The 144,179-nt window shown below is 40.6% G+C and overlaps 1 protein-coding gene, 1 long non-coding RNA gene and 1 pseudogene across 3 annotated transcripts in view; 1 reads left to right on the top strand and 2 right to left on the bottom strand.

Moving 5' to 3' along the window:
• The window catches only part of LFNG (LFNG O-fucosylpeptide 3-beta-N-acetylglucosaminyltransferase), a 26,888-nt gene extending 14,474 nt beyond the window's left edge, over positions 1-12,414 (bottom strand). Inside the window, exon 1 of the mRNA XM_074208027.1 lies at positions 11,655-12,414. Coding sequence (XP_074064128.1) covers positions 11,655-12,143 — 489 coding nt within the window. The 5' untranslated portion in view covers positions 12,144-12,414. The remainder of the gene's footprint in view (positions 1-11,654) is intronic.
• A 12,397-nt stretch (positions 12,415-24,811) lies between these two features.
• LOC141501589 (large ribosomal subunit protein eL18 pseudogene) lies at positions 24,812-25,396 on the bottom strand (annotated as a pseudogene).
• Positions 25,397-32,696: 7,300 nt separating this feature from the next.
• LOC141500802 (uncharacterized) lies at positions 32,697-141,050 on the top strand. Of its 2 annotated transcripts, none has more exons than XR_012472044.1 (3): positions 32,697-32,841; positions 123,418-123,528; positions 139,344-141,050. It is a non-coding gene; the product is annotated as an uncharacterized LOC141500802 (long non-coding RNA). The 2 variants fall into 2 exon arrangements; XR_012472045.1 differs by lacking the exon at positions 139,344-141,050 and adding an exon at positions 124,330-124,417.
• The last annotated feature ends 3,129 nt before the right edge of the window (positions 141,051-144,179 follow it).

The raw sequence follows: 144,179 nt of genomic DNA, 5'->3' as shown, positions 1-144,179 counted from the left end.
TTAGATCAAGAGGTTCAGAGTTCTCCTAAAGTCATTGTCCTTATTTAAAAAAAAACAAGTATCCTCCCAGCTATAAAGTTGAACATCACCTTTATTGTAACAAGCTCCCCCCCCCACACACACACTCTCACTGGACCACAACCACCTAGTCCAGTCACCATGGCACTCACCAGTCAGTCTGCCCTTCTCCATCCCCCCCTAAATGAAGAGCTTCACCACACCACCACTCCCCCCCTCCCCACCCCAACCTCCCAACAGGAAAGGGCCACACGACCGGTCTGAAAAGAAACTCCGGAAAGTTGTAGCCTGCCCGCCTGTCTCCTACCACTCAGGGCAGGAAGGGTACCGTCGGTCCAAAGCCCTGGGTGTCACCTTGCTGGGCCTATCTCGGGTCTGCAGGTTCCTCACCAGCCCCACTCATTCCCCTCCTCTCCCACTCCACCCCACCCCCCATTCTTTCCGGGCTCTGGGCAGTAGGAAGCCAGCCAAGAGAAGCAATTCAAGTCCAAACCATGTAGGCCTGTCTCCTCTACTTTTGTTTCTTTTCTTTTTCTTTTTTCTTTTTTTTAAGAAATGATTGGCTCACGATGCATAGCATCATAGGAATGGAGAAGTGACCTAGTCCAACTCAAGGTAATTACATGCCTTGTCTGGGCTGGGGAGAGGGGTCACACATCAATAAAATGGGAGGAGAGGCAGGATTCAAACTCAGGACCTTTGACTCTATTGCAATAGCCCAGTGTTCTTTTGCTAATGAATTCTCCCCCAGCCTGTCCTAACTTAACCTATTCAGCTTCTAAACAGTGGAGAAGATGGGAAGGCAAAGCTATACAGTAGGCGGGATATTCCTGGCCATTACAAGAGATTCTGAGATCAGTATCTCAATGGGTGGGAAATCTTGTTCAGCCTTTTCAATGGTAATCCACTCTTCAGACAACCCCATTTAGGGTTTTTTGGGGCAGATACCGCATTCTTTTTTTTTGTTTTGTTTTGTTTTGACATTTCCTTTTCTAGCTCATTTTACAGAAGAGAAAACCGAGGTAAATAGGGTTAAGTGACTCACCTAGGGTCAGATAGTGTCTGAATCTGGATTTAAACTCAGGTATACTATCTATGGCAGCTTGCAAATTATGTAACCCTGGGAAAGTCACTTAGCCTAGGGAAGTCTCAATTTCCTCACCTGTAAAATGGGGATAACCCATTCAACTCCTGCATTAAAGGGATTGCCTTGAGGATCAAAAGAGTTGGGAGTATATGAATTATTCTGTAAGATACAAGAATCCAGATCAATAAAACAGGCATTCTTGATTCTGGAGGAGTGATGATTTCCTTCCAGTTAGTAGAGGTAGCAAGTGAGGAACCAGATATGGGGTCAAACAAAGATGGTCAAGATAGGTTTTTTTTGAATGGGATTTTCCTTTCTATTACCTCTTGGATTTGTAGATTTATTTTTGTACTCTGAAATTTTGCTGAAGCTAATAGTCCCAATTAGTATCTCTGCTGATGTCCTAGGATTTTCTAAGTAAACCATTTCAATCAATAAATAGGGGATAGTTTTATTTCCTTTTGTTTATGTTTTAGCACTTTAATTTCAATGAGGTTTTTAGACTTTAAATTTATATATATATATAAAATCATAAACTTTAAATGTAATTATTTTAAATGGAAGGGTTCCATTGGATGAGTTTGGGAAATTACAATGATGAAAGAAACACAATTTCCATTTTTTTAAAAAATATAAAGCATTTCAAAACAAAAGACTATATAAACTTAAATCAGGGCTATCTAACCTTACTTTTAAAGTTTTTATTGAAACAATATATTTTGATTTGCCATTTTAGTGAAAGCTCTTTGGTAGCTCAGCTTCCTTTACTAAAACATTTAGTAAACTCACAGGTAGGCCACATAAAATTGCCCTTTGGGCTGCATTTTGGACAACCCAGGCTTTAATTATTATTAATGAAGCCAGTACCCTCCATGCAGATTGATAATTTGTCATGAGATGCAGTTATACAGAATAATTTTACAGATGAAAGTGACAGAGCTTAGATTTAAACTCCAAATCCAAATTATTTCTTTTTATTTTTCAGTGAATGAAAATCAGCTTTTTCCTCTTACTTTCCTTTGTCCCCACTGAGAAAGAACACTACAAAAATACAAGGTTATCAATGATTCAAATTATCTTTTTAAGCCTCAAGTCTTCTTCAATAGTAAAATGGGGGGAGGCGGAATAGATATTGCTTTCAGCCCCAAGTATATAATGTAGATGATTACTCTAAACCATTCCCCAAAAGGTACACTATCTGTGAGGTATGGAGACCTATCCTTCAGGGAAGTGGGAATCTTAAGGGGCCTACCTCTTATCTCCCTGACCCATAACTTAAGTCATCAACAATCCACCTTTCTTCCCTAAGGAGCTAGCTAATATTAACCATACCTTCTTACAGGGTCTCATTCCAAAGATGCATCTTTCATCCATAGGGAAACTGGGCTTTATCTGACTTTACTCCTTCATCTCTTCCTTATTCAATAAAAATCCATGACTCCTACATTGGGTGAGGTTGGAATAGGGCCCCCTTAAGCTTACCTGTTATACTTCCTTCCCAGCTCACCCCTTTCATTCTATTTTTTTGAATGGACCACTGAGGAATCTGTCCCTGAAAGGAACAGGACCCCGGAGGACTTCTGGCTGCCTTGCCTGGCTCATATTGTCTGTTGGGGGGTGGGGGTGGGGGAGACACACAGGAAGCAGCATTGTTCAACAAGCTGCAATTGAAAGAAACACAGGATGCCAAATTCTGGCTTGGAACAATTGTAGCCTCGGTGAAGGAGGCCCCCATGGTGGCAGGCTCTCTCTGAGTTTGGGGTTGCCACAGCTGAGGGAAGGGGGAGGAACACCAGCCAGAGCTGCAGCCTTGCACACCCTAGTTCAAAACAAGAGGGACTAGTCTTCACCCCCCTCAAATACTGGAACTGTGTGAGCCTTGGTTCCCCCCCATTTATATTAAGAAGAACTGCCTTTTTCATTTGAGATTTGGGGATGGGGAAGGGAGAAGAGGAAGATATTGAATACTTGATGGCTACAAATTAATAGCAGTTAATAACCTAAGCCTTTCTTAGGTTAAGGACAATCAAGTTATCTCATCTCAGGTTTGCCCTTTGGTACAAATAAAATTCTGATGGGAAGCTTAGAAGGCATATTCTCTGGATCAATAAAAAAAGATCTCAGCACTTAGCACTGAGCCTAATTAAGATGAACCTTAGGCAAGGGTCTCAAATCACCTGTAAAATGAAAGCTTTGAATGAAATGGCCTCCTAGGTCCTTCTGACTCTTAAACTTATCATTCTGTGATCTTGAGGCAGTTAGAAAGATAAAACATTGGATTGGGAGTCAGGAGGACAGGAGATCAAATCTGCCTTCAGATACTTACTAGCTGTGTGATCCTGGGCAAATCACTTAATCTGTTTACCTCAGTTTCCCTATCTGTAAAATATGGATAATAAAAGTACCTACCTCCAAGGATTGTTGTGAGAATCCAAATGAGATAACTGTAGTGGATTTAAACACAGTGTAAGGACTACACAAATATCATTACTATTTCTTGCAGAATCAGCAGAATTCATCGATTTCAACAGAATCAGCTTTCAAACCCAGCACTTCTGAAGTCAAATCCAGGTTTGATTGTCTTTCTTGATATCAATTTTTTTTAATTAATTTTTTTTTTGCAAGGCAATGGGGTTAAGTGGCTTGCCCAAGGCCACACAGCTAGGTAATTATTAAATGTCTGAGGCCGGATTTGAACTCAGGTACTCCTGACTCCAGGGCCAGTGCTAAATCCTCTGTGCCACCTAGCTGCCCCTTCTTGATATCAATCTTAAAAATTGGGAGAATATCTTCCTTCATCTTCCTCCCACCCCAGAAAGCAGCCCCAACTTTTCTATTCAATAGACAGGATATTCCCCAAACAGCCAAACCAAATGGAAGTCTCAGGTCTCTTAGATATCTTTTCTACTGCCCACTCTGTTGTAGGTTCTCTTTTCATTTGTGCTCATATTTGTGTCTTGAAACTCCCAGGAGGATAATTCAGATCCATCAGAATTTATTGATGGAACCTGTGTTCACCTGAGGTGTTTGATGCCATCTATTCTCTACCTGAAGAGACCTAATCTTAGTCCATTTTTATAGCCCCACATCCACAGTGATCACCCTTGTCCCTAGATACTGTTCCATTCCATTCCACTTAAAAGGAGGAACATTCAGTGTCCATCCTATCCCCACTCCCTAGTTAGTGTAAGATGGAGACCACACTACTCTCTGGAGATGCTAACTATTACTTCTCAGCCTCTAAGAATAAAGTCAGTCACAAAGATTGCTAAGTCTTTAGATACTGATATAGCTGGGTAGTTCTGAAGACAGGAAGGGGAAGTCTGACACTCAATGTGGGTAGACAGGGGCTTACCCAGCTTTCTCTTCCATGTCAAGATGTCCCCAGGGCCTCTGATTCAAGTACTGGGGTCTGGTCAAAGGGGAGGCAATACTGATGAATTAGAGCAGCTTAAGAAACTTAACTCCTTCCCCCGCTCTCATTGATTTAATGAATGAGAGGTGTTAGTGGGAGATTTCTTCCAACCTGCTCTTCAACTGCATTCCTGAAGGGAAGAGTGGTGTAATGGAAAGAGCAACCAATTTGTAGTCAGAACACTCCATGTACTACCTGTGGGGTTTGGGGTCAGTCACTTTACCCTTCCAGGTCTCTGTATCCTCATCTGTAAAGGAAAGGAGTTGGTCTAGGCAGGCTGCAAGGTCCCTTCTAATGATCAATTAAAAAAGGTATTTGGGGTGGCTAGGTGGCGTAGTGGATAAAGCACCTTGGAGTCAGGAGTACCTGGGTTCAAATCTGGTCTCAGACACTTAATAATTACCTAGCTGTGTGGCCTTTGGGCAAGCCACTTAACCCCGTTTGCCTTGCAAAAACCAAAAAATAAAAAAATAAAAATAAAAAAAAGGTATTTGGAGACAAAAGACGGTTTTAGATCCTGACTACTATCTGATACTATATGACTGGATAAACCACTTAACAGCTGTGTAGTATGAGGGTATTATGATTCCTTCCATGTTTCCACTCCAGTCCAGATAATGCTTTCCCTCTTCTCTCTATTCCCCAAGCTTGGTCCTCCAGGCAGAACTATTGCATTGGACAAACCAGATATAGTTTAATATTCCTCCACTACTTTCTGAAACCTGTCTTAGGGCTTAGATGGCCCTTAGAATAGGGTACTTTTCCTCTAAGTCCTTAACTTTGCTTGTTTACCTCTCCTCTCTCATTTATACTGCCTTTTTTGGGGGGGAAAAGTCTAACCAAATGTTGAACAGATTGCTCATCAGGAAATGACAGTATTCCACCTCTCCAACCCCCCAGCTTAGTCTCTGTAAAAAACCACTTATCAACATGTGGCTTCAGAGAGGGAAAGAAAACCATTCTCCTTAGTTGCCAAGCACCCTCCCTTACCATGTAGCATTCTGCCTGCCAGAGGACAAAGCCAATGAGCACCTTCCTCAGCCCATATAATGGGTCCAGCTACCTCTACCCATGATGTACCCTCTCTGATCATTATTCAAAAAGAGTCAGTCTTTAGTAATTTTCCAATCTGCTTAATTATCTCTCTAGAGACTACAGCAATTTACAGAGCCCAAAAAGTGTCTTTACTTCCTGTTGGTTGTATGCTGACTCTTATCACCATTTCTGCTGAGTTGACCATTAGCAATAGCAACATCTGACTGAAGGTTCCATCAGCTGATATCCCCTGAGTAGTAAGGTGTGAAGCAGATAGAGTATATTAAGACTTGGTGTTAGGAATCTAGGGTTATTTGCCTTAGACCTTGGTTAGTCAAGTCACTTGACTTCTCAGCCTTAGTTTCTTCATCTCCAAAACAGATGATAATAAAAGAAATTACTTGTCAGGGGTGTTATAAGGATCAAATAAAGTCACATTTACAAAGGACTTTGCAAACCTTCAGCTGTTATAAAAATGCTAGGTAATTCTTCCTTCTAGAGACCCCTAAAACCAGCTCATTTCCTCCTGTCTACTGAAGTGTGCTGCTTATGTGTACCCAGTTAGGGTAGCTACCTCTACTTTAAAAAGCTAAGAGACTAAGGGGCAGATAGGAAGCTAGGAAGCTATTAAGGAGTCAGAAGTCACACACACTGACTCCTCCTTGCCCACCTTTATCATGTTTCTTCTTTTCCCAGGGCAATGGTCTGAACAGCTTAGACCCTGGTTCAGGCAGCCTGGATTTGGGTCTGAGACCCTACCAGACTTTGGAAGATCCAGAGCTTATTTCCTCTGGTTTACTGTGTACACAGTAGCCTGGCCCTACAGAGGAAGAGGTGGAGTCATTGCCAAGTGGGCACTGGGGGATTCTGGCTAAACTAAGCTAAGTCAAGCCAAGTCATTAACCCTCAGGATGGGGCCAGGGGCCAGAGCACCAGGGTGAACCTTCAGAGCTGCCAGGCTGGCTGGGGAAGTGAAGCGTGTGCTCCGGAAGGAAGACTGGGCAGTCAGCTATGGTCCTTCCCCTCAAACCAGCAGGGAAAGTCATCTTCTCTTTCTGTGGGCCAGCAAAACTTTCATCTGGTGATCTTCAAAGGTAAAAATCTTGACCTGCCCTGCAGGGAGATTGGGGGTAGGATGCAGAAGGGAATAGGGTGTGATACAGAGAAGGTGATTGTCTTCTCTCTGGTAAACCAGCCAATTACTGGTCCCGAAGCCTGGGATGCTGGCATCTCGCCTCAGGGTTCTCATCAGTAACCCTAGAACAACATCCTTTTTCTTACACATCTTAATTCCTCACTCTTCTTGACCAAAGCAAGCATACAGCTGTTCTCTGTGTTCCCCCCCACCTCCAAGAGTGTTGATTGTTGATTCTGCAGTAACCTAAGTCCAGAACTGCCTTTTTAAAAAAAATATATAGTCCAGAATACTTGGGCTAATTCAGCATTCATCCTTCCTTTCTAAGGTTTATATTTATCCTTGCTCTTCCACTGAAAATTCTTACACTCTCCCTTCCTTTGTTTAGGCGTGAAACTCAGGATATATTAACTCCTTCCAAAGAGGAGAGATAAAAGGATGTTATACCTTCTCTCCCCTTCCCGGCCTGTCAGTTGGTCTGAGTGCTAAAGGAGGCCATCTCCTTCAGGCTAGACAAAGCCCCAGGATTATCAGGTCATTTGGCAGATTTCCTTGTGGATGTGGGTTTTGGCAGGGAGGAAGAAAAGGGAAGATAGTGGAAGAGGGCCCAATATATCCTTAAAAATAATTTAGTTTACTTATACATTCACATACAACAAACACATACAGATATAGATCATCGGGTCCCTTTACCATTTTAGATGAGTACCTGTTAGCCTAAGCAGGGGCAAAGTTCTATGAGCAGAACAGGAAGAGGACAGATGGTGAGGGAGCTAACCTATGCTTCTCTGGTAGCAGAAAGCAAAACTGATGATGCTTGCTTGGGCTTGCCCACTTCCTCTACAACTTGGATGCTTTGGTCCCTCTCGGCCCTACCCCCCCCTCAACCCTGTAAAAAGCCCCTTCCCCAAAATAATACTAAGACTGATCTGTCCTGCAGGGACTGAAAATCTGGCAGATAAGCTCTTTTGTGACTTTGGGACAACTAGTTAATATTCTTGGACCTCAGATTTTACATCCAACTGGATATTAACGAACATTTACTGAGGGCCTACCATGTGCCAACAGTAGTCACTATGTGAAAGCCAGTAAGGTAGGTTATGGGTTATAGAATCAGGTAAGATCTAGATCAACTCTCAAAGGGCTTACAGTTTCATGGTGGGGGTAGAAGGGTGGTCGCAAAGGAGATTCCAACATGCAACAAAGAACTCTGCTATAAGGGAGACCAAGAAATAAAATGGAGAGACCCTGACAAAGTCATAGGAGAAATCACTTAGCTGGGACTAGGGAAGGTTTGATAAAGGGAGTGGGACTACAGAAGGAGATGAGTGTTTATGAAAGGGGAGAATTCATTTCAGGCACAAAAAATGAAGTGAGACCAAGCAGTCAGGAGCAAGCAGGGCAAGAAGAGGGAACAGGTTAAGAGCAATAACTCAAATTTATATAGTGCTTTAAGATTGGAAAAGCAGGCTGGAGCCAATTGATGAAGCACTTCTAACTGTACAAGTTTTTATTTTATTTAGTAGGCAACAGTTACTGAAGATTCTAGAGTGAAAGGGTGACTTGATTTGAATCTATAATAACGCTTAGTGAATGGACAGGTTAGTGTAAGTAAATGACTCCATTTGCTGAACTGAAAGGCAGAGGCTACTGGGGACCCATGAGGACAGTATCCATACATCTACAACCAGGTCATCAGCCCTTTTCTTTGAGCCTGAGGGATCCCCATTTCCCAGGCTGGGAGAGGACGCCTGCTGTCCCTTCTTTGAGAAGCTAGGGGAACAAAAGCAGCTTGTCAGCCCTTTCCTGGAATCCCTCCTTCCTCCCTAATCATCCCCCACTGCCATCTTCCCCCCTCCCCAGGTCACTTTCTTGGCTTGGAGGCCAGGTCAGTGTAGAGAGCCAGGATGATTCCCACCCTCTGGCCCACGCTCTCCTCTCAGGCCAGCCTGAGGGATTCTGACAGCTTCAACTCTCCCCCAAACGCCTGTCCCTCAAGTTCAAGTGGCCTCACAAGGGTTGTCACTCAGTGGGGCCCAGTGGGGATGCTGGGAACGCCAACAGCCCCCCCTCCCAGGCCTGCCAGCCCCCTTATCTCTAGGCAACCTGACCGGGACACTGGGGCTCGGAGCTCCCGGGTTCCCATGGCAAGCGGCACACAAGAAGGCCCGACGCCTTTTCTCTGCGCCCAGAGAAAGAGGCTTTGTTAACTTGCCCAGGGGGGACAGCGTGAGAGCTGAGCCTGGGGACTCTGGGAATCCAAACAGCTAGGACAGAGGAAACAAAAAAAATGCATTCTCTCTGCACCCCCCCAACTCACATCCCTACCCCTCAAGAAAGCTTCAGCCCTTGAGAAAAGGGACCCAATGCATTCTCAGGATGACCAAAGACTAGGCCCTAAGTGCCCTCAGGATTGAAGGCTGTGTTCAGAAACCCTTTTCTCCTCCCCAACCTAAGGCTCAGTCCAGGAGAAGAAGCTGAGGTTCAGAAATACTATGCATGCTTAAAAACACACACAGACATACACCCCCCCACATACCCCAGGCTCAGAGGTAAGTCTTTCTCAACCTCCTCCATGCTTCTCAATACAGGAGCTAGTTGACACAGATTACTTTTTCAGAAAGGGACTGTTCTGATGCCACAATTCCCATCCTTTAAGATTAGGGGGAAGGGGAGGGGAGATGTAGCAGTTCTTTCTATTCTGATGTGGAGAGCTGGGGGACTTGTTACTGGACCAATCCCAGGAAGAACTCTGGTGGAGAAATGACAGCCATGGGTCTGGAATTAAGGTAAGTCAGGGGACAGCTAGGTGGCACAGTGGATAGAGCAAAGGCCCTGGAGTCAGGAGGAGCTGAGTTCAAATTCGACATCAGACACAATAATTACCTGTGCTACCTTGGGCAAGCCACTTAACCCCATTGCCTTGCCAAAAAAAAAAAAAGAATAAATCGGATCATTCAGGGTCTTCCATGCCCAAAATGGGGGGGGGGGGGATTCTCTCTTTTTGAGGTTCTCCAAGCAAGGACTGGAAAGTCGTTTGATAGCAAGTAAAACTAAAATGACCATTTATAGCAGCCCCTTCCATCTCTTTGTTTTTTTTCACCAATAAAATTAGGATTAAGTAATTTAATGTGTCAAATGTCTTAAGGCAAATTTGAATTCAGGACCAGCCCTCTATCTACTTCTGCATCTGGCTGCTCCCCATCTTTTAAATTTTGTAATTCTATAAGGAGAGATAAAGTCCCCTGGTCCTTTTAAGTTCCAATTCAAAGACCCCAATAGCCAAGATAGAGTACTACAGGGAATAGCCAGCAGGGAGTACTGAGCATAGCTAAAATTTATGTAACACTGACTTTTCGAAGTCCTCACAAACATCCGTGGAAATAGAGTTGTGCAGTAGAAAACTGCAAGTATTACTGTCACCATTTATAGCTGAGGAAATTGAGGCTTGGAGAAAGGTTAAGCGATTTAACCATGGTTTCTGTGTGGCGGGGTAGGTAAGTGAGGAGGCCCGTTTTAAAGCCAGGTCTAGTTCCAGACTGCAATCCAGTACTGGAATCTTACACTAAGCTGCTTCTCTCCTCCCAAACCTCTCAAGCCAGTCATGACAAACCCCAGTCTAATTTCCAGCCCTTTTCTACAAGCTAAGCCATGGGTTGGGGGCTTTACTTCAAGAGCATAGTTGGGGGGGGGGATCTTTAAGCTCAGTCAGTACCCATTTCCCCAAACAGAGGAAAAAAAAACTTTAAGGAACGCACGTACTCTCAGAGGGGTGGGGGAAACGATTAACAGGAACCTAAATCCAGGCTGTAAGCAGTCTGCTCAGCTAAGACTCCACTTCCCCGCCCGAGGTGCCCCGAGGCAACCAAAGGAAAAGGGTTCGCGGGGCCTTTTGTCTTGCCCTTTCTCCCACCGCCTCTAGGGGGTGGGAAAAGCGGACTGAAGCAGCTCCAAGGTGGCTGAGGTCTGTCTGTCTCCCAGGTCTTCATTCATTCTGTTGCCTGCCGGCACTGCCCAAGTCTGGGGCCAAACTGAACTTCTTAGGGTACCTGAGCCCCCCTGAGGGGAATGGCTGTGTCGGTGAGGTGGGAGGAGGATCAGATTCTCCTCTTAGTCTATTAGCTGGGGTCCTCTGGGAAGGACCCGTTTTTTCTGTCAGAGTTGGGGTGAATGGAGGGGGGGAGAAGCTGGCATGTAAACCACCACCTATCTCACATATGTGTGGGCGGTGGCATGAGGGGAGGGCCACCCCTCCGGGCCAACAGCCCCTTCTAGCTAGAGAAAAGCTCCGGAGATGGTATCTCATTCAGGCCCCTCAGCAGCCCTAGGTGCAAGCCTCCCTCCCCACCCCCAGAGGAATTAGGGAGACACTAGCCGGGTGCAGCGGCGGCGGGGGCGGGCGGCAGAGGCTTGAAGTGTGTCTGCCTGGGGTCCGGGGGTGGAGCGGAGAAAGGAGACGGGCCCTGCGGGCGGGCGGGCCGCCACTCGCCAACAGGTCCCGGCGCTTGACTCGGCGCATCCCTGGCATAGTTTGGCACCCAGGCCGCTTACCTTTGCCAGGCGGAAGGCCGGGCCTTATGCCTCTGGGGCCCTAGATTGTCCCTCATGCCCAAGATAGGGGATGTGGAAGGGAGATTTGCTACATCCACCCACCCTGGGCTACGGATTGAGAGGGGAGAAAAATATTCCCTTCTAGGTTTTATTATTTTTTTGTAGGAGAGAGGGGAGAAGATAAATGTGTCTCCCGTGAGAAGAAAAATGGAATAAAGTTGCTTCCCCAGATATTTAGGGGTTTGGAAGAGGCAAGATTTCCCCTTCCTTTGAATAAGGGTTCCCCCACTCATACTTTGGGGAATGAAGAGAGAGCATGTTGCTCCTCTTCCAGAATTTTTTAGGGGGTGGTGTCCATATCCAAATGTTTTGGGGTCCAAGGAAAGTGCCAGAATCTCCCTTGTCACACTCACCATCTCTTTATTCCTGGAGATCCAGGTTTCCAGCAGCAGGTCCAGTCGGGATCTGTGAAACTTCTTGGTGGTCTTCACTGCGATGAAGACGTCTCTAGGGAAGAGCTGCTCCATCTGGGGTCTGGGGACGCTCTCGCGCGCCGGGGCTGCCCCAGGTAGGGGTCCCAAGTCCCTCCTGGCTCGGCTCAGCTGGCCGAAATACTGCGAGAAGCTGTGGACATCGCCGGAGGGGCCAGACGCCGCGGCCAGAGAGGCGGCGGGCTCCTTCTGGGGCTGCGGCGGGGGCGGGGGTCCCTGCTCCTGGGGTTCACCTGGACCGGCCAGGCTCTGCAGGGCTCGTCGTCCTACCTCACCCCCCGGGAGCTCCTCCGGCGGCGGGGGCAAGCGCTGCCGCAGCTGCTGCCTCTGGTCCACCGTCAGCACCAGGAGGCAGGCGAGCAGGGCTCCGACCAGGGACAGGAGCAGGCGGCGGCCGCAGCCCTTGAGCATCTTCCAGCCTCCTGGGCTCAGCGCTCAGCCAGCCGTGTGTGCACTCTTAGCCGGAGGGGCGCCGCGAGGGCGACCGAGCTCCCAGTCACCCCTGAAGCTTGGCAGGAGGAGCCCAGGGAGGGGATGGGGAGATGGCAATGCAGGAACCTCTCAAGGAATCCCGGGGTGTCTGAGTTCTCTAGCTTCCCTGGCCAGCCCCCAGCCTAGCCTAGCCTAGCCTGGCCCTAACCCTCCGGCCTCGTCTGCCGCAGCTTATTTAGCCGCCAGCCCCAGGCAGAACTCCCTTATTTAATACTTCCTCTCTTGCGGCTCCGCCTCTCTAGGGGTGGTAGTCTACGGCTTGGATCCCCGCCTCCTTCCCCAGTAAAGCCGACTCTGGGCTGGTGGGGGTGTGTGAGGCGTATTGCTGGGGTTCCGCCCCCAAGTCTAGTTCGGTCCCTCCCTTATCCCCCCCCAGTCCCACGTGGGTCCACAGCAGGGGGCTGGGAGAAGCGGCTGGAGCAGCTGTGTGGCCCCCTGTGCCTCCAGCCCTCTTTGCACACCATACACACACGCACGCTCTTTCACACACACTTTTCCCCTTCCTACTGTTCCTTCTTCCCCTTTCCCTCCTCCTCCTTCTCCTCCTCCTCCTCCTCACCTCTGTCTTCTGTCTCCCGGAATGTAACAGCCTACTGGTTACGGGAGATGGAACTGGGAAGTGAAGAGACTTTTTCTGTGCCATCGCCCCTTCTCCAGCAAGAGCACAGATAGGACTTCTCCTTTCTGCAGCCTTATACGTCCCTAGTGGTGCAGAGGAGATTCCGGCTCAGTTTGGGCAAAACACCTCAAGCCTTCCAAATCTGAGCTTCTCAGATACAATGGGGAAGTGAGAACAAGCCGAACGTGATCTTATTTGATCTTCGGGACACCCCAAATGAGGGTGACACGATAGCAAAAATATTGGTGTCACTCTCTCACAGATGAGGAAATTGTGGCTCATAAAGGTAGCACAGTTGGAAAGGAGAGGCAGGGCATGGACTCCAGGGCTTCTGGACTATGATAGTTTGCATCACAGCGACCCCACGAATCCTCAGACACCAGGATCTCCGACAGATCTTGAAGGAGGTGACTTGTTCACGGCAAAGCACCTTAGGTTGATTGGCTTCCTGAACTCTGAGACACTTCTCCCCCATTTACAATTAACCCGCTAGCCCTTCATTGTCCTTATTAAAGTGCATAAAATAGCTTTGTACTGGCATTGGAGTACAAAGGACAAAAAATGGAAATAATCCCTTTTTTCAAGGAATTTGTGTTCCAGGGGGAACTTTAGTGACACAAAGAAGAGATTCCCTTGGGGAAAGTGATTGAGCAGAGCAAACGACCAAGGGAATAAAACTCAATCCTCTGGTCTTACTTTCCTGGTGAATTTTCCAATCTTTCTTCTGAGAGCTCTTAAAGTTGAGCCCTTTCTCCTCCCTCATTAGGGGACTAGAGAGCTACCCTTTAGATCCTCTCTTTTCACCCTTGGCTAAAATTCCGGACTTACAATTCCATGTCTGTTTAGCTGAGTGCTCAGAACTCAAGTCTTGAGAAACTGGAACAGTTCCTATCCCAAAGAAAATAAAGTGTTGTTTTATTTTTTAATGGGACTTTGCAACAGAAATATGTATTTGCTTTTTCTTTTCTTTTTTTGGTCAGATCATATGACCTGGTTTGCAAAATATGATTGTCTTAGACCTGGAGAACTGAGTCTAAGAATCCCTTAGCTTCAGTATTTGCTCATTTCCTAATCCTTTCCATCTGAGTAAAAATATCAGTGATAATCACAATTTATATTTATATAGCTCTCCTTAGAACTATCCTTTAAAGTTGGCATAATAAAAAGGATCATTACCCCCATTTTAGAGATGAAGAAACTAAGGCTCAGAGAAACAAAATGGCTTTTCCCCCTTTCAGTTTCTCTCCTTTCCAATCCATATACTACACAACTGCAAAAGCGAAATTCTTAAAACAGAGTGCTATGTCACTATCTATGTCACTCTTGCTTCTGACTTGCTCTCACTTGACTTTAAGCAAGTAGTTTTACTTTCTGAGGGCCTCTAGAGTGGTGTTGTTAAACTCATATGCCCATCATCTAGTAAGTTAGAAAATCACATATTGATATTTTCTATGCTTTATGAAATGTTTATTTTGTTAAATATTTCCCAATTATATATTTTTTTGTTTTTGTTTTTTTGCAAGGCAAACAGGGTTAAGTGGCTTGCCCAAGGCCACACAGATAGGTAATTATTAAGTGTCTGAGACCAGATTTGAACTCAAGTACTACTGACTCCAGGGCCGGTGCTCTATCCACTGCACCACCTAGCCGCCCCCCCAATTATATTTTAATCTAGAGTTTTGATTCTATGGTCTTTTGCTCAGAACCTATCTTATTAGTCTATCTGGCATTTTAAAGCCTTTTACAATCTCACTCCAGTCTACCGGCTCAGACTTATTGTATATTACTACCTTCATGAATTCTAGTTCAGCCAAATAGGGCCATCTTCAATTTCCTTGCATGCACAAATCTATTCCTGGAATGTGATCCCTTTCCCTTTGCTTCTTAGGATCTCTAGTCATCTTCAGCTTTCTTTTTTTCCTCTTCTTCTTCCTCCTCCTCCTCATACTTAACTCAGTAAATTCTTGTTGATTGGTTGGTTGAATTTTTTCTTAAAATCACACAGTTCGTAATTGGCAGCAACAGCATTGGAGCCCAGGTTAGTAACTCTTTCTACAAAATAATAAAATGCTGAGAATAAGACTTTCTTTTCTCTCTTTAAGTTCCTGAAATTCTTGGGATTCACTTATTCTGACAGACAGAAGGCATTTGTATCCTTTCATGTTATTGCTATGAAAATAATCAAGATCAATAACAACAATAATAATATAGTAATTTTAGTGATTCTCAAGTTAAAATGACCCTTCTCTCCTCCCCCATTAGCTTTCCTTTTTCTTCCTGATGTGTGGCAGCTGTGGGACCAGATGCTGAGGAACAATAATCCTCAGCCCCTCCTCTCAACTTGGTGTCAGAGCACAGAATGAATTTCCCTGCTGTGAAGTGTGCTCTACCTCTTATCTTCCTTTCCCACTTTTTGGTGTGAGGGACATTTGTCCTAGAAGGGGCAGGGCAAGCAGAATGGAGCTTTGAAATGAGGCCTGAAAGGTGCTGGGGTTGAGGAGGGGGAATGTCCAGGAACTTAGGTGAGAAGTCTGACAGGTCAATTCTCAGAGTGTACCTCTAATAGAAATGTGTGGAAAACAGTTGGATGGGGGGGAGAGGGCAAACATTTAGGGTTTGCCTTCAGCAAACAAAAGGGTGGGAAACAAAAGGCACCTTATTGAAACCAAACTAAGTAAAACTACTTAGACTGCCCCCATATGGCCCAAGGATGTGGGGGACCTTTGCCTCTTGGGGTTTATTCCCTCCCCTGCCAGAGTCCATCAGCAATGCATTTATACTTTCTTTTTTTTTTCCCTTTCTCTTATCCCCATTTCTCAACATGAGGAGGGAGAGAGCCCTTTTTGAAGAGGAACCTAATGGGCAGTCTGGCCCTTCACTATCTGCACCTTCTCTAAATCTTAGAAATAGCTGAGAGGTAGGTGGATAGAGAAGAGAAGTCAGTTTTGCAGGGAGACTGAGAGGGTCAAATTTAGTCCAGGTGGTGCCCACCTGGCATTTTCTTCCCTATGCAAGGGCATATAGCAATAAAGTGGTGAGTCCATGTCCTCTGGAGTCCCAAATGCTTATCAAGAAGCAAGCAATTATCTGGCACCAGAATTGACCATCCTAAAGAACCAGGGCTAGAGTTCTAAGCTCTGTTCCTTGAAGGTGTGGACCAATGGGTGGCTTCTAAGAACAAGAATATATATAGCTGCATGCAAGACAGAACTTCCCAGGCCTGGGACACCTGGTGCCAATGCAGCCTTAGAAGTATATACAAATACGCCTTTGCAGTATTTCCTCCTTCATAAAGCATGCCCTGGCTACTGAACCCTCATGGCAGGGTACCCAGCACTATAACAGACATTATAGGGGAAGCAAGGCAAACATAAGACAGCCGCTGCCCTTTAAGATTTTTATAGTCTATTTGGAGAGACAAGAATAATGCAGAGGTAATAATTAGAGAAGAACAGAAGGCACAGTATAGGAACAAGTGTCAAATTGTAAATTAGAATTTATGGGAAAGAAAGAGTATGCTTGATATAGTGGATCTGGGCTGGGTCAACAGAAGCTCTTCTAAGAGTGGAAAGTGGAGTCAGAGGCTCCTTAAACCTCTCTAAGCCTGTTTCCTCACCTGTAATATGAGGTGGTTAGAATTAGATGACCTCTGGGGTGCCTTCCAATTCTGGATCTGTGATCCTATAATTTGAATGAATGAATGAATGAATGAATGAATGGGGGAAAAAAGCATTTATTGAGTACTTTCTCTGGGCAGAGAATTGCTAAGCAATGGGGGTACAAGTTCTAGAAGATACTCATTTCTTAAGGGGGAGATAACATGTATGTATATTTCAGCTACAAGTTAGATGGACAGATCCCATGGTCTTTAGTATAACAGCAAAGCAGATGGTATAAGATAACTTTAATGAATTTTCATTGTCAAAAACCATATCTGTTTCTGATAGAGAAGGATTTGAGGGTTCCTAGGACCTGAGAGGCTAGAAATTTATTTTCCCATGCTGAAGAGATAGGGTGGGGTGGTGTTAGGGCTGTTGCTGCAGCATCTACAGAGGAAGTTCTAGTTTCATCTCTCAAGAATTGCTGTCTTGATCCATGGATGTGGAGGAATAGGATGCTACTTCTGGAGCTCTGGGAGTTCAAAGTCCTAGGCTATTGGTAGGTGGTCAAGGTGATGGGAATGGTTTGACTTACCTTGCTTGTGCTGATTCCTATCACTTCTGTGGGCTGACTTGTTACTAGGCAAGTGATCCTTGGGAGTCAGTTTCCACAACTCTAAAATGAAGGGTTTGGAAGAACTGGCCTTTAAGTCTCTTTCAGCTCTGAGTTCATGATCCCAAGATATTTATATAGTATTTTCTTTACAGTAACACTGTGAATAAAATCCTAGAAACATCATCTCCATTTTACAGATGACAGAACAGAGACTCACAAAGGCTAAGTTGACCATGACTACAAAGTTGATTAAACATCACACATTGGAACTCAGTTGTAATTTCAAGTTCAGGCCTCTCTGCATTATATCATGCAGTCTCTTAAGACATTTCCCCTATTTAGGCTTGGTTTCCTTACCTGTAAAATGAGGGGGTTGGATGAGATGATTTCTTGGGTACTTTCCAGGTCAGTGATTCTATGATTCAGAATAGAATTATACTGAAACTAGGGAATTCAGGCAGGCAGCAAAACATGAAATCACTCATAGACATTAAATGGCCAGGGAATTGAGCTAGTTGGGAAGTGACCCTTCTAATCAACTCTACTGATTTTGGCTCCTCCCTTTGGTGACCAATCCATGATTCTTCCCCATTCCCATCCCTGAATAATCACCCCTCACATATATGTGGCATATATTTACAAAGCACATTCTTCTCAATAACCCTGAGAGATAGGACTCTGATCTCAGAGTCCTTGATCAGAGTCAGGATTCAAAACCAGGTCTCCTAATTTGAGTTTAACCATTTTTCTGACATGCCACAAGGTTATGCCTTACTATAAAACCTGACCCTAAACTCCAGCTCTATCCTTGCCAGATTTTTATCCGTTCATGGAGGTGGTTGACTTTTTATTTAATTGTATTGAATGAGACATGTATTTTTGGACATTGAAAATGTGGGAATTTGCTTTGATTGATTACAAATATTTGTTATGAAAATTTTATTTTACTTTCTTCTCATTCTACAAGATGCCTTAGCCACCCAGTCCCAGTTACTCTCTTGCCCTGGAAGATCCCTCCTCTTCTTTGGGACCCTACCTCTGATTGTACAGTACATTCTGGAATCTCTCTCTACTTTAAGGAATAGACTCAAGTCCACATTCACTCTTTTATTCCTCTCTGAACTTCTTTATTCATCATAATACTGTGAAGTTATCCTTTCCTTACCCACACTTCCTTCAGTTTCCTTTTATCACACGTAACTTCCTCCATAAGAATATATATAACCAGGCTGAGGGCAGGAACTGTCTTTTTGTTTCTATTTGTATTTCCAGTGCTTGGCATAATATCTGGTGCCAAATAAGCATTTAACAAATGTTTGCTGCATTTAAATTGCTCCTTTCCCTCTCCCTCTCCCTCTCCCTCTCCCTCTCCCTCTCCCTCTCCCTCTCCCTCTCCCTCTCCCTCTCCCTCTCCCTCTCCCTCTCCCTCTCCCTCTCCCTCTCCCTCTCCCTCTCCCTCTCCCTCTCCCTCTCCCCTCCCCCTCAATTGGGAGAAGGGGAAAGGGGGGGAGAAAAATATTATGATAAGGATCATGTATTCTGTAATTCTCTGGATTACCCATTCATAGGCTCCAGGCCACCCTTCCTATCTGTCTGGTGCTCAACACAGTATCTTACAGAAAATGAATGAAGTGATTTTATCTAAAAGGTTCCCATGCTAGTTGAATGCTAGTCAAAGTAGTTTATGGGCAGGAGACAGATACCAGTAGAGGGTGTATTTGAGGCCTATTTCTCCCTTAGTTACAGAAGGAACTAGTGGAGAGAAAAGACTGTCCAGCTTTCCATCACCTTGCTTCAGAGGGAACAGGTGAAGTTGTCTATTTGGCAACGCCCAGAGACTTGTGAGAAGATGAGGGGTCAAAGCCTCAGGGCTGGCTGCTGACCCTTCTCACAGGTGTCTGTGTGTGTGTGTGTGTGTGTGTGTGTGTGTGTGTGTGTGTGTGTGAATTAAAGGTTTCACTTCTAAAAATTCTTATATTTTTACTCAGAACATTGTGGAAGGAAAAAACTTTCAGCCCCAGGTGGTTTCTACAGGGATAGGCATCAGAAATAATGAGTAGGTATTTGGGGGTTTCCCAGGACAGCAGTATGGGCTAGGTTGGTCTAGTCTGGGAAAAGAATTCATCTAAGCCTATCTTAATGCTTATCTCCCTCAGTCAAGAAAGTAAGACAGTTCTGAAGTAGGGAAGAGAAGGTTGTTCAATGGCGAATCAGCTTAAGGGTGGGAAGTCATTTCTTTTTGCCTAAATAATCAAGGGTCAGCTAGGTAGTGATGGAGTGGAACAAAAAATAGAAAGAAGTTGGTCTTTCTGGTCTTTCTGACCAGAGTTTGAATCCTGCCACAATGATTTACTAGATGTGAGACCCTGGGCAAGTTACTTAATGTCCTTCAGCCTTGGTTTCCTCATCTGCAAAATGGAGATAGCAACTGCACCTACCTCACTGGACTGTTTTGAGGATCAAATGAGATAATATGTAAATGCTTTGCAAACTTTAAAATCCTATAAGAAGCGAGCTATTATTAAGATCAGATTTTGGACCTTGGATCAGTTAGACAGTCAATTTATTCTTTGGGATAGGAGGATGAAGTATGGGAATCACTTTTTTTTTTAATTTGTAAAAAGTTCATTCCTTCACTTCCCTTCTTCTATGATTAATCACAAGTGTATAACTGAGAGTTAATTGCAGGCAGGGGGTCCCCCAGCACCAGACTGGTGCATCAGAGAGCAGATGGTCCTATCCTCAGAACCAAAGTGAGAAATCTCTCATGACCTCACCTCCTGCAATAAATCCGCCTCCACTTCTCTCTGCTGGGGCCGGCTTTTTTCAGTATCATGCCCATTGTAGGCAGACTTGGAGGAGTCTGAGTAACTCAAAACCATAGCTAATCTCCCAGCCACACTGGAACCAATATACCAACCCAAATCTCATCGGAACACTGCTAATAAAAATACTGATGCTCTGTTTCCATGTTTTTTTCTGAACCCAATTTCCACCAAGCCTCAGGGACAGGAGGAGGAATCAGAGGCAGGCAGCAGAGATGAGGAGAAGATGGAAGAGGAGAAGACATCCTGGGAACCAGCTAGGTGTGGATTTTGACCCCATCATCACCCTAAACCCCTGCCAACATCCTCATTGTTGGATCTATAGACCCAAGACTTACATCTGGTAGATTTCAAATTCAGTTTCAAATTCATCAATACTGTTCACCAAGACATAGAAAGACAAGGTCATAGACTCTAGAGCTCTGAGGAACCTCAGAGGAAATTTAATCCAATCCCATCATTTTACAGATGTAAATCTAGGAAACCAAGATCTAGGGACTTGAAATGATTTGTCCAAAGTCAAAACTGCCCCACTGGAGCCTCAATGACACTAAAGCTAACACCTCACAAACACCATTGACATTATTGTAATAATAGCCCTAATTAGGACTTAATAGTAATTAGGCATCTCAGTAGATAAAGTTCTGGGTCTAGAGATTTGGTTTAAATCTAACCTCAGACGCTTCACTGAGTGAATTGGGCATATTACTTCATTTCAATTTCCTTCTCTGGTTGTTTCCTCTAAGGGTTGTTATGAGGATCAAACAAGATATTTTTCTGGAATGACCTTCACCTTTGGATTTCATATAATACTTTGTTTATACCTATCCAATGCATTTACAAGGTAGTTGGCATAGTGGATAGAGTGCTGAGCCTAGAGTTAGGAAGACCTGAGTTCAAATTCAGCCTCAGATACTAGCTGGGTGACCTTGGGTAAGTCACTTGACCCTGTTTGCCTCAGTTTCCTCATCTGTAAAATGAGCTGGAGAAGGAAAAAATATAAACCATTCTGGTATCTTTGCCAAGGAAAGCCCCCAAAAGGCGGTTGAAAAACAACTAAACAAGTAAAATAAAAGCTGTATAATTATGCATTTATCAGTCAACCAAGAAGGCAATGGATTATGTTTTGCCTAAACTTGTTTTTCCTTCTTCAGCACTAATTGCTGTGTTGTGAACATAGTAGGTACTTAATAAGAGCTTGTGAATCCATTATCTCAGATCCTACCCTGTGAAGATATAAGCAGGAAAGGTATTATTCATTCTTATTATTCCCATTTCACAGGTGAAGAAATAGAAGTCAGAAATTAAGTGCTATATCCAAAGGACTAGGCAGGTGATAATCTTATGTTTATTAGATGCCTTAAACATTTTCAGAGTATTTTCTTCAGAATAACCTTGAGAAGTTCAAGTATTATTAGCACTTCTGTCTTACAGGAGGAAAAGAATGAACTGTCCTGCTGAAGTTAGTGGCAGAATTCAATTAGAAGTCGGGTTCCCACAGAGTATTCTTTCTACTGACCCAGACTGTGGATGTGCTAATAAGATGGATGCTGTCTTTCTAGTCATCAACCAGCTTTTATTAAACAACTACTGCATGCTAGTCAACAAGCATTTATGAAATGCCTATTGTGTGCAGTCCTAAGCATTAGGACTACCAACACAAGTGAGAAGACAGTCCCTGTCCTGAAGAAGCTTAAAGTCTAATGGGAAAAGAGCTCAGAAAAGAAATTGAATATTATAGTGAGAAGGAGAGAATGTACCTTTGTGGATCTGTTGGAGAGGGAGCACTGAAAAGTTAGGAGCAGAGCTCAGAAAGGAATGAAGGAGTTAATAATGAATGGCCTGGTTTCTTCACTTTCCTTCAAATGGAGGAACTGACTAATCAAAGGAGGGGTCCATGATGCAAAAAGGTTACACTAGATGACCCTTAAAATTTCCTTTCAACTTAGTGGTATCATGGTCATCATGATGTTACTGAATCTCTTTCTTCACTTTTTTTTTTTTTGCAAGGCAATGGGGTTAAGTGGCTTGCCCAAGGCCACACAGCTAGGTAATTATTAAGTGTCTGAGACCAGATTTGAACCCAGGTACTCCTGACTCCAGGGCCAGTGCTTTATCTACTGCGCCACCTAGCCGCCCCTATCATAACATTTCTTCAAGACTATTTTTTAAAAACTACCCTTTGGGACTGCTAGGAGGATGTATGACTTATCCCCAGGTGATGCATGAATAAAGCACCCACCCTGGAGTCAGGAGTACCTGAGTTCAAATGTGACCTCAGACAATGATTACTTAGCTGTGTGGTCTTGGGCAAGCCACTTAACCCCATTTGCCTTGCAAAAATCTTAAAAAGAAAGAAAAAGAAAGAAAGAAAGAAAGAAAGAAAGAAGGAAGGAAGGAAGGAAGGAAGGAAGGAAGGAAGGAAGAAAGAAAGAAAGAAAGAAAGAAAGAAAGAAAGAAAGAAAGAAAGAAAGAAAGAAAGAAAGAAAGAAAGAAAGAAAGAAAGAAAGAAAGAAAGAATCCAGCCTTAGACATTTGACAGTTACTAGCTGTGTGATCTTGGGAAGTCACTTAATCCTGATTGCCTTCCATCCAGGACCTTCTCCAGGCATTCTGATCCATATCTGACCACTGCACCCAGAGGAGAAAGTGAGTCTGGTGACCCTTCATTCAAATCCAAAATCACTTGCATGTCCTGGCATCACTTCCCTGATGTCACGGTTTTCTTTTTGAGAGAAGGACAAACATCAGAGGGAACATCTGAGACTCAGAGAGACCAAGTGATTTGTTCAAGATTCCACAGAAAATCATGAGAAAAACCTGAGTCTCTTTTCACAGTCTTTCCTAATTCAATTGCCTCTGGAGAAGTAGTGGAGGATTGTATTAGAAAAAAGCCAAGGCCCAGGAAGCTTAGAAGCAAAAATGAGGGGAGTGGGAGGGATTGGAGAGAGCTGAAATGGCTTGAGTGACAGGAACAGAATCTGGGAGGCTGGTGGGTGGTGAAGAAGGGCAGGGTTCTGACAATAAATGAGTTAAACCCATCAATGGATCAGCCCAGCTCCTTCTACAATGACAAGGGCCAACCAAACATTCTTGTGGGGAAATTGGGTTCTGGCAAGAATGATTTGATTTCTTTGCTGTCAGGAGAATGGAATTCCGTGGTGACTCCTTGAGGTCTAAGAATTTTAAAAGGGGAAGGGGGGAGTAGGAGGTGGAGAATAAGAGTTGGTCATATATCCCCTGGCCCCTCTGCTTAGATGCCACATTGCCCCCACCCCCACCCTAGTGAGCTCAGTTCCAGTCAGAGACACTGATACTTGATACCATTGGGAGGAAGTATAGTGGAATGAGTCCTGGATCTGGATTTAGAAATTCTCACTCTGCTACTTGCTATCTGTGTGACCTTGGAGAAGTCATTTCTCCTCTGGACCTCAGTGTTATTTTCTGTAAAATGGGTGTGGGGATGGGGAAGGAAACAGGAGATCTCTACTGTCTCTTATAGTTCTTATATTCTATTGTAAAAAATTGAGAATTAGCCTAGTGGTTAAAGGAGAATGAGAATTGAGAGGATGCAAGAGATTCAGGCCAGATGACTGGCCTCTGAAGGACTTGAGAAGGAGGTTGCTGTGTAAGGATTTGGGGGAACAAAGGAATCAGTGAAGAAAGGGAAGATAAGCCAAGAGGTTAGTCAGATGCAGGCAGTTTTATTTTCTTATGGTGCCTCACCTCTGAGGCAGTTTTGCTTGAGTAGTTCAGAATTCATTAAAGTTGAAGGGCACCTTAGGGATCTCAGGGGTTCTTAACTAGGGACCTGTGCACATGGATGGAGAAAAAATACGACTTTATTTTTAGTGACCTTTGGTTTCCTTTGTAGGCATCTGTATTTTATTTCGTATATTTATTTATTTGTTTATTTATAGGTTTTTGCAAGGCAAATGGGGTTAAGTGGCTTGCCCAAGGCCACACAGCTAGGTAATTATTAAGTGTCTGAGACCGGATTTGAACCCAGGTACTCCTGACTCCAGGGCCGGTGCTCTATCCACTGTGTTAGGAAGAGTAGTACAGTGAGAAAGTTCTTTGTCTTTGACTTCCAGGATCAGTACAATGATTATTATTTATTTAACACTGAAAATTGTAAAATATTTCTATTATTCAGAATGGTTAAAAGAGTGTTAGGTTGGGAGTTAAGACACCAGAGCTACACCTCTCACTTAGCTCATTTATTTTTGACCCTGGGCTAATAATTTTACTTTTCTGGTTCACTTATCCATTTTCTAGGATCTCCCCCCACACCCCCAAAAGAATCTCTCTTTCTTCTTAATCTTCCTGCTCATGTCACCTTCCATTTTCTCAGCTAGTCATCATAACTTTCCTCAGCCCTATCCCCTGAAGGAGCAGCCTTAAGTTCCTGCTCCATTCTGGCCTTGAGCCTGCTCCCCACCTCCTATGCATGATGACCTTGGCTTACTGTATTTCAATGGCCAGAGAAGGTCACTGCTAAAATTTTGTGTAAAGATGGAAGACTGTCAGTCTTACCCAAGGAATCTTAAGGACACCTGGGTCTCCCCATGGACCCTACTATTACACCCTCTCCTCCCCTCTGGAAGTCAACAAACATTTGTGAATCCTCTATAAAATGCCAGCCACTATGCTAAGTGCAGGTATAAAAACAAAGGCAAGAAATGATTCCTGCCCTCAAGTAGCTTCCATTCTAATGGCTAAGGAAACTCAGAAATAACTGCATGCAAACAAGATATATTCAGAATAAATTGGAAGTCACCTCAAAGGAGAGGCATTAAGAGAGACTGGCCAAAGGGGAAAATTTAACTGAGACTAAAAGGAAGCCAGGAGGCAGAGATGAGGAGGACGGGTCTTTTGTTGTTGTTGTTGTTGTCCAAAAATCTTTAATGTAACAAGGAAGAAGGGAGTTAGTTTTTGTAGCCTCTGCTGGCGCGGCGGCCCCTGACAGGCTCGAACTTTCGGCCCTTGGATCAGACATAGGGTTTGGTGTGACTGTGGGGAGTGCCCGGTGCCTTCCCAAAATGCCTGTACACCTGGCGGCCCCTGAGGGGACCAGACAGCAGGACGGTGCCGCAGCCCTTGGGCGAGCTCATGGCCTGCTGGTCGAAGGTGAGGATCTTGCCCCCGGCCTTGAGGATGCGGCTGCGGGCGTTGCTGGTGACGCGCAGGGCACACACCTTCAGCTTGGGCACGTCCTGGATCCTCACATCGTCCGTCACGGTGCCCACCACCACGGCCGTCTTGTTCTCCCTGCCCGGCAGCTTCATCTTCCTGATATTCGGGACAGGGACCGGAGGGTGGGGCGGTTGGTGCGGCTCATGAACAACCTCTTGAGGACGACCTTATTGAAGGTGGGGTTGGTTCTCCGGGCCAGAAGTGGTAGAGCTTCACCAGCAGCCGCAGGTAGATGTCCTGGCTCTTGGGCTCCTTGCGCCGGACTTTGCGGTCCTTGTTGTGGCAGATGTCGACTCCCATGCTGGCGCCCTGCGGAACACCGGCCCAAACAGGAAAGCGGAGGACAGGTCTTTTAAGCAGGAGTGATAGCCATGCCTTACTCTCTGCTTTTCTTTTTTTTCTTCTTAATATTGTATTTATTTATTTTTCCAACTGTATGCAAAGATATTTTCAACAATCATTTTTTTGTAAGTTCCACATTTTTCTCCTTCCCTTCCCTTTCCCCATCCCCCTAATAGAAAGTAATCTAACATAGATTATACATATATAACTAAGTTGAACATATATATATATATATATATTAATTATGTTGTAAAAGAAGAATCAAATCAAAAAGGGAAAAACTATGAGGGGGAAAATCACAATACATAAAACAAATTTTAAAAATTGTAAATAGTAAGCTTTGGTCTGAATTCAGACTCCATAGTTTCTTCCCTGAATGTGGATGGTATTTTCTATCACTTGTCCTTTAGAATTGTCTTTGATTATTGTACTACTGAAAGCAAGTCCATCAAACCTGATCATCACACAATGTTGCTGTTAATGTCTACACGGTTCTTCTGGTTCTGCTCATATCATTCAGCATCAATTCATGTAAGTCTTTCCATGCTTTTCTGAAGTCCTGTCCCTCATGATTTCTTTTTTTTTTATTTTGACTCTGTTCTGCCGTGCTCATGAGATCCTAGGTCTTTCTTCTTGCCCTTAATCTGCTCCCCCCCCCACCCCATCCATGTTGTGTCCTTCAATCAGAATAACTCTTTGAGAGCAAAGACTGCCTTAATTTTCTATTTGTAGTATCAGAGCTTAGCACAGTTCTTAACACATACTAAAGGTCTAATAATTTTCATTCATTGACCCTCTGGGCATCAGTATCTTCATCTGTCAAATGGGATGATCACTCCTTTATTTTTATTTTTTTTTAATTTTAGGCAATGGGGTTAAGTGACTTGCCCAAGGTCACATAGCTAGGTAACTATGTGTCTGAGATCGGATTTGAATTCAGGTCCTTTTGACTCCAGGGCCGGTGTTCTATCCACTGCTCTGATCATTCCTTTAAAGCATTACGCATGTTTCAGGGATAACGTAAGCAGTGGAATGATTAGTTCCTGTAACACAGCTCCCTTCAAATGTCACACAGGAGAAGGCTACTATGGCCAAGGAGAACCTACAAAGGAAGATCTTAGATTTGGTCAAGGAATGAGACCAGGAACTATGTGGAAGGCTTCCCTGAAAAGGGATTTATGCAGTAGAAGATGGAAGAGAAGTTACTAGGGAAGAAATGAATCCCTACATATCTGACACCCCTAATTTCAGAGAGGCAGTTATAGTGTAGTGATGAGCCCTGTACTTGTTCAGAGGTCTGGATTCAAATGCAAACACTGAAAACTTTGTGACCTGAGTTCCTGACTTCCAATCTATAAGATTTCCTCCTCTATAAGATGGGTTGTTAATAATTCTTGTAACTTACAGAGTTATGAGGGAAGTATTTTGTAAAACCTTTAGGCAGAATATAAACATTAGTTATTATTATGACCCATTCCCAAGCATGCTGCTTTAATTTTTACTCTTCTTTTTGAACACCATATGTGTATCTATATGAAACAGGCATCCCTCTGTGTATATATATCTATATTTTTGGTTGTGTTTGTAAATGTAAATTTCAATAACTATGTCTCTGTGTCTATAAATGTCTATATTTGTCTCTATATATTGTAAGGCAATGTATTTATTTGGTTTTTGCAAGGCAATGGAGTTAAGTGGCTTGCCCAAGGTCACACAGCTAGGTAATTATTGAGTGTCTGGGGCTGTATTTGAACTCAGGTCCTCCTGACTCCAGGACCAGTGCTCTAGCCACTGCTCTACCTAGCTGCCCCATCTCTATATATTGTATGTATTTATATCTTTTAGTGTATATTTATATTTATATAAATCTTTATGTGTGCGTTATCTCTGGATTTTAATTTTTGTTTTCCTTTTGTATTTCTGCTGATGGGGAAGCATGTGTGAAATTAGGACTAGGAGAGGTTTCTGCAAGGAAAAAGAGAGAGTGAAAGGGAGTTTCAGAATCAAAACTATTTTGCCAGGCCTGGTCCTTGGGGCTGCTCCAGTTTATTGTTCTGAGGTTGGGATTCAATGTGCCCAGAGGAAGGGAAAGGAGGAGAGGGAAGTGGTGGGGAGGCTTCTGGAGATGACTTCTGCTAAATAAAGAATCGTCCAACTGGGCAGGCAAGCTTCCAGAGGGAACCTCAGGACCAACTTCTTCATTTCTCAGATGAGGAAATTGAAGTCCAGAGACCAGAGCAATGAATCCAAATCACATTCAGAAATAGTGGTAGGGCCATGATGACAAATCTTGTCTCTTGCTTTCAAGGCCAGCTATTTTCTCTGAAATGGATTTTTGCCATAACTGACCTGTTAGTTCTCTTTATGCACCTGCAAAGATAGGTATTGAGTCTATAGTTAATACAGAAGTTGGCAAAATGGTAAAGTAAGTAGTACTTATCTTTGTTCTTTCCCATCTTCAATTATCTTTTGTTGCTACAGTAATCTCCCTTCCCTTCCACCCCACTTGCTACAACCGAACTCCTCAATAGTGTTCCATGATCTGGAAATCTGGTGGCATTTTCAAAGGTGCAGAGTCATTTGAAATATATTTATTAAAATTAAAAACCTTTGTTTTGGAGTATTCATTATTCTCTGCTGGACTGGTGATTTCACTGACCTCAAGGGGGTCCATTCAACTTGCTGGGGTCTTCTACTTCTCTTGGTGTTTAGAGGTAGTAGGGTTATTGGAAAGCATCCCATGGAGCATGTTCAGAGATGAAACTGCTACAGTTATGCAATGGAGGTCTGCAGAGCACCCATGGCAATTTATGTGGATACCTATGGCTCAATGCTGAAGTAATTGGTAGTTTGTAATGATGCAGCAAATTCTGGGTGGTCCTTTGGGAGTACTGCATCAGTTTAAAAAGAAGCAGATTTCCCTCCTTTCTCCCCCCCCCCCCCCCCCCCATTTAGTTAGCAAGTTAGAATGCTTTGAGCCTTTTCTGGTCACTCCTCCTGAGCATGGCCTTGGCAAGCCTCTTCTGTTTTGTATTTCTTTTCCTAATCACAGTTGATAGAACAGACATCCTGAGGTGGATATTTCAAGAGTAGCTATCTTGGGAGTTATTGGGTTTTTCAGTGATACTGGTAACACTTCAGTTGAAGCCCCCAGCCACTCCTACACTACAAAGAACTAGAAATTGAGGGGATGCCCATGAATTGGAATACTTTAGGTATTTTGGTAGTGCATTTTTTTTTAGATTTTTGCAAGGCAAATGGGGTTAAGTGGCCTGCCCAAGGCCACACAGCTAGGTAATTATTAAGTGTCTGAGACCGGATTTGAACCCAGGTACTCCTGACTCCAGGGCCGCTGCTTTATCCACTACGCCACCTCGCTAGTGCATTTTTTTTCATTTTTGCTTTTGGTAATGGAATACTTTTGTGCTATAAATACTGATCAGTAAGCAGATTTCAGAAAAACCTGGAAGGTATATATGAACCGATGTTGAGTGAAATGAGCAGAACCAGGAGAATATTGTACACAGTAACAGCAACATTGTGTGATGATCAGCCATGATTGATTTAGCTCATCTCACAATACAATGATCTAAGACACTTCCAAAATGCTCATGAGAAAATGCTATTCACATCCAGAAAAGGATCTGATAGAGTCTGAATGCAGATGAATTACTATGTTTATTTTATTTTTTAATAGTTTTTTCTTTTGTTCTTTTTTTCTTATACAACATGACTAATATAGAAATGTTTTTCATGATTGCATACATATAACATATCAAATTGCTTAACCTCTCAGGGAAGAGGGAGAGGAGGAAAGAATAAAGAAAAAAATGGAATTCAAAATTTTATTTGAAAAAAATTCATGTTGGGGCAGCTAGGTGTCACAGTGGATAAAGCACCGGCCCTGGAGTCAGGAGTACCTGGGTTCAAATCCGGTCTCAGACACTTAATAATTACCTAGCTGTGTGGCCTTGGGCAAGCCATTTAACCCCATTTGCCTTGCAAAAACCTAAAAAAAATTAATGGTAAAAACTGTCTTTACATGTAAATGGAAAAAATGAAACTAAAAGAAAAAAGATCACTACTATCAGGAGGATGAGTCCAAACCCTGACAAAATTTGATAGATGATATAAATCTAGAGGAAAATAATATAAAGTAATAGGTGAAATGCCTAATCACATGTCCTGCAAACTATTCTGTGTTTTGATGTTTAAGTCTTAAACTCCAAGGAGAAAATATCAATAATTATAAGTTCCTATTCCTTACTTAAGTCTTTGTTAATTGTGTATTTATGAGTCTTAGGAAAATATTTTGTGTGTGTGTGTGTAGGAAATAAATAGCTGATCTATATCTGACTTAACCTGATTTATATTTTATATGGAATTTCTTCCTATATTCTCATTTTGGAGAGGTTTGAGCCAAACCTAAAATTTAAGTGATTCTGAACCAAACTTAAGATTTAAGTGATCCTTATTGGGGAACCGGGATAGTAATGCAAATAGACAAAAAGAATTTGAGAAAAAAAATGAGATCCTTCTTTCTTTAGAGTTAACTTTCCCCAGGACTGAACCCAGTCTAGCATATGTGAGGATTGGGAGCTAAGAGGGGTATTATAGGAAAGGAAGAAAGTGATTGCCACAGCACCCTGGGCCCAGTAGCAGTTGTTATTGTTACAAAGAAAATATCAGTGGAGTGTGCAGTTGTTCACTGGTAATCCCTGCCTCTCACAATCCATCTTTTTTTCTTTTTAACTATGATAATTATAAAAGACTTTAACATTCCTGTTTCAAAGTTCAATAAAGCCAATGAAGAAATAAACAAAAAAGAAAAAATGAAGATGAATAGATTTGAGAAAACCTAATGTCTATTTTTTTATCTGAATTATCATTTTTTTTCTTGAATAATACCTTGTCTTTAATATGTTGCTACCAACTCACACCCACCATGTTATCTCTCCATTGCTCTTAAAGGTAATCCTCAACTTCAGGGACATATGTTTTATTTGCTAGGTGTGATGCCAGAAACTGTGTATAAACTGAAGGAGTCAGAAGACCTGAGTTCCATTTTTTCTTAGTTGTGTGACCTTGAGCAAGTAACTTCCACTAGTCTTTAGTTTCCTTATCTATGTAATGACAGAATTGGAGCAGATAACTTTTATATTTCTTCAGAATCCAAATAATAGGGGCAGCTAGGTGGTGCAGTGGCCCTGGTGTCAGGAGTACCTGAGCTCAAATCCATCCTCAGACACTTAATAATTACCTAGCCGTGTGGCCTTGGGCAAGCCACTTAACCCCATTGCCTTGCAAAAAATCAAAAAACCAAAAAACTCAGAATCCAAATAATAAATTTTACATCTAAATATTTATGATAGACTTCAGATCAACCTGATTTGCATAAGCTTATACATTTTTATCACTTTACCTTAGAGTTTCTTTTTTTGGGAGTTCCTATATCAGTGAAATCACAGATCCATTCTCTATCTATCTTATTTAATTTATACAAGTTAAGAGTACCAAAAGCAAAAAGGAAAACAAAATGCACTACCAGCAAATTAATAGTAGTTTTTGTCTATTGATTGTTTCCAATTCATTTTGTCAATATCTTGTTTGCACATAGTTGCTTGCAAGTTGTCTTCCCTCATTAGACAATGAACAGGGAACTTGTTTTGCTTGCCTTTTTTTTTGTAATTCTAACACTTGGTATTGCACCTGGTTTATAGTAAATGCTTAATAAACATTTATTAATTGATAGTACAGATGAACACCCTGAGTATGCTTCATTGGTATGTAATGTAGAATGAAGAGGGAAAAGATTTCCAGGATATTGGTTGAATCCTTTCAGGAGGATTTTCTTTTCTTTTCTTTCCTTTTCTTTTCTTTTCTTTTTTTAGATTTTTCAAGGCAATGGGGGTTAAGTGGCTTGCCCAAGGCCACACGGCTAGGCAATTATTAAGTGTCTGAGGTCGGATTTGAACCCAGGTACTCCTGACTCCAAGGCTGGTGCTCTATTCACTGCACCACATAGCCACCCCCTTGCACCACCTAGCCGCCCCCCAGGAGGATTTTCAAGAAAAACATGATCAGAAACGTCATAGGATGAGTAGTCAGTCAATTTGACTTTTGCACTAGTTATGAACTCATTTCAACTGTGTCTGACTCTTCAAGATCCTATTCGGGGTTTTCTCAGAAGAGAATTCCTTCTTTAGCTCATTTTATAGATGAGGAAACTGAGACAAACAGGGTTAAATGACTTGTCCAAGGCCACATAACTAATCTAAAGCTAGGTTTGAACTCATGAAGATGAGTCTTCCTGATTCCAAGTCCAGTGTTCTATCTACTTCACCGTCTAACTGCCACATACCTACCTCTGCACTACTAGTGGCAGAGAGATCACAGAGATCTCAGATGATCTAAATATCAAATGAAAACTAATAAAAATGCAATAGAATAATTAAGCAATACTTTCAATAATGATGCTTAGGGACTACCTGGGATCTAAAAGGAAGATGTTAAGGAATGCCTTTTGCCTTCAGCCTTTATACAGTGACTATAATAAATTGCTCAAATTATACAATTGTCCCCATGGGAGATGAAATTGACTCTAAGGGAGTAAGATCTGGGACAGAAAAGAGGAGAGGTAGAGTATAAAGTAAGGCCAACAGTGAATATGTCCTTGACTTTGCCTTTAGTTAAAGGAAGAAGCTCATATATTCCTTAGACTATTGCTCATTGTAGTATGTAAGCTTCTTGAAGACAGAAATTATATTTTAGTTGTCTTTGTATTCTCTAGCAAAATATCTTACACATAGTAGGTACTGAATAAATTAGATGTGGAAATAAATTACTATCCCAAACTACTCAGCTGTCCAGACTTCCCCAGGCTAATGATTCATTATTTGTAATATGAAAGGTATTAATGAGATGAGTCAACCCACAGGTATAAACTCATTCAATTGTTTTGGCTAAAAGAATAGTATATATACTTAAAGTTTATATATATATATATATATATATATATATATATATATATATATATATATATATGTGTGTGTGTGTGTGTGTGTGTGTATGTATATATAATTATATATGATATATACACATATAACATAATACAATATAATATAAAGTGTACACACACACACACACACACACACACACACACACACACACACACACAGCCTTCTGTCTAGGGCCTTAAATTACCACTTCCTGCCCTACCCTGATATTTAAAAGAAAAAAAATCCCCAATCTGTATACTATCTTCTCTATGACCTTGAACAGTTTACTAGTTAATGGATTTGGCTAATTCCTGAAGTGTTTATGGAAGACCCCTTTTCAGTTGTATTTTAACAAGTATCTTGAAAAACACTGCAAGTTCCATGGAAGGACACATCAGACAAGCTGATGGAAGAGTTTGGAGGTGAGTATGGTGTTGTTGTGTCCCCTCAGATGATATGATCATATTAGGTGACCTTCTTTACCTCCTTCCCTGCATGGTCTTATAGGAGAATTTTCTTGCCATTCTATTTGGAAGAAAGGATGCAGGTTAAATGAGTTTAGTAGATTTGGGAGGAAGAGTTACTAGGGTCCAAACTACACCTGAGAATCAACCAGGAAATAGCTTTAAACCAAAAGAAAGAATCTTAAAGACCTTGAAGGGATTGTAAAGTCCATCCATAAAAACTACTTCAAGGTTAACAGCCCAGCCTCTGTTTACCAAGGTATTCCAGGACCTATATTGAGGAGGACTCTTGTTTTTAAGTTGTTTTTCCAGTAGAGAGGGAAAGTTGCAATGAGTCACTCTGATTCCCCTAACCAGGAAGTGAAGTTTCAGAGAAGTAAAAGGCCCAAAGGCACACAGCTAATTAGTGGCAGAATCAAGGCTAGACTTATATTTACAAAATGGTTGTTTAGGGTGAGGGTTATGTGGCTATTGGACCACACACAGATAGAAGCTTTGACCCTGACCTCTTTAGTACTAGTTGACTTAAAAGGAAGGCAGTGGGATTCAGAGGAAGAGCTCTAGATTTGAAATCAGTGGATCTAGGTTCAAATATAGCTTGTATGTCCTTGGAGAAGTCATTTCTTATTGGACCTCATGCTCCTTATCTGTGAAATTAGAAGAGCATAGGGTTGGACTAGGTGACCACCTTTTATTTCTAATACTTATATATTAAATTGTATGATCCTGGGCAAGTCATGTCACCGTCTTTGCCTCAGTTTCTTTATCTGTCAAATGAGCTAGATAAGGAAATGACAAATCACTCCATTATCTTTGCCAAAAAAGTCCAGAAATGGGGTCACAAAGAGTTGAACATGACTGAAAAACATATATACTACAAAAGAAAAGTTTGAAAAAGACTTCTCTCATAATAATTCTTCTCAGAAGATATTACAAGTATTATTTCTCATTCTTCAGATGAGGAAACTGAGGCTCAGAGATTAAGATTCTTGCTTGATGTCACACAATGGCTAAGAGTCAGGACTGTGGTATGAATTAAAATCTCTCCAGACTCCCAACCCATTGTCCTGTCTACCTGGTTTTCCTAAACCAGGCTACTAAAAATGATACATGTATTTACTTTAATTTTTGTCTTTGTGTGTGCCCCAGTACCTTGTACATAGTAGGTCTTTGACAAATGTTTGCTGAATTGAATAAAATTTGTTCAGTACTTACAGTGCTTATTAGCCATGTGCTTGATGCTCTGAGATTTACAGAGAGGACCAAACTCTTGAGAACTTTAGTGGGAGAAATTAAAGAAAGAAACCAAGTAGAATATAATTGAGTGTTAAATTGTGGGGTTCAAAGAATCAAGGGATATCAGATGTAATCTAGCCTCCTGATTTTATAGATGAAGAAATTGAGACTCAAAGAGGTTAAATCTTGGCTAAGAGGTAGAATCAAAATTTAAACACACAGACTCCAAAATGGTAGACTGTTTCCATTGATTCTTTCTATGAAAAGGTTTGAATGCTTAATTGTTTTAGAAGGACTTCAGAGAACCTGTGGATAAGGACTATGCTGGACCTACAGGTGTGGATTGCAGGTACCTCTTCTTTCCTGAGGTCATTTGCTTATGTGATTGTTCTACCTTTAGGAAACACACATTGTGTAGGAATTGCAATAAAATCAGGGTGAAGACATAGCTCCTGATTTTGAGGAACTTATAAAGTTTTATTAATGGAGACAAGGAAGCTATGTATGAAAGATACATAAGAACAAATATAACATCAGACAAATAGTATCTGTAGCTAATAATTGTTCTAAGTATTTAAATATCTATCACCAATAAATATTTGAGTACCTTATCTTCCCATATATATCTCTGTATATATCTTTGTATATATCTCTTTAGCCTCTGGAGTCATCTGGGTACAGTGATCAGATATGGATTAGGATGAATAGAGGATCCTGGATGCAATGGGAGATCTTTTTAAGCTAGTATCTTTAATAGGTCCAGTTTGATTGAGGCAATGCCCATTCGGTGATTAAGGCTAGGTAAAGAATGAGAAAGAGAATGACTCTTTTACCTAGTCAAAAAAAAAAATCAATCTGTGAGGGGTAGACTCAGGGTTTCTCGTCAAAATATAAACAATTACCATGTCCATTCACTCTGAATCAGTCAAGGATACATATATTTGTCTCTCCCGTTGGAATGTAACCTCCTCAGTGGCAGAGGCTACTGTTCCTATTTTCACAGCTTAGCAAGGTGTCTGGCAAACATTAAATGCCTTTGCTTGATTCTTTCATATAGGACACAGAAAGAGCTACAGTGATCATCCCTGTACTCAAATCAAATATCTGCTGCTCTAGTTCGAGAAACACTTAAGACAATGTCTAACAATAAAAAGGAGATAACATAGCTAAAGTATTGAAGAACTGGTAACTACTACTGATCCAACTAGAATAACTGCTAGAGACAGCAGAGGATTACTACTACAGAAGTTAGGGTTAGGGTATTGCTAAGAATGGAAGCTCCAGTTGGCATTGAAGGACAGGTGGAAAAACAATTCAGCCCTCATTGGTAACACTTTGGGGGCCTGATTGGTATATGATAATGAGGGTTTTGAGTGACTATAGAACTGATACAAAAGATAATATGTATGTATGTATGTATGTATGATATATAGAAGTAGAAGGGACCTCAGAGGCTAACCAATTCAACCCCATCTTGCAAAAGAATGATCTCCACTGAACAACATACCCAACAAAAAGTCTAACCTTTGTTTGAAGATCCTGTGTGTACTATGCTAAGTTCTAGTGATACAAAAAAAGGCAAAACCCATCATCTCTATCTTCAAGGAGCTAATGTTGCAATGGGGAAACAACACGCAAATAGCTATGTACACACATGTGTAGTGTAGTAGGGGCCTAATAAATGTTTTTTTTTAACTGACTGACTGGATCAAGTGATAAATGAATGAATGAATGAATATATTTTCCCCATAAAATTGGATTATGGATTTGTGGAAGTTGAGTGTTGGAGAGTGATGGTGATGCTCACTGAGCACTGAAGATTAATTCCAGGAATTTAAATTGTCCAGAATACTCTGATGGGAAAGACAAGCAATAGTATGTATTAATGGGAGTTCTCAGGGAAAGAAGGGGTTGGGGGCAGAGTTTTTTCAAAGGTATAGTGCCCAGGTGTAGTCAGTGATTTGTTTCTTTGGTTTGGTTCTACCCCTCGATGAATCACAACTCAGACTTGGGAATGCAGCTTTTGGAAAGAAGATAGAGATTTATTAAAAGAAGTAACAACATATTAAGAAAGTAATAGGGGTGGCTAGGTGGCACAGTGGATAGAACACTGGCCCTAGAGTCAGGAGTATCTGGGTTCAAATCCAGCCTCAGACACTTAATAATTACCTAGCTGTGTGGCCTTGGGAAAGCCACTTAACCCCATTTGCCTTGCAAAAAAAACTAAAAAAAAAAGAAAGTAATAGAAAAGTTAAAAAAGAGTTTCAAGAGAAGATGGAGTGGATTGCGGATTGAATTGGTCAGGCCAGCTGATCAGGGTTCAGCAGGAGGCTGGGAGGTAAAAGACAGCATGACTCTTCCTCAATCTCCTTAAATTCTCCCAGAGGGCTGGTGACCTGAGAGTAACCCAAGTCCGACATTGGAGATTTAGCCTTTTGGGGAGTGGTCTCTTTGGAGTAGTCTTGGGTGTTTCCAGAGCCTGCTACGCCCTGGGTGCTCTTGCTGAAGACCATGCAGCTAAATCAGGTTGAAGGTCAGGCCCTCAGGAGTGGCCTAAATTAGATGAAGAAGGAAGAAAGAAGATTCCTTTAACAATGCAAACAAAAGCTTTACAGAGTTTGTCTCCAACAGATCTCACTCCCATAACCACTTTCTCTGCATTGAAGGATTTGGCATGAGGACCCAAATTCAAATCCTCCCTCAGCCACTTTTTAACCTTTTTAACCTTACTTAACCTCTATTAGCCTCAATTTCCTTACATGTAAAATGAAGATATTGAAATAAAATATGTTATTAACTGGGGTTAAATGAACCATTCAAGAGGTCTGTAGATAGACTTTAGGGTATCTGTGAACTTGAATGGGAAAAAAATTTACTTTCATTAACTGAAAAGAAAATTTAGCATTGTCTTTAACAATTTGTTTAAAAAAAATCAATCACTTTATCCTGAGAAGGCATCCCTAGGCTTCACCAGACTCCCAAGAGGGGTCTATGATACAAAAAATGGTTAAGAACTTCTAAATTAGAGACCTTTAAAAGATCCTTTACAGCTTCCAATCTATTAAAAGGAGTTCTTGGGAAGTGAATAAAAGAAGTCTGGTGCTGTAGAATAGCACACTGCCCTAGGGAATGGGAGAATATAGGAGTCAGGAAAGCTTAATTCTAGTCCAGGTTTAGCTGTTTATGAGCTCTGTACCCATGGGCCTCAGTTTTCTTCCCTGGAAAAAAAGATCAGATCATTCCCCTTTAACTCTGCACTCTGGGATTCTCAATCTTGATGGGAATATGGAGGGGAGAGGATGGGGGAGGGTGACTTTAGCCTTGAGTGGAGGGGCTGTGCTGGAGAATCGTTATCTCTAAACATCCTTTCAGACTCAGGACACAAAAATGCATAACTGACCCCCACAAATATCTGTCTCCCTCTGAGACCGGGCCCCTAGACTCTTTTACCCCAAGTCTCCCCTCCTTTCTTTCTCCTCCTCATCCCTTGAGGCTAAGAAGAAATATACAATCAGAGGAACAATGTGCACATTCCAGAGAGAAGCCTGCATTGTTTCCCATTCAGCCAGGCTAATTGCTCTGTTGAAGTTCTGAGCTTGGGACTGGAGCCCACCCCAGTTTCTAATTTAATTGGGAATTAGAAACAGAGCTGAGCATGAGGGGGAGGCTGGGGACTCTGGGAACGGGGCAAGAGACTGCCACATCTTCTGAGAAGTTCACCCAGAGCCTAGTTCTAGTGTGGGGACAGCCACAAGTCAGGATGACAGGGTGTCTGCTCCAATGATTTAGGAACTATACTGTCACTTAGAGGTTCCCTTCTTGAAGATGGGGAAGCACATGCTTCTTCCTGAAAGAGGGGCACCACCTAAATTTTATCCCTTTCCAAACTGACCCCTCCCACGCTCCCCTCCTCCTCTTCCCAGCTGTAGCCATATCCCATAACCTCTGGCTTAATCTCAGGGTCTCAAAAGCCCCAGTCCCTGGACAGCAGCTAAATCAAGACAACTTCACTGGACTGAAGTCAGACCCATCTCCCTGCCTGGAGGAGACTGAGAGGAGCTGCTTCTCTGCAACAGCCCCCCGCTTCCCATAAAGATTTATGATGAATAAATGGGGCTGACTGAGGGACTACACACTAATGAGTTTGGAGACATAAGTAGGGGTGGGGTGCTCAAGTGACTCGAGTTCTCTCCCCATCTCTTCTGCTCCTCTAACTCAAAATGTAATCTAGGTCAGAGTTCTCTTTACTACCTCCTGACTGAGGTACCAAGGGTCTAACCAACGAATTTGTCAAACTCAGTCAGGGGGTAATGAAAAGAATGCTGACCTAGATTCAAATCCCAGTGTGGCAACTTACTACTGGCTTAACTTTAGGCAAATCACTTAACCACCGGAGCCTCAGTTCTTCATCTGTATTAGGACGAGCTTGGCCTATACTAAATCTAAATTCCCTTTCAGCAGTATATCTATGACCTATGTTTGGACCATTCTAGTTCAAGCTCTATGTGAACTCAGCCATCATTTTCCTTCCCCTCAGCTTCCTCAACTGTAAAAGTGGAAGTGGGGCTGGCTAGGTGGCGCAGTGGATAGAGCACTGGCCCTAGAGTCAGGAGTACCTGAGTTCAAATTTGGCCTCAGACACTTAATAATTACCTAGCTGTGTGTCCTTGGGCAAGCCACTTAACCCTATTTGCCTTGCAAAAACCTAAAAAAAAAAGGTGGAAGTGTTCTTTTCTACCTCACTGCAAGGATTAGAGGATCAAATAAACTAATCATGAATAGGAAAATGACATTAAAAGAATAAAATGCAAGGAATCAATAATACTGGGATCAGGGAGAAACAAACCTGAAGGTTATTAACTGTTTATAAAATTCTGGATAAACTATTTGGTTTCTCTGAGCCTTAGTTTCACCATTTGTACATATCTTGTTTGCACATAGATAGTTGTATGTTATCTCCTCCATTAGACTGTGAGCTCCCTAAAAACAGTAATTTTTATTAGCATTTCTTTTTCTTTTCTAAGTACTTTACACACAATCTAGAACAGAGTTAAGTCATTTCTCCAGTTATATCTGACTCTCTATGACCCTGTAGCTGCTAGCTACTTGAGTTCAGATCTGCCTATGAGGAATCATTATTCAGACTCAGGAAAGCATGGGTGGAAATAAAACAAAAAATTTATTACACATAGGAAGGGATAGTTGGGGGGTGGTGGAAGAGAGAGAGAGAGAGAGAGAGAGAGAGAGAGAGAGAGAGAGAGATATGATGATGGAGAGTCCAACCCAGATTTTTATGTCTAGCCTCTCATCCAGAGGGCAAAAGGTAAACTCCCTTTCTTGTGTTGGACTGGGAATAAGGTAGAAAGTGAAGCCCAAGGAGATCAGGATATAAAATTTTACACTAAACAGTGAATCAATGGTACATCAAGAATGGGGACCTCCACCCAATTTGACAAGATTAGCAGCCTTTAAAAATTACAGATTTAGTTTCTGCTACATTCATAGTTCTCTGTATCTTTTCCGGGGCAGTCAATTTACATCTCAAGAATAGGTGGTAATCAATTTACATCTCTTCCCAATTTCTTTCTGTTACATTCACAATTCTCATCTTTCCTCTGCATCAACCCTACTTGTGAATTTTCCTTGGGAGAGATACTGGAGTGGTTTTCCATTTCCTTCTCCAACTTATCTTTCAGATAAGGAAATTGAGGCAAACAGGTGGGGTGACTTGCCCAGGGTCACAAATCTAGTAAGTGTCTGAGGCTAGATTTGAACTCACTGAGTTCTTTCTGGTTCCAATTACCTATATATAATAAATAATTCTTGCTGACTTGTATAATAGAATGTAAGCTTCTTGAGGACAAGGACTATCTTTTATATCTCTAGCACTTATCTCATAGTGTCTGGCACTAAATATATGCTTATTAATTGAGTTCTATGTTGAAATCAGAAGTAATCTAAGTATCAGGAGAAGAGTAACCCTGAAATTATTATTTTAATTTTCTGTGTATTTATTCACTCATTTGTCTATTTAAATTTTAGCATTCGTTTAAAAAAATTTCAATTCTATATTCTCTCCCTCTTTCCAGCCTCTCCCCCATCCTTTGAGAAGGCAAGTAATATGATATCCATTATCTATATAATTTTAATTGTTTTTTTATTGCTATCTCTTGTTTTTAAACCACCTTTATTTCCAAATATCTCTCTTCTTTCTTCTGGAGAGAACCATCCTTTATAACAAAGGATGAAAAAAATAAATAGAGAAAATGAACTTTAGCAACATTAACCAAGTATATCAGTGGAATCTGACAATATAGTTAGTGTTCCAAAACTATTGTCCCCTACCTCTGTAAAAAACAAACAAAGAAACCAACAAAGGTACATTTTCTCAACCCTTTTTGGCGGTCAAGTTTGGTTATTATACAATAATGTTTCAATGGGGCTGTTTCAATTTTGGTGGTGTTGCTATTTCCATTTATATTCTTGTTGTCATCATGAGTAAAATTTTCTTAAATGCTTTTATTCTATTGATGAAGAAACTGTTGTCTAGAAAGATTAGGCTGCCTTCTCAAAGTCACATGAGCACTAAGAGATTTGAATCCAAAGCCTCTTCTCCTAAGATATTGCTTCTTTGGGACTGCTAGGTGGCAGTGGATAGAACACCAGCCCTGGATTCAGGAGGACCTGAGTTCAAATATGGCCTCAAACACTTAATAATTGCTTAGCTGTATGACCTTGGGCAAGTCACTTAATCCCATTGCCTTAAATAAAAGTTTTTAAAAATTATGCTTCTTTCCATAGAGTGTATGGTTCTTTCTACCTCAAACACTCTCTCCTCTAAAGATCCTACAACCTTTTTTCATTGGAACTTTTTTCATTGGAAACTCTGAAACTCAGATATATAATGTGCTAATATTAGTCTATGAGAAGTCAGATGAGAAAATTCCTTCCATCAATGTAGTTTGGCCACATCTCTGCAATTTACAATCTTAGAGATTGAATGAAAGGTTAAATCACTTGTCCAGAGTATCCGAAGTGGAACTTGAAGTTAGGTCTTCCTATAGTTTTAGTCTGTGTCCTCTGTTTACTATACCAAGCTGCCTCCTAAACAATACTCTCCACCACAATGAAGATGAACAGTCATGGTTGTTATTAGAATCCTAGAACATCAGTGCTAAAAGAACATCAGAGGTCGATGGATCCAGTTTCTTGATTTTACAGATGAAGTAACTGAAGCTAAGAATGGCCAAAAAAAAAAGAGAGTAGGGCCAAGGTAAATAACATCTAAAAACACAGTGAGTCAATTACTTGGAATGAGCCTCAAATTTTCTTCTCAATCTAGTGTTCTTTATGCTCCGGTCTTCATATGAAACTCGCCTTTGTTCTTTAGCTAATTTCTCACAATTAGTCAATAAATGTAGAGAGTTAGGTGACTCAGTGGCTAGAATGCTGGACTTGGAGTAGGGAAGACTTGAGTTCAAATCTAGCCTCAGACTTACTAGCTGTGTGACCCTGGCAAGTCACCTGACTTGTTTGCCTTAATCCACTAGTGAAGATAATGGCAAATTTCTCCAGTATCTTTATCCAAAAAACCCCTGTGAACAGTATTGGCTAACAATGGTCCACTGAATCGTGAAGAATGGGACCCAACTGAGTGACTGACTCAACAGCAGCAATCAAATCAATAAATACTTATTAAGCACATACTAAAGGCTTTTGATAGTACAAAGAAAAAGCATACTGTCCTTCAGTCATCTAGAATTTATTAAGGATTGTGACAGGCACTATGCCAGAGATACAAAATAAGGATTCAAAACCTTCCCTGCCCTCCAGGGCTTTGACATCTAATGGCAACAACAAGTTAAATATAGAATATAATAATAATAATTATCATTATGATAACTATTAGCATTATTAGTTAAGGTTTGCAAAGTGCTTTACAAACATTATATCCTATTATGTCATCACAATAATCCTGGGAAATAGGAACTGTGGGGATATTATTACCCCCATTTTACAGATGAGGAAATGAGCAGATATATTACCTGAGGTAATATAGCTAAAAAGTGTTTGGAGCTGGACTTGAACTCAAGTCTTCTTGACTCCAAGACCTGTGTTCTATCTACTTTACCTATACTTAGAGAGGAGGAATTAGCATCTGGGGTGGTGGTGGGGGACTAGAAAAGGCCTTCTGAAGAAGGTAGCATTTAAGCTGTCTTGAAGGAGGTCAGGGATTCTAGAAGGAGGAATCGAGGTAGAAGATTGTCCAAACACTCTAATTACTCTTTCTTTCATGTCTCCAAAGACATCTCAACTTTGACTTCTTCTTCCCAACCTCTGTTCCATGCCCCAAGAATGATTCCATCTTAGAAACAATTTGCATTTTTTTAAAGAACCCAGGAGGTCAAACAATTAAGTCAAAAAGAAAGAGAAAGAGTCACTATCATCAATAAATATTTATCAAGAATCTACTCTGTTTCAGACACTGTGCCAGGGGTACAAAAGGAGACAAAAAGCAGTCCTTGTCCTCTAGGAGTTTGCAATCTAAACTAACAAAAATCAATGAGTAGATAGGGAAGAAATCATCTAGATCAGGGAATCTTAACTTGGGGTTCATAAGTTTGTTTAAAATTTTTTTTTGAGAACTATATCAATAGAATTGGTTTCCTTTCTGTCTTATTTTATGGATTTAAAAACATTCTGAGAAAGGATCTTTGGTTTCCACCATATTTGCAAAGGGATTCAAAATCCATACAAAAATTAAGACTCCCTGAGACAAAAGGATTATTAGACTTATACCTGGGGTGGGAGGAGTGCCTCAGTCAGGCACACTGAGAATTTGCCTGACTGACCTTGGCACATTTCTTAGAGTCAGACAAAAAACTCTGGGTCCATGACTATTTCATGCAAGTGTTTGTGTGTGTAGGGGGCAGGGATATGGAGGATTCTGAAGGAGAAGAAACAATGTACAATATGACCCCCCTCAGCTCATTTCCTGACCAACAGCAGGAAGGTCCCAAGTTTTCTTAGTCCAGGCTGGTTCCTCAAGGCTCTCCCTAGTGGTGGGCACCATTGTTCAGAGGAGCCAATGACAATAAGGACGCAGGAAATCTGTTGTCTCCCTTCCCTCTCCCCCCCAAACCTATACAAACCCACTGAGCCCGGAATAGCTTTCTATTGTCTTTTTTTCTACCTTTGGGGATCTAAAGTGGGAGCTCTGATCCCACCAGACATTGAGAAACAGGGCAATGACTGAGGAGATGCCTGTTAGAGCTAATTTCACAAAGAACTCCCTCTGGGCTAGATCCTGGAGGTTATGGGTGGATTTTATGTCTTTCTGTGCTTCTGAAAGAGCCCATCACTGTAATTGTTAACACATTAGCCTGCAGTAAGAAACCACCTTGTTTCTGATCATTCTGCTGGGCTTGGTCCATTCTTCCAACCTCCTGTGGCTCCCATTGATGGGGACACTGAGAGAAAATGTGCAGAGATAGAGGCAGGGGTGGAATGTTTACAGCAACAGCCTCCCAACCCAAGATCCATGAGATGGAGCACAAAGCTGGGTCACTCCAGTGGTTTCCATTTCCACAGCTAGGGAGGGCTCCACTACCCCCCAGAAGAACAGGAGGTCTCCAGCTGTGTTTGGATACCCCTTGCCCACCCATGGGTTGCAGAACAAGAAGAGCAGCTGTTTGGGTAGGCTGAAAAGCACTGCACTGGGGGAAGGGGAGCACAGCTGGACTCTTCTAGGATCCTTCAACTCTCTTCAGGACAGGTCCCAGCACTAATTTCTTCTTCCTGAAGAATTATACTTGTCCTTCACATTTGTAGAGTGTGTTTAATCTTGATAAAGATTTTTTTTACTTTCATCATTTCATTTAATCCCCATTCCAATAAGGTAGATATTATCAGTGCTGCCATTTGACCCCCAAAACACCCCAACCAAAAACCAATAAAACAAAACCAGAGAGGAGATTTAATTTGCCTAATGTCCCATGTCAAATTGATAGCTGAGGCTAGATTAGAACTTAGTCTCTTGACTTATATGAATATTCCTCCAGTATATTATAATTTGCCATTCCTCATCAGTTTGGAATTCAACCCTTTCCCTCCCTTTCCAATTTTATTATATCTTACACATCCCCATGACCTATGTACTCTTGGATCCAGTAACACTGGTCTCCTTGCCCTTCCTTTCACAAGGCCTTCCTTCTCCTGATTTCAGGCAATTTCTCTGGCTGTTCTCCATGTCTAGAAGGATCTTCATTCTCAATTCTACTTCCTGACCTCCCTGACTTCCTTCAAATCTCAGCTAAAATCCCACTTTCTCTAAGCAATCTTTCCCAATTCCTCTCAATTCTGGTCCCTCCTCTCTGTTGATTATCTCCAATTTCCTCTTGTTTGCATGTTATGTGTCCTACTGGACTGTAAATTACTTGAAAACATGAATTTTTTAAAATCTTTGTGACTCCAACATTTAGCACTATGCTTTGTATAGACATTTAATACATCTTATTAACTGACTGAGTAGTCTACCCTCTGTGTTAAATGAATGAAAATCTTGATGTACCTTTGACTAGTTCTTTTATTCTTTCAAGGTATGTGAGAAAACTGACCCAGGATGAAAACCCAAACTCACCTAGAACTGGTTTCCTTATCAGTTCTCCCCTTTGCTTCATATTGACTGGGCTACCCTCCAAAGCTTCTGAGGTCATGACCCTATGTTCTACTATGGGATTTAGAGGAGTAGCTAGATGGTAGAAATCATTACAGTTCACTGTACCCATTTTACAGAGATTAGATTTCAGAGAGGAGAAATGTTTTACTTGAGGTTACATAGTCTATTTGTAAAAAAAAGTCTTATGTGAACATGGTTTCTATGACTTCATATCCAATCAAACTGCCTATTCATATTGCCAGCAGTCCTTGTAAGGATTTCTTGATTACACCAGTTCCTGGAGAATCTCCTGCCCATAATGGTCATTGCCAGAGGTGTGCTGATAAATGTTTAACAATAGATTTTATCCCCATTCCCCCAGATACAGTCCTAAATTTATTTTTTTTAGGTTTTTGCAAGGCAAATGGGTTTAAGTGGCTTGCCCAAGGCCACACAACTAGGTAATTATTAAGTGTCTGAGACCGGATTTGCACCCAGGTACTCCTGACTCCAGGTCCGGTGCTCTATCCACTGCGCCACCTAGCTGCCCCTAAATTTAATTTTCATCATTAACATTTTTTCTATCACCCCCTAGAATCTAGACCATTAATAAAACAAAACCCTGATGAGTAAACTTTGATGATTTCCCAGATATAAACTTGGAGTGGGTTACCTTTTCTTTCTTCTAAATGAGTCAAAGATTTCCCCAAGTTTTGGGGAAAGTAAAAATAAAATCACTTAATGACTCACATTTCTGTAGAATATTTAGCTTCCCAGTTTCTTCAATTGTTAAAAAATTTATGAAATGCCTTCTGCTAGATATTGTGGTAGGCCCTGAGGATGAGAAGTTAAAAAAAAGGAAACAGTTCTTTCCTTCAAAGAGAGATATATCAAGGAGAGTTTTGGAGGTGCTTTTACCTGAGTCTTTTCTCTTCAGAAATTGGCAAACATAAAAAAATCAGGGCTTAATTGATTGTTTTGTCAATTGTCTGGACTTAAGAAAATGATGGAGAAAATTAATGATGTGATTAAATTTAAAAGTGCTTGCTGTATAATTTTTTTTTCCTTTAGGAAAGTCAGTTGTTAAACATTTCCCAATACATCAAGGAGAAATGTTTTTTCTCCTAATTATATACAAAATGTGTACAAAGTAATAATTAGAAACCTTCTAATTATATACAAAATACTGACAAAGTAACAAAATATAGACAAAGTAATAGGGTTGTGCAAAGGGAGGCACTAGCAACTGAAGGAATCAGTAAAGACCTCCTGTGAGTTGACCTCTGAAGAAACAGAGATTCTAGGAAACAAAGGTGAGTACATTCCTGGAGTGGGGAATGAAGAGTGAAGATGCAACAATAATCCTGGAAAAGGATTAGAATATGAATTACTTTCTCCATTTGACAGATGGGAAAATTGTTGCTTAGAGTGATCATTGAAATGAATTGCTCAAGGTCATACAACTAGTCAATGCCAGACCCAGTTATTCTGATTCAGAGTGCTGGCATCTTTCTTCACTTCAGGGAACTGTTACATTATAAAGCAGAGGGGCAGCTAGGTGACACAGTGGATAAAGCACCAGCCCTGGAGTCAGGAGTACCTGGGTTTAAATGGGTCTCAGACACTTAATAATTACCTAGCTGTGTGGCCTTGGGCAAGCCACTTAACACCATTTGCCTTGCAAAAAAAAAAAAAACCTTAAAAAATTATAAAGCAGAAGCATTTTTATCTTTAGATGCTCCTAATTTAGTTAGGAAAATAGGCACAAGCTTCCTAGTTTAATTAATCCTGCTCCTACAAACCTAAAATCTGGCCCTGGGCCAATGAGGTGGCCGGTGCATCCTTCCCTCTTCCCTCCCCAGCCCCTATGCAAATTGAGTTTGTCCTTTCTCTGGCCCCAATTAAGCCTAGTTTCTCAGTCCTTTGAGCTTCAAAACTGTTGCCCCTGGTGTTTTCCACTAACTTCTGGATCACCCCTGTCAGGGCGAACATTAAAAAAGGCTCCACCCACCCTTAGTCAGGGAAGGGTCAGCTCTTCCAAAGGGGAATCTCAGATCTTTGGACCTCCCCTAGGGGCTGGGGAGTTTGAGGTGGATAATCTAACCTGCTGTTGACCCTGTCTATTGGTCCCTGGCTCAAAAGCCTCTGAACTTTGTCTGCTTTCTGTCTTTGAAATAAATGTTCTGGTCACCCAACATTGAATGAATCATTTTCTAGGATAAAAACACCATTTTAGGCTTCACTGGAGAGAGGAAGATATGGTCATGGGGAATGGGGTAAATTGAAGATGTGGCCTCAGATGGTTTATTCCTAAAGTAGGGATGGAGTATATCCATATTCTAAGCTATAGCAGAAAGAGACAAGACTCTGAAATCAGGGGTTCTAAGTTCAAATCCTGCCTCTGACCTTTACTACTTGTGTAATGTCACTGGACCCCAGTATCTTATTCTGTAAAATGAGGGGCTTAGATTAGATGGACTCTAAAGACCTTTCTAGCTCTAGACTTATGATCCTAACAGAATGGAGCAATCATTTGTAAAGGATCAACTGTGTGTAGAGCACTAGCAGAGATACAAAGTTTAGAGAAGACATGTCCTCTGTTTTCATTTCAATATAGTCTAGGTAAATCTGGGGAGATGGGCAGACTGAAGGTGGGAAAAAGCAGGATGCCAGTCAAGGTTCTAACCTCTTTTTGCACAATAGAGTAGGGATATAATGCAAATGTTAGTCTTTGTGCATATTTTTGTTGTAGTTCAATTGCTCAGCTTGGTTCTTAGTCACCGAATATGGAGTTTTCTTGGCAGCAATAATGAAGTCATTTGCTATTTCCATCTTTATCACACATCTAGATTTGAACTTAGAACTTCCTGACTCCAAGTCAAGAACTCTATTCACTGTGCCACTTATCTGCCCCATGAATATTTTTAGACAGATGCTATATATCTTTCCAGATCTTTCCTACTCACTTTTGAGTTAGCCATTATTTTTATATGTAGGTAGAGATTCCTTGGGGCCAGTCTTTGCATAACATCTCTTCCCATAAGATGGTTGAGACTCACTTTTTTTTTTTAGTTTTTTGTAAGGCAATGGGGTTAAGTGGCTTGCCCAAGGCCACACAGCTAGGTAATTATTAAGTGTCTGAGGCCAGATTTGAACTCAGGTACTCCTGACTCCAGGGCTGGTGCTCTATCTACTGTGCCACCTAGCACTTTTTTCTTTAAAATTGTTTTTTTCTATTAACAAGAAAACTATTTTCTTTCCCTTCTTCCTCCTCCTTCCTAATGGAAAAAAAGTATAGGAAAATCTGTGTACCTAATTTGCATATTAAAGTAAAACAATTTCATATACTGTACATGTCCAAAAAACATATATCATTCAGCATCTTGATTCCATCATATCTCTGTCAGGAGCTGGGAGTTTATTTCATCATCAGTCCTTTTGAATAATGATTGGTCAATGAATCAGTGTTCTTAAGTCTTTCAAAGCTGTTTGACTTTATAATATCATTGTGTTTATAGAAATAATTCCCCAGGTTCTATCAGTTATCATTTCTTAATGGAATAACAGTTCATCTACCATACCTTGTTCAGTCATTCCCTAATGGAGGGGAAGGGCATCCCCTTAGTTTCCAGTGCTTTCAAACTACAAAAAAAGGAGGGAATTTTTGTAAGAGGCACAATTTGAATATTGGGCGACTTGAGAAGAAATATTACTTCCAGCTGAAGGTGAAGAACCTCTCTTGCTCCTCCTCTCAGTAAAGCAGGTTGGCAAAGAATTTTTTTTTCCTTCCAAGAAGATAGATTTTTGGTAGTTATCTCTGCCAGGGCTTATGAACACCTGGAGTGATGAATCAGACTTGGAGCCACACTGGAGACTGGGAACAACTGGGTAGGTGATGGGTGACAAGTAGCATCTGAAGCAAGCCAAACTAGGCCCTTCATGGAAGTGGAAGCCAAGGAGAGAGTAAAAGAGAATCTCTGGTAATTACAAAATTCAGGTAGAGGAGCAAAGGGAAAATAGGTGATTCTTATTTTTAAATTTCAATTAAATATTTATATTTCCCCATCCCTCATAAAAAAGAAAAAGAAATAAAATTTTTGCAACAAATATACATTGGCAAGTTAAATAAATTGAAGAAAGCTAAAAATACATGTTTCACACTGCACCTTGAATTTGTCACCCCCTGTCAGGAGATGGGTTTCATGTTTCATCATTGGTTCACTGGAATAGTGGTTGGACATTGCATTGATCAGAGTTCTTAAGTATTTGAAATTTGAAACAGGTAATCCTAGCCATCGACTTGACCTTCCATTGAAGTCTTCCATCCTATAACAGAGACTGAGGACTTGGTAGGTATATTCAGTATACACAGGTCATTGAGAGGATTTCCAACTGTTCTAGGGATTGTCCAACTGAACAGGGATTTAGAATTTAGAGTAGTATTTTTAAATAGATCATTCTGTCTCCTGAAAGCAACTTGAGCTCTATGAGCTTCCAAATCTGAATTTATTATTCTTTCTGTGGACTTTTCATCTACTCTCTATTTTGTATAGAGCTAGTTATTCATATGTTGTCTCCTAATTAAAAGGTATACTTCTTGAGGGTAGGGACTGTGTTTTTCTTTGAAAATCTCCAGTACTTAGCCCAGTTCTCTGTATATAAGAAACACTAAATGTTTGCTGATTAACTGTGAGCTAATTTTTTTCCCAACCAAAAAAGTAGAGATGATTTATTATAGATCTACTAAACTTACTCATAAAGGAAACAGTGAGTTCTGAATATCATGACTTAAGAGGGCACATGGCACATAACAAAGCATATTGATTTCAGCAAGTAGACCTTGTATTACAAGATGCAAGATTTCTTTGCCAGAAAATTGTAAACTCTTTGAGGACAGAGAATGACTTTTGCTTCTTTTTCTATCTCCAGCACTTAGCAGGGTGCTTGGCCATGTAATAGATACTTAATAAATATTGATTGCTTGATTGATTAAAAAAAAGAGTCAAATGAATCCTCTAATGGTAGAACTAAAAGTTTCAAATGAGGTGGGAGAGTTGGAACAGATTCTCTATAGGGTAGTTGGTCTCATAGTCAGGTGTGAGTAGGTCTCTGGCATTCCATCTCTGTTTCTGTGGCCACTGTGGTCAGCACAGTCTGGACTTCTGTCTCAACTTTTTTCACTTTTCAATTCATTTCCTCTGCTATGACTGGGCAAACTCATTTGAAGTCCTCCATAAGGCATTGTATGTACTTTTGTTGCTGTTCTGGACTGGGGAAGGAAAATGAGAATGGAAGGAGATAAGTATCAGTGGCCTGAGCCTTTAACCCCCTGCCCAGGGGACTTGGCCTCCTGGAGATTTGCAGGCCCTGCTCCATGCAGGTAGTCTCATCCTTCCTGAATGTTTGTGGAGTGGTGTCCTCAGACTCTAAGAAGAACTGCCTATGGGGAGGTTATCCCACTTTGGAGAAGCTTCACAAGGAGCTAGTCCCAGGAAAACTTTGTATGGCTGATTTTGCTGGGGAACCATGTCTACTGGAGGCTTTGGAGCCACCAACTTGTCTGCTTCTGGAGGCCCAACCCCAAATTCCTTTCTGTGTGACTCAGGCCTTCGAAGAGGGTTTTCAGAAAAATCCCAGAGATTGACGATCAACTGCCAGGGCCCCTGGTGTGGGGTGGACATGGCCTGCTCTGGGGTGGGCCTTGTTCTTCTCTGAGGAAGAACAGAGGCAAAAATAAATTTAATCTGATTTACAATCCTTATTAAAAGGGGGGGGAACCCACCCTCCCCCTAAAGGGAGGTCAGAGTTGCTGATGAGTCTGCAGCCTGTCTGAGCGAGCCCCATTTAATAATGCAGCCGCAATCAGATAATATGGGGGAAGGATCCAGAGAACACACTGTACAGGGCTTTGTTTTGGAAAGAAAGGATGCTTTTGTGAGGCCCCTTCATTAAGGGGCAAGGGAGAGAAGCAGCATTTGTCCACTCTCTGCCTTTGAGGACCACAGAGGGTGACCCCCACCCTTGTCCTGGTCCTGACCTCCTCCCTGCCAACTCTGCCTTTACCCTTGCCAGTCCAATAGCATTGGGAAATGTGCCCTGAACCCTAAAGCCTCAGTTCCTAAGCCAGAAGGCAGGAGCACAGTCAAACCCTCAGGGCTTTAGCTTTGTTTCCAGTTAGTTGTGGGAATACTGGAATTTTTTGATCAGTCTTGATGGATTAGGAAACAGCTAGGTGGTACAGTAGACACTCTGGACTATCAGGAAGTATGTGTTTTCAATTGTTTCAGTCAAGTCTGACTCTTCATGACTATGTTTGAAATTTTCTTGGTAATGCTACTGGAGTACTTTGACATTTCTTTTTTCAATCCACCTTACAGATGAGGAAACTGAGGCATACAAGGTTAAGTGATTTGTCCAGGGTCACCTAGCCTAGTAAGTGTGTGAGGTTGGATTTGAACTCAGGAAGATAAGTCTTTCTTAATCCAGGCCCAGAACTCTATCCACTTTGCCCCAAAGGCAGGAAGATCCATGTTCAAATCTTGCCTCAGACACTACTATGTATCTCTGAGGAAGTCAATTAACTTCTCTCTATCTTAGTTTCCTCATATGTAAAACCTGCATAACCAAAGTCTCTACCTCCTAGGATTTGTGTGAGTATCAAGTGACATAATATATGTAAAATAATTTGCAAACCTTGTCAGCAAACCTGGGTCCCGAGACACATTGTTGATAGTGAAGAATCACGAAGAGCATAAGATTTGTTTCCAACTCTTCTCTCTTCTTTCTCCTATCCTCCCCCCCTTCATTAATTCTAATTAGGTTCCCAGCTCCTTAATGTCCTCTTCAATCTCCTTTTTACCTACCTCTTTTCTTTGCAGGCAGTATAATCAGAAGGACCTGATAAACTAATTCCTGCTGAGACGGGGGAATCATAGATTTAGAGATAGAAGGGGTGTTGTATGGGGGTGTGGGAAAGAGGACCTTAGTAACCATAGAGTCCAATTCCTAATTTTACATGAGAGTAAACCAAGGTCAAAGGAAGATACCCAAGGTCACACAAATAGTTAACATCAAATGGAGGATTTGAACCCAAGTCTTCTGACTGCAGAGCAGAGGTCTTTTCACTGCCCTAAACTGCCTCTAAGTTCACATTAGAGATGTTATATTAAGGATCTTAGCCATCTTTTTCTCAGACAAGGAAACTCAATCAAACTTGGCTCAGAAAAAGATGAAAACATTCCACTCCCTTCTGTCTTTGTACCATGAGGAAGATGAGTAGGAAATCTTGTATATATGAGTTTGTTGATGAGTTGGTTAGTTTTTCTAAAATATTTTTTCCTTTCTCTTTTTTTATTCTTTGTTACAAGGGATGATTCTTTGGGTAGAGGAGGGGGAGGGAATAGATTCGGAAATGAAGGTGATGTAAAAACAAAAGATAGCAATAAATCTTTTTTTTCAAAAGGAAACCAAAGCTATTTGTGTCGGGACAACAATAGAGTAGTGGAAAGAGCCTCAGCCTGCCAAAAGACCTTCTAGTCCTGATTCTACTATGGGACCTTAGGTATAATGATTTGCTGGACCTCAGTTTCCTCAGCTATAAAATGTAAGAGTTGGACTCTATAACCTCTGAGGTTATTTCTCCTTCTACATATTCCTATTAACTTCTTTTTTTTCCTGAGAGCAATTATCTTAATAAAGATTTCCAGATAGATCTGGAGAAAGTACCTGAAACAGGTAACAAATATACATATATGTATTTATATATATAATTTATATGATTATAATTATATCTGTCTATATTCATTTATACACATATACATATGTATGTATATATGTTAGCAGGACAGATTAATAAGCATAGGGCCTGGGACCAGAATGTGCTAGTAAATGTTTAACAATGAGCTGGGGGAAGAGGAGGAGGAGAAGAAGTGATACATTTTTAAATTTAGCTTACACTAGTAATTTTTTCTTTATCATTTTCTTAAGTCTTGGGAAATCATTTTAGAATTCCAGGCCCAGAGTCAGGAGGACCTGAATTCAAATTCTGCCTCAGTTATTTATTAGTTCTGTGACCCTGTGCAAGTCACTTAACCCTCTTTGCTTCAGTTTCTTCATCTGTAAAAATGAGTTAGAAAAGGAAATGGCAAACCACTTTAATATCTCTGCTAAGAACCCCAAATGGGGTCATGAAGAGTCAGACAAAGACTAAACAAAACAAAGTCTTCAACTGAATCTGAATTCAGTTGTACCTCTTTGAATACTATGTACCAAATTTTAAATGATGGGCCTTATGGAGGGAAGACAGAAGAAGTAGCAGAGTTTTTCAAAACTCTCAAGGAGTCATTACCTTCTGTTTAGTCAAGGAGATTGATTAGCTCCCACAAAACAGTCAGGGGATAACAGAAGACACCAGATAATGAAGTATGAGATTGCATGTTACAGATTGGAGAAGGGGGAAGGGAAAGGAAGGAAACAAGTATATATTAAGTCCCTGTTCTGTGGCAGGCATTTGTTAGCCACCAGGGCTAAAAATACAAAGAATGAAATAATCCTTACTGCCAAGAACCTTAGAGTCTGAGGGAGAGGATACATTGTACAGCAGAAAAAGTCAGAAGATCAAATTTCAAATCCTATCTTTAATGGGATTGACTTTGGGCAAGTCACTTCATAGCTCCTAGACTCAGTTTCCTCCTCTGTAAAATAAGAAGATATAACAATGGGGACCACCAAAGTCTCTTCTATCTCCTATGAGCCTATCAGCTTAAGGGTTAGAGTTCAGGGGAGGAAGATAGAAAGGTTCAATGTGAAAGAGTCCTGGATTTGGAATCAGAGGACCTAGATTAAAATCAAGTCTGCCACTTGTGTGCCTTTGGATAAATCACATAACCTTTCTAGGCCTCAGTTTTTTCATCTGTATAAATGAGAATTACACTAAATTGTTTCTAGAGGTTCCTGCCAGTTCTGACATTTGCATCCTATAACATTATCATGGGGTGATAATACTCAAGGGAAGACTTTCAAGGGAAACTGGATTTGATTTGGCTCTTAAAGAAGGTATCAGTTTTACATAGGTAGAGAAGGTAAAGGAGGGCATTTCAGACTGGTAGGATCAAAATGAACAAAAGTGAGGAAGGGGAAATGAGACTGGAATGTTTTGAGAACATTAAGATGAGATTCACCAGCCCTGGAGTCAGGAGTACCTGGGTTCAAATCCAGTCACAGACACTTAATAATTACCTAGCTGTGTGGCCTTGGGCAAGCCACTTAACCCCGTTTGCCTTGCAAAAAAAAAAAAAAACCCTAAAAAGAAGATGAGATTTCTAATCTTTTTATCTTTATTTGAGACCAAAAACAAGAGTGGGCAACCCTCCAGAGATGGATCCAGACAAATTCCCCTGGCTATTGGTTGCTAGCCTTCTTATTCATGAAAGATGTAGAACTTTCATGATTCATCTTTATGAATCTCTAATGGCAAAGCTAGGCATCTAGGTGTCACAGTAGATGGAGAGAACTTGACTAAGAGTCAGGAAGATCTGAGTTCCAATTCAGCTTCAGACACTTAATAACTTTATGATCCTTGGCAAGTCACTGAATTTCTCTGAGCTTCAATTTCCCCATTGACAAAATGGGGATAATAAAAGCACCTACTTCCTAGGGTTGTTGTGAAGATTTAATGAAAGATTTCTAAATCACCTGGCACAATAGGCACTGTATAAATACTTCTTCCCTTGTGCCAAATTTCCTCACCTAAAAAATGTGGGGTTTGGTTTTGATGCTGGTCCCTTTTAGCTCTAACTAACTGAAAAGAATTCTGTTTTGTTTCTTGCTCCTTAAGCTCAGTGATTATATTTTAAGTTTCTTGGTATCTGTTACACTTTGCTTAATTGTTGCTGGTGGTGCTGGTCCTTCATTTGTTTTTTGTTTGTTTTTGTGGGGCAATGGGGTTAAGTGATTTGTCCAAGTTCACACAGCTAGTAAATATCAAGCATCTGAAGTAGGATTTGAACTCAGGTCCTCCTGACTCCAGGGAGTGTGTGCTCTATCCACTGCCCCACCTAGCTGCCCCTTGGTCCTTCATTTTTGAAGATGATCAACAACACCTCGATGTTGGGGTCAAGGTACAATGTGTTGACTGTGACTGATCAGTCCAGTATGAGCTCAGAAAGGTATAGCACAGGTCCTTTAGATTTTGGAGGGATGGAAATGTCTCTGGAGCTGTGCCCACATTTCCTTGGTGCTGCTGAGATTCTCCTTTGCTCATAAAGTACAGAGCCTTCTTGGATGCTGGGTTGATCCTTTGCCAGCATCTCCTATGTCTCACAATCAATACTAAAATTCTCTCCCTCTCATCTTACTCAGTGAATATTTGATTCTGCTACTGCTACTGCTGCAAAAGTGGACTGCTTACTTAATTCGAGAGTAATGATCCTCCTAAGGTCAGCTCAGAATGTAGAGGATCTCTTGCCCTTGGGGAGGTTAGACTAGGGCAAAAGATGCTGCAGGAAATGAAGTCTGTCCAACGGAAAGATTGCACTAAAACTTCCTGAAATGGGGTGGGAGGGGTGGCAGGGACAAAGAAAAGCCAGGAGATCCGCTGGGTCCCTGTCCCTCCCTGCATTCCGGTTCCAATATAGGAAGGGTAGGAGGGGCAGGTCCCCTGAAATCCCTCAACCTCTTGGGATCTGAAAGAGCATCCAGGTGGTTTCTGAAGGGATATCCTAAACTCTTTGGGAGGGGCAGAGGAGGAAGGGCAGCCTCTGTCTAAAAGTTCAGGGTTTTTGTTTTTGTTTTTTGCTTTTTTTTTTTCATTCAGAGGCCTTTTATCTTCAAAACAGGAAGTCACATGTTTGTCAGAGGCAAACAGAAGGGAACTACCAGTATTTTCAGGTTGGAATCACCCTTTCTGACCCAAGGGGAAAGGACAGGATGACAGTCCTGCTGCTTCTATACCTGCATGGACATGGGTGGTCCTCCTAGGGGAGCAGATTGTATTGGGGGATAGGTTCTTTACTTGTGGTGCATACAGGGCTTGAGTTTGTGGTTTGCTCTTTGCAGGGCTGAGCCTTTGTCATAATAATCTAATAATAGTTAACATTTATATATACTACTTTGCTAAGTGCTTTACAATTATTATTCCATTTGATACTCATAACAACTCCCAGAGAAATGCTTTTGTTGTTTATTTTCATTTTTATTGCTACTGTTCATTTTCAGCTGAGTTTGTTTCTTTGTGATCCCACTTGGGATATTCTTGGCAAAGATACTGGAAGACTGTCGATTCCTTCTCCAATTTATTTTACAGGGGAGGATGTTAAGGCAAACAGGTTTAAGTGACTTGCCCAAGATCACACAGCTAGTGTCTGTGGCAGGGTTTGAACTCTGATCTTTTTGATTTCAGACCTCAAACTGCTCATTGCATTACTTAGCTGCCCCATAACCCTTGCCATGAAGAATTTAGAACTGGAAGGGACCTTAGAGCTCAGTCTAATGCTCTCATTTACAGGAAGGAAACTGAAGCCCAAAGACTTGTCCAAGGTTCCTCTGGTAGTAAGAGACAGAACTGAGATTTAAATCTTGGTCTTCTGGCCCTGATTCTATTGCTTCCCCCCCACCCCCACTATGCAGAATTACTTGCTACAATCAGTGATTTCACTTTTCTATAAAAGCACAAATCACAGAGGTGGTCTGGAAAATTCTGGGAATTCTTTTTAAACCAAGGCACCTCAGTCCCTCTCAAATCTTTATGCACCATCACCTGAAAGTTTGCTGCCCCTACTGCAGCAGACCTTCAACAGGTCATCTGTGATTATTCTTTAGCCAGAATTCTTAGAGCTATCTCCAAAGAAGAAAGGCCTTTTTCAATCAGTCATATAAATATTTACTCTTGCTCTGCAAATAATTCCTCAGAGTTAATCAGTCCACTTTATATCAGTTCATCTTTGCCAAATAGGGTACTCAGTAAAATAAATGAAATCCTTCTTTGCCAGGAAAAAAAAACAGCATTCTTTAGTCTGTGAGATGAGCAATGATACCTTTCAGACTGAACAGCTCCCTAAAAATCATACAGAATTCTAGTCAGAGTCTTAACTAGGAATGTTTGTCTCTGGGTCAAAGGAAGTAGTGAGACAGGGAATACAGGGTAGGGAGTTCAGCTGTTTTTATAGGGGTTATATATGAGGTTTTTATATTGCTGAAGAGGTGACTGATGCTGGGGAAATGCTATGGGAGTCCTCTGATTTATGTGCCCTGTTTAAAACCCCAGATTCCTTGTTCTAGCTATGGCCCATTCATCAAAATCTACAAAAAGATATAAGAAATAGACTTTGATTTTTTTCTTGCTAAACAGATATAAAGGATAGCACCTAATGATCTACCAGCTCAAGGCAACAATGCTATTGAATATTTATTTATTTTCTGATCAACAAATAATAAAATAATAAAATCATTTTAGGTAAAGACTTAATAATGCCAAAATGATAACTATGTCAATAAGACCATGTATCCAACTGACAATTACAATATAAATGTTTCTCCTTTGAGGCAACATGGCAGAGTAGATTTCATGGCCAAATAATGGACAGAGCTTGGATTTGGAGTTAAGGAGAGCTGGATTCAAATCCTGTTTCAGATATATAACCCAAAGCAAGCCCTCAGAGCTTCTAGGTACTACAGTGGCCTGTTGGGTCTGCTGTCAGAAAGACATGAGTTCAAATCTGCCCTCAGACATTTACTAGTTGTGTGACCCTGACCAAGACACTTAACCATATTTGCCTCAGTTTCCTCATATGTCAAATGAATGGAGAAAGACATTTCAAACCTCTCCAATATCTTTGTCAAGAACACCCCAAATGGGATGTCACAAAGAGTTGAACATGACTGAAAACACATGCAAAGCAATAAAAGTTCTCTGTGCAGGGGTGTGTTGGCAATTATTTTTTGTTAACAATTTTTTTTAACAGCTTTTTTGGGGAACCTATAGGCTTGACCCACTTTCATGTTTAATCTGCATTAACATTTGTTCCATCAACTCCTTAATCCTAGACAATCACCAGAACAGTAAGTCAAGCCTTGATTTGTAATGTTTGCTGATTTCTGACATATAAATGCAAGAACCAAAACTTCAATATTGTCTCTCATCAGTCAACCACACTGGCTCCATTAAGCTGCTGTTTCATTGAACCTCAGTTTTCTCATCTGTTAAATGATCTTCATGGTCTCTTCAACCCTTTCAGTTTTAAATCTATCATCCTTAACTTGGAGTCAGGAAGACCTGGGTTCAAATTCTGAGACTGACTTACTTGTGCCCATGGGCAAGACACATTCTCTAAGCTTTTGATAGTACTAATTATAGTTATAAGTTACAGGTGGGTTGTCATGTAACTCCAAAGAAGAACAATGGAGAACAAAAAATCTTTGGAGAAGTAAAATGGGAGCAGGGAGTGACTTAGAATATTACTATTTCTTATCTTTATTTTATTATTTATTTTTGAGGGCAGTTAGCTCAGTGGTCCAGTGGTTGCCCTGGGCAAGTCCCTTAACTTATTTGTCCTTTGGTTTCTTCATTTATAAAATGGAGATAATAGCACTTTCGCCCAGAATTACTGCAAGGATCAAATGAGATTGTTTATAGAAAACGTTTTCTGAACTTTAAATCTCCATATGAATGCTAGCTGTTATTATTTTGTGTCCTGGACCTCTTTGGCAATCTCATGATGCTTCCGGAACCCTTCTCAGAATATTATTTTTAAAAGCATAAAATTAAAATATATGAGATTACAAAGGAATTCAATTCTATTATAATATTTAAATATTTTAAAAAGCCAAGTTCATAGGCTCCCTTAAGGACTCCTGAACTAAATGATCTTAAATCTCCAAGATACCTTCCAAACTGAGCCAAACAGTACCAAGTACACTTTGTACCAAGCGGATAATCCTTTGTGAATCACTATTTTAAGGACACACTAAAACCTCTTTGTGAATTACAGAGGAACAAAAAAAGAAAAGAAAAGAAAAGCTTTAGCTCCTGGCTGGCAACCCACTGAGGATGACTCTCTCTGAACTTACTAAGCTGGTCCTTGGTCAACAAATATTGAGTCCTTTGCCAAGTCAGTACTTGAAGCTTTTCCAGCTCCGTAGGAACCATGAACAGTTGTACTGGATGGGTATAGTCTCTAAGAAATCAAGGTTACCTCAGAGGCTCAGAGAGGTATTAGAGTAGAATTTGAATGGAGACTAGATGCTTGCATGTTGTGTTAAATGTTGCACTGACAAACTGAATTAAGTTTCTCTTCTGGCTCTTAGCTCTTCAGGTTTTGGAGATTATAATATTTTTATCTGATAGTTTTCCAGGTTTGCATATGGTAAAGATCATCCCCCTTCTCTTGGATTTGCCAGGACTCTGCATAGAGTAAGGAACTTAGTTGGCAACACTTTCCTGATAGGTGTCCTTTGTATCTCAGAACTGCTACTCTTTCTGATTTCAAGATTCTTATAAAAAGAGGCAGGAATGTCCCACTTCTCATTTTGTTCCATATAATTCTGCCTGAAAAAAAATGCCATGAATTTTAAAAATATATAATCTGAATAGTAGTAGCTACTCATATCTCTTTGCACACATTTTTAAAAAAAGTCTGTTGAATTAAATTGAATGTATATGTACTAGTCCCTCTGGGTCTAATAGACTTTGATTTGGGTTTTCCAGGCAGACTTTTAACTTTTAAATAATTCTTCCACTGTGATTAAGAGAGCCAGATAGAGTCAGGAAGATCTGAGTTTGAATTCTGATTCAGGTACACTAGCTGTAGGACCCTGGGCAAGTTACTTAACCTTTATAAACTTGTTTCCCAATTTCGTTGGGGACATAGCCTTCATCATATCCCAATGTGAGTATTTCATCACCCTTGGCTTGCCCTGATCCCAGTCCCACAGAACTCACAATGCCATTTCCTCTCCATGTTTTTTCTCCATATCTTCAGGACTGAAGGTATCAATTAACTCATTCTCAAGCTTTTTTATTCCTCAGGTTTCTCAGCTTTCAGTAAATCTGTCCATAGTCCCTATTCAATATGAAAAGAAACAATTGATAGGATTGGTTAGACATGGGGTGGCTAGGTGGCGTAGTGGATAGAGCACAGGCCCTGGAGTCAAATCCAGTCTCAGACACTTAATAATTACCTAGCTGTGTGGCCTTGGGCAAGCCACTTAGCCCCATTTGCCTTGCAAAAAATAAATAAATAAATAAAGGAAAAGCAATAACAGCAAAGATGACAGTCCCCTGTGCTCAAGGAGTTTATAATCTAACTGGAGGAGGACCCTTGTATACTAATGAGACACATACATGACAGACCATGATAAAGGCTAGGAAAAGTATTATAAAATATTTGGAGGAGAGATCACTTTTGTCTGGGAAGTATTCAGAGCATACTTTATAAAAGAAATGCCACTTCAGTTGTCACTTAATTTCCAGCCAGAGATGAGGAAGGAGCAATTGATGCTTTCCAGACAGGGTTCAAATGGATAAAATTAGGGAGCAGTTAGGTGACAGAGTGTGCAGTACTAGATTTGGAGTTGGTAAGATCAGAATTCAAATTCCAGTTTCAGACATACCATATTTCCCCATATATACAGTACACTCTTTTTTGAAAAATTTGGGATCTAAAAACTGGGAGCATCTTATATAGTAATTGTAGATTTTTTTTACTTGCATTTCCCACTTTTTCCCGCTTGTTGTCTTTGCGCTCATTGTTTCACATTTGTTACTGGTATATTAGGTTATGTTTTGCCACATCTGCCCAGAAATGACTCAAGAAAAGATTTTCATATTTTTCAAGTTCAAAGTGATCCAGTTTGCAAAAGTGAATGGAAATCATGCTGCTGATCATCAATTTGGTCCTTCTCCAACTGAGAAAACAATTAGAAACTAGCTTCCAGAAGAAGAAACCTTGTTGAAAACACCATGGCAGAAGAAGGCCATGTATAGAAACAAACCAGTCAAATGGCCTGATGTAGAGAAGGAATTGAAGAGATGGATTGAAGAGCAAAGGGCCATTGGAATTCCTGTGTCCACAAAGATGGTTCAGCAGGAAGCAAGAAGAACTGCTGATGAAAAAGAAGTGACTGATTTCAAAGGAGGACACAACTGGTGCTTCAGGTTCATGAAATAGAATGGACTAAGCAGGTGTCCTCGCACCACTTGTCCAGGGAGAGCTTGTGGTCAACCCCAGATCAAGAGCACAGACGAGAGCAGCCAGAGTATTTCCTTGAGACAGTGATTCATCATCAAACACAGATGAGGATAAGCTAATGAAAGGGAGTTTTGACAGTGATGAGGACTTATGATGAATAAAACTTGGGATCAATAACTTTATGTAATACTTTTTTTTCAAATTTCAGGCCCCCAAATTACAGTGTGTCTTATACACAGGAGTGTCTTATATATGGGGAAAATGGCAATAATTGTGTCATACTGGACAAATGACTTAATTTTTTTCAGGATCTGTGTGCTTATTTGCAAACTGGAAATAATAATAGAACAAACCCATAGTATTGTTGTGAGAATCAAGAAAACATATATTAAGTATTTTGTGAACCTTAAAGGTGTATTTTTATATACACACATATATGGACTAGCTGTTATTATTAGTCCAGTTTAGAATCATAGAAGCGGGCAGCTAGGTGGCATAGTGGATAAAGCACCGTCCTTGGAGTCAGGAGTACCTGGGTTCAAATCCGGTCTCAGACACTTAATAATCACCTTGCTGTGTGGCCTTGGGCAAGCCACTTAACCCCATTTGCCTTGCAAAAAAAAAAAAGCAAACCTAGAATCATGGAAGCATTTTTTGTTAGAATTGCAAGGGATCTTAGAGATCATTTAGTTGTAAGAAAAAAAATAAGGCCAAGATATCAAGTGACTCAACTACAGCCACATAGTGAATTGGTGGTAGAATAATGAGCATTTCAGAGGTAGAAAAGCACTCTGGGTTTTTTAAACCTTGCTTGCCACCTTCAATGGCTTTCTCCATCTTTTCTACCTGCTCAGAATCTTACCTATCTCATATAGCATCATTTGTGGCATAGTTAGTGAGTAGCTTGGGTTCAAATTCTGTCTCAGGTGAATTTAGGGGGTGCTCATCAAATGGGGAATGGTTGAATAAATTATGGCTTATAAATGTGATAGAATACTATTGAGCTGTGAGAAATGATGAAAGGGACAGTTTCAGAGAAACCTGTGAAGATTTAGATGGAGAAAGACATAAAGATACTAGAACCAGGAGAAATTTATACAATATTTATACAATTTATACGATTTATACAATAACAGAAATATTGCAAAAAATAAACAATTTTGAAATACTTAGGAACTCTGATCAGCTCAATGACCTACCTTGATTTCAGAGTCCCCAGGGTAAAACATGCTACCTATCTCCTGACCAAAAAAATGATGAACTGAATCATGTAAGATGTGGAATGAGACATATACTTTTTGGACATGGCAAATGCTGAAATATGCTTTCTTGACTAGGCATATTGTTACAAGGTTTTGTTTTTCCTTTTTTCCTTTTCAATATGAAAGGGAGAGAAAATAGTTTTTAAGCAAAAAATAGATTTTTAGTAAAAAAAAAAACCCAAATTCTTCCTCAGACTCAAGGTGTGTGATTCTCAGTAAGCCAACAAACTACTCTGTGCCTCAGTTTACTCATTTGTAAAATGAGGGGGTTGAACTTATTGCCCTCTGAAGTCCCTTTTAGCTCTAAATCCATGATCCCATGATCTCAAAATATCTCAGCTTCTCTAACCAACTCCAGTTCCTCTCCAGGACATATCCTTATGAGGAGGGATTGTTGCATCTATTCTATTTGTATTTCCAGGATTTAGCAGATTGTCCAGCATATAGCAGGTTCTTTTTTTTTTGCATGTTAATGGGGTTAAGTGACTTGCTCAAGGTCACACAGTTAGGTAATGATTTGTTTAGTTTTTTAGGATTTTGCAAGGCAAATAGGGTTAAGTGTTTTGCCCCAGGCCACACAGCTAGGTGATTATTAAGTGTCTGAGGTCGGATTTGAACTCAGGTACTCCTGACTCCAGGGCTGGTGCTCTATACACTGTGCCACCTAGCCTTCCCCAATATAGCTAGGCAATTATTAAGTGTCTGAGGTCATATTTGAACTCAGGTCCTCCTGACTCCAAGATTGTTGCCACTTAATTGGTGTCCCTTATAGTAGGTTCTTAATAGATGCTTGCTGATTGATTCTCCTTACATCCAATCTCATGTTTAATGACTCAGAAAGATTTTTCCTTTCTCCCATCCATTCCAGGAGACCTTTGGTGCATACTGGACATGGTGGTTCATACCTCTAACTCACCTTGACAACTTGGAGAGCAACTTGGACTTTCAGTATAGAAGACCATACCTTGAATTCTACATGGAAGAGCAAATGAAATACAGTAATTTCTTTGATGCTCAGAATTCTTCAGACGTTTTTTCTTCTGCAGAATAGAAGTAATAATCCCAGGGTATCTACTTCACAGGTAGTTTTTGTGAAGTTCAAATGAGACAATATATTAAAATACATTGTATACCTTAAAGTGGTATATGTCCATCAGTTATTAATAATTTAATACTTTTCCAAATATTGCCTATTTCTTTATTTCATGTATAGGTCAGTTAATCAGCAAGCTATATCTTTTCTGGCCAACCCATTAAAAGAACAGACTATGTCATCCATTAAGCATTTATGAAGTCCATTTACTACCATCTTCAATCTGATGCTCTAGACCCTGGAGAAATAAACTTCCTCATGTTTATAATAACTTTTAAAAATTCCATTGTCTCATTATCCATCCCCTAGGGCAATGCCTGGTCCACAGTAGGTGTTTAATGTATTTTTGCTGATTGATTGATTGCATTTGATTCTAATAACAGTCCCAGGTGTAGGTAGGTTTAGGATTATACAGATGAGATGGAGCAGTGAATGAAATAAGATGTGTCTTCAGTCAGGAGCTCCTGTTTCAAGTCCCACCTCTCACACCTGTTGGTTGGGTGATCTTGGATTTACTCATTACTCTCTTGGCAACTCTCAGACACTATCAGATTGCTGAGGAATTAGTTCTCTGGAGTAGTAGAAGGAGGTTTCTCACCTGAAACCCCCCTGCACTGATGAGTCTAGAACCAGTCCAAGAGAAGGAATTAGTCCTGGCTTACAGAGAATGATTGACATATTCCAAATGTAAAGCAAGTCTGTAACTCAAAACAATGTCTCCTAGATCTCTCACACCTTCCAGCACAGTGCTAAGCACATAGTAATCATGATGTCCTATTTCAGGGTTAGCTAGGTGGTGCAGTGAATAGCACCCTGGTGTCAGGAGGACCTGAGTTCAAATCTGGCCTTAGATGCTTAATAATTACCTCACTGTGTGGCCCAATGCCTTGCAACCCCGCCCCCCATGATAATAATGTTCTATTTCTATAATCCTCAGAAAAGTTCACAAAGAACTTTTCTTATAACAACTCTGTGAGGTTGGTATATGACTATTATCCTTCTCATTTAATAGGCAAAGACACTTAAGAGCTTTCCCATGGCACCTTCTAAGCCATTGCTCCCTTAAATATATTGTTATATTTTTAGAATGTAAGCTCTTTGAGGACAGGGACCGTTTTTTTTTTTTTTTTTTAGATTTTGGCAAGGCAAATGGAGTTAAGTGGCTTGCCCAAGGCCACATAGCTAGGTAATTATTAAGCATCTGAGACCGGATTTGAACCCAGGTAATCCTGACTCCAGGGCCAGTGCTTTATCCACTGCACCACCTAGCCACCCCATGACTTTTCTTTAATGGCAATTCCTGTGATTTAAATCATGTCAATTTTTGATATTGAACCATATAAAAAGTGTCAAGGATTTTGATATTAACTTTTTTTCTGAATCTTTAACATCTGTGAGTGAAGCATCTATAGTTCAGTTTCCTGACTTTATTTCCATGGGATTGGTGAATATATGCTTCCCAGGATAATGACTGTGCAGTCTGGGTTGGAAACAGGACCAGTAAGGAGGCAGGGGGAGATGCTGCTTCTCTCCTCATCCAGGATTCTTGGACTTATTTAAACACTGGTGGCATTTAATCACCAGTTGGTATGAGTGATGGTAAGAAAAAATTGAATTTCTTTTCCATAGTTATTCTTCACTTTGGACCAACATTCAGAGGAGTGGGGAGGGGAAACTGCTATGCCTAAGACTCTTGGGTGCAAGGTCCTGTACTATCTCCATTGGGATATGAGTAGAGATGGTAGACAAAGTAGTTGTGATAGTTTTATTTGAGTGGCACATGCTACCTCCTGTCTTTCTCTTATGGTTTCTTGCTGCTTCAGGTAGAAAACTAGAATGCTAGCCTTAGAAGGAACTCAAAAAATCATCTTATCCACTTGTCTCATTTGATACATGAGGATTAAATACAAGACCAACCAGGCCAAAGTCATAGAGTAAGTCAGTCTTGTTGATTAATGGGACTAATCAATCATTGAGGGAATTTAGAATTCCAAAGTGGGAATTTCTATGGTGTTGGGAAGGCCCTATCGACAGCAAGTTACCTTAGCTGCAGAAATTCCATATAATGCTACAGCTGAGGAGATTTAGATCATCTCCAGAAAGTCTTGGAGCCATAGGCAAGCATCAATCATAGGATCCATGAGATTCTGGAAATGGCCAGTGGATTGGGGTCACTGTTCCCTGAAAAAGCAGCCTCTGACTGAAAGAATCCTGAAAGAGGACCACTCTGGGTACAGAAGAAGATGATAAATGAGTGGGCAATAAGCAGTTCTTTCCTTTTCCTGGTGAGGCTAGAAGAAGAGGATGATGGTTTACCTTGCTGCAGGATTGACTTAGGATGGTCACAGAATTAAAGACTCTCACAGAATATTATATCACAGAATCATAGAATATTAGGTCTGGAAGAGACTTTAGTAATTGTTCAGTCAATTCCCTCATTTTACAGAGGTGGGAACTATGGCCCAGAGAAGGAAAGAGGATTGGCCACCATCATACAGCCAGCTGGGGGCAAAATTAGGAATAGAACCCTGACTCACCATCCATTCATAGGAATGGAGGTTTTTTCCCCCCGTAAATCTTTATAAAGTAGATAGAACAGAGGTGGGAGTGGAATTAGATAACTTCTAGAAGCCTATGCTTGTTACCTCCAGTTAAGAATACCATGCATCCCTATAGACTATGCATTTTTCCCTTTGCTCTTGAGGACAGTGACTGTCATTTATTAATGGGAGATCAAACTGGGAGAGATGATATTGAAGAATTTACTCTACCCATTTTCCAATTGAAAAGAATATGGTTGGGATGGCTACGTGGTACAGTGGATAGAGCACCGGCCCTGGAGTCAGGAGTACCTGGGTTCAAATCCGGTCTCAGACACTTAATAATTACCTAGCTGTTTGGCCTTGGGCAAGCCACTTAACCCCATTGCCTTGCAAAAACCTTAAAAAAAAAAAAAGAATAAGGTCCAAGCCTCTGAGGTGACTTATGTGTGTTCTATCCATTGTGTCCCAATCTTTAGCTCATTATTTATCATCTCATACTCCTTCTTGCTGACCCCTACTGGTCTCTGGCAAAGGTCCATTTGTATTTTTTTGGCCATTCTGGCAAAAGATAGAGATATTTTATTCTGTGTTTAATTGAGATTCATACCCAAGAGGCAGCTCAAGCAATAACCATGGCTGTGGGGTGGACAGGGGAAGACTTGTCTTGTGGTTCTCATCCTTCTGAACAGAACGGTTCTCTGTATATTTCTAGCCAGAATTCGTGGCTTTGTATTGAAACAGAAAAGACCAAGTCAGTGCCTGGAGCAGAGGAGGCAAGAGTTATGGGTCTATTGTCCTGCCAATCTCACCAAGGCTCAACTAGGGGCCAGGCCCTTTCAGAGAAACATCTCCAGTCCCAGACCCAGAGAAGTGGAGCAGAGGCCTGGCTGAAGGCCAGGGATGGATTGGAGCAGGGTTGGGTTCACTCTTTCAAACTTCTTAGTATTCATTTCTCAGCGTGTCACTCTGTCCCGGGCTGCTCTGCTCTTTCAGCAGCCAGGGTTATCCGATGATGTCAGTCTCTGGCTCTACATTATCCCTGATGGGATGGCCCCAGTCCTGCTCTGGGGAGTGCTCATTCTCTCCATCCCTTATCTCTGGGAACCAAGATGAATGGATAGCTCAGGGGCCCACACATGTGGATTGCCAAGGGGAAAGGGGTGAGCCATAAATAAATCTAAAGTCAAAAACCTCTCCAGCTTTGGTGCATAGACTTACAGATTATTAGAGCTGAAAAAGAAATTTAATATTTATTTATTCTCATTTTGTACAAATAATGTTTTTTATACATTAATAAAATATTCTTGTTTAAGAGTAAACAAAATACCCCCTCCCCCCCAAAAAATATAGACTTGCTTGAGCGATAAAGGGGAGAGAAAAAAATAAAAATTTAAATTAAAAAAATAGTAATAATTGTAGGTATGGCCAGGTGTTACAGTGGACAGAGCACCAGCCCTGGAGCCAGGAGCACCCGAGCCCATATCCAGTCCCATACACCCAACAATCACCCAGCTGTATGACATGCAGGCCACCCCAACCCCACTGCCCCGCAAAAACCAAAAGAAGAAAAAAAAAAGACCCAAAATAAAATAAAATAGCAATAATAGGTGGCTGGGTGGCGGACAGAGCATTGGCTCTTGAGCCAGGAGCACCCGGGTCCAAATCCGTCCTCAGACACCCAACGATCCCCCTGCTATACAGCCCAGGCAGGCCACCCAGCCCTATTTGCCCTGCACCCTCCAAAATAATAATAATAATAATAACAATAATAGTAATAATGATAATAAATGTGCTTCAGTCTGTGTTCCAACACCACCAACTGTCACAGGTGGATCACATTCTTTATAAGTTCATCACAAAAGTTGCTTCCATATTTTTCCAATGTTGCCGTTGCTGATTGCAACTCCCTCCTTCTTATTTCTCCACTACCATGTGCTATATTTTCTCTCTCCTTTCACTTTGACTCTGTTGTAGGGTAGCTAGGTGGCACAGCAGACAGATCCCTGGCTCTGGGGCCAAGAGGCCCCCAGCCCCCATACCACCCCTTAAGCCCAGTATCCACCTGGCCCTATGGTCCCGGACAGGCCATCCAATCCCAGCCCCTTGCAAGAAGTAAAAAAGAAAATGTGTTATATCTGACCACTCTCCCCCCATGGTCCATCCTCTCCTCCATCACTCACACAACCCCCTTTCCCCCCTGTCCCCCCCTTCTTACTCCAGATGTCTATACCCCATTAAGTATATATGCTGTTTCCTCTTCTAGCCACCTCTGATGAGAGCAAAGATTCCCTCATTCTCCCTTGCCTTTCCTCCTTCCATATCATTGCAATAGCTCATTGGAATACAGAAAAATCTTATTACATGAAATATCTTGGCCTATTCCCCCCTCTCCTTTTTCTTTCTCCCATTACATTTCCCTTTTATCTATTGACTCCATTTTTACACCATATTTTATCTTCAAATTCAGCTTTCTCCTGTGCTTCATCTATAAAAGCTCCTTCTACCTGCTCTGTTAATTGAGAAGGTTCATATGAGTATTATCAGTGTCATTTTTTTTTTAGGTTTTTGCAAGGCAAATGGGGTTAAGTGGCTTGCCCAAGGCCACACAGCTAGGTAATTATTAAGTGACTGAGACCAGATTTGAACCCAGGTACTCCTGACTCCAGGGCTGGTGCTCTATCCACTGGGCCACCTAGCCACCCCCAGTGTCATTTTTCTATACAGGAATACATGCAGTTCATCATCATCAAGTCCCTCATATTTCCCCCCTCTCCTCCAATCTCTATGCTTGACCTGAGTCCTGTATTTGAAGATTAAACCTTCTGTAAGCTGAAAAAGATTTGAGGGATCATCTGATTCAACATTCTTATTTTACAAAGGAAAAAACTGAGGCCCAGAGAAGTCTTGCTTGCTCAAAGTGACACTGCCAATTGGTGGTAAAGTTGGGATTAGTACTCAGATAGCCTTATTCCCACTCCAAAGTGTGTTCTACTGCTAAGTAGAATCACTTAACCTCTCTGAGGCTCAGTTTCCTTATCTGTAAACTTTTGAAGAGTTGGAGGTCTTTAAAATGTCATTTAGATCTAAAGTTCTAGGCTTCCATGGTACTCCCAGAATTATTGTGAGGAAGACAGAGTAAGACATTCAGGCTTTGAAAATATATATCTGGGGCACCAAGATGGCACAGTGGATAGCACACTGGCCCTGGAGTCAGGAGGATCCAAGTTCAGATCTAGCCTCAGATATTTAATAATTACCTAGCTGTGTGTGACCTTGGGCAAGTCACTTAACCCCATTATCTTGCAAAAAACAAAAAAGTTTATCTCATTTGGCTTTCCTCTGAGTCCTTTGTGATGTAAAGATTTTTTAAATCTATTTACAATACAAACATATATAACACATGTAGTCATACACATACATATATGCAATATATGTAGATTATTTGTAATGCCCACACACATATAGTATGTAACCTTTGCATGTCATCTATACATATACCTCTGTGTTTATGTATTTATACATATAAATCACATAAAATAAATACAGAATAATTAGGGGGGTATGGGGCATACTAGCAAATGAGGGGGATCAGCATCAGTCTCTTGCAGGAGGTAGCACTTAAACTGAGCCTTCTAAGAGATAAAGGTAAGGGGGGAAGGCATTCTATGCATGGGCCCCAGACTATACAAAGGCTCTAATGTGGGAGATGAAGTGTTCCCCACTATAGGGAGGAGTAAAGAAGATCTATTTGACTAGAATGTAGGCTATCTTGAAGGAGAGTAACGTGCAAAAAATCCAAAAATGGTACTTTAGAAACAGATTGTTAAAGAATTTAAATGTCAAATGGAAGAGCAGGTGGGACACCAGATGTCCTCTAAAGTCTGTTCCCAGTTTCAATCCTCTGATCCTATCCTAGAAAGACAGAGACAAGAGGGGACAGTGATAGTCCCTACCTGGAGAAGACCTGAGTCTTCTGAGGGATTCAGATAAATAGGGCTAGTTCTAGGAACTCATTTTCTCCCTCTTGGTCTTTACTGGTATGTAGAGCACTATTTCCCAAAAGAGGTTCCATGAAAGTTCCTTGGAAATGATCTCACCTGATGTAAATAATTTCTGTGAAAAAAATTCGATTTTAGTGAATTCTCCCCACCAAAGTATGAAATATTATATGGGGTATGCATGAAGAATGCTTGTTGCATTAGTATATATTAAAATGAAAATCCCTCAAAAAGGAATATATATAACCATGAAAAATATATATCTATAACAGCTTATAGATCACATTTGGCTTTTATAAGCCAGATTTAGGGTTGGGGGGAAAGGAAGTTCTGCCTATAAATATAGGATGACTGTGGTACTAAATTACAGAAAAATAATAGTTAACATTTGTATAATACAAAGTGTTTTAAGTATATTATCTCATTTTTATTTTCACAAAACTATGAGGAAGATTCTGTTATCTGCATTTTGTTATTGCTGTTGTTTTATCATTTTAATCATATATGACTGTGACCCTATTTGGGGTTTTCTTGGAAAAGACTGGAGTGGTTTGCCATTTCCTTCTCTAGTTTATTTTACAGATGAGGAAACTGAGATAAGCAGGGTTAAGTTTACATAGCTAGCAAGTGTCTGAAGCCAGATTTGAATATAGGTCTTCTTGACTTCAAGACCTGGTATTCTATCCACTGAACTATCTAACTGTTCCATCTACATTTTACATATGAGGTAACTGAGGCAAGCAGAAATTAAATGACTTGCTTAGAGTCTGTCTGAGGCAAGATTTGATTTCAGATTTTCCTAACATCAAATTCAGCACACATTATATTACCAAACTTCCCTTAACCACCTTTTTTTGACAATTGGGGTTAAGTGACTTGTCTAGGGTCACAGAGTTAATAAGTGTAAATGTCTGAGGCTAAATTTGAACTCAGATCCTCTTGACTTCAGGACCACCTAACTCCCTTCCCATTACCTTCTTGCTATTTTGTTCCCTCCACCTGGAAAACCCCACCCCCCCATCATTGCAAGGGACCCAGGGACAATGAAAAGAGGCCTGGATTTCTTAAGGAGTTTGTAGGAAATTACATATGTTGGTGATTTGCTTTCATGAGATGGTGTAAAAGACATGTACAATCTTCCCAAAAATATTGGTCAGACTTTCAGTCTCAATAAGGGACAGTAGACAGACAGTAAGCTAGTACCACAATGGCAGCCTCAGAGTATTACAGGAACCTGAAGAAAGCCTCCAGCTTATCAGATAAATCTGCTACGAGGTAATTAAGGAAGATAAGAATCTGCATCCATCCTTTCAGGAATATTCCACTCTGATTACAGATCTGTAACCACAATTAATTGCAGAAGGCTTGGACCTCTACATTGAATCAGTCAATCAATCAGAAGTAAATTACATGTGAATAAGGCTTTAACTGATGTAAAGCCTTTGGGTCATTGAATGAAAGTAAAGAAAGAGAAAAGGGATATATATGCATAACTGGGAGGACCTTGATGAACTGATGTAGAGTGGAGTAAGCAGGAGGAGATTAACAAAGGTAGCAGCATATGAAGAAAAACATTTTTAAAAGATGAAGATGAAGCATGCCACTTAGGTGTTGAACTTAAAATATCAAGGGAAACATAATATTTTTAGACTTGGCTAATATGAGAATTTGTTTTGCCAGATTCTGCAGCTATATATTGAGGGTTTGATTTTTTAAATTTAAAAAATTGTTCAATGGATAGGAAGGGTCAATTTTTTTAAAAAAATAATATTTTTAATGTCAAAACAAGAAAAACATCAATAACATATTTAAAATACTAATTATGGGCCAGTTACTGTGCTAAGTACTTTATTCTCCCTTTTGAGATATATATATATATATATATATATATATACATATATATATATATATATATATATATATATATATATATAGTAATTCTTCTTATGGTGACCCTTAATTATAAATTAAGATAGTATCTTATTGAAGATTTTGGTACATGAATGTAATGGAATTTGATGGTAACATGGAAAACCTCTCCCCTGAAACTGGGAGGACCTTGATGAACTAATGCAGAGTATAATGAGCAGGAGATCAACTTATACAATGGTAGCAGCATATGAAGAAAAACATTTTTTTGGTTTGTTTTTTTGCAAGGCAATGGGGTTAAGTGGCTTGCCCAAGGCCACACAGCTGGGTAATTATTAAGTGTCTGAGGCCAGATTTGAACTCAGGTACTCCTGACTCCAGGGCTGGTGCTCTATCCACTGGGCCACCTAGCCGCCCTGAAAAAATTTTTAAAAGATGAAGAATGCCACTTAGGTGATGAACTTAAAATATCAAGGGAAGCATATATTTTTAGACTTGGCTTATATGAAAATTTATTTTGTCAGATTCTGCAGCTATATATTGAGGGTTTTATTTTTTAGATTTAAAAAATTGTTCAATGGATCAGAAGGGTCAATTTAAAAAATAATAATTTTTAATAACAAAAACAGTAAAAACAATAACAACATATTTAAAACATTAATTATGGGCCAGTGCTAAGTACTTTATTATTCCTTTTGATTCTTACAGCAACCTTGGAATGTAGGTACTATTATTATCTCCATCTTACAGATGAGGAAATTGAGACAGAGTTTAAGTGACTTGCCCTGGATCACATAGCTTGGAATTATCTGAATTAAAACTTGAAGTCAGATCTTCTTGACTCCAGGTCTAAGCACTCTATTTGTTGTGCCAACCAGGCTGCCCTAAAATGCTAGTTAATTTTTAAAAAATGGAAAAATAGTAACTTTTTTAAAATAAAAGAAATCAAATGTCATAAATGAAACAGTAAGATAGTCAGAGTTTGACATTTCATCAGCAGGTTCACCAAATAGTTGTTGAATCCATCACTGAAGAACCCTTGAGCAGAGTTTCTCCGTTTCTCTCTCTCACTTTCACAATCCCACTCCCACTGGTGAGGTGATGATATTTTGAACTTCGGAAGGTTAGATCTGGAATACTCTTATGAGTCCCTAGCAGTAACCACCTAAGCTCATAACAGTGATCCTTGAGCAGTTATGGCTGGTGGTACTCTTTCCATAAACAGACACACCTCAGAGATATTTTAGGGTCAGGATCAGACCATTGCAATAAAACTAATAAAAAAACCCTAAAAAACAAAACAAAACAAAACAAAAAAAAGGGCGGCTAGGTGGCATAGTGGATAAAGCACCGGCCTTGGAGTCAGGAGTACCTGGGTTCAAATCCGGTCTCAGACACTTAATAATTACCCAGCTGTGTGGCCTTGGGCAAGCCACTTAACCCCATTTGCCTTGCAAAAACCTAAAGAAAACCAAAACAAAGCAATAAAACTAATATCACAATAAAGTGAGTTATATGAATTGCTTGGTTTCCTTGTGCATGTAAAAGTTACCTTTACAGTATACTGTAGTCTATTATGTGTATTAAATATTGTCTAAAAACAATTTGCATACCTTAATTTTTAAAATTCTTTATTTCTAAAAAATGCTAAACATTATTTGAGCCTCAATGAGTTATAAACTTTTTGCAGATGGAGGATCTTGCTTGACATTGATGGTTGCTGATTGATCCGGGTGGTGGTTGTTCAAGGTTGGGGTGGCTGTAGCAATTTCTGAAAACAAGACAACAATGAAATTTACCTCATCAGTTGATTATTCCTTGTATGTGAACACTTAGAAGTCATTGTAGGGTTATTAAGTAGCCTAATTTAAATATTGTGTCTTAGGAAATGTAGGGGAGAGAGAGAGAGAGAGAGAGAGAGTAAGAGAGAGAGAGAAAAAATCAAAACATACACATTTATTAATTAAATTTGCTGTCTTATATGGTTCGTGGCATCCCAAAACAATTACAATAGTAACATCAAAGCTCATTGATCATAAATCACCATAACAGATGTAATAATAATGAAAAAGTTCAAAATTTTGTGAGAATGCCCAAAATGTGGTATAGAGACACAAGGTATTTGTTAGAAAAATGATGCCAATAGAATTGCTCCATTCAGGATCACCAAACCTTCAGTCTGGAATATCTGTGACAATATTTGTGAAATACGATAAAAATGAGATACATCTGCATTGGAAAGAAGAGAGAACTAACTGGTTTTTGCAACAACCGTGCTTACTCCTCCTGCTTGGGAAATAATTTCTCTAAAAGCTAATCAAGTCGGACTAATAATCAGTGAGAAGCATATATGCCACGCCCCCCCCCCCCCCAATCCTAGAACCCCTAGCTCCTCAGGCTACCCCTAGAATAGGGCTACAGTAGCATTGGCCCTCTGGGAACTCAATCTGTCAGTACAAATGGGAACTGGGGAAGTATCCCCAGCTGGATTTTACACGATTATTTTCTTTTTTTAAAAAGAAATTTCTTTTTAAAAATTTTATTTATTTAAGGCAATGCGTTAAGTGACTTGTCCAAGGTCACATAGCTAGGCATTTATTAAGTGTTTGAGGTTAGATTTGAACTCAGGTACTCCTGACTCCAGGACTGGTACTCTATCCACTGAGCCACCTAGCTTCCCCCTACAATTAATTTCAAGACAATTATTCACCTTCATTCTCTAAGTCTTTGTATTGCTATCCCTTGTGCAAAGAGCTCATTTCACTCCTTCCTCATTTTTGCCCCTTAAAACCCTAATTTCCTTCAAGACTTAGTTGAAACATCATCTATTTATGAATTCCAGTTATTAGTAATAATATTACTAATATTATTATTATATTATATTATTATATATATATTATAATTATTACTAATAACTAGTATTCAGCAGCATTTTGAGATTTGCAAAACTTCAAATATCATCTTATTTTATCCTTACAATTTCCCTGGGAATTATTATTATTAACCCTAATTTTACAGAGGAAGAAATTAAGGCAAAGAGAGGTTAAATGACTTGATCACACAGGAAATAAGTTGGATTTGAAGTCAGGTTTTTCTGACTCCAAGTTCAACCCCTTATCCACTGCACCACATAGTTACTAGGACTCTTTCCCTCTTTCCCTCCCCCCATCCAATTTACCTTGTATATATTTTTATATGTATCCATGTTATCTTTATTAATAGAATATAAGTTCCCTGAGGGCAGGCAGTGTTTTTCTTTTGTCTTTGTATTTCTAGTGCCAAGCATAATGTCTGGTACATAGTAATCAATAAATAGTTGTTGGCTTATGACCTATAAAAGTTAAAGTTGGGACTTGAACATGTCTGCTGACTCCATGTTCAATGCTGATTTCATTTTGGTTTCCAGTAAACTCTCTAATAGCCAAAATAGTTAATTCCTTGATCATGCCAGGTCATGCCTAGGAATGTTTCTTTTAAATTTTTTGTTTTTATATCAACTTCATATACCAATATAATCCCTTGCTCCCTTACAGCAAAGCCATTCCTTACTAAAAAAATAAAACTTTAAAAAAAAGAAAAAAATTCAATAAAACTAAGCAATATATCAACCAAATCCAAAGGTAAGAGGTATTCTATACCCATAGTTTGACATCTTTATAAAGAAGGGAACCAAGGGCAATCTCATTTCTCTTTTGTGGGGCCAAATTTGATCATTATAATTTCACAGGATTCAGTTTTGATTTTTCTTGTGATTGCTGTTTCCATGCAGATTGGTATAGTCATTGTGTATTTTCTTTTTTGCTCAGTCCTTTTTGTTTAGTTTATATTTTTCCCCCATGATTCTCTGTATTCTTCATAGTCATCATTATTTTAAACTATTGGGCGATATTTCATTGCAGTCATGTAGAATCATTTGTTTAGCCACCTAGTCCTCTCCCACCAATCTATAGATATCTAATTTTGTTTCCAGTTCTTTGCTAGGATAAAAAAAAAAGGCTTTCATGAATATTTCAGTGTATAGAGAACCTTTCTTTTTATCATTATCCTCTTTGGAGTTATTTCCTAATAATGGAAATAAGGGGCATTGAGTATTGATATTTAGTCACTTTCTTAGCATGATTCCAAATTACTTTCCTGGGAAGGTTTCTTTTTCTTTCTCTTTTTAAAAATAGATTTTTTTTTATTGTTAACCATCACCCTTCATCCTTTCCCTTTTGCCCTTCAAGACAATCATACATTATAACAATTAAAAAAAAAGATGAATAAGAGAAAACAAATTCAGGAGAACCAAACAACATATTAAAAAAAAACCCAACATGATATAAAATTTTCCAGCCTAAAGGCCCCCACTGTTAAATCTATATCTACACAGGAGTGGGAAGAAGTGTCTGTGTTGTCTAGAGATGTAGACCCAACTCTTTCTGGAGAAGGGAGCAGTCATTATGACTCAAACTTCCCTGTCTCCATGCTTTATATGCATTTCCCTAAGCTGTGATACCCTCTCTCCCATCCTTGGTTTACTTTCTGCCAATCCATGACTTAGTCTTCTTTGAATCCTGCATTTAATCTCACCAATACTGGTAAGCCTTCCCTGATTGACCTTACTTTGGAGTGTCCTATTTGGTTATCTTTCTCCTCTATTCCTTTCCAAAACAATTCTCCATGTCTTCCATGGAGTTGAGACTGGTTTACCATTTAGTGTCACTGAGATCCCTTGGTTTATCGCTATCACCCTCTACTTTCTGTGCCTCCCCCCCAATCAGGACCCCTTCTCTCCCACCCAAGTATCCAGAAATTCATCTCTTGTTTTGCCCATTTATCAATAGAGATCAATCAGGGTACATTTTTAAATGCCTACTGTTTACTAGGCATTATACTAACTACTGAAGATTCATGTACAAAGAAACAATTTCTGCTCAAATTTCTGCATTTTATTTTTCAGTTGTTTTTCAAATTTGCCCTTTTTAAAAAGAATTCTGAACTTACTCAAGGCCAAAAAAAAAAAAGATGAACATTTCCATATGCAAAGTGGAATAGGAAAATCTGAAACTGCAAATCTCTATTATGTACAGCTTGCTTTTCCTTTTAAGTACATAATAAATTCAACATGTGACTTTCAAAGCTATACTGTTTGTCTCTGTTTTCTTTCTGTTCCCTTCTGTGCATTTAAAGAATGCTTCAAGGATCCTCTTTTCTTTCTTTTTTTTTTCACCCCCCCCCCTCCAGTTTCATCCTTCATCTTTCTCCACTTCAAATGAAGCACATTCTAATGTGTGATAAAGCTAGGAGTATGTCCATCCAAAGAGTATGTCCATCCATGGGGCATTTCCTTCATCAGTTGGCCCCTTTCCAACATATTTAACTCCCACTCTCTTCACTCTGCCCGAGTCCCTTTGGCCTGGTGACTGAGCACACTGTTCCTGTTTGGTTCCTTAGCTTCCCAATTCCTGTCTCATTCTTTGCCCAGCCAGTACCTTAGCCCTTCATTCAGGAAATGGTACTTGGGGAGAGCCCAGGCAACGCCTAGCTAGAGAGACAGTCAGTTCAGGCCAAGTCGATTTAGGGGAGCCTGGAGTGTTTCCTGAGGAGGCACACCCCATGGCTTGATTCTTCTTTGTCTGCATAGTGCAATTTATCGCTTGATTATAACAAATGGTAATACCGCTCTGTGGAATCATTGTATAATAGAAGGAGCATTGATTATAACAAATGGGTAATGCTGCTCTGTGGAATCATTGTATAATGGAAGGAGCATTGGCCTGGGAGTCAAGAGATGTGGGTTAACAGGATTATGGGATTTAGAGCTGGAAGGTCCAAGACATCATCTAGTTCAGGGTTCTTAACCTGCCATTTAAAGACCCCCAAGCTATTTGTGGATAGATTTCAGGGGTCTAAGAACTTGATGGGAGGAAAAATTACTTCTTTATTTTCACTAATCTCTAATTGAAACTGAACATTTCCTTTGATTATTTAAAAACATTATTTTGAAGAGCCTATAGACCTCACCTCATGTTCCATAACTTGGACTCCTTTCCCTCTCTGCAGCCTCTTAGTTTCCTTGACTTACTTTAAGTTCCACCTTCTGAAAAATCTTTCCTAGTCCTCTCTATTCTGAATGTCTTCTCTCTGTAGATTATCTCCAATTATCCTATGTCTTGTTTTCACATAGTTGTTTGCATATTGTCTTCCTCCTTATGCTTTGCACAAAGTAGATGCTGAATATTTTGAGTGACTGCCAAAGGGATCCAACATGCAAAAAAGGTTAAGAACCTCTGTTAATCAGCCTCCCTCATTTTTAATGTTTGTCCTTCATTTTGGAGGAAGACCACAACATCAGGGAGGTGATGCCATGACAAGCATGGGAATTGGATTTGAGTGAGGGGGATTATACAAAGTCACCAGTCTCACTTTCTCCTCCAGAGTCATCTGGGTTCAGTGGTCAAACATGAATCAGTATGATTGGAGATGGTCCTAGATGAAAGGTAATCAGGGTTAAGTGACTTGTCCAAGGTCACATAGTTAGTAAGAGTCAAGTGTCTGAGGCTAGATTTGTTCTCCCACCCTCCTGACTCCAAAGTCAGTGCTCTATTCACTGTACCACCTAAGAAAATGAGGATTAGAGGGAAGCATGAAATATTGCAAAGAAACCTGGATTTGGAGTCTGAGGATGTGGTTTCAAGTCCTTGTGAGACCTTGGACAAGTCATTTCAAATCCATGTCTTTTAGTTCCTTCCTTATAAAATGAAGAGGTCAGACTTGCTTAAGTTAGAAACAGAACCAGGATTTGAAATCAGGTCCTGCAAATCCAGTATGCCTTCCATTGCTTCTCCCTAGCTCTAGTCCCAGTAGGACTTGGGCTATCTTACTTCCCACAGAAACTGAGAGACCTTCTAGGCCAATCTGCTATAGTCACCTAGGAAGTAAGTGACTGAGGTAGGATTTGAACTCAGGTATTCCGATCACTAGAACTCTTTCCACTCTACCATTCTGTTTCCTTAGCTTATGAATGGGACTGATTGGGTCCCTTAATCTGACAATCTTTTTGAAGGTCAGGGACCCTTTTGGGGGTTTGTCTGGTAAAGCCCAAGATCCCCTTCTCAGAATAATATTTTTAAACAATTGAAGGAAATCTAAATTTCAGTTAAAGGTCAGCAAAAATAAAGATGCCATTTTTCCCCCATCTGTGTTCATGTACCTTCTGAGATCTGTGTCCCGAGGAGTCTATGGCCCCCAAGTTAAGACCCACTTGATAAGAGAATCTCTAAAGTCCCTTCACTGACTTAATCAATAAACATTTATTAAATTCCCACTATTTCTAGTAATACTATCTTGTTTCTTTTTCTCCTGCTTGGCAGGTGATGTAGGCTTGGGGCCTTTCCTCCCAGGCCAACATCTACCTCAGGGGCTGACTCAGTCACCACCTCCACCCCTACTCTTGTGACTGATACTCTATCACCATGACCCAGTTTCCACAGGGTGCTTTCAGAGCAACACCTCCTTCCCAGGGGCACCCCCGTCCCCTTCTAGTGTCCCTATTGCTCTCCTCCTTTGAAGCCAGCATAGTAGTTCCAAAGGGAGAGGGCTCACCATTACCTAAAGAAAACCTGACAGAGCCCCCTGGCCCCGACATTGTCCCACAATGGGATTTGGGAACAAGTGGGATATTCAAAGATGGGGGAGAGGAGCCAGGGCAGACAATGCCCCCCTGGGGAGGTCAGAGTCGAATAAACCATCTCAGGTATCCGTGCCTTGGGAAGGGTGGGCTGGAAGGCTTTTCATTGCACTTTCTAAGGAAGAACCTTTCATAGCTCAGTCACTGCCCGATTAGGTTTGGTCCCCAGAGGGACCTGTTGTGTGGCCATTGTGAAAAGGCTGTGGGAATGGGGCAGTCTGGTTTTTGTCTGGGGCCTCCCAACAATAGGGCCTCCTCATCAGCAGGTTCATCCTGCCAATTGGAGCTCTCTTCTTCATGGCTCTCTCTTTCTCACAGTCTCCTTTCTATGTGTGTTTCTGACTCTTTCTCCCCCATGGCCTAGATTTTGAGCATCTGCTTTCTATTGAAGATTGTCTTTAGAAATTCTAGCACATGCATACATGTATGTGCAGTACATGGAAATTCCACACAAACATATCGCTGACAGCTTCTATTCACAGCTATTTCTATATTTCAAGTGATTCTTTGTTCAGAAGCAACCCTAACTCAGTGAGTTTGGATTCAGAAGATCCAAACTCAGATCCTATATTGGACAGTAAATAGCTGTGTCACCCTTGGACAAGCCACTTAACTCCTCTGGTTCTCAATTTCTTCACCTATAAAACAGAGAGTTGGACTTAATGATTCTTTGGGTCCCTTCAAGTTTTAAATTTTTCATATTTTGAATTCTAACTTTTCATTATGTCAGTTGTGTAATAAAAGTTAAGTCATCTCTCTGAGACTGGGTTTCCCATCTATTGATTAAAGATGTTAGACTAGATGAACTCTAAGGTCCCTTTCTGCTCCAAATTTTCTGCTATTCTGTCATTCTTGGGGTTCTGATTAGTCAATGGGGCATTTGAAACCTCAGAGAAGAATGTTTATAGATGGGGGAGCCAACAAATCTGGCATTACTTGCTTTCCAAGCCCCTTGGCATCTAGTTCTCTCTTCTCCCTCAAGTTCTCTTTAGATCCTTCTTCCCTTGACCATCTCTTGTCTTTCCAAACTTATTTTCATAATGGGAGGACTCAGATTTCTAAGGTCAGCCAAGAAGATCCCTACACTTTCTCCATATGTAGATTCTCTATTCTCAACCCCTTACCTCTGAAACTTGCCATTTCCTTCACCTTCAGTGCTTTCTTTAGCTTTGTTTCCTTGTGCCACTCTGTGTTTCAAGATTCTTTGGATTCCTGCACCACTTTCAATTCTGCACTCCCACCCCTAGCCCATCAAGAAGTCTTCCCTGATTTAATCTCACATGAGGTTATTGAAATGCTCTGTTTAGATATGAGTTCTAAGCACTTACTGGGAGACTGCTTGGTCAGTGTTATTAACCTGTTTTCTATGGGAGTGCTTCCCATCTCTCTCTTACTTTATTACCTGTAAGTATTTTTATTTCCACTTTACTGATGAGGAAACTGAGACTTAGGCAAGGTAAAATTACTTACCTAAGATCACACAACTAATAAGCCCAATAATCATTTATTGAGTGCCTACTATGAGCAAGATACTAAGCCAGCTGCTAGGGATGCAAAGATAAAAAAGAAAGAAAGAAAAGGAGCTTATATTCTACTGGCAGGTTAAGGGTAATATTACATAAAGAGATGAAAAATATAAGTGATTGTTTGAAGCATAGAAAGGATAGACTAGTAATTAAAAGAATTAGGAAAATTCCATAAGAGATGGTATATGAGCTGATCCTGGTTCCCATCTCCACTGAGTGATATCTGCATGTTGAGAACTCAGATGACCCAACAAACCCTGTCAGATGTCAATAAATGGTTTCAAGGCCCCAGGAGTTTCCCCAAACTAAGTCAATGAACTCAGAGGCAGGATGTGTTTAATCAGTGATAATAGAGGCACTTATGTGAGTGGGGTTGTGTCGATATCCATGAGCTTTTCTCCATCTCCTCTCTGGTTTCCCTTGAACATTTTCCATCAGGGCTTAAAACAGAGTTGATCTTTCCCTTCCAAAAAAAAAAAGAGGTGGTTCTTGTAGATCTGTATGGGGAAAGACATGAGTCTATTGTGAACTGGGGAGATAGAAATCCATTCCCAGCTGATTCCCTCTCACCCCCTTCAGTATTTGGCTCTTGAAAATGTCCCCGCAGTTCCAGTTTGTGGTCTTGTCTTGGCAGCAGTACAGGCTTGAGGCTTCACCACAGGCCAGAAGCTGTATCCTGCCAGAGGTGTTTGGGGCTAATCATTCCAAAGCTTCCCACAGCTGGCTGAGTTGATATATCCTTTGCCTAAGAGAATAGATTTCTTTCTGGGGAGTGCTGTGTGTGTGTGTGTTTGTGTGTGTGTGTGTGTGTGTGTGTGTGTGTGTGTGTGTGTGTGTGTGCAGAAAAGGAATCATAGGTCTAAAGTAAAAAGATATCTGCTAACATTAAACAATAGAATCTCTGAAAAAAATTGTATGCATGAGATTTTAAAGTGTAATCTATATTACCAATACCTTCCCCATCACTTTCTTAAATCCAGAAATAAACAAAACAATAAATCAAGTCCTGAGTTATGGCATTTTTTGATTTTGGTAATATAAATATTTATACTGAAAATTCACTAATCAACTGGTTCCAGCACACCTTTGCCTTAGAGGTCTCTGATTCTAATCCCCTCATTTTATTGATGAGGTAACTAAGACCCAGACAGGGAAAATGATTTGCCCAAAGCTACACAGGTACTAGGCTGGCATAACTGGGATTCATGAGTTTGTGTTCAAGTCTATAAGGATGTAGGGAGCAGTGGATCAGGGTACCTGGGTATGGATTCTGGTTCTGCTATTTCCTGTCTGCACAACCTTATGCAAGCCTCTACTTCTCTGGAACAGTTTTAATGATATATAATAGTGGGGGGCGGATTTGGAGTAATCTCTAATCCAGGTTAGAGCAATTTTGGAATTTTCCTTCTGACTTGAAATCTATGATCTCATGAACTTAGACATTTGTATATATGTGAATGCATGTATGTTTGTATCTGAATCGTATAATAGGATCTCAGAGCCAAAAGGGAAGTTTAAGAACATCTAATTACAGGGTTGTAAATATAAAGCTGGAATTTGGAGATAAATCCAACCCCTTTTTTTAAACAGAGAAGAAAATGGAGGTTCATAGAAATGAATGACTTGTCCAAGTTTACCCAATAAGTAGCAGAGCTGAGACTATAACACTTGATTTTTTTGGTATTTATTTTTTTCCAATTATATGTAAAGATAGTTTTCAACATTCACTTTTTAAGATTTTCAGTTTCACATTTTTTCCCTTCTTCACTTCTTATTCCTCTCCTCAAGACAGCAAGTAATCTTCTATATAGGTTATACATGCACAATCATGTTAAATATATTCCCGTATTAGTCAAACACAGTCCAACTGATAGCCTGGAGTCCTTTCCTATTTGTGTACATGAGCCTATTGGATAGAGCTTATGGCCAAGAGTCAGGAAGACTTGAATTCAAATCTAACCTCAGACACTTACTAGCTGATTGACCCTAGGCAAGTCACTTCTGTTTGCCATGATCCACTGAAGAAGGAAATGACAAACCACTCCAGTATCTTTGTTTTGTTATGAAGAGTCGAATATGCCTGAAAAATAACCAAAGTGTGCATGTATGAATATTGAACATTTATCTATGTATAGATGTGTGGGGTTGGATGTGCCCCATCTCCGCCATTTTGGGGCAAGTCACTGTACTACAATATCTTTAAGATGAAAGGACTAATCTAGATGATCTTTCCAAGTCCCTTCTGCTCTAAATCTGCAATCCCATTCATTTATGAATATAAATGGGTTTTTGGAAATCCACATATGTGTATACATGTGTGTATACCTTGTTTATGTGAGCCTATATATATGTTTGTGTGAACTCATCTATTCAGATGTTTATATGTCTATATCTATTTGTATACGTGTGAATGTGTGCACACGTGTATTTTGGCAGCCCCCAAGATAACCACTTCCCTCCAGCACATCTGGAAAATGAGCTCCTATCCTCTAGTAAACAGACTTCCAGAGGAAGAATCAGGATGGCCCTTGCTCTCCCCTTGGAATAGAATGGAGCCAAGGTAGGAAAAAACACCCTGAGCCTAAGGATGTAACCTCTCTGATCCCAGTTCTGGCCAGGAGCAAGGAGACCTGGCAGGGTTGGTGCAAAGGGCGTGGACCTCGGGAGTCCATCCTGACACACTGTCTTCCTGTGGGGGTGGGAGGAGGGAACCAGAGGAAAGGAGGTGTTGCTCCTCTAAGGAACTCCAAACTCACAAGGGGGTATGGGGCTGGATATTAGGGCCACAGGGGTCCAAGGCAGGGAAACAGCCAGCCAAGGAGGTCAGAAAGCTAGGAGCAGAGTGGAATTCTCCCAGAGGGAATCAAGAGGATGGGTGGAGGTAGTGGAGGAGGATGAAGCAAGGGAGATGAGGCCTCTTCAGGATGGAAAAATAGAAGCAGAGAGGAAATAATGGTAATTATTATTATGAATGATAATAATAGTTAATGCATCTATAATGATTTAGTTTACAAAATGCTTTAAACATATTATCTCCTTTGATCCTCACACCTTATCAAACCCGCACTATTATTAACCCCATTTTACAGGTGAAGAAATTGAGTCTGAGAAAAGTTAAATGATTTGCCCAGGGTCTACAGTAAGTATCTGAAACTGGATTTTAACTCAGAGCTTGAGAACTACATGACAAATATTCTTTTCCCCTAACAACTATTATGCATTATTACTAACTCACAGTTATAACTAGAATTTTACAGCTCATCAAGTTTTTTCCTTACAATGCTCTGGGAAGTGGATAATGCAAATATTATCACCCCCATTTTACAACTGGGAAAACCAATGACTTCCCTATAGCTAGAGAGTAGAAGAGTTGATCTTTCCATCATCTTTGGAAGAAGAGCTATCCACTAACTAAACTTATCTGTGTCAGAGTCTAAAATTGTGAGAGATATGACAGGAAGCACAAATTCAGGAATTCACTCATTCCTGAATACTAGAAGGAGGAGGATCCCTCCTTAAAACTGGAAGAGGTTAAATTTAGGACAAATAAAAGACTTTTTTCACATAGCAGGCAGTGACCATATGGAATTCATTTCCCCTAAGAAGGAGCATAGGATGAAAATATAAATAGATTTTAAAGGGATTAGCCAGATGCTCCCCATCCTTTGATGTCCAGCTGAAGTCTCACCTTCCTCATGAAGCCCTCCCTGACCTTAATCTAGTCTAACTTCCTACTTTATTTGGGTACATTTTTTTGTGTACCCAAATAGACTGGAGACTCTTTGAGGCCAGAGTTCACATCTTATACTCATTTTTAGATAGTGTTTTAAAGTTTAGAAAACCTTTTCCTCTTTTCTCCTCTCCCCCAATTCTTTGAGGGACCAGTATTAATTATTTTCATTTTACACATGAAGAAACGGAGCCTCAAAGACATGAAATGACTTACTCCAACTTACTCCACCAAGTCACACGGAGCCTTTACCCCTCCATATCTCCCAGAGTCAACCTTACATGTGTTCATGGTTATTTACTGAGCATTCACTAAATGCAAAACACTATGCCAAGTATGGGGGAATCTACGAAGATAATTAAGATAAAAGTCTTCCCTCTTGATGTTTGTTTATTTATTTTTATTTTATTATTGTTTAGTCATTTCAGTTGTGACCAATTCTTTGTGATCACATTTGGAATTCTCTTGGAGTGATTTGCTATTTCCTTCTCTAGCCTATTTTGCAGATGAGAAAATAGAGGCAAACTGGGTTAAGTGACTTGCCCAGGATCACACAGCTCTTAAGTATCTAGGGTTGGATTTGCCCTCAGGAAGTTTGTGATTCCAAGCCTAGCACTCTGCCCAGGTGGATTCAATTCAACAAACATTTATTAAGAGCCTACTACATGCCAGGAACTTTGCTAAAGGGTGGAGAGATAAAAACAAAAACAGAAGTAGAAGGGTTCCCATTGTGAAGAAACTTATATTAAATTGGGGTGGGGGTAGGACAAGCATTGAAGGAAAGAGGGATATTGGAAGCAACACATAGCAAATCAGTATGAGGGGTCCTTATAAATTCTGTACTTATACCATCAGGGAGGATCCCTCCGATTTTGTTACATCTCCTACTCAGGATTTTAGGAGCAATCCTAAGGTGTTATGAGGTTTTTTCTCTAATGCTATAAAGTTGAGTCCCAATTTAAGGGCATTTCCATCATTGTCACAAGTTAATATTTCTTTGACAACATCTAAGCTAGTGGAATCAAACTCAAATAGAAATGGATCCCTGTGGGCCACCTATTAGAAATAAGTGAACATTATCTGTTTTGTATTGGATTTTCTTATTTCATCAAACATTTCTCAAGTACAATTTAATCTGATTCTATAAGCACTTGGTAATTTTGCAGGTTGCAGCTGTGAGTGTGACACTTCTGATCTATAGCATTGTGCCTCATAATCAATTTAACCACTTGATTTTTGCCTCAATATTTTTTTTAGGTTTATTTTTGCCAGGCAAATGGAGTTAAGTGGCTTGCCCAAAGCCACACAGCTAGGTAATTAAGTGTCTTTGACTGCATTTGAACCCAGGTACTACTGACCCCAAGGCCAGTGTTCTATCCAATGTGCCACCTAGCCATCCCAATTAACTCCTACAAAAGGATATTTATTGAAAATATATAACAAGAACTGAAGTACAGGGACTAAGTTCCCTGCCAAACAGTTGGGCACACTCTCCCTTCTTCCATCTTGGTACCTTTGGAAAATGAACTCAAATTTAAAGTGGTTGCTATAAGGCTTTCACTTCACCAAGTTAACTTATGGATATTGTATTGCTGATGGACAGAGTCAGACCCTTGATTGTAGGATGTGGCATCTTGGTTGTTGGAGCTAGTGACAGTTGTATTCAACAGATCTCTTCTGAGTTGTGCTCCTTCCTAGGCTCAGCTGCTGGATTATTGACTCTTCCAATCTTTCCAGATCTCATAATGACTTATACCAAAGGAAAGGAAGGTGGCCCCATTCCAAACCTCTCTTGGCTGGGAGATCATGAGATCATGGGAAGGGTTCCCCCAACACCGGCACTTCAGAGTTGAGAGTTTTCCTTATATCTTTCAGCCAGCAGGAAAGAAAAGAAGCAAGTTCTCTATTGAATCCTTCAGTATGCACTCTCAATTCTGGCTAAGCAGTGAAAGCAAAAGTCTTTCTTTACTATGGAGGGGAAACAGTTTCTGAATGCTCATGTATTTTTTTTTGTAAATGGTATTTTATTTTTTTCCAATTACATGTAGTTTTCAATATTTATTTTTATGTTTTAGAGTTCTAAATTTTTCTCCCTTCCCCCTCCACAAAATGGCAAGCAATCTAATATAGGTTTTATATATGTGCAATCATGTTAAACATATTTCCACATTAGTCATGTTGTGAACAAATAAACAGAACAAAAAGGGAAAACCATGAAAAACAAAAACAAAAAAGTGAAAATAATATACTTCAATCTTCCTGAATCTATAGTTCTTTTTCTGGATGTAGATAGCATTTTCTATCACGAATCTTTTGGAGTTGACTTGAAGTATTATACTGTTGAGAAGAGCTAAGTCTATCAATGGATCATTGCATAATGCTGCTGTTACTGTCTCAATTTACTTAGCATCAGTTCACGTAAATCTTTCCAGATTTTTCTGAAATCTGCCTGTCTGAGCATGTTCTGAAGAAGAGAATGATCATTTCAAGTTATATGTATTTTCTGGAGCAGATTCATTAAATATCCATGCTTTCAGGACTAGATTTGGTATGTTAATCTTCCCTTCCTTACCTCCCCTCCCCCAAATTCTTTATCAGAAGAAGAAATTGAGAAGGGAGAGAGCAATAGCAGCATGGGATTGGGGTAGGCTTTGAGAAGGTTGCACCTAAACTAAACCATGAAGGAACAGAGAGACTCTGAGAGGTAGGACTGAAAAGGGAACTTTAGGAATGAGAAAGAAAAAGTTTATGAGCATATACAGAAACTAGAAATGGAATATAAAATTCTTGAAATTAGAAAATTAAAGTGGAAAAGTAGATAGGAGCCAGATACAGGAGAGAGAGAACTGACAAAGAGGTGATGGACTCTAGATACAAAAAGAGACATATATTTTTTGGTCATGAGCAATGTGGGAATATGTTTTACTTGGTCATCTGTGTTAGAGGTTTCTCTTTCCTTTCAATATTAAATATTGAATCAAAGCCAAAAGATTGAAAAATAATAAAAGATATGTTATCTCATAAAAAAGAACTAACCTGGAAAACCTGAGCAAAGAAAGATAATTTGAGAATCATTGGACTATTTGAAAAGAATGACCCAAAAAAAGAAATCCAAGAAATCATAAAAGAAAACTTTAGATTCCCTTAAAACCAGAGGTCAAGGGGCAGCTAGGTGGCGCAGTGGATAGAGCACCAACCCTGGAGTCAGGACTACCTGAGTTCAAATGTGACCTCAGACACTTAATGATTAACTAGCTGTGAGGCCTTGGGCAAGTCACTTAACTCTGTTTGCCTTGCAAAAACCTAAAAAAAAAAGGCAACCAGAAGTCAAAATGAAAATAGAAAGAATTTAGCAGTCATTTCCTAAAATATTACCTTCAGAAATATTATAGCCCAAATCCAGAATTTCCAGGTCAAAGAAAAAAATACCACAAGCATCTAGAAGGAAAGAATCAAATACTGAGAAGTCACCACCAGGACATAGATTCAGCTGCCACTACATGGAGTAGAGGAGAAATTGGAATACAATATTCCAGAAGTTAAAAGATATAGTCTTATAACCAAGATTATAAATTATTTTGCCTAGCAAAACTGTATATAATCCTACAAGGGAAAAAAATGACCATTAATGAAAAAAGATTTCCAAGAATTCTTGAAGAAAGCTTTGAAGTTAAGTAGAAACTTTAAATGTGAATACAGGAGTCAAGCAAAAATAAAAAAGGTAAATGAATGAGCAAGTATAAGGGACAAAATAATGATGAACTATTCATATTCCAATACTGGTAAGTGACACATTTCCCCTCAGAACTCTATCATCATCAGAAGGTCATAAAAGGAATCTAATAAGGGAGAGGGCCTGGAAATTGGTGGGTTTTTTTTTTTAATGTTCTGTTGATCTCAAAAGAAAAAAAAAGAAAGGAAGAGGGAAAGGAACACATTGCATTGGAAAGGGACACATAGGGAGTGGTGTGGCACTTTCATCTAAACTGGTTAAAGGAGAGAGGAATGTACACACAAAGTTAGCACAGAAATACATTTTATTTAATAGGGAAAGTGGAGATGGGAGATAGAATAAAAAGGTTATATTTATTTTTTTTAATTTTTAGATTTTTCAAGGCAATGGGGTTAAGTGGCTTGCCCAAGGCCACACGGCTAGGTAATTATTAAACGTCTGAGGTCGGATGTGAACCCAGGTACGCCTGACTCCAAGGCTGGTGCTCTATTCACTGAGCTACCTAGCCACCCCTCACTGTGCCACCTAGCCACCCCTAGAAGGTTATATTTAGAAAGGAATTATTTCTACTCAAACTCTAAGGACTAGAAGGTGGGTCTCTAACTCCTCCCTTATTTATTTTCAAAGATTAAAATTACCAGGTTGAACATATTGTAACTTACTAACAGAACTTGCTAATACAATTGATGAATTACTGGTAATGATTTTTTAAAAATCAAGGTGAACAGGAAAGGGAAAATGAGTAAATGTGGTTCTGATTTTTTAAGGGTCCCTGTTGCTGTTTTACCCTTCATTCTGGAGCACTGGAGACCATACTAAACCACTCAGTTTGAAGTTCAGCTCTAGGACTGTGCTTCTTCATTTTAATCATCTGATGCTCCTCTTCCTAAGGCTTTCCTACCTTTTCCTCTGAGAACTGTAATTAAACCCAATCATGACCTCTGGAAAGAATGTCATTCAACTTCCCTATTGTTCCATCTACCATCCCTTGATTTCCTAGACCAAGTCTCAGCTTTCCTTGCTCCCTTCAAGGTCAGAATTGTAGTCTTCTCTTAGGAAGGGGGGAGGGGAATCAGATTACTAATATCTAACTCTAACATCCATGAATCTTGTCTATATATTAATTAACCCATTTAGACATATCTATTTTATATATTAACTAGATCCTGAAGTTGCTTTATTTGGAGTAAAAGATTTATTATGAAAGTTGCATGGACTCTAGCTGTCTTCACATATGTGAAGGGCTATCATGTGGAAGAGGTGCTTAGACCAGTAAGTTAGAACTAGAAGAAATGTGAAGAAGCTGCACGAGGATCAAATTTTGACTTGATTTAAGAGAAACCTTCCTAAAATGGAGCTATCCACAAATGGAGTGAACTGCTTTGATAGGTCATCAAATTTTCAAACACTGGAGTGCGCTAAAATGAGACATGAATTATTAATGAAAACTAGGGGGAAATTTCCTAACCCCTAAATTCAGGGAAGGAATCTGACACAGAATATGCTTTGGTTCCCCTTTGTCTCTAATAAAGACAGAAATTTAAGTTGTCGGGAACCATAGAACTTCTAGAGAAGTATTTACAGTAGTATTTTTAAAAGAAGAAAAAATTTATTATTCAGAGCCTTTCAGGCACAAGCCCTACTTTAAGGGTTGAAGATCAAAAGACAAAAATAAAACGATCTTTCAGGAAGTTATGTTGTACTTGGAGGAATAAGGGAGCTGTAATATACCTGGACACCTACCATCATACTATCAGGTAGGGAGTGAAGAGGTAAGGGAGAGATCAGACAAAGTGCTTTAGGCATGTTTAAGGAGGGGGAGAAGGCAAGGATAACTAGAGGGATCAGGAAAGGCTTCACAGGGAAGTCGACATCTGAGGGGAGCATTCAAGTAAGGTAAGGAATTTGAAAGACAGAATTGAAAATAGAATGAATTTCAGGGGTGGGAGATGATTTGCACAGATGTAAAGAGGAGCTTAATGGTATTTGGAGGTTAATAATTATGCGCTTTTAAATCCTTTAAGCAAAGTTATTTTTCTTACTACATTATATGATCCATTAATTTTTTTGTGTGTGTACTAATCCTGAGTCAGAATCACTAGATTGATCTAAGCTAGACCTGTTCTAGAACAACCCTTGATAATTTCCATTTTTTAAAAAAAGAATCATAACTAATTTGATGAATATGAAATGAAACCTGAGTTTTTTAAAATACATTTTTAATGAGTATCTTTTGTTTTTACATCTCTTAAAAGATCTTTCCTGAATCCTTTTCTCTCCCTCATCCAGAGAACCATTCCATATAATAAGGAATATTTTAAGGAAAAAAAAGAAAAATAGAAAAGCAATAAAACGTCAATATATTAAAAATTCTGAAAACGTGTTCTACACCTGTGGATTTTCTCATATCTCTTCATTATAGGAGTTGTTTAATTTTCATTTATCTTATTAGTGATCTGGAGCAGTTTTATATAGTTGCTGATCACTAGTTTGCAATTCTTCTTCTGAAAATTGATCATCTCTTTTGACAATCTCTTGGAGAATAGCTTCTGGTCTTATATATTTGCTTGTGAAAGTAAGAGGATTAGGGGGCAGCTAGGTGGCATAGTGGATAAAGCACCAGCCCTGGAGTCAGGAGTACCTGGGTTCAAATCTGGTCTCAGACACTTAATAATTACCTAGCTGTGTGGCCTTGGGCAAGCCACTTAACCCCATTTGCCTTACAAAAAAAAAAGAAAGTAAGAGGACTAGGGAAAGATCATCAGATTTATCAAGTTTTAGGGTAGAGGAGGGACCTGACCAGACCTATGTCTTAAAAAAAATTGTTTGGCAGCCGTGTGTGGGATGAAATGGAAAGGAGAATGATTGAAGGCAGCAGAGAATTGGAAAGCTATTAAAAATAATTTTAAAAATTTAAAAAATTTAAAAAATTCAGACAAGTGACAATGAGACTCTCAACTAGAGTGGAAGCAAGGGAAGCAGAGAAGGGGAAGTGAATATCAGAGAAGTTATAGAGGTAGCATGCACAGGAATTGATTTGATTGGATAATGAAGGATACAGAAGGAAATCAAGTATGTCTCTTAGATTGTAAACCCAAGTCCCTCCAGAAGCTTATAATGACTAGTGATGATCAAATACATTTCCCTTCTCTTACTAATGGGAAAGATTGGAAGGGAAGATGATAGTGTCTTCAACATAAAAAGGGAAGTCTAAAGGTGGGAGGGGTGAGTTATGATGGGGCGGGGGGGGGGGGTGGAGTGGGAGGAAGGGAAGGGGGATGGAGAGCAAATAAGGAATTCCATCACTTCAGAGAAGAGATTATAACTAGATATATAGATCTGGGAAGATATAATGATTGAATCTGTAAACAGAAGAGTTCACTAAGGAATAATGTTCATTATTATATGCAGGGATTCTTTTTTTCTTCTTTTTTGGCAAGATAATGGAGCTAAGTGAGTTGCCCAAAGTCACACAGCTAGGTAATTATTAAGTGTATGAAGCCACATTTGAATTCAGGTCCAGGACTAGTGTTCTATCCATTTCACCACCTAGCTGCCTCCTATATAGGGATTCTTGTTTTTGTTTGTGTTTTTTGTTTTTTTTAGATTTTGCAAGGCAATAGGGTTAAGTGGCTTGCCCAAGGCCACAAGGCTAGGTAATTATTAAGTGTCTGAGGTCAGATTTGAACCCAGGTACTCCTGACTCCAAGGCTGGTGCTCTATCCAATGCACCACCTAGCCGCCCCCATATAGGGATTCTTAACCTGGGTTATACGAACTTAAAAAAAAAAAACTATTTTGAGAATTGTGTCAAAAGTCTTAATGCAGTTTTAAAAGTTAGTGACTTAAAATGTCAAAAATCCTGTTTTGTTTGATTTTACACATTTAAAAACATTCTGAAAAGACATATCAACTGATGCAAAGTGAAGTGAGCAGAACCAGGAGAACATTGTATATAGTAATAGCAATATTGTATGATGATAAGCTATAAATGACTTAGATATTTTCTTGTTTTAATAGGTTTTTTTTTTGTAAGGCAATGGAGTTAAGTGGCTTGCCCAAAGCCACACAGCTAGATAATTAGAAAGTGTCTGAGGAGGGATTTGATCTCAGGTCCTCCTGACTCCAGGGCCAGTGCTCTATCCACTGCTCCACCTAGCTACCCTGACTTAGATATTTCTACAAAACAATGATCCATGACAATTCCAAAGGACTCAAGAAGAAAAATGCTATCCACCTTCAGAGAAAGAATGCTGTCTGAATGCAGATTGAAACATACTATTTTCCACTTTTGTGTGTATATATGTATTTTTTTTCTTGGGACTATGTTTCTTTTGCAACATGACTAATATGGAAATGTGTTTTATATGACTGAATATCTATAACTTATTTCAATTGCTTACCATCTCAGGGAGGGGGAAGAAAAGGGAGGAGGGGAGAGAATTTGGAACTTTAAATTTTAGGGTTTTTTTTTTAGGTTTTTTGCAAGGCAAGTGGGGTTAAGTAGCTTGCCCAAGGCCACATAGATAGGTAATTATTAAGCATCTGAGACCGGATTTGAACCCAGGTATTCCTGACTCCAGGGCCGGTGCTTTATCCACTACGGCACCTAGCCACCCCAGGAACTTTAAATTTTAAATATGAACATTTAAAATTGTTTTTACATGAAATTGGAAAAATCAGATATCATTTTTGAAAAATAATCTGAGAAGTTGTTCACAGATTTCCTCAGATTGCTAGAAGAGTCTATGACACAAAATTAATTTAGGAAAACTGATAATAAAGAGAAAAAAGTCCAATACAGAACTTTGAGGCATACCCATACTTATATAATAGGATATAAGAGAAGCAACAGAAAAGAAAACAGAGGAAGCATCAGATAGAAGAAAAAATCTGATGATAATAGCATTATAGAAGCCAAGAGAAGAAAGAATTTCTATTATCCAGGATCATAGATTTAGAACTAGAAGGGACCTTTGAGGTTACCAAATCCAATTTCCTCATTTTAATAAATGGAAAGACTATTATCCTGTTAGAGTTAAAAGCTACCTTTGAGGTCATTAAATCCAATTTCCTCATTTTAGTAAATAAGGGCAGCTAGGTGGCACAGTGGATAGAGCCTTGGAGTCAGGAGGACAAGAGTTCAAATGTGATCTCTGACACTTGACTAGCTGTGTGATCTTGGCCAAGTTACTTAACCCCGAATTCCTCACATTCAGGGTCATCTCCAGTCGTCCTGATTCATATCTGGCCACTGGACTCAGAAAGCTCTAGAGGAAAAAGTGAGACTGGTGACTTAGCACAGCAACCCCCTCACTCAAATCTAATTCATGTACTTGTTATGCTATCATCTCCCTGATGTCATAGTCTTCTTTGAAAAGAAAGAATAAACATTATTAAATGAGCAAACTGAGCCTCTGAGAGGTTATTTTTTTTTTTTTAGTTTTTTAGTTTTTGCAAGGCAGTGAGGTTAAGTGATTTGCCCACAGTCACACAACTAGGTAATTATTAAGTGAGGTCGAATTTGAACTCAGGTTCTCCTGACTCCAGGGCTGGTGCACTATCCACTGCACCACCTAGCTGTTGTTATTTTTCCAAGGTCACACATTTATTATGTATATGAGGTAGGATTTGAACTCAAGTCTTCTAGTCTCAAAGTCCAGGGTTCTTTCTGATCAATAATGTCCAAAGCTGGGGCAGCTAGGTGTCTCAATGGAAAGAGCACCAGCCCTGGAGTCAGGAGGACCTGAGCTCAAATTTGACCTCAGACACTTAGTAATTACCTAGCTGTGTGGCCTTGGCAAGTCACTTAACTCCATTGCCTTGAAAACTAAAAAAGCAAAAAATAAAAAAATAATGTCCAAAGTTGTAGAAAGGGCAAGAAGGAAAAAAAACAGAAAAAAGTCATTGGATATGGTAATTAGATCACTAGTAATCTTTGAGAACGTAGTTTCAGTAGCAAATTGGGATTGGGAAGTGAGGGTGTAAAAAAGTGGAAGCAGTATATTATATTCTTTCTGGTAATTTAGTGATAAAATGGAGGAGAGATGCTAGTTACGGGGTATGGTAGGATTGAATGAAAGGTTTTGTTTGATTTTGTTTTGAGGTTGGGGAAATGTGAATCTCTTTGTAGATAGCAGGGAAGGAAACAAGAGAATAGGGAGAAAAGAATATGTAGCTAAGAGGGAATAGTCAATTGTCTCAGTGGGTCAGAAGATTGGAGGAGATGGACACAAACAAGATTAGTCTTGACAAGAAGGGGCTGTCTCATCTTCATCTCCTGAGGAGGTAAGTAGGGGAGGAAAGGTGAAGATGTAAGGAGATTAGGGAAAATGTGGGAGCATAGGATGACACATTTTGGGGGTAAAATACCAGGTGATATTGGCTCAAAGAAAGGCTTGTGTTGATATTAAGGATCTGAAGAGAAAGGGGAAGATTTGGAACAGCGGTGGTGAAGAGTATGACAAAAAAGTTAATTCTAAATGAATGAAAGAATTGCTTTGAATCAATGAAAGCCCAGTTGAGGACGTATAACATGAATTTGTAGTGGGTTCCTTGCAGAGTTTTAAGACTTTAATACCTAGGAATAGAAGAAGAGGAGGCAGATATTGGGGTAACTCAGAGTTGCCAGGGTATGGTCAGGGGAGAAACAAGAAGCAAGAGCTTCAAGTATGAAATACAGTGTCTTGTTGAACAGGTTAACTGTTGGATCAAGAGGAAAGGGAGGCCAGAATGAGGCTGAGAGGAGAGGGAGGAATGAAAGGACTATAAGTCATAGTGAGGATGAATAGATTTAGGAGGAATAAGGCAGAGAGACAGAGGAAAGGACAGGTGATTTTGGTCCAAGAGGGAAAGCTCAGAGTTCAAGATTTGCCCCTTTCCTGTTAAAGAACCTGCCCTCTTCCAGGGAAGGTTGGGATAACTGTGGTCTAGGACTTCAGGAAACTCTGCCCTGGATATTCTGGGAATGGGTCCAGATCCTTCTGGGAAGGTCATTCCCACCTAAGTTCATCCATAGAGCAAAGAAGAACACTTCATTAGGAGTTACAGGTCCTGAGTCTGAATCACAGACAGCTCCATTTCTTACTATCTTTGATTTCTTTTTTTTTTTTAGGTTTGTTTTTTCTTGCAAGGCAATGGGGGTTAAGTGGCTTGCCCAAGGCCACACAGCTAGGTAATTATTACGTGTCTGAGACCGGATTTGAACCCAGGTACTCCTGACTCCAGGGCCGGTGCTTTATCCACTTCAACACCTAGCTGCCCCTATCTTTGATTTCTTATTGATTTTAGGGTCTCTGGTTTTTTTTTTACACCTTCCGGGAGGGCTCTTATTGAATTGAATAATCCTTTAGGTCACTTCTAGCTCTAAATCTTTGATACCATGAGGAAGTTTTAGAAATGGTAGAGTTCAACCCCTTCAAGAGGACTGAAGCCTAGAGAAAAGTATCTGCCCTAAAGGCAATCAGGGAATGAGTGGAAGATAGGGTCAAGAACCCATATCTGCTGAGGCTCCTTCCATGCTCCTTCTAACCTCTCCTCATGTGTCCACTCTCAGGGATCCAATTCTGAGCATCCAAGACCAGGTTGTCAGAGATCTACTTAGGAGCAGAGGGTTAAGGAAAGAGACCATTCTCTGGCTCTGGCCAAAGCAACCAGTCCTTCCTGCTCCCAGGCCCTCTGCCTTGGAGACAATGAGGCGAGCAAATGTGCCTCTTTTGTTCCAAACCCAAAGTGTTGGCTTGTTGTTGTGAATTGGACAGAAACCCCGTTACAAGTTTACACTGATCCCTTTGTTTCCGCATCCTCTGGGAGAGCTCGCCCTACAAGGCTCTGGAATGCTGGGACAATAGCCAGGCCTTAATTAGGCTGGGTAAGGAACCAGGCCTGTGGTGGGAGCAGATCTGGGGGCTACTGGGGCGAGAGAAATGAGGGCTGGGAATGAGGACAGAGGTTGGAGAAAGGAACTGAGGACAGAGTGTGAAGGGGCATGTTGATGAGGGACCCTGTGGTGGCAGGCCAAGTGGGATGGCATTTCCCCTGGATACAGAGGATGCTTCAGAGGGGCCATGCAAAGTGCTAGAGGAGGGGTGAGGAGAGGATTGAGATGGGAGGTGGTTGCTAAGAGCATCTTGACCCAGAGAGAATAGGTGAGCCTTAGCTGCATATTACAATCCAAAGAACAGCTTGTCTCCTTTGATGCAAAGGACCAATATCTTGTGTATATTTTTAATGGAGAGGGGTGTGAGCAAAAGGGAATGGTAGAGACCCTTGGATAGTCTGCTTGGTGGATTTACCTAGCAGTCTTGGTTAATCAAGGTTGTGAAAAGTAGGCAAGGATGCAGTCCTTAGTCTTGAACCCTCTTGGTCTTAAATGATTGAAGTTGTTGACGTCAAGAAAATACTCATACATCTATCTTCGAAGGACTCAAGAGGTCCTCTGTACCCAAGTTACATTCCCTCTCATCTTCACCCTAGATTCCTTCAAAGCACAACTTAAGTATCACCTCTCACATCAGGTCCTTCTTAACACCCTCAATAGTTTTCGATATTTCCTCCCTGTTGAAATTACTTAGTATTAATTTATATTTATTTATATGTATAATAGGACCACAAATCCAGGGCTAGAAAAGACCTCAAAGTTCAATTTGTCTACCCCCCCCCCCATTTTATAGATGAGGAAACTGAGGCACAAGAAAGTTAACAGATACGGTTAGAATCATAAGCCTCAGAGGCAGGATTTGGACCTATTCTCTCTGGAACAAGAGTTGGTTCTCTTTCCACTACATCATGATGCTGGCCCCAGTTGAATCTAAACACCTTAAAAGAAGTGATCATTTAATTTTTCTCTGAATTTTCAATACCTAGTACAGTATTTAGTTGGCTAATATAGAAATATATTTAGCATGACTGAACATGTAACCTATATCAAAGCACTCAACTTCTCAGAAAGGAAAGGGGAGAGATTTTTGGAACTAAAATAACAAAAAATGAATGTTAAAAATTGTTTTCACATTGAGAAAAATAAAATAAAGCATTCCGTTAAAAAAAATTGTTTGTTTAAATGACCCAGTGAGCTTTCCAGAGTGCCATCTCCAACTTCCTAGAGCCTAGGGGGACACAGAAGTACGTTTTCTTTGAACTTTCAGTGTTTTTTACATTTCATTCCTAATTAAAATTCTCTGATCTCTTAATCTCATACAGTTCCTGTGTGTGTCTTGGCAGGTAGAGTCTCAAGTATGTTATACTATCTGTAATTATTTTAAATGGAACATATCTCTTCCTGCTGGGTTTTGTTGGTAATATTAAAAAAGCTGATGAATTATGTGGATTTATTTTCTATCCTGCAACTTTGTAGTAGTTGTTAATTATTTGGATTAAATTTTTTAGTTGAGTCTCTAGAGTTTTTAAGTGAACTATTATGTCAATTACAAAAAGTGATAGTTTTGTTTCCTTATTGCTTCAATTTCTTTTTCTTGTCTTATTGCTATAGCTAGCATTTTTGGTACAGTATAGAATAGCAATGATAATAATGGGCATCCTTGCTTCACCCTGATGTTATTAGAAAAGCTTATTCCCATTACAGAGGATGTGGGTTTCTTAGTTTTAGATTGATGCTACTTATCATTTTAAGAAAAGTTCCATTTATTCCTATACTTTCTAGTTTTTTAAAGGTAATGCCTTTTTTTTATCAAAAGCTTTTTTTCTGTATCTACTGAAATAATAATATGATTTTTATTAACATAGTTAATAATGCTTATAGTTTTCCTAATATTGAACCAGTTCTGCATTCTTGATATATAATTTCTTTGTCTCCCTCAATTCATGATACCTTGTATCCTTCTGGACCCTAAAGTCGGCTCTGATGCTGACTCAATTCTATTTCTCTCCTCATGCCTTCATCTTTAGATAAGTTGGTCAATGCACTGATTCTTTGATATCCACCCTTCTGTGAGAGTAATAACCTAATCTCTATATTTTCTTTTAAAAATACTGAAATTATCCTTGACATTTAATTGACTCAGGAAGTTAAAGTTCAGGTTGTTTAATACAGGATTGTAGATTCAAAGCTTGAAGGAAACAGTTTAGTTAATCCAACCCCTTCATTATTACAGAGGAAGAAACATCCATTCATTCAGTAAATATTTGTAAAGCACCTATTATGGACCAAAGACAATACTAAGCACTTTGGAAACAAAAAGAGGCAAAAGATAGTCCCTGCCTTCAAGAGGTTTATAATCTAATGGACTGTAATATAATTTTTATATTATATTATATTATATTATATTAATTATATTATATTATATATTAATATTATATTATATTATATTGAGACAACATGTAAACAAACTTATATGGGCTAAGTTAAGTCAGAACAAAGAGGAAATCAAAAGAAGGAGGGAAGACTTCTAGTAGAAGACAAGATTTTAGTTGGGACTTAAAGACAGCCAGGGAGGTCAATAGAGTGAAAGAGGGAGAGTGTTCCATGAATGGGGTACAGCCAGACAAAATGCCAGGGAGCAAAATCTAGAATATCCTGCTCATTAAACAACCAGAAAGTAAGTGTAATTGAATCAGAGTACTTGTCAAGGAATCAGGTGTAAAAAGAGTGGAAAGGTAGAAAAGAGACTGGGTTATGAAGGACTTGTAATGCCAAATAGGACATTTTGGTATTTGCTTCTGGAGGTGATAGGAAATCACTGAATTTTATTGGCTAGGGGCAGGGGCAGACATGATCAAACATGCGTTTTAGGAAAATCACTTAAGGACTGAATGGAGAATGGCTTGGAATGGGGAGAGACTTGAGATAGACTGACCCACCAATAGGCTATTGTAGCAATCAAGGCACAGGATAATGAGGACCTGCACTAAAATGGTAGCAGTGACAGCAAAGAGATGGGAATGTGTCTGAGAAATGCCACAAAGGTGAAATCTATATGGGGGATGAGAGATAGTGAGTTCAGGGTGACTCCTTGATTGTGAGCTTGAGTGACTGAAAATACAGTAATAGAAAAGGTAGAAATGAAGAGGGTTTTTAGGGGAAAGACAATGAATTCTGTTTTAGAAATTATGAATTTAAGATGTCTTTTAGATATCCAGTTTGAGATGTCTGAAAGGAGTTGGAAATGCCGGACTGGAGGTCAGCAGAGAGATTGGGACAGAAAAGACAGATAGGATAGAGTACTGACTCTAGAGCCAGAAGGACCTGAATTCAAATGTGACTTCAGACACTAAATAGCTTTGTGACCCTGGGCAAATCACTTACCTCCAATTGCTCCTGTCCGCCCCCCCCCCCCAAAAAAAAATCTAAAAGAAAAATAATTAGCACAAGAGAGGATAAGTGAAACCACTGGAGCTGAGGAGATTACCAAGTGAAGCAGTACAGAGGGAAAAGAGAAGAGAGCCAGGAGAGAATTCTAAAATGCATCTATGGTTAGAAGAATATCCTGCAAAGAGAAAGAACAGTCAGAAAGGTAGGAACTAGGAGAGAGTGATGTCCCCAAACCCTAGAGAGTGAAAGACTTTCAAGAGTTCCAGGAGAATGAGTTTTGAGAAAAAAGATGCCATGAGAGAATAAGTAACTTATTCAGGGTCACACAGCTGATAAAGTCTACAGTGGGATTTGAACTGAGGTCTTTCAGTCTTTAAGTCCAGTGCCCTTTCACTCTGCCATGATGAGTATAGTGTTTTTACATATAATTATTCCTTTCTTCTCTCCCACTGGTCAATGCACTGATTCCTTGATATCCACCCTTCTGTGAGAGTAATAACCTAATCTCTAGATTTTCTTTTTAAAATACTGAAATTATCCTTGATATTTAGAGCTGGAAGGGACCTTGGAGAAAATTTAATCCACTCCCCCTCACTTTGTAGAGGAGAAAATTAGGACTCAAGAAGACTAAATGATTTTCCTAGGGTCTTACAAGTTGTCCCCTCTTGGTCAATTGCAAAGTCAATACTAATTCCTAGCCCTTTCTACTTACTATTGTTGGGAATTCCCTGAGCCCTAACCCAAATAACTGACATTATCATCCAAGGATGAAGTTGGTACTTAATTTTACCCTTCCATTCTTCAACACCCTTCCCCCTAACACCCATCCAGACCTTGGCTCCCTGCCCAGGGTAGACTCCAGGGAGAAAGGGAAGATGCAAGGCAGTGTACAGACCTGCTAAAGAATGCAGCTTCCTCTCTTGGTGCCCCCCACCCCCTTCCCCAAAGACAACGGCTCCTAGAACAAGTTTTCCAGTTCAGCTTGCTGGGGGAATGCTTGGGCCTAGGCTGAAATTGCCTTAAGCTGGCTTGGGGCCAGGGCCTTGGAGGGGAGCACTAAAGCTCCATTATGGACACAGAACATCCAAGGATCTTCAGAGAGAGACCCTGAAGAAATTCCAGAAACTCATCAACTCTACCTGGGAACTATGAAAAAGAAAGGTAGGGAAGGGACAGCAATGAACAAAACCCCCCAAAACCAGATTGAACCTTTAAACTTAAGACTCAGTTTTAAAATTCACCTCAGTGAACCCTTAATTATAGCAAAATGTTTCTCTAGGCTCCTCAGGTTCAGGCATGACCAGTGGGTGAAGAGGGGTGCCTGGGCCCAGCTGTTGCTCTCAATTGCCTTGAATAGGCATAGATGGCTCAAAGAATTTCTCTGTGATCTCATAACCTCTCCTGATAGCTTTGTCTGAAAACTAAGGGATAAAAAAATTATGCACTTTTACCCATTGGTTTATTTCTAGTTAGTTGTTACATATGTCTATATATTATACTTGTACATATATATATATAATAAATAATCACTTATTACTTAGTCCCTGAATAGAACATAAATGCCTTGAGTTCAGAAATAGAAACTGATTCCTTTCTACCTATAATTATTCTTTCCTTAACATGTTAAGAGAGTTATCCTAAATCTATATCTCAGTACATAATAAAGTGCTAGAAGCATAGTAGACATAAAATAAATTATGGTCTATTGCTCCATTAGATATGTTGGGAAATGGAAGCACAGTGACTTTAAACTTTGAGAGCTCACCAGGATGTGGAACTGGCAAATGGGTTCTACTGTCTTAGTCAAAGATAATCTTTGAAGCAGTCCACCTGTTGTGGACTAGAAAGAACATGACTGACTCTGCATTCAGAGAACCTGGGTCTGTAGTGTTTCCTCTATAAGCTCCCTAGGATTTCTCCTCTCCATGGCTCAACTCTCACCTGTCAGTGTTCCCTTTTTAATCTATAGTCAGCACTCTTCTGCATTGCCAGAAATCTCAATCCTTGATGCTGCTTTTTCTCTTGAAGGCTCCACAGAGAATATGTATCTTGGCTGCCTGCTAGATTCCTTTCAGTTGTGCCTCAAATTCTCTAGAACTCTCAAAATGTAACATTTTTTACTCTCTGTAAAGGCTAAGAGGCAACCTCCTATTCTAATTTAGTCAACTTTTTCACACCTTAAAGAAGCACTATTGGGCTTACACACACATCTTTAAATTTAGTTTAGCACCTCATCTGCTTTTTATTTTCTGTGATTGCATAGATCTTTCTGTTACTTAACTTCTTTTTATCCTGCATATAGCTTGTTTAGTATCTTTCTGTTTGCATGTTGTCTTCTTGAAGGGCAGGGACTGTCTTTTGCCTCTTTTTTTCCCCTCCCTAGTACTTTGTATAGAAGTACAGAATCATTCTTATTGATTGATTGATTGACTACACTCTAGGGTGGGGGTTTGGTCAGAAAGCAATGCTTCCCCCCAAATTTACAGGAAGATTGGATAGAACACTAGATTCAAATCCTTGCTAATATACTTACTAGCTACAAGACCATTTGCTGTTCAGTCGTTTCAGTCATGTCTGGTTCTTCATGACCCCATTTGGAATTTTCTTGGAAAAGATACTGGAGTAGTTTGTCATTTCCTTCTCCAGCTCATTTTACAAAAGAGGAAACTGAAGCAAACAGGATGAAGTGACTTGCCCAGAGTCACACAGTGAGTGTCTGAGGCTAGATTTGACCCTAGGAAGAGGAATTTTCCTGATTTCAGATCCAGAACTCTATCTACTGTGTCACCTAGCTGCCCATGTGACCATAAGCAAGTCATTTAACCTCTCTGAGGCTCAGTATCCTTATCTATAAAATGGGAATAATAGAAATAATAATAACACCTACCTTCTAGTTGAATGGGAGTGTCTTGATAGCAGGACTGGTTTCATTGTATTTCCAGCATCCTGTCTAAAATATAGTAGCTATTTAGTAAATGATGGTTAACTGTTGTGAGGATCCAGTGAGATAATGTAGGCAAAGTACTTTGCAAACCTTAAAGAACAATACAAATGTTAGCTATTTTTATCTTAAGTCAACCTTCAATGTTAGAACTGAGGTTATGAGGCTGTTGACATAGTGGGTCCCAGACTCTAGTAAGAATATGATCAGGATGGCTTGTCTCTCAAGTAAAATAAATTTTTAAAGGATTATCTGAGGTCTCTCAATGTTTAAACTAGATCATTTTAAAATTGGGAGGAGCTCAGGAGTATGGACCCAACTGAGGAATAAGATTTTGATCAGTTGCTCCAGCTTCAGAAAAAGAGCAAAAAGAGAGCAAGAGCTTATGAACATAAAATTGTGTAGCTGGGCTGATTCGAATTGATCTGGAAGGGATCTTAGAGATCATCTATGTCTGTATTTTACAGATGAGAAAACTGAGGCCTGGGTGAATGACTTACTTGGTTGACTTGATTGCTATTTCAGGGTTGTTTTGATGACCCTGAGTACTGACTCTTAAGGTGGCTCCAGCCTGATTAGCCCCAGAACAGCCTTGTCAGGGACCCTGGGAGACAACCTTGTCTTATTATCCTTTCCCACACTATCTGATGGGAGGGAAGAGAAGACGCACCAAAGGCCAGAAGGTTATTAGTGGCCCCATTCTACACACTGTTCATAATAGCCAGGTGCAGTGTCTTCCCCAGAGCAATCTAGGCAAATTCCAAGGAGGCCAGACTGATGGACAGGCTCCAGAAGCTCAGGTCATCTCTGTTCCCTCCCCCATTCTCAAGATTACAAGTAGAGTTGTCTGCTCTATTCAGGGAAATCCTTGGTTGTCCCTGGGGTAATCCAATCCCAAACCATTACCCTACACTTCTTTTTTAACTGAAAGACTCAGGGCATATCAAAGCAAAAAGGGAGGCCTCAGTATCCTCTGGTCTAGGAATTCTTAACCCTTTTTTTGTTACCATGGACCTCTTTGGTAGTCTGTTGAGGACTACAGACCCCATTTTCAGAATCATATTTTTAAGTCATAAAATACAACATATAGGATTGCAAAAGAGCACTAATTATATTGAAATATAGCATCAAATTTTTTAAAAAGTTCACAGTCTCAGGGCGACTAGGTGGTGCAGTGGATAGAGCACCAGCCCTGGAGTCAGGAGGACCTGAGTTCAAATCCGACATTAGACACTTAATAATTACCTAGCTGTGTGACTTTGAGCAAGTCACTTAACCCCATTGCCTAGCAAACTGCTCCCCGCCTCAGTTCACAGTCTTCAAGTTAAGAATCCAGGATATAGTCTAACCTGTCTATGGTCACAGAGTGGCAAACTCAGACCATGAATGCTAGTGTTCTCTTTTTCTATGTGCTTCTTGATCTTCTCTTCCCTCTTTTGTCTCCTCTTTCTCCTCCTCCTTCATTTCCTTGTCTTCCTCATTCTATGTATTCATATAGCTCCTTTAAGTGATCAGAACATATTCACCATGCCAGTCATATTGGTCAGGAGTGTGAAGAACACTAGGTGTGGGGTCAGGGGCCTGGTGGTTGAGTCCAACTTTGTAGTGCTCTTACCAATTGGACTTTGGGCAAATTACTTCAATTGTAGAATCTTAGTTTCCTCCTCTATAAAATGGAAGTGGTATTACTTTCCCTTGAGTACTTATGTCTTGGGCTCTTATGAAGCTCAAATGAGTTAATGAATATACAATGTACTCTAGTGGAAAGAGGATCATAAATTTTGAAAGAGACTTTAGTCCAATCCCTTCATTTATAGATGAAGAAACTGCAGCTCAGAGAGATGGAATTGCTTGCATACAAGGGCACATAGGTAGTAAGTGACAGAGATATTTGTGGTATAGGAAAGAGTACTGACTTTGCTGTCAGAAGATCTGGGTTCGTATCTTGTCTCAGGAACTTCCCTGTATTACTCAGGACAAACCACTGAATCTCCTAAATCTATTATATATCATTAGCTTTTCTTTTTTTTGGGGGGGGGGGGCATGGAGAAGGGAAGCAATTAGGGTTAAAATGATTTGCCCAGGGTTTCACAGCTAGTAAATGGCAAACATTGGATTTGAATTCAGGTACCTTATCTAAGCTTGCTTTTCTTTTAAGTTAATATTTAATAAGTTCAGCCTGTAATTTTTGAAGCTCTCCTGGCTCTCTATAATTCTTTCTGGTCTTTCTTCTCTGGTGTTTTCTTCTCATCATTAAAAAAAAAAAAAGATGCTTCAGTGACCCTCTTTTCTTTTCTTTTTCTATCTTACCCCAATCCCCCTTTGCTATTCTACTCAATAGGGAAGTAGAGAAGGAACCAATCCCTTTGCAGTAAATATACATAATGAAGCAAAACAAATTCCCACATTGTTTAATGTACAAAAATGTCCATCTCATTCTGCACCTAGAGTCCATCGTTAGTCCAACTTCTAGAATACTAGATTGGCCTTTAAAACCATCACAATTATGACAGTGCCCTAAGAGAATCAGGATGGGAGAAAGGTTAGTCTTTCTATTTTACAGGTGAGGAAATTAAGATTTGTGTATGAATATGAGACAGACAGACAAAGAGGGAGAGGGAGAGGGAGAGGGAGAGAGAGAGAGAGAGGATGTCTCAGAGCCCTACCTCCTTTTCTGTGCCCCCCCATCCCCTGCCAGCTGACCCCAAGCTGCCCTGCTGTCGGTGGGCTGTCAGGCGCCACTCCCAGAGGACCTTCAGTAGGTGTGGGGTGGGAAAGGGAGACTTCTCTTCCTCTCAGCCCCGCGGCCTTTGCAGACAGCCAAGCCCTTGTCAGCCAGGTTCCCAGGGGCCACCGGGGAGCACCTGGTCACAGAGGTGCTTCCAGGCAGCTCCAATGTCCAGCGCAGCCGGTTTCTGGACCTCTTCCCACCCTCTCTGCCTGTTGTGTAGCCCAGGGGGTCAAGCATCCCAGCCCCTCCCAGAGTGGGGGTGGGGCAAAGCAGGCGGTTCCATCCCAATTAAAGACAGTGGGAATCCATGCCGTCTGGCCCTTCTGGGGAAGAGGGGGTCATTTTGTGCGCTAGGGGCTGATGGTTATCTTGTTTGATTTCCCCCAAGGAAACAACAGCCTTGGTGGGAGTTGGGGGTGGTATCTCTAGGGACCTTTCAACCTGGTTCTTCTCACGGGCTGCACCTGTCCCATTCTGCCAACCCGTTTTTCTCCCCAGCGCCCTCCCCACTGGCCACATTCACACAGAGTTGCTTTCTCTGCCCGCCACCTGTCCCTATGAGGTGGGATAAACAGGGATAAGAATTGGGCCCAGATGAATTGGGGTACACTGGTGGCTTGAGTCTGAGTACCTATGAGGGGTGGGGGGCTAGCCAATGGATTGGGTTAGAAAGCTCCTTGGTGGCTATCCAGCCAACCATCTCATTTTACAGAGGAGGAAACCAAATTCTGCCTGTGAAAAGCAACCCCCAAGCCTGCTGGCCTGCTGGGAGACGGCAGATGGCAAGGACAACCGATTCAGCTTGAATTCTGCATTGGACAGAACACTGGATTTGGAGTTAGCCATTAGGATCCCAGCCCCAACACTTGCTACTTGTGTGAATTTAGGAAAGTCATTTTGACTGTCTCAGTCTTCATTTTCTCATCTGGAATATGCAGTGGTTGAACTAGATGGCTTCCAATTCTGAAGCTATAGTCTTATGAGCCTAAAACTAGATTTACCAGACTTTTAATGTCTCTCCTAGATCAAACTCTTCCCCTGCAAACTTCCTCTACCCCCATTCTGGTTTGTCATTTTTTTAAAAAAAATTATTCATTCATTCATTCATTCATTTTTAAGATTAATTTTTCTAAATTTTGAGTTCCAAAATAGCTTCTCCCCTATCCAATAAGAAGATAAGCAGTATCCATTTCATATGAGAAGTCATTCAAAATGGATTTTTTTTATATTAGTCATATTACCAAAAAAGTGAAAAACAATATGGTTCAATTTGTACTCAAAGTTCATCACTTCTCTCTCTGGAAATGGATTCATCTTGGATTCTTTGGAATTGTTGCAGATCATTGTATTGAGCACAGTCTTTCATAGTTTATAATCCTCACAATATTGTTGTTACTAAGTTCAGTGTTCTGGTTCTATTCACTTTACTGTACCTCAATTTGTATGTCTTCCTGTTTTTAGTTCTGAAACCACACCTCTCATTATTACTTAAGGTATAATAGTATTCCATCACAATCATAAAACCACAACTTGTTCAGTCACTCCTCAACTGATCAATTCTAATACTCTATGAATCTAAATAGGACATTTAGAAATGCTGCTACTAACAAAGGCAATAGATGGTTTTTCTTGTTAGAAGCTTCATTATGGGTGACAGAAATAAGTCAGAAGTAGAGATGTCCCACACTGTCAGACTTTCTGAAAATTATGCCAGACTTGGAGTTGTGGGTTTGAGACCTGTTACTCACACTTATTAGTTGTATGATACAATTTGCTTCACCTGTCTAAGACTCAGTTTCCTCATATGTAAAAGGAAGTGTGGCAATCATGATACCATGATACATCTTATTGTGAGGAAAACATTTATTGAGAGTAAATACATTGGAGAGGACATTGAAGTTCATTGAAGTCAAGAAAACCTGAGGTCAAATTCTGTCCCAGGCACTTACCAGCTGTTTAATGTTGGGTAACTCAGTATCTGTTCCTTATTGTTCCTCAGTTTCCTCATCTATAAAAATAAAGTTAGAATTGATGACCCTTCCTGTTCAACGTTTATTGTAATAGGAAAACATTTTGTAAATTGTGCCATTCTCTGAGAAGGTAAATTGTTGCTTAAATGGTTCTGCTATTCTAAGAAATTCTGCTGTTTTGTTTTCCTGTTCAGTCACATGAAGACTCAATATGGTAGTCATCTTGACCTGGGAGCTCTGACTTACATCTAAATGGCTTTTACCAGACAGAGGAGCCTCACAAATTCCTTTCTTTTTTCCCCTTAGCTATAGTCTCCACTGCCTCAATTTATTTATAATGCCTACCCTGTTCCCTATTTGATATGGTTGTCAGTGATGGAACCTACTTTAACACAGCTGTGAAGTGGATAGAGTGCTGGGCCTAGATTCAGAAAGACCTGAGTTCAAATTCAGCCTCAGAGTATGCTGTGTGACCTTGGACAAGTCACTTCACCTTGTTTGCTTCAGTTTCTTCATCTATAAAATGAACTGTAGAATGAAATGGCAATAAACCACTCCAGTATCTCTGCCAAGAAAACCCCAAATGGGGTCACAAAGAATGGGATACAAATCAACAACAAATACTAACCCTGCTTAGCAAAGTGTCTGGCATACTGTAAATGCTTAATAAATGTTTATTGATCGATTTTTAGGTAAGAAATAGGAGTGATCAGTTCTTGGGATTATAGATCTAGAGCCAGAAAGGGCCTCCAAGGTCATCTCATCTAATGCCTTCATTTTACGGTTGAGGAAACTAAAATCCAGGGAATTTAAGGAACTTTCGAGGTAATAGAGATAGTAAATATCAGAGGCTGAATTTGAACCCATTTTGTTTGACTCCAAATTTTTTCCACTAACTCTTGGCTTTCTCCAGATTATTATACCATTTTAGGGATGGGCTGAGACCCAAGCAACATATCCAAGGTCACAGAGCTTAGTAACTAAAGAGTTGAAATGAGAATTTAGGCCTTCTGACTCCAAGTTTGACCCTCTTTCCCCTTCAGTATTCTCCAATCGTCCAAGCCCCTACCCCCACATATACACAGTCTTACTGTTTCTGTCTTTATACACCAAATTGATTTCCTCTTGTTCTCAGTTCCTGTTTGCCCCAGTTACATTTCTCTGCTTGGAATTTACAGTTTCCAGTTCCATTGATTCCACAAAGATACAGGGCTCATGTTCAAGCATATTAAGGAGACCCCATTCCTCCCTCTTTTCCTGATGCTTCTATGGTTGGCTTAAGCCTTTGAGCCTGGTTACTATGACAACGGAATTGGTGACTACAAACCGAGACCATAGAGTCATCCCAGGAAACCTAAATAGCTTTCTGGTTCAGCATGGCCTAGTTTTGAACCTGCCACTCAAAGGAGCCGTTCTCTCTCCTGGGAGCATCCCCATCCTGCTTTCCCTCTGCCTTATGTAAAAGACCCAGCTTTGGGTCTTAGGCTTCCCAGAGAACCAACTTCCAGGGCTTGGAGTCTCTCCAGAGGACCTTGCCTTCAACCCAAGGTTTTCATCTTTCACTGTTGGTTTTCTTCTTTTCCTGATCCCAAAAGCTTAACTCAGGATGTCTTCAAGGTCTGTCAGCCTAAATTCAATCTAGTTAATTTAGTCAAGGGATCTGAGTTCAGATCCCACTTCAGCAGCTTGTATGGTGTAGGGTAAATGCCTTAATCTTCCTGGTTTTTGGACTGGGTGTACTATAAGGTCTTATAGCCTCAAAACTCTATATTCATGAGCCTAAGATTTCTGGTGCAAAAAAAAAAAATCCCCCACTTTCATTTCCCCTCCTCTTCCTACTCCCCCATTGTCCCCTTCTTTCTAATACTCACTTCCTTCTTTTGCCTCTACCAGGGTGCAGCACAAAGCCTACTGGATCTGGAAGGACAGCTAGCTTAGTGTAGTGAGAAGGCTGGACCTGGTGGATGAGTTTAAATCCTGTCTCCTGTGTGTGTGACCTGAGACAAGTCACTTCCTCTCTCTCGCTTGATTTCCTCATTTTTAAAGGGATATGATAATGCCACCTACTTCAGGTTGTTGTAGAGCTGGAACAAGATATTATAAAGTTGCTTTACAAACCCTAAAACTGTAGAAAGCTATGGCTTATTAGCTTCTGAGAGACCCAGGGCTGAGTTCAAATCCCATCTCTTCCACTGACTACCTATGTGTGCCTGGGAAAGTTATTTTGCTTCTCCACAGTTCAGTTTCCTCATCTGCAAAACAGAACTAGAAAAACCTTTGAAAATCTTTCCAGTTCTAAATCTATGATTTAGAGCCTCTTGAGAAATGACCAAGCAGAGAGGAGGCAATCATAGTTAAATGACTTGCCTAGGGGTCACACAGCTAGCAAAGGTCTGAGGTCACATTTGAACTGAGGTCCTCCTGACTCTAGGGCTAGTGCTCTATCTACCACAGCACCTAGCTGCCACTACTACCACTACCGCCACACCACTACCACTGCTACTACCACTACTGTTACCACTCCCACTCCTACTCCTGCTACTACCACTACTACTACTTGAACCAAGATCCTCCTGACTACCACTACTACTACCACTACTACTACCACCACCACCACCCCTACTAATACTACTTCTACTATTATTACTACCACTCCCACCACTCCCACTCCCACTACTACTACTACTATTACCACTACTACTACTACTACCTTAACTTAGGTCTTCCTGTGTCCAGGACTTTATCCACCACACCACTCAGTTGCCACCATTTTTTTTTTTTTTAGTTTTTGTAAGGCAGTGAGGTTAAGTGGCTTGCCCAAGGCTATACAACTAGGTAATTATTAAGTGTCTGAGGCTGGATTTGAACCCAGGTACTCCTGACTCCAGGGCTGGTGATCTATCCACTGCACCACCTAGCTGCCCCCTTCAGTTGCCACTATTACCACTACCAGTATGACTACTACCACTTCTATTACTACTACTACTTCTACAACTACTATTATCACTACCACAACTACCATTATCACTACTATCACTATTTCTACTACCACCACCATTACTAATTACTGCTACTACTGCTGCTACTACTACTACTACTATTACTGCTACCACTACTACTACTACTACTTAAACTGAAGTCTTCCTGACTCCTGGGCTTTATCTACCATACCACTTAGCTGCCACTACTACTACTACTACTGCTACTACTACTGCTGTTACTACTGCTATTACTATTGCTACCACTACCACTATTACTACTACTACTACTACTACCAATACTACTACTTGAACTGAGGTGCTCCTACTCTAGGGCTAGTGCTCTATTCACCATACCACCTAACTACCACTACAACTACTACTACTATCACTACCACTACCACTACCACTACTTCTATCACCACTACTACCAATATTTCTACTAACTACTTCTATTGCCACTACTACTATTACTACTACTACTGCTAACTACAACTTGAACTGAGATCCTCCTACTCTAGGGCTAGTGTTCTATCATACCACCTAGCTACCACCACCACTACTACCACCACTACCAATACTGGTCCTATTGACTCTAGGGCTGGTGCTCTACCGCCACTACTATGACTTCCACTACCACTACTACTTCTACCACTACCACTACTACTTCTACTACTACCACATTCAAATGAACTGAGGTCCTCCTGACTCCAGGACTAGGGTACTACTACTACTACTACTACTACTACTACTACTGCTGCTGCTGCTGCTGCTGCTGTTACTATCACTACCACTACTATTACTACCACTACTATACCACGGCTATTTGAACTGAGGTCCTCCTAACTCCTGGGCTAGGACTTTATCCACCATCACCTAGCTGCCACCACTACTACTAGGGGCAGTTAGATGGGGCAGTGGATAGAGTACTGACTTTGGAATCAGGAGTATGGGAGTTTGAATCAAACCTCTGACACTTAGCTGTGTGATCTTGGGCAAGTTACTTAACACTGATTGCCCAGCACCCAGGGCCATCTCCATTTGTCCTGGAGAAGACAGTGAGGCTGGTGACCTAGCACAGCATTTGCTCATTCAAATCCAGTATCATGGCATCACCTCCTTGATGTCGTGATCTCCAAAAATGAAGATAAACATTATTATTAACATTACCACCACTATTAACTTCCCAATTGCTCTATAATATAGAGTCTATACGAAGACAATTTCCCACTAGGACAAGTGCCACACTTTTCTCAGAAGAATCAACCAACCAATTAAGAACCATTTATTAAACTCCATGCCAAGCACTTACAAAGGTTAATTCATTTGATCCTCACAATAACCCTGGAAGGGAGGGGTTATTGTGAACCTCATTTATGGCTGAGTCAGATAGAGGTTAAATGGCTCGTCCTGGGTCAGAGAGCTAGGAAGAGCTGAGGGTGGATAAGAATCTGAATCTTGACTCTACTTTACCACTTGGCTGCTGGTATACCAAGAGACAACAGAGTTATGGGTGATGGCTGAAGCCAAATACTTCATGGGAGCTGAGGAAGCTGGTGAACCTGGTGGAGAGGAGGGGCCTTCCTAGAGTTGCAAATTTTTTTTTTTAGATTTTTTGCAAGGCAAATGGGGTTAAGTGGCTTGCCCAAGGCCACACAGCTAGGTAATTATTAAGTGTCTGAGGCTGGATCTGAACTCAGGTACTCCTGACTCCAGGGCCTGTGCTTTATCCACTGCACCACCTAGCCACCCCCAGTCTCTTCTTTTTTTGCAAATGAGGAAACTGAGGATGTTAAATAACTTGTTCAAGGACAGAAGTGGAATTTGACTCACAGACCCAATCCTTAGATTCAGAACTGAGTAGTCTTTCCACTGTACAGATGTAAGTAGTGCCAGAGAGTGGCCAGGGATATGGTATTTTTCTGTGAGAGCCAAGTTTTCTCTCCTAAAAAAAAAGTATCTGATGGTAGAAATGTATCCCTTAACACACGCAAACACACACACACACACACACACACACACACACACACACACACAGCTGTCCATCTCTCTTCAGGCTTACATTCCCACGGAGATCCACACACATTTTAAAGCTGATGAGGTATGTATCTCATGCATGTGTGTGGTGGGGATCATAGTGGGAACCACATGATGCCCCATTTGAGATGGTGGGAATCGGATTAACTAAATTGCTTAGGGAAGGGACAGGTCCCAGCTACAGAAGGAACTTCTCCTGGAAAGAGGTTCACCAGACTTTATCTTTCCTTCTGCTTCCTCCGGAGACCATCACTTTGCGTCCACCACCTGCAGGGAGGAGCTCCAAATCTTATAGTCCTGTCTTTCTAAACTCTTCCCAGCCCTTCCCTAGTTCCCCCAAAGCAGTTTGAGATCTCATCCAGATGCATTCCCAGGGAAAGGCTTTCAAGCCCCTGTGGCCCCTCCCCCACTCTCCAGGCCCGGGGAGGAAGTCGTCCATATCTAAAGTGTCCCGATGACTGCACTAATCTTCCGCTGAATATACGACTTGTGGTGGGCTTGTTGGCAGTGAACAGGCATTAGCGGAACACATGGCCAGCATTCAGGACCAAACAATGGAATGCATTCTTTTGGCCTCAGTCCCCCTCCCCAGCTCCTGCCTGGCCAATTCAACCATTACCCTCTCAAGTGGAAACACTGAGGGAACTTTCCAGGCATGGGAGGGATGAAGAGAATGGAGGGGAAGGAGAGGGGGTGGGGAGCCAAGTCCCTGAAAAGCAGTGACCCTCAAGAATAACTCCTTAACACATCTGGAATTCCAGGTTCCGATGGTGAATTCCTCTGTCTCTACGATCCTAACGGATGACATCATAATCAGCCAAGCTTATCAGGAAAAGACCTGAGGGATTGTGCAATACAGCCTCCTGCCTCCCACCCTGCTTTCTATAGCATCCCTGACAGATGGCCAACCAGCATCTGCTCAAATACTTCCAGGAGCAGGGAGCTCACTACTAAATGAAGTTGTTTAATCATTTTTTTGGTTGTGTTTGCCTCTTCAGGGCCCCATTTGGGATTTTCTTGGCAAAGATAGCAGAGTGATTTGCCATTTCCTTCTTCAGCTCATTTTGCAGATGAGGAAACTGAGAAAAACAGGTTAAGTAATTGCTCAGGGTCATACAACTAGTAAGTGTCTGAGGCCAGATTTGAACTCAGGAACTGACTCCTGATTCCAAACTCAATTCTCTAGCCACTGTGCTATCTAGCTTTATTCTGTATTCCACATACCATCTCTAGGTTATAAGAAGACATACTCAAGGTTTCACAGTGAGTCGGTAACTGAACAGGATTTTAGGACTCTAGGACTCTCCCTTGAGTCAGTTATTCATGACCCTTAGACATTGCTATTCTACAATTCACATCTCTGGATTTCAAATCCTTATCATGCCTCTTTCAAGATTTCCCTGACTAGCTCCTCTGCATACCTGCCATCTCTTCATTGCTCCTCCCTTCTCTGTCCTCAAAGGCATATTTTAAATTATTCATCTTTGTAAATGGTGTTCTTAGTGGCATCCTTAGACTGTAAACTCATTGAGGACAGAGAAAAGCTAGAAAGTCAGTCAATAAGCATTAAATGTCTACTCTGGATCAGCTCTGACTTAGGTGCTGAGGACACAAAGGCAAAAGTGAAAGTTCCTGATCTTGAGAAACTTACATTTTTTTTTTTTAGATTTTTGCAAGGCAAATGGGGTTAAGCGGCTTGCCCCAGGCCACACAGCTAGGTAATTATTAAGTGTCTGAGACCGAATTTGAACCCAGGTACTCCTGACTCCAAGGCCGGTGCTTTATCCATGACACCACCTAGGCACACCTGAAACTTACATTTTAATAGAAAAACTGAATGTGTGTGTGTGTGTGTGTGTGTGTGTGTGTGTAGAGACTATTTACAACATGAATACAAGAGGGTTTCCGAAGGATGGGCAGTATCAATTGGAAAGACTAGGAAAAAATACCGATGACAGTATTTTGAGTTATCCTTGTTTTTTCTTCCAATTATTAGCCATTTTTTTTCCTTTTTCCTCAACACTTGGACAACAAACAAACAAGCAAAAAACTCAAAACCAAAATCCTTGGATCAAATATGCTTAATCAAGCAAAACAAATTCCCACATCAGTCAATGGAAACCATGGTCACAGGGGCCATTAAACCATACAGGAAGATCCCTGCCAACCATATATTGACTTAGTTTTAAAATGTAATGTTATCTATGTTTTATTGTATTTTTTTATTTATTTTGTTAAATATTTCCCAATTACATTTTAATCTGGTTTTGGCTGTACTAGGAATATTTGACACCTCTGCCCTACACCTAATGTTGAGTTGGTAGTATTTGTTCATATTTACATATTGTCATGGATTTAGAGCTGTAAGGCAGCTAAGAGGTCACCTAGTTCAACTGCCCTGTTTTGCAAATTAGGGAACTGAGGCCCAGAAAGATTAAGTGTTTTGGGTCACACGGCTAGTAAATGGGAGACTGTGGATTTGAACCCACATCATTTGACTCCCAACCCAGAGATTTTTCTAAGATGCTGCCTCTTGAATTTCTTCACAACTGATGTGTAAAGTAGTAGATCATGCAAAGTATATTTATTGCTAGTTTTTGTTCATCGTTTTTAAGCAGATGAAACTTTAAAAGGTGGAGTTACTTGTCCAGGGCCACTCCATTAGTCCAGAGTCAGAAACTGGTTTCAAACTCAGATCTTCTGGTTTAAGATGGGTGTTCTTTCCAACATTGCACACTGCCTCTTATGCAATGACAACATGGGCTTTTATCTTTCTCTGCCCCAAACACTACATCAGCTGCTGACTGGTGTCCAGGCCAGAATCAGAACCCATAGACTTTGCTCTCAAAGAGCTTCCAGTCTAGTTAGGGAGGCAGGAAACACAAAGGAAACAGACACTTTCACAGAACAAGATGTGTGCCAAATAACAGGTTCCTTCTTACCTCAGTGTTAAGAGGTTTGATGAATCAGAAAGGAAAGGGTCAAGTAGGGCTAATAAGCATTTTCCTCACAATAGCTCTGAGAGGCAAGACAACTAATGGTACCTATAAAATGTCCCCATTTGACAGATGAGGAAACTGAGGCTCACCAAGAGCCACAGAGCTGTTAAAATAGCAGAATGGTTATACTAGTGGATCATTTGGGGGGGGGGATGAGGTGGCGGCAAGCTTTAAGGTAGATAAGTAGAGGTTCTTATCACTCTTATGTATCATGGACCCCTTTTGAAGTTTCACAAAGCCTATCAACTCCTCATAATCATGCTTTTAAAATTGATAAAATATATGGAATTACAAAAGAAACAAACTCTATTGGAGGTTATCAAAATGTTTTGGGAAAAAAACAAATTCATGAGCCAACTGAATTTTATCTAAAATCTATTCTGGGGAAGGCTAGATGGCACAGTGGATAGAGCCCCAGCCCTGGAGTCAGGAGTACCTGAGTTCAAATCCACCCTCAGACACTTAATAATTACCTAGCTGTGTGACCTTGGGCAAGTCACTTAACCCCATTGCCTTGCAAAAACCTAAACAATAAAAAATAAAATTGATTCTGAAATCATAGATTGCAAACCCCTATTTTTTTAAAAATAGGAAGAGCTAAGGATTTATTGGGAATTTTAACTCTGGAATTTAGCATAATATTCATTGGATATTATAAGGGACCTTAGAGCTCAACAAATTTAATCTTATTTTACAATTGAGGAAATTGAAGCCAGATATGGTCACACATATTATTTTGAGCTGGGACTATGGAAGGTTTCTGATTCTAGACCTCCTCTCCATCTTCCACTTCCATCCCCTTCATTAATTCTTGGCTAGTACCCCTCCACCCACCCTCACTTCTCTTCTCCATGGAAGTCTGCCTGCTCTGCTTCCTTCCTACCTGAAGGATTGTGGCTTCCGTTCCTCATCCTCCAACCCCCACCCCCCTCCCACAACCATGTAAGGGACCACCAAGGCAGCCAGGGCTCCCTACCAAGTAAGGCAGATCCATACCACTTGGTAGCATCTTCAGTCAGCCCAGGGGGCATGGAGAATATTCTAAAGGGGGGAGGGTGGGTGTTTTGTGGTGGAGTGGGTGCCAGGAGAGGGAAGCAGGAGAAGATAAGAAAGGAAGGCAGGCACACTCAATCCCCCAAGACTGGAGAACCTCTCTAGACATAAAGGCTGGCACTGTTGAGAAAGTGGCCTGTTTTAACTTGTCTGGGTGCTTCACTCAAGAGACATGCAGCAGACACAAGGCCTATTCCAGCAGCTTCAGGCAGCAAGGTTCTCTTCACATGATAAATTGTCTAAGGGAGGCCTGTTCAGTAGCTCAATGGGAGCGGCAGCCTGGGCATAACAACCACTAGGGACATCTGCAAGGACAAATGCCTCTTTCTTCGTCCTTGAGAAAGGACCCAGAAAGCAGGCAGGATGAGACTCCCATTCTCCCACCCCCATCCATCCCACCCTAGAGTCCAGCTTGGGAAGGAAAGGAATTGGGCTTGCATCAAAGGCAGGGGAATGATGCAATCTAATCAAACACAGTCCAATGCCCCATATTCCAGCAGAGTATCCAGGAAAACCTGATAGTTACAGAGGATTCGATCTTATCATTTTCTCCCTCTTCCCTCTCTGCCCCCACTTCATTTGCTTTCCATAACCCAACAGTTTCCTAGACAGGAGAATAGGATTCAATTGGCTATTCTCTTCACTGGTGTCGGATATTATTATATGATATTCGATATTATGTTATTATGTGGTCTCTGGCTATGTTTTACTAGAATAAGTGGCAGTCCTAGAGGAGTCTTCAAATGCCAGAGCTGACAGGGCTAGTTCCCATGTCCTGAGTCCAAATCTCCCACGTCCTCCTATGCCACAGGGCTGGGGTTGGTTTGGAGACAGCTCAAGCCTCAGAGGCAACCACAACTCCGTGACTGTATATCACATATGCTTTTAAAAGAAATTCACAGGGAGGAAGTGATTTCTATTGTTCATAGGACCCTAGATCTGTAGTTAAAATGGACTATAGAGCCCTTCTAGGCTTACCACCTCATTTTTATATGTGAGGAAACTCTCTAGAGGTTAATGTAATATAGTAGAAATCCATTCCAATCCAAATCTATGTGTGTGTGTATATACATACATATATATATATGCATATATATAATGTATAAGTATATATTGCTTCCTTGAATAGAATGTATGCTTTTTTTTTTTTGACCAGGCAATGGGTTAAGTGACTTGCAGCTAATAAGTATCAAGTATGTCTGATGCTGGGTTTGAACTCAGGTGTTCCTGATTCCAGGGCTGGTACTCTATCCTTAGAATGTATACTTCCTGAAGACAGGGATGGTTTCATTATTGTCTCTGTAGCCCCACTTCTTAGTAGTGTCTGACACTAATTGATCATTAATTATTTTCATTGGTTGATTGAATTATAGTCAACAAATATTTAATTAAATGCCTAAGCTATGTAACAAATTATGCTTAAAGTCAAGAAACTTGGGTTCAAACCGTGGGTCTGATACTTGCTGGCCATGTGACCTTAGACAAGTCATTTTGCAAATCCCTGAATTTCTGATTTTTTCATCTATAAAATGGCAATCATAAAACTTATTCTAGAGCAACTAAGTGGTTCAGTGGAAAAAGCATTGGTTCAAGAAGTCATGAGATCAAATTTAGCCTCAGACACAGAATATATCAAATATCCTATAATATCCAACACCAGTGAATAGAATAGCTAGCTGACTGGATTTTGTTCTTTGTCTAGGAAACTGCAAGGTTATAAAAAGCATTTATTAACTGTGTGATCCTGGATATGTCACTGAAACCTGTTTGCCTCAGTTTCCTCTTCTATAAAATGAGCTGGAGAAAGAAATGGCAAACTATTCCACTATCTTTGCCAAGAAAATCCCAAAAGGTGTCACAAAAATGTAACTAAACAACAAAGATCCTTACATCTAATGGGAAAGATAATAGTATACGAATAAGTACATCCAGATTAAAAATAAAGCTAATAAATATTGATAAACATAAAGTTTTCCAATATGAACCAATTTGGGGAAAAGGGCACTAAAAATTGGAAGGAGATGCTGCAGGCATAAAATTGTGCTTAAGCTTCCTTCTTGAAGGAAGAGGGGACCCTAGGAGATAGAAATGAGCTGAGTACATTCCAGCATTAGGGGGACCATTTATACAAAAACATAAAGAGGGGAAATTGGAGTGTCCTCCAATAGAAGTATGAATGGAAATAAATAGGAATAGAAAAAAGTAATAGTGAGGAGTGGGAAAAAATAGCTTGGCTGGATCACAGAAAACAAAGTAGAGAGTTATACCCAATGAGACAGGAGGAAAAAAAATAAATTGGGGATGCAGTTGTGAAGGGCTTTAAAAACTAAGCAGAGGAGTTCACATTTTTATCCCAGAGGCAATAAGCAAAACACAACACTATTAAAATGCATTAAATTTGCAAAAAACAATCCTATGGAGTTATGAGGGGGGTCATTACTAAGGAAGGGGATCAAGAAAGGCTTTGAGAAGGAGATTGGCATTTAAGATGGGACTATAAAGGATGAATAGAAACCCAATAGACAAAGGAAGGATATTCTAAGTAGAGAATACCATGCAAGCAAAAGATGGAGATGGGAGAGGATCCTAGATGGAGACTAGTTCAATTTGAATGGAACATCTAATACTGTCATAAAATAATTTGAAGTCAGCCTAAAAGGCAAACTGGTGAAAATATGGAAGTAGAGGGCTCGGGTATCCATATAGTATAGAACACATAAGATCGAGATTGCTAGTAATAGAAGTAGTAATAAGGGTGAAGGGTGGTAGTGGTGGTAGTGGTAGTGGTAGTAGTAGTAGTAGTAGCTGTTGTTGTTGTTGTTGTGCTAAATCAGTCCTCTAACCAGAATTTATTAAGTGATTACTATAAACTCTATGTAACATACTGGGAATAGGCAAAAAGAAAAACAGTGCCTATCCTTAAAGACCATATAGTCTAAGGAAAGAGCTTAACAACAAATGTGATCCTGTGAGGCAGTGGTAGATCTAGGAGGATGAGCAGGACAGACAGACTCATAGCATCTACAAAAAGATAGTTATCATTTCTATAGTATTTGTTAGTATTTGCAAGCATCTCATCCCATTTGACCATCACCACAAGTTTATGAAGTGCTATTTTTACCTCCATTTTATAGATGTAAGACCCGAGTCTCAGAGTAGTTAAGTGACTTGTCCAGTGCAAAGAAATTTGATTCAGTAAACATTTATTAAATTTCTACTGAAATTTAGGCACTACTCTAATCCACAAGGAAACTAGAAAAAGACAAAAAGAAAAAAAATGGGGGAAAAAGTCCTTGCCTGCAAGGAATTTACAATCTAATATTCCAGGAAGAGGGCATTATGCTAATGGGAAGATCCTTTGGGGTCATCCCTTGTGTGGTCATGTCACTTAATGTCTTTGGGTTGGATGCTAAGGAGGTTGATCTGGATCACTTCCAAGGTCTTTCTTAGCTCTCGATCATCAAAGGGGTATGTATATATATATATTAAGGAAGAGCTGGGAAGAGAGGGTTAGAGGGTAGTATTGGGAAGACTGTCTCAGGACCAAAGAATAGGGAGGACCCTGGCACTCTGGAGTCTAGGGATAGGCAGAGGGGAATTTGGAGGAAGGACACTTCAATTTCAATGTGGTGGGGAGAAGGGAAGCAGTTGCGGTGGTGGGAAAAAAGGAAAGGGCAAAGAGTTGTCCCAGGTGTTACTTCCAGAACTTCCATTCCCCAGGCAAGGTGCCTGGAAGGGAGGTAAGGCTGAGAAGAGGGCGCATTAATTCAGAGGGTCCCCAGGGACTAGTTTGCCTTGGGTCTGGTTCCACTCATACACATTTAGTGAGTCTCTGAGGGAGAATTTGTATTTAGATCTTCCAAGTACAGCACTTTATCCACTGGACCACCTATCTACCTAGGGGCAGACAAGAGATCCCATGAGTGGTAGAAGTTGGAGGTGGGATTGTGGTTAGAAAAACAAAGAAAGAGGGGGCATGTGAGGAACAGTGAGAATGGTGTCATGGATAGAAAGTTTACTAGATTTGGAGCTGGAGAGAAATTAAAATCTTGACATTGTCAGTCTATGAAGCTGGCTAAACCACTTAGCTTCTGGGATGGGTTTCCTCCTCAGTGAGGGGACTGGATTAAATGACCTTTGAGATCTATTCCTGCTTTAAAGCTGGTGGCTCTAATCTAGCAACCGGGAGGTGGTGGAAATAACTGCGGGGAACAGGTCAGGTCTAAAGGCTGAGTAGGTGAGCCAAGCTCAGAATCCAGAGGAAGAGAACAGAATTTTTAAGTAGGAAGGAGGACCCAGGCAGAAGTGCAAGGACGCAGGTAAGGGCCAGCATCAAGGTTAAACTGGACCCAAGGGAACAGGCAGAGAGGATGGAGTCTAGACATAGGGGATGGAAACCGTGTTTCAGGAGTTGTCTCATGTAGGTGGGGCTACACTGAATCAATCAAGCATATATTAAATGCCTATTATATGCTGGCTCACTTTGACACACTCAGACAGGAAAGTGAGTGCTGTTTTCCAGAGTGAGGCAGAAGTTCATGGACACTTCCATCTGTGTTTGTAGAACAAAATGGGGATAATTACAACAGATTATTAGAGGATTGTTGTGGGTGTCAAATGAGATAAAAGATATAAAGTGTTTTGAAAGTCTAAAAATGCTATATAAATACTATCTTCTATAAGCTTATCATTTGTTCAACAACAATATAATGCTTATTAATCACCTATTGTGTTCTACAGTTAGACAAAGATGAAAATGAAATGATGCTTGTCCTTAAGGAGTTTACCTTGGGTTATACAGAGACTAAATGAAAGTCACTGCCCTCACTCTCAATAAGTATCCAGATAAGTCTATAAAGAAAGAAAAGTGCCAGTTAATTGTGTTGGAGGGAAGGGGAAGGAGAAGCAAGAGGATCAGAAGAAAGATCTTATGCTATTATTATCCTCATTTTACAGATGAGGAAACTGAGATTGAGGTTGACTTATCCAGAATGATAGTATCTGAAGCTGAATTTGAACTCAATTCTTCCCAACTTCAGATGCCAAACCCTATCTATTTCACCATGGAACTGCCTCTATTGACTGAGCAGAACTTTGAAAGAGGCCAGGAATTCTAAGGGGTTTAGATGAAGAGGGAGTGCAATCCAGGCATGAGAGACAGATTGCAAAAATGCATAGGTGAAATAGGGATGTTATGTATGAAGTAAGCCAATTCTGAATGCATTCAGAAGCACTGATTCTAAAGAAGCTGCTCTCCAGTCTGTGTGTGCTGGTAGAACAACAGTTAACATTCAAATACATATATACATACATATATATCTATATATAACACTGCTTTAAGCTTTGCAAAGCACCTTTCAAATATTACTTCAAGACATCCTCACAACAACTTGTGAGGGAGATGATAGTATTTTTCCCATTTTATAAATGAGAAAATTGAGGCTGAGAGATTTCAGGTGGTGTGCCCATGAACCTGAGAGGATTAAATTCAGGTGTTCCTGACTAAGTCCAGTGTGGCAGCTTTGACACAATCACGTTGACATATTCAGACAGGAAATTGGGTGCTGTTTTCCAGAGTGAGGCAGAAGTTCATGGACACTTCCATCTGTGTTTGTAGAACAAGCAAAAGCAAAGGCCTCTGGGGGGTGTCCTCCCAATAAAAACAGAGATCCTGACCCCTTCCTCTCTCTCACCAGGCCTTTGCATCCCCCCTCTCATCCCTGCCTATCCTCATCCCTTTCCTGCTTCAAAACAACATTTAATTCAACAAAACATTTCCTTCCCTAATAAACCCCACCTGGTTGTGCTCCCACCCCTCCTGACCCTCACCCTCAGCACTTACAAGCTTTTGTCTTGTGTTTTCATTATTGGGGGGGGGGAAGGGGGAAGTCCTGTTTTTTCATCTTTCTTTGTTATTTCTTTGCATTGTTTTCTGGGCAGGTTCCCCAGCCTCATTCCAAAAAAAGAATCAGAGAGAGAGAGAGAGAATAGTAGTGAATCCCTGAGAAATGAGGATGGTAGGAAGTAGACTGCAGCTAAGGGGCTGTGGATAGAATGTTGCACTTGGACTCAATAAGCTTTGGATGCAAATTCTGCCTTAATCAAGTTATTAGGTCACTCACCCTTTCTAAGTCTCAGTTTCTTCTTCTATAAAATGGGGATAATGATTACAACAGATTATTAGAGGATTGTTGTGGGTGTCAGATAAGATAACAGATATAAAGTGTTTTAAAAGTCTAAAAATGCTATATAAATACTAACTTCCTATAAGTTTATCACTTGTTCAGTAACAATATAATGCTTATTAATCACCTGTTTGTGTGCTACAGTTAGAGACAAAGACAAAAATGAAATGATGCTTGCTATTGTATTCTTATTTAGTAGTTTCAGTCACGTCAGACTCTCCACAACCTCATTTGGAGTTTTCTTGGCAAAGATACTGGCCTTCTCCAGTTCATTTGATAGATGAGGAACTGAGGGCAAATAGGGTCAAGTGATTTGCCCAGAGTCACACAGCTAGGAAGTGTCTGAGACTGAATTTGAACTCAGCTCTTCCTGAGTTCAGGGCCTTTCTATTGTATCATCTACTGCAGTTAGAGGAGGGAGAGAAAGCCTTGTCACCTGGGGTGGGAGGTGTTGTTTGTCCATCTTTTTGGAAGAAAACTAATGACATCACAGAGTAACATCTTGACTGGAGTGTTGGCTTTAAGTGAGGGAGAGTTGCACAAAGTCATCACTCTCATTCTCTCTTCCACACACATCCAAGTTCAGTGGCAGGACAAAAGTCAAGTGGATGACCTCAGTGTCTTCAATGCCTGACCGAGCTCTAAGCACTCCCCAGTACTTGCTTCAGTCACTTTCATGGCCATTGGAAAAATTGTTCTCATCTGTTCATTCTGCCAGGGGAAGTCTTCACATGCTTGGGAATAGACATTCCCCTAACTCATTGGAAAGTTTGAGGTCTGACAATTACCCTTAACTTGGTTCAGTGGACCTGCAAAACGTTTTACAGGTTATAGTCACTGAGCATGTTCCATCTTCTTGGAGCCATAGGTGAGAGTTGGATGAGAAGTGGACACCAAAGATGGATGAGCAACCCTGAAAAGTGTTTGTTCCCTGAAGGTTCATGAAGAAAGTGAAACCACAGCAAAACCTTGAAAGAAGGTAAAGAAACAGAAAAGCAGATTTGAGAAGGATGGGGGCTGATTTGCACAAAAATTCTTAGGAGGGAGACAGCATTTGGAGTTTGGAGGATGGTTAGTTTAACAGCAATTCAAAATGAATGAAGGATGGCATGAAATAATTAGGAAAGGCAGGTGGGAGCCAGATTTGGGAGGACTTTAACAACCCAACTAAGGAGTTTATATTTTTATCCTTAGAGGCACTAGGGAATTCATTGAGGTTTTTGAGCAAGGGAAGTCACTTGATCAGACCTGTACCTTGGGAAGATTATTCTTGGCATCTGTGTGCAGATCAGACTGAGGAGGGGGAAAACTGAAAACAGGAAGAATAATTAGAAGGCTATTATAATAGCCCAGGCAAGAAATGATGAGGACCTAAACCACAGTAATAGCTGAGAGAGTGGAGGGAAGGAGAAGTGTGAAGAAGCCAGAGAATCAATAAGATTTGACAATTAATTGGATGGGTGATGGAGGAAGAGAAATATGAGGATTATTCGGGAGACTTGAAAAATATTAGTGCCTTCAAAGAAATAGGGAAGAAAGGTGGAGGAAGAGGTGAAGGGAAAAAGACAATGAGTTCTACTTTGGACTTGTCAGTTTTTGAGATATATTATTATGACCCTATTTTGGGAATACAAAGAAATCATTCCTGCCCTTAAGGAGCTTACATTATCAAAGAGAGACAACATATGTCAATCATCACATAAAAAATGAGTAAGGGAATGCATATCTCGTTTGATTCTCACAACAAATTGTTGGGGCTATTATGCTCTCCATTTCACAGGTGAGCGAACTGAGATTCCATTACTTCCTCAGGATCACACAGCTAGTAAGTATCCAAGGCTAGAACTGAACTCACATCTTTCTGATTCGAGGCCCATGGCTCTATCCACTGGGTCATTCATTATAAGATAATTTTAGGAGGAAAAATAGCAGTTTTCAGGGACAGGGAAAGACCTGGACAAGGTGGCATTTGATCTAAATTCTAAAGAAAGAAATCTAGATGTCATTAAAATTGAGGGTTCCTTTATTAGCCTTCCTTTGAATTCCAAAACCTTGCCCCCAAGATACCTTCATTTCTGGTCCCTCCTCCCATGCCCCACCTTTTTAGATTTCTTTTAGGTAATGTTTTACTCCATTAGAATATAAACTCCTTGAAGACAGGGATTGTCTTCCTTTCCCTCCTTGCCACCCTCTCCCCCTTTGTATCTCCAGAAATTAGCTGGGTGTCCAAAGAACTTAGTAAATGTTTGTCTGTTTTGTTTTAGAAGGAAGAACATTCCAGAGAAAGGAGATAGTTGTTGAAAGGGCGAGGAGACATTATGTGTAAATGGGAAAATTGGCATCTGTAGAGGTAGTTATTGAAAGTCCTCATCAGCTTTTTTTTTGGTAATAACAAAAAGACATGTTCCAGTCTAAATTATTGTTTCTCTGATCCAATGATTCAGAAAATTGCTATATTCGGTACTGGACTTTATGTACACAGCTCAAACATTTGGTCCTAGGAGGGCATTAACTTTTTAAGTCTATGGTGGTCTTCTCAAGTCTAGGGGGTTAGGCCGTGCTAATCTCCCTCTTTTATCATTCACATAACTTTACTTGGCCCCTTTATACATTTTTTATCCCTATTGGGGCCCCCACCTCCACTCCACTGGCAAGGAGGAGAAGCAGGAGACAGACTGGGGCAGGCTTCTGAACCTATGGAATTCTTTGTCAAGCCACAGCAAGGAAGAAGCCAGCTGGTGCAGAGACGTTGCCTGGCCCTCCCTGGCCTGAAGCTCCTTCCTTCTGGAGCAGTTGGGTAGTTAGTGTGTGCTCGTGTGCCAGCTCCAGGTATGGCTCTAATCTCATAGTCAGGCTGGGACCTGCCAAGCACAGGAAGATTGCCTTAGGGCACAAACAGCCCGCCACTGGAGGAGAAGGAAGATGGGGAGGGAAGAAGGTGGAGCAGTGGGGCAGGCAGTTAGGTGAATGGAAGCAAAGAGACAGTAGGCCCCTCCTTCTCATTAGTTCAAGGTAGGCCTTCCCTGCCACCCCTATTTTCAGCCCTGGAATTTTTCTTTCCCCAGGGAGTTTGGCAGAGCCTCAGACGTTTGTTACACATTCCTGTCATCAGAGAATCACAGATCGTTAGAGCTGGAAGGGACCTCATAGATCAACTTATCCAACCTCCTCATTTTACAAAGAAAGAAACTGAGGCTTAGAGAGGGCAGATAATTCAGACAAGGTAATGAAAAGGTTGGAACTAGAACCTAGCTCACCTTATTTTAATAGAGTCCTTTTCTTTTCTATTGTTTTTTTTAAACCAACTTAGAAGGTGTGGTACAGCCAATGGAAAACTGAAAACAAAAGCTCCTCTCTTAGCTCACCATAAGTGTGACTGGACAACTAAGAGAATAATAGCTAATGTTTATTATCGTGCTTTAAGGTTTGCAAAGTGCTCTCTGCATATCATCCCATTTGATCCTTACAACAAGCCAGTGACATGAGTGCTGTTATTGTGCCTGGTGACCTGTGGAAGAACCCACATTTCTCTATACTTTTTCCAATGGAATGTGCATATCTCAACTCAACAGTAGTCTTGTTACTCCCTCATTCATTGGCTGGTTGGGGTGGGTGGGTGGGGGAAGATTTGCCCTTCTTACTTTGGAAAGGCAGTCTAATCTTTCTATTAGGTTAAGGCATTTCTCTCTTGGGACACAGTTTTCAGGGTCACTTTATTCTCCCTCTCTCCTAGACAAGCTAGGGTTGGCATAGGACTGGCCAATATGGAGTGTCTGCATCAAAGAAAGTGCTATGTTCTTGAGTGAAGCAGAATAGAAATAGTTCAAAAGAAACATGAGATGCACAAATTTAGAGATATCCCACATTAAATGTTTGTGTGTTGGAAATTGAGGGAATGCCTATCAATTAGGGAATGGATAAGCAAGTTGTAGTATATGATTGTAATGGATTACTATTGTGCTATAAGAAATGAAGAGCAGGTGGATTTCAGAAAACCTGGAAAGAACTGACACTGGGTGAAGTGAACAGAACCAGGAGAACATAACACAGTACACAGCAAAATTGGGTGATGATCAGCTGTGATAGACTTGATTCTTCTCAACAATTATACACACACACATATTATGAAATAATAATAATAATAATAGGGGCAGCTAGGTGGCACAGTGGATAGAGCACTGGCCCTGGAGTCAGGAGGACCTGAGTTCAAATCCAGCCTCAGACACTTAATAATTACCTCGCTGTGTGGCCTTGGGCAAGCCACTTAACCCCATTGCCTTGCAAAAAAAAGAAAAAGGAAAACCCTAAAAAAAATAATAAATATATCAGCAAAATCTGAGACAATTCCAAGACTCTTTATGGAAAATATTATCTAGATCCAGAGAAAGAACTGATGGAGTTTGAATGCAATTTGAAGAATAAGATTTTCACTTTTTTTGTTTTTTTTTCATGTTTCCCTCCCCCTTTTGTTCTGTTTCTTCTTTCACAACATGACTAATGTGGAAATATGTTTAACATGATTGCACATGTGTAGCTTATATCAGGTTGTTTGTCATCTCGGGGAAGGGTAAGAGAAGGAAGGAGAAAACTTTGGCATTCAAAAATCTTGTTTAAAAATTAATGTTGAAAACTATCTTGACAAGTAATTGTAAAAAATAAAATACTATTTACAAATAAAAACTCAAATATTCATGTGGACTATTTGTGTCTGACCTGTGGTAAAACCTTCTGAGCATGTATTGGTCTGATCATCTACAGTCAGACACACAGTACTTTGACCCTGACATAGTGATGACATTTTGTTCCTCTACTTTCTCCTTCTTGGAGAAGAAAGGATAACAATAAGGGATTCATGGTTAGTGAATGGAATTGGTTATTGGTTATTGATATTGGTTATTAATATTCTCCATTGCAGAGAGCCCCAAATTGTCCCTGATTGTTGCACTGATGGAATGAGCAAGTTCATCAAGGTTGATCATCACCCCCATGTTGCTGTTAGGGTGTACAATGTTTTTCTAGTTCGGCTCATCTCACTCAGCATCAGTTCACACAATTCCCTCCAGGCTTCCCTGAATTCCCAATCCTCCTGGATTCTAATAGGACAATAATGTTCCATGACATACATATAACACAGTTTGCTAAGGCATTCCCCAATTGAAGAACATTTACTTGATTTCCAATTCTTTGCCACCCACAAACAGGGCTGCTATTTTTGTACAAGTGATGTTTTACCCTTTTTCATCATCTCTTCATGGTACAGACCCAGTAGTGGTATTGCTGGATCAAAGAGTATGCACATTTTTGTTGCCTTTTGGGCATAGTTCCAAATTTCTCTCAAGAAAGGTTGGGTGAGTTCACAGCTCCACCAACAATGTAATAGTGTCCCAGATTTCCCACAACTCTTCCAGCAATGATCATTATCCTTTCTGGTCATATTGGTCAATCTTAGAGGTGTGAGGTGGTACCTCAGAGAAGCTTAAATTTGCATTTCTCTAATAAGTAATGATTTAGAGCAATTTTTCATATAACTATGGATTGCTTTGATCTCCTCATCTGTAAATTGCCTTTGCATATCCTTTGACCATTTGTCAATTGGGGAATGACTTTTTAAAATATTTAATATTTATTCATTTTCATTTTGTACAAATAATGTTTTTTTATACATTAATAAAATATTCTTGTTTAAGAGTAAACAAAATACCCCCTCCCCCAAAAAATATGGAGTCCCTTAAGCGATAAAGTAAAGGGGAGAGGAAAAAATTAAAATTAAAAAAATAATAGTAATAATTGTAGGTATGGCCAGATGGTGCAATGGATGGAGCACCAGCCCTGGAGCCAGGAGCACCTGAGCTCACATCCGGCTCTGTACACCCAACAATCAGCCAGCCATGTGACATGCAAGCTACCTGAACCCCACTGCCCTGCAAATACCAAAAAAAGGGGAAAAAAAGACCCAAAATAAAATAAAATAGTAATAATAGTAGGGGTGGCTGGGTGGTGGACAGAGCATTGGCCCTTGAGCCAGGAGCACCCAGGTCCAAATCCAGCCTCAGACACCCAACAGTCACCCTGCTATGCAGCTCCAGGCAGGCCACCCAGCCCCATTTGCCCTGCACCCCCCCCCCAAAATAATAATAATTAAAAATGTGCTTCAGTCTTTGCTCCAACACCAACAACTCTGTAACGGGTGGATCACATTCTTTATGATAAGTCCATCACAAAAGTTACTTCCATATTTTTCCACCCTTGCCATTGCTGATCTCAACTCCCTCCTTTCGTATTTCTCCACTACCATGTACATATTTTCTCTCTCCTTTCACTCTGACTCTGCTGTAGGGTAGCTGAGTGGTGCAGCAGACAGATCCCTGGTCCTGGGGCCAAGAGACTCTGAGCCCACCTACCACCCATTAGGTCCAGCATCCACTTGGTCCTATGGTCCCTGACAGGCCATCCAATCCCAGCCCCTTGCAAGAAGTAAAAAGAAAATGTGTTATATCTGACCACTCTTCCCCCATGGTCCATCCTCTCCTCCATCACTCACATCCCCTCCCTTCCCCCTGTCCCCCCCTCCTTCTTACTCCAGATGCTTATACCCCATTGAGTATATATGCTGTTTCCTCTCCTAACCACCTCTGATGAGAGCACAGATTCCCTCATTCCCCCTTGCTTTCCCCCTTCCATATCATTGCAATAGCTCATTGTAATAAAGAAAAATCTTATTATATGAAATATCTTGGCTTATTCCCCCTCTCCTTTTTCTTTCTCCCATTACATTTCCTTTTTTCCTATTGACTCCAATTTTACACCATATTTTATCTTCAAATTCAGCTTTCTCCTGTGCTTCAACTATAAAAGCTCCCTCTACCTGCTCTATTAACTGAGAAGGTTCATATGAGTATTATCAGTGTCATTTTTCTATGCAGGAATACATGCAGTTCATCATCATTAAGTCCCTCATATTTTCCCCTTCTTCTCCAGTCTCTATGCTTCACCTGAGTCCTGTATCTGAAGATCAAACCTTCTGTTCAGCTGTGGCCATTCCAACGGGAACATTTGAAATTCCCCTGGTTCATTGAAAGTTCCTCTTTTTCCCTGGAAGAGGACATTCAGTTTTGCTGGGTAGTTGATTCTTGGTTGCATTCCAAGCTCTTTTGCCTTCCAGTATATTGTATTCCAAGCCCTATGAGCTTCCAATGTAGTTGCTGCTAAGTCCTTTGAGATCCTGACTGCAACTCCATGATATTTGAATTGTGTCCTTCTGGCTGCTTGTAATATTTTCTCTTTGACTTGGGAGTTCTGGAACTTGGCTATAATATTCCTAGGGGTTGGTTTTTTGGATCTCTTCCTCGGGGGGATTGGTGGATTCTCTCCATTTCTATTTTGCCCTCTGCTTCTAGGATATCAGGGCAATTTTCCTGTAGTAATTCTTTGAAAATGATGTCAAGGCTCTTTTCCTGATCATGACTTTCAGATATTCCAATAATTTTTAAATTATCTTTCCTTAGTCTGTTTTCCATATCAGTTGTTTTTTCAATGAGATGTTTCACATTTTCTTCTAATTTTTCATTTTTTTGATTTTGAAGTAATGAGTCCTGATTTCTAGTAAATTCATCAATCTCCCTGAGTTCTATTCTTTGTCTGAAGGATTTTTTCCTCAGAGAGTTTTCTTATCTCTTTTTCCATCTGGCCAATTTTGCTTTTTAAAGCATTCTTCTCCTCACTAACTTTTTTGAACTGTTCTATCCATTTGACCTAAGCTGGTTTTTAGCATGCTATTTTCTTCAGCATCTTTTTGGATTTCCTTGACTAGGTTGCTGACTTCATTTTCATGTTTTTCCTGCATCTCTCTCCTTTCTTTTCCCAGTTTTTCATCTAACTCCCTCATTTGATTTTCAAAGTCTTTTTTGAGCTCTGTCATAGCCTGATCCCAATTTCTGTTTTTCTTGGAGTCTTTAGATGCAGGAGCTTGTGCTTCCTCATCTTCAGACTGAGTATATGGATCCTTCTTGGGATCATAGATAATGTATTTCTCAATGGTGTTCTTCTTTTTTCCTCTGCTTGCTCATTTTCCCAGCCTAAGCCTGTTTTAGGGGGTGCTTCCTGAACTTTTGGGACACTCCCACAAGGGTCTCAGTGTGTGAGGCTCTGTCCTTCCTCCCTCCTGGTCTGTGAATGACCATAAGTGCCCCCCTCTGCCACGGGGCTGAGGTGGGGGGTGGCCCTGCTGTTCTGTGGTGGGGCCTAGACTGCAAGCAGGATCTGAATGTGTTCAGAGCCCCAGAGTCCTGTTCCAGGGGCAGAGGACAGAGCTCAGCAGTCTCTCTTTACTCCCCTCCCTCAGCTCAATGGGCTCATGCCCTGGGGGCTCCTGCTTACCTGCTCCACCTGCTTCTGTTTCCTGCTTGCTGTATGCCCTGAGGGCTGGGCTTCATGTGCTGGCTCTGGCAGAGGTCCCCCAGCTATTCCCCCAATTTGTGCCCAGTGCTCCCTGGGGCATAGCTCAGGAAACTCCCCCGCTGCTGTGAGCCAGGCTCCCAGCACCCTGGGGCTGTTTCCAGGAGGCTGAAGTTCTTTTGCTCTGGTGGGCCACCCCTCTGGTGGGCCACCCCTCCAACCCTGGGGACCAGAGCCTTTCTGCACTTTTCTAGGTTATCTTGAGTAGGAGAGCTACCTCACTGGGTCCCTCTGTGAGTTCTGTCTCTCAAAAATTTAGTTAAGAGTCCTTAGTTTCGAAGATTTATGAGAGAGCGCCTAAAACATGATCTGCTCTTGTCTCCATCTTGGCCCATATAATAGATATTTAAAAAAATTTTTTTATTTGTTCATTCATTTATCATTCACTCACCAAGGCAGATCACAACTAAGTCTAACTTAACAGTTTAATTAATTAATTAAGCAAATTTAATATCCTAGGAAGCTGAGGTTCAGAAATGAAGAACTTGTTGGGGGTATACAGTTAGTAAGTATCCAAGACAGAATTCACACTCAGGTCCAGCTGAAAGAATTCTGTCTTGGACACGCTTTCCACTATTCCATAAAGAAATGCATGTTTCTTCTCAACACAATTATAAAGCACTTCTCACCTAAATAAAGAAATAAAGGAAAAATTTCAATGGCTCATGGTTAGGTTGAGCTAATATAACAAAAATGACAATTATACCCAAATTAGATTACTTATTCAGTGCCATACCAGTCAAATGACCAGATATTTATTTTACCTAGCTAGGAAAAATAGTAACAAAATTCATCTGGAGCAACAAAAGGTTAGGAAGAACCAAGAGACACATTAACAACAACATTGTGAGATGATCAACCCTGATAGATATAGTTGCTCTCAGCAGTTCAGAGAACTAGGACAACACTATTAGACTGGCTATGGACAGTCCTATCCCCATCCAGAGGAATTGAAGCAAAACAAAACAAAACAAAAAACCACACTACATTCACTTTTTTAAAAAAATATATCTTTTATGTATTTCTTTCTTTTCCAAAAATGGCTACTTAACATGCTTAACACAAATGTGTAAATATAATATTAACCTGATTATTTGCTGCTTGGGGGGGGTGGAAGGAAATTTTGTAACTTGGAAATATACATAGACATATGGATTAATTATTTTTTAAAAAACCCTTTCATTACATGTATTTGGAAATGTAAAACATCAATAAAAATTAAAAAAAAATTTTAAATTAAAAAAAATGGGGCAGCTAGGTGGCACAGTCAATAGAGCACCGGCCCTGGAGTCCGGAGTACCTGAGTTCAAACCCGGCCTCAGATACTTAATAATTACCTAGCTATGTGTCTTTGGGCAAGCCACTTAACCCTATCACCTTGCAAAAACAAAAACAAACAAAACAAAACAAAAAGGATTTTCTGAAAAAATTAAAAAAATAGAGATGTGGGGGCAGCTAGGTGGTGCAGTGGATAGAGCACTAGATAGAGCACTGGCCCTGGAGTCAGACACACCTGAGTTCAAATGCAGCCTCAGATACTTAATAATTACCTAGCTATGTGACCTTGGGCAAGTCACTTAACCCCATTGTCTTGCAAAAACCTAAAAAACAAAACATAACACATGTCTCATCAGGGAAATGTCCCCTATGTTGAAAAATGTCAAAAAATAAATAAAGACCTAGAGGAAGCCTCTCAAGTACTATAAAAGGATCTATGGGAAAGCAAGGATAGGAATGACACAGAATAGGGGGAGATGGAGAAACAGAAAGAAGATCCACTATTGAAGTATTAAACATTGCTGTTGTTCAATCGTTTTCAGTCAAGTACAACTCTTTGTGACCCCATCTGGTGTTTTCTTGGCAAAGATACTGGAGTTGAGGAAACTGAGACAAATAGGGTGAAATGACTTGCCCATGGTCACATAGCTAGTTAGTATTTGATTACAGATGAGACAGCCAAGATTCTGAAAAGTTTCCACTGTGATCACATAGCTAATAAAAGGAGGAATCAGGACTTAATGGGAGTTGTTTTTTTTAACTTAAATATAAAAATTTAACTCTCCTTTGTTTCTACCATATTTCTCCCATGTATAAGATGCACTTCAATTTTGGGGCCCAAAAGTTGAAAAAATGTATTACATAAAGTTATTGAACTCAAGTTTTATTCATCATAAAATTCATACAACTCCTCATCACTGTCAAAACTCCCATCCATTAGCTCATCCTCATCTGTGTTTGATGATGAATCACTGTCTTAGGAGCTCTGCTCTCTTGCTTGTGCTCTGCTCTGGGGTTGACCACAAGCCCTCCCTCCCAGGGCAAGTCTGGGGTATGGATCCATGCTCAATCCATTCCATTTCATGAACCTGAAGCACCAATTGTGTCCTTTGAAATCAGTCACTTTTTTTTTCCATCAGCAGTTCTTCTTGCTTCCTGCTGAACCATCCTTGTGGACACAAGAATTCCAATGGCCCTTAGCTCTTCAATCCCCTCTCCGATCATTTGGCTGCCTTGCCTCTCATGGTCTTCTTTGGCCAGGGCATTTTCAGGAGGGTTTCTTCTTCCTGCACCCAAGTTCAGATTGTTTTCTCAGTCAGAGGAGGACCAAACTGATGTTCAGCAGCATAATTCCCATTCATTTTTCAAACTGGATCACTTTGAACTTGAATTCAGCACTGTGTAAAAATCTTTTCTGGGCCATTTCTGGGCAGATTGTGGCAAAAACAAACTATTATACTGGTAACAAGTGTGAAACAATGAACATAAAGACAAGTGCAAAAAAGTGGGAAATGCAAGTAAAAAATCTACAACTGCTGTGTAAGATGCTCCCAGTTTTAGACCCCAAACTTTTTGGAAAAGGGTGAGTCTTATTCATGGGGAAATATAGTCTATCACCTTCTTTTCTAGACATATTTTCTCCAACTTTTCTCTCCAGTAAGCTATTATTTGGAATTCAAGAATAAATAAAGAAGGGGATGGGGGGAGCAGTTCAGCAAAATTCACCAACATATTTGTAGTACATTGGAAAGAAGACTTGAGTTCAAATACTACTCACTAACTTTATGTGACCTAAGGACCATTTGGGTGACTTTCAGCAACTTGCTTAATTCTTATGGGTCCCAGTTTTCTTATCTGGGAAAATTCTATAATAAACTGAGAGTCAATACAATGTTCCCCTCCCCAGTCAGGTTTCCCACTCTGCTACTGTGCCCCAACCAACAAAGATGGAAGGAAAGATATTTTTCAACTCTTCTCCAGATCCTAAATCTTCTGACCCTAAGGCCAGCATCCTCCACTCTTACACCATGCCCCAGGAGGAGCTTCCTCCTCCTCCCAGAGCTCTCCACCCCAGCATACATTGGCCCACCCCAGCCCAGTTCTGGACTTTACTGGATTTTCCCTATATCAAGTCTTTACCACAGGAAATGTTACACCATGGGGGAAATAGTTTAGGGACTGGGGGGTGGGGGGTGGGGGTGAGGAAAATAGTACCTTCTTGCACTGGAACAGATTAGGGAAAATCCAGAGGTGTCAGGGAGGAGGAAGCTGAAGGGGTGGAGGAATAGTAGAGCAGGAGACAAGGGGAAGGAAATCATGGGACTTCACCAAAGAGGAAGGGCAGATGGCAGCTAACTCTGTAAACTTCGAATAGGACTGCCCAAGTCAAATTTATTCTAAAAGTTTATTTTTTCATTTTTCTCTCCCCCCAGGAAATTTGGAATCTTATTACAAAACTGTGTCTCTCTGAGGGGAGAGGGCAGTGGGGCAAAACTTTTATTAGTTGTATTGCTTTCCTGGGCCTCCCTCTTCTCAAATGAGCTGTATCCATTCTCTTTCAAATACCATTGAGTTGCTGTCAGGAGGACCAACTACTGCAGCTGTCCAGTTCAGCAAAGAGAAGGTTTTGGTATTGTTAAGTAAGCATGACAATACTTTTCATATGTTAGAGCTAGGATTGCTGAGTTGCTCACACATCTATGGATAGTCAAATCAAACATTTATCTAGCCAGACATTTTGCTAAACATTGGGGATACCCAGAAAGGCGGAAGCAGTCCCTTCTAACAGGGACAAGACATTCTAATGGAAAGAACTAGATGCATACAAGTTTATCTCTGAGGGAGGTAATTATTAAATGTCTGAGGCCAGATTTGAACCCAGGTACTCCTCACTCCAGGCCTGGTGCTCTATCCACTGTGCCACCTAGCCGCCCTTTTGAGCTGAGTCTTGAAGGAGACCAAGAGGCAGGGGGAGGAAGAGATCTCCTTGGAAAAGATTTAGGGATGCCTTTTTCAAGAGTGCCCTCAAAGTGTCAGAAGATAGAGTGTTGAGTGTGAGGAACAGCAAGGAGGTCAAGTGCCACTGAGTTTATAGAGGGAAGTAAAACTCTGGAATAAGATTCCAAATTTCCTTGGGGTGAGGTGGGGGAGGGAATGAGAAAAAATGGATATGTAAGCTTTTTTTGCCTTTTTTTTAGCTTTTTTACAAGGCAATGGGGTTAAGTAATTTGCCAAAGGTCACACAGCTGGGTGATTATTAAGTGTCTGAGGTAAAATTTGAACTCAAGTCCTCCTGACTCCAGGGACATTGCTCTAACCACTGTGCCACCTAGCTGCTCCAACATATAAGCTTTTACATTATATCTGGTTTGGTTAGACCTGTTAAAAATAGACACCAGAAGACTGAAAAGGTAGAAAGGAGCCAGGTTGTTAGGGCTTAAAAAGCCAAACAGAGGATATATTTGATGATGGAGGTAACAAAGATATTAGAATTTAATGAATAGGGGATGACAATAAGTCAATAAGCATTTATTAATTGCCTACTATTTCCCAGATGGGACAGCAAAGTGATGAAGTGAATAGTGTGCGTGGACTGAAATCAAGAGGACTTATCTTCCTGAGTTCAAATCAAACCTCAGACATTTATTAGCTGTGTGACCTTGGGCAAGTCACTTAACCCCATTTCCTTAAATAATAAAAATTTTTTTTAAAAAACTAGGCAAAATGAACTGGAGAGGGAAATGACAAACCATTCCAGTATCTCTGCCAAGAAAACTCTAAACAGACTCACAGAGTCGAACCTGACTGGAAAAAAAATACATTCAGATACTGTGTTGAAGATGAAAATAGAAACATGAAGACAGCTCCTTCCCTCAAGGGGCTTACATTCTAATGTGGGAAGACAGCGCATAAAGGGGAACTTGAAGATGTGGTCAGAGAAGGAAGGGTATTGGTGGCTAACTCTGGAGAATGAGGGTTGGCTGGTCTGGGACCCTTCCTCAAAATGGAGGAAGAATGCACTAATGGGAGAAGGGGTTTGCAGGAGCAGAGTCAAGAGGCAGCTGTGCCTTGGTGCATTCAGAAAATCAATTTAGCAGTTGATTGGAGGATGGAATGGAGTAGAGAAAGATTTGAGGCCAGGAGACGGACCAACAGGCAAGTGAAGTAGAGCTGGCACAGGGTGATGGATGTCTGCAGCTGTGCGGCGAATGGAGAGAAGAGCACATATGCATATACAAAAGATGATGTAAAAGCCAAAACAAAAAGACTTGGTGTCAGATGTTGTCTTTTGGGTGAGGGAGAGTAGGGAGTCAAGGATGACTTTGAGAATGTGGTACTGTGTGACTGGGACTATAATGAGAGGATTCTAGAGGGAACCAGAAAGGATGAATAGCATCATCTCCAACCCTTTACAGACAAAACTGATGTCCAGGCATATTAAGGAATTTACCTTCAGTTATTTGGTCCTCTTTCTACTGTTGCTATCCTTGGTTATACTCACAACACCCCTGAGATAAACCAAGATGGGGACCATTGTTTCCATTCATCTTAAGAACTTGTAACCATTGAATGCCAAAGCTAACAGGAATCTTAGAGATCATAGAACTAAGTTCTCTGGTGAGGAAATTGAACTCCATAGAGGCAGGATGATTTACTGGCAATCCACACAGTGAGTAGAAGACATAGCAAGAGTAGAACTCATGTCTTCTGAAAGCTCAATGTGAGTTGGAGAGCAAGGATTGTCTTTTATCTTCTTTGTTTTCCCAGAGTTCAGCAGAGAGTCATTGTAGGCAAGTGACATGGTTAAATTAGATCTACTGTGATCTGTCTGCTGCACCACTTAGCGACCCTACAGCAGTCAGAGTGAAAGGAGAAAGAAAATATAGTACATGGTAGTGGAGAAATAAGAAAGGAGGGAGTTGCAAGCAGCAATGGCAACGTCGGAAAAATATGGAAGTAACTTTTGCGATGGACTTACCATAAAGAATGCGATCCACCCATGACAGAGTTGTTGGTGTTGGAACAAAGACTGAAGCACATTTTTTATTACTATTATTTAGGGGAGGGTGCAGGGCAAATGGGGCTGGGTGGCCTGCCTGGGGCCCCATAGCAGGGTGATCTTTGGGTGTCTGAGGCTGGATTTGGACTCGGGTGCTCCTGGCTCAAGGGCCAATGCTCTGTCTACCACCCAGCCACCCCTACTATGATTACTGTTTTATTTTATTTTGGATCTTTTTTTTCCCTTCTTTTTGGTTTTTGCAGGGCAGTGGGGAATCTGGTGGCTTGCATGTCACACAGCTGGATGATTGTTGGGTCTATAGGGCTGGATGTGGGCTTGGGTGCTCGTGGCTCCAGGGCTGGTGCTTCATCCATTGTGCCACCTGGCCATACCTACAATTATCACTACTATTTTTTTAATTTTAATTTTTTTCTCTCCCCTTTACTTTATCACCCAAGCAAGTCTATACAAGTCTATATTCATGGGGGGAGGGGTATTTTGTTTACTCTTAAACAAGAATATTTTATTAATGTAAAAAACCGTTTGTACAAAATGAGAATAAAAAAAATAAAATTAAATTAAATTAAAAATAATAAAATAAAAAATAGATCTCCTGTCCTTAGGCTAGGGCTGCTAGGTGGTACAATGGATAGAGCTCTGTAGCTGGTGTCAGGAGACCCTTCCTGAGTTCAAATCTAGTCTCAGACATTTGTTAGCTGTGTGATCCTGGGTAATTTTGTTTGCCTCAGTTTTCTCATCTTTAAAATGAACTAGAAGGAACTGGCCACTGTATTACCTTTGCCAAGAAAAGCCCAAATGGTGTCATGAAGAATCACACATAAATGAAACAACTGACCAATAACAAAAAATCTTAGGATATGCCTCCTGTGCTCATAGTGAGTTAGTGGTATATCAGTCTTAAATCCATGTCTTTTGACTCCTGGCTTGCCCAAGAGACATTCTACTGGATTCATATAAGCATAAAAATGCAAGTCCCTTGAGAGATCATCTACTTTAACTCTTTCCTTTTACAGACAGTGAAACTGAGATTTAAGGAAGAGAAATAATATATTGGAGAGAACATTACTGGGAACTTAAAAATATTCCATTCAATCACCTCAATCCTAGATAGGGAAACTGAGATCAATAGAAATAAATGAGTTGTTCAAAGCCACATAGCTAATGACAGAAATGAGATTTATTATATAGTCTTAAGAGCTCTGGCTCTAAAGAAAGAGGACCTGGGTTCAAATATGTTCCTTGACACACTACTTTTGATCTTAGAAAAGTCATCTAATTTCAATCTGTATAATGATGGAATTGAAATAAAAGGCTTCAGAGAGGCCTTCCAACTTGAATCTATGAGCCTTTAATGTGATTTTCTCTAGTGACAACAGTTAAATAGTGACAGAACCAGACCCCAAAGGAGCTAGGCATCCCAACTCCCAAATCAAACTTGGGCAAACTTGGGAAAGGGAGTAAAATTGGGGTGAGACTTCCTGCTTCTCCTTCATACAGCAGCAGAGAATTTGGGTTCCCTTCCAGGAAGCTGTGTATGTGATTCCCTCTTAAGTTTGTCCAACCCCAGCCAAAACACCCAGAGCCCAGACTCTGCCATCCACCCAGGGGTTAAACCACCAGCTGCTGACTCCTGTTACTTGTCTCATCTTCTAATCTCTTCTGGTTAATAGATGAAAGTTGTTGCTTTTGCAACTTAGGAGACCTGACTCTTATAACATTTTTTGATCCCTAGTTGGGCTTCCAGCCTAGAGTAGAGGAGTGAGTGGGTGACTCTGGGGACCACTCTGGTTTTCTCCAGTTGCTGGAAATGACTAAAAATCCCTTGATAGCTCCAGACCACATATCCAATCATTTCCTCCTCCTCCTCTCCCTATCCCTTCAATCTTTCTTGTTTTCTGTCTGCCTTGCCCCTCCCCCATACATCCCCCCCCCACTAATCACCAACCACTGTGGCAAGGTATCTCTACCCTTTCTGTTCCCTCCCCCTCCATAGATCACAACATGAGAAGTGACCCCACACAACTTAAATCTGATCTCCACAGGGGCAGCCACATCAGGGAGGATTGCAGAATGGACCCTGGGGAGTGCTTGGCCTTGAGAGCACAGAGAGAGAGGAAGGAAAAAAAAGCGACTGCCACATTCCTGTCTACAGCTACCCCCAGAAACAAGAGCCTGGAATTTTAGTGGTTTTAGGAAGCCTCTGTCTAGGGCATTGGGTTGTTTTTCTCAGAGATTTAAGATTGACCATTGGCTGGCATACAGCAAGAATCTCCTGAAGTCCCTCCTCTGCTTCAGTTTCAACATAAAGACCCGGCAAGTGTTTAAGAAAACACAAGAGAAGCAAAAGAATCCTCTAAGAAGAGTTGGGCACGTTCCTGTGATGTCAGACCAGTGGACAAGAATCTTTCAGGACAAAGGCTCTTTCCCCTCCTCACCATCTCTATAAAGAATGCAGGTTAGCCAAGAGGTCACTGAGTAAACACCTCTGAGGTGGTCCGACCCTTAATGGGGTCATTGAGCAAGGACTAGTAGGTAACTATCAAACATCAACTTGTTCCAGTCTTGTCCCCATCTGGAACCCAGACCTGCATCACAGTATGGACAGCTGCTGTGTTCTGATGCCACCAGTCTATGTCTTGAGATCTCCATGGTAAACCAGATCATATATACATCTACACTAGGAAGGCCAAGTCGGGCACCAATCCAAGGTCAGATTGGAAAAGACCAGTGGAAAGGGCAGAGTTGTGGAATCAAGAGGACCTGGGTTTAAATGTGCCCTCTGAGACTAAGGGCAAATTGCTTAATTGTCCTGACTCTCAGTTTCCTTATCTATAAAGTGAGACTAGATGGCTTCTAAGGTCCCTCCTAGTTTTAAACCTATGATCCTATTATTTTACATGATTCTTGAAAGTGGGGGAAAGGGGAGAGAAGAAAGATGCATAGTCTTGAAGTTAGGGGTCATGGACTTGGATGCTAGCTTCAACAGTTACTAGCTATGTTGACTGTGGATGACAGAACCAAGACTCACTCAATTTTCTGAACTGTGACATTTTCAAAGTCTTAAAGTACCATATCAATACTATTTACATTATTTAAGAGGCCTGGATTCAAGTTCTGAGGCTATTTTGAACTAAATGTATGACCTTGGGCAAATCACTTCTCTCTGGACCCAAGTTTTCTTATCTGTGGAATGAGGTCAGTCTATGTGATCTTTGAAGTTCTTGCTACCTCCATGATCCCACATGATTTTCTTGTCATTGGCTCCTTTTGGAAAACACTAAAGATACCTTGAAAACAACTCCAGGCAAGTAGAAAATGATGCTAGATGAGAAGAGGCAGCTGCTTCATGCTTCATTTCCATGAGACAGGGAAGCAGGAACTGAGGGACTTATCTGTAAAGTTACATAAAACTGTGATTGTCTGTTGCTCCCCAGAGATTTCTATCTTTGAAGGACAGAATCAGGGAAACCCACCAAAACAGGTCACTCCAGTCTGTTTTCTAAAAGCCCAAGTTAAGGACCCCAAGCCTATCTTCCCTCCACCCAAGCCTTTCAAAGTATGTTAATCTAGAGGGAAGGGGGGCGGGGAAGATACCTGCCCCATAGGGAGCTGTCCTAAAGACTGGACAATGGGCTTCCTGGGACAATGGGGTCTGGGGCCAGAGGGCCCAAAGGGATGGAATGGGGCAGATCAGAGGGGTTGAATTTATGGCCTTTTGCTGACCCCTTCACAGAAACAAGCCTTGTTTGCCAGAGAACTAAGAGGGACCAGTTTGGGAGGTGGGGTTGTTGGGGTGGGGGAGTGGGTGAGGGAAAGAGGGATGAAAAGCTGAGAGAAAAGAAAGGATTATCTTTAAGAAACCTGAAAAAAAAAACCGGAGAAAAGGATGAAACCATGGCAACTAGGAGGTCCTCCAAGACTTAACACTCTCTAGAAAGGGGGCTCTGTGTTAACATTCTCCCCTCAGTTAGGCCTCAATAAATCAGTATTAAGGAGGTCTAAACTTGCTCCCCCAGCCTTCCTATTTTCTTTGCCCTCTCTGAGATAGCCTGCTCATTGGTCTCTTTAGTGCTCTCCCTCTCCATTCTGCCTGCCCCTTCTGTTCTCTGACCTGTTGCTAGAAAGGGTCTATTTCCAAGACTGGGGGGGGGGGGGAGGATGAGGACCCAGGCCTATCCCCAAATGTGGAAAGGAAAGGAATCTTGTTAACCAACTTAACAGGCTGCCCAGCCCCCACTGTGCTAGGGAGGAGGGGGTGCCTCTCCCTTTCTCTGCCCACTCTTCCCCCCAGCCCCTATTGATATTGAAATAAGGGGCCATCCATCAAGACCCCAAAAGGACCCTGTCAGGAGAGACTGAAAAGAACCACTAGGGGAGGGAGGAGGGAAACCTGTCCGAGGAAAGGCTGGACCAAAGCGTGGCAGGTGTGTTATGGACCGAGACACTGCTTGGGGGAGGAGGCAATTCATTCCCTTGTCAGGGCCTCGGTGGTGGCTATAATGCTAAGGGCGGGAAGGGCCTCCAAGAGGGAGGCCTTGTCTGCCAGACCTGTTAGAAGGGACTGGGAAAGAGGAGGAGGAGGAGGAATATTGAAGGGGTTTCTAGCACAGAACTAGGCCCTTGAATTCAGTTGTTTCTAGGGATCATAGATTTAGGGTAAGAAAAGATATTAGATGCTATCTAGTCAAACCCTCTCATTTTACAGTTAGAACTGAGGCACAGAAAACTACTCTAAGTAGTAATCTATAGAAATTAGGTTTGAATTCAGGTAACTTCACCCCAAACCCAATGTTCTCACTTTACCTTGTTGCCTCTTATGAACTGAGGCAAATAACCCAGAAGTCTGTGAAAACATCAAGGGCCTAGGAATCTGCCAACTTCATCATGGCTCCAGGGTATACCCTTAGACTTTTGGAACAGAGACAAGACTGGCACGTAAAGGCTATATCAAGATTCTAAGGAATCTCCTTGATTCTTAAAAGCATGAGAGCTGTCAGTAAAGGAGTAGGTCTTTAGACACTGAACCTTAGAAAAATCAATGCCCTTTTAAAAGGCAATTTACCCTGAATGGCATGAGCAATTTAGCAAGTAGATAAGCCCAAACTTTGGAGATGTTTAAAAAAACTAATCAACTAATCTCTCAAAGGTCTCCCAAATAATGGATGGCCTCAGTTAACACATCCATTCTGAAACCTCTTTTATTTCGCTAGTTTCCTCCATTTCATTAAGCTCTAGTACAGAAATTTCAAACATGTAGTAGCCTAGAGGCAACATCACAGTCCATAAAAATACAACAGAATATAGATAATGTTAATATGTGGTTTTTCCAACAGCAATATGCAGTCCAGCAGGGAACCTTAATTAAAACTTAGTTTTGAGTTTAATACCACTGAGCTAAAAAGTAATGGTACTTAACCCATAATAATTTTCTATTCTTGTATTGTGAAAATAACAGGGAGATTGCTGGTTATAGTTGAAAGAGCATTTGGATTCAAACATTCTGAGCTAGAATTCTGGTTCTGCTACTTTTTTGTGTGATTTTGATCAAATCACTTAGGATCCTAAGTTCATAGACTGAGAGCTAAAAGGAACCTTAGAAGTGATTGATTGATCAATGATTCAACGATCAATCAGTCAACAATCATTATTAAATATGTGCCAAGCATTAATATATGGTGGGGCTGGAGATACAAAGATGACTAGCTCAGTCCCTCCCTTTTACAAAAAGTTATACTGAAGCTCAAAGAGAATCCTAGGATCATAAATCTAGAGGTAGAGAGGGATCTCAGCTAATTCCTCATTTAAACATTAATTCCCTCTAGGGCTAAAACTCCCAGGGACCAGGAAAATGCTTTTTTGTTTTGCAAGTTTATCACCATGGAGACAGGATGAAGTTCTATGGTATTTTTCTTGGTGGTCTTGTCCTAAATTGAAGGATGAATTAATTGATGGATGGATGGATGAATAACTGAATGGATGGATGGATATATGGATTGATGTGTGGGTGAATAGATGGCTAAATGACTTATTAAATACTATTTCTTGCTAAGTGTTGGGGATACAAAAAGAGAAATCAAAATTGTCCCTGATTTCAAGGAGTTCACCTTCTATTTGGAGGAGACAATACATAAAAGAAAGTCCATCTGAAGGACACATGGAAAGGTTAGAGGTCTTTATGCTTCATAGGTAGTTGAGCTAATAATGTTGGAGACTTCAAGTTGCAAAGACCTGGAGAATCTGGAGAGGCAGTTGCAGGGTAGGTGATAAGGTTTGGTGGGCCTCCATCTCATCAGAAGGAATGTTTGCAGTTAAGTAGCTTTACTGTAGGAGGAAGGTAAGTTGGGAGGCAATTTCCAGGAATGGTTTTTCCCTTGCTTAACCTTCGCAAATTCATTCTAGGATCTTCGGGGATGAGGGGATGGAGTTAGGTGCTCCTATTGATGGTATCTCTTCTGATTGGTTTTCCCAGTGTGTCGGTGATGAATTCTTTTGCCATGGCAGCAAATGAAACAAAGTAAAAATACAAAATGACCCTCAATTCTGTTTGGTCCCCTTTTACTTTTACAGTGAAGATGTCAGAGTAGTAAAAATGGACAAATTACATTTGATCATTTATTATTTATTAATGCTTATTAATTTAACTATAATCTGCATAAGGAATCTTTGCCCAATGACAAATGAGTTGATATAGGAGAAGGAAGAACTGAATTGCATTAATACCGACATTCCCAATATAAATGAATCATGGGGAAAGAAGGAAGCTGTAGTTAAAAAGAAGGATGACTCACAGGCTCTCAAGGGATTTGCAAAGTTGATTTTATCACAAGTCCAAAGACAACAAGATGTGTAATTTAATGGGACCCTTGGTCATTTTGACT

The sequence above is a fragment of the Macrotis lagotis genome, chromosome X (genome assembly GCF_037893015.1).
Source record: "Macrotis lagotis isolate mMagLag1 chromosome X, bilby.v1.9.chrom.fasta, whole genome shotgun sequence".
Lineage (NCBI taxonomy): Eukaryota > Metazoa > Chordata > Mammalia > Peramelemorphia > Peramelidae > Macrotis > Macrotis lagotis.
The sequence above is the reverse complement of the archived record's forward strand: the minus strand, read 5'-3'. Positions and strand labels throughout refer to the sequence as shown.